The sequence below is a fragment of the Eutrigla gurnardus genome (assembly GCF_963514095.1).
Source record: "Eutrigla gurnardus genome assembly, chromosome: 22".
NCBI lineage: Eukaryota > Metazoa > Chordata > Actinopteri > Perciformes > Triglidae > Eutrigla > Eutrigla gurnardus.
Window position 1 is genome coordinate 9,290,063 of NC_139933.1, and position 121,896 is coordinate 9,411,958.

Here is a 121,896-nt window from a genome sequence, read left to right on the forward strand (position 1 = left end):
ACAACAGCAGATGTGACTTCTACGACTGTAAAGCCTACTACAACAACAGCAGGTGTGACTTCTACGACTGTAAAGCCTACTACAACAACAGCAGGTGTGACTTCTACGACTGTAAAGCCTACTACAACAACAGCAGCTCTGACTTCTACGACTTCAAAGCCTACTACAACAACAGCAGGTCTGAATTCTACGACTGTAAAGCCTAATACAACAGCAGCACTGACTTCTACGACTTCAAAACCTACTACAACCGCAACACGGCCAGGAGCTTCAACATCAACAGCTTCTGCAACCACACAGCTTCCAGGTAGTTCCATCTGTAAACTGTAATTTCCCCCTTTTCCAAGGTGGCATTGATTATAGATGCTCACATAACGCTGTAAATGCTTATATTTTTGTGTGCATGTTTTGAATTTAAAGGCCCTTGTGATGCAGACCCATGCCACGATAGAAGCACCTGTGAGGCTCGTGTCAATCAAACCTTTGTATGCTTGTGTTTGGCTGGTGATGAATACAATTATGTCACAAAAAGATGTGAGAGGGGTGAGTATTTGTTTGCATACTACCACTATGATGTTGTTACTCTATGAGAAGTAGAGCGACTTAATGCACTGCAATCCCAAACTAAACGGCTGCGGGCTGTAGCCTTTTAATTTATTGGACAGACGTGTGTTTATCTTCTTACGTATCTCTGAGCAAGAAAGTGAATAAGCAAATTCCCAAAATTGTTAAAGCTAATCATTTGAATACATAAATAGGTATGACTGGAGTGTATAAACTTTCCTAAAGATGATATTTTCCTATTTTAGCCCAAGTTTTCCCTGGACAACTTGACCTGCCTAATTTAGTCTACAATCCCAAAATGTCTGTCAAGACATCACCAGAATTTCTAGAAGCCTCACTAATTATTACTGACGAGGTAAGGAATAAGTTCTCTCCTTTTTATGTGGCTCAATTTTTCTTCTTTCTTTTTTTGTAATGAAGGCCTTTCCCAGTGATGCACACCCATTGCTTTTATGTTTTTTTTTTTTTTTTTAATATCCATCATTTACTTTGCCAGGAGTGGTACATATTATTTGGATGGCACTTTCATAAGTACTTAAAGGTACTTTACATAGTAAAAAGTAGTAAAAAAAAAACCAGTATGTAACAGAAACAGTAAATGATGCATGTGGTAATGAATGTGCTATGTTGCTACACAATATCTATGATCATCACAGTCATATTGAGTTAAAGGGCTGTGCATTCCATCACATGATGACCTAAGAACAATTGTATATTTTCCCCACAACACAGATGGACACTGTTTTTAAAGACACTGAAAGTTATTCTGGATCTACAGTGCTGGAACTCCGTCAAATGTAAGTCACAATGGTGTTTACCATCTGACTGCTGACTGTGTCGAACCCACAATACACTTATAGCATATTGCACTTAATTGCAGAATATAATCATCATTAAGTGTGATTTCTGCCTAAATAGATCCAGTAAATTTCGGACAGTGTCAGATGGCGGGGTGAGTGCAACTCTAGACATCATTTTCACAGCAGATTCTGACATCAAAACAACAGACGTTACAGAGAAGTTGGACAATGCCACCAAATGTGAGGACTGTTTAATGGCAAATGCAACTTTCGATGGTAAGTTTCAAATATATACGTCAGTTTTGTATCTTGTTTGATGGTGAGATTCATCCAAGCAATGCTCAAAGAAAACAATATTGTTTTGAGGTAGAACATCATTTGAGAGTTTTGTTTTAAAATGCTGCATGCACTGTCTAAAATTAATTCAGAAATTATAGCCAAATATAGATTCATTGTTTAAAAAAAAGTAATCTTTACAAATGGTTTGGTTGCATTTGAGCCTATCCGACATTTTTGTTCATAGATGTCACAGTGAGGCTGTGAAATGTAGAACCATGTAATGCTGTGATGTTTTATGAACTGTACTCACTTTGTTTTTTTGTTGAGGCAGTGATCATTTCACTTGCTGTGATTTATAAAAAATATTGTTTTATTACATGATGAGAGGATTATTTGTGTTTCTGTTAGATAGTACTGTAACAGAGTGGTGTTACATGTGATCCAATTCTTATGTAATTACTTGAATAAATGCAACAACTATTATTTTAACAAAGCCTGTTTAGGGAATTCTTAATATGTGGGTTTAGCAGGATGTACCCATGTTTTTCAATCATCCAGCATAAGAAATATTTTATCTGTTAACAACTAAGTTTTGTTGTTGTGGAGTGTATATTTAATTTCCTCCAATGCTGATTGTTGCCGTGACACTGTAAACACTCATATTAACCTTCCTTTATTTAATCTAATATGTATTTTTAACAGCAGACATGGTGGCCTAGCGTTATCTAAAATATTTTATTCCAAAACCTTAGCATACACACTTTAGCTTTCCATTTGAGTGGCAATGGACCAAACTTCTAAAACATCGCTGTAGCATTTTAAAATACTGCCAAACTCCGATGTTCAAATCTGTTTACACGTGTAGCTACTTTTTTATTTATTTGAGTGAAGTGTACTGACTCTATCTTCCTTTGTTTCCTTCCTTTTAAAGATAAAGACCTGTGTCATAAGAATCCCTGTGATGGCAAAACGACAAAATGCCAGCCGACAGATGGATCTTTTAACTGTACCTGTTTGGAAAATTACATTGTGACGAACTTCAGTTACACACTGTGCATTGGTATGGACATTTAGTAAGACAAAGGGAGATAATATGTGTGTGTGGATGTATGTTGTATAAACTTTCTTTATCTAAACCACAAACCACCTCAACCTTTTCTACTTTTGCAGCTTGTCCCAGTGGTGAAAAAGCTCAGGATTCTAAAACATGTGTCACGTAAGTGTTTTTATATTGTATGTTCTGAAAATGTAACAAGAATGTTCTATCTCTTCTATCCAACCATACTGTGTGTTGACATTTTATGCAAATCATAGTGACAAGTTAGCGAGTGTAGAATGTGACCCATGTCTGTCGAGAGTGTGGGTATAAAACCATAAAGTGAATCATCGTTTCTCGTCTTTCAGGTGTCCGTTTGGTCAATCTGGTTTTAACTGCAATGATTGTGAGTATGCAGCATATGCATTTGAAAGTAAAGGACAAAACGACAAAAGTGAATACAAAATTTTTAACAATACACTAACTAAAAATAAGTTGTGGTTGGTCAGTAACTTAAGCTATTGATTTGATACAAAACTCCTGGCATGTCCTGGTGGAAACATAATGGCTGCTGAAACATTTAAGATCAAGAAAATTGAGATTTCGGTTAATATTAAGTAAAATATGCTTTAAGATGCTGTGTGCACTTCGAGTGCAGTTTGATTCAGGTCAATTTCATGAAGCTGAACTTCGTGCTCCTGAGTGTGCAGTGGTCTTTCATACTTGGTGTACATCAGCATATCCAGAGCATATGCATTTGGTCTGTATGAGCAGATTCTGTATCGCTCACGTGCTTGTTTGCACGGCGACTATGGTATTTTTAAATACTTCCTAAATTGCAATTTATCAGATTTCTCAGCTCCCTGTGGAGGTTTTAGAACTTTCACATGAGAACTGTGAACAGACTTTGGTGTGTGAAATCAGCAGAGCTCCTTATTGCTATGACTTTGGTTGTCCTTTATTGTGAAAAACGTAATAGAAGTAATAGAATCGAATGAATGAAAGTCGTTTCAATAGCTTAGCCTTGTTATTGATGTCCTCGTCATTGTGTTTTGTTAGCATGGAAGCTGGTGCTGGTCATCGTTGGCTCCTTGCTCGGGGGACTGCTGCTCATCACACTCATTCTTCTGCCAATAATAGCACGCAAGTGAGTTTCTCATCTATTCCATCACCCGCTGCTAGTCCTTCATTACTGCCTTTTCCATGTTTCTCACGCTACGCACAAACCTTTAGGTAAGCCATTGGATTGATTATGAACCTTTCTTATTGTGTTAAGGATGCCGGGTCTTTTTAACTTGCAATATTATTTTAGACACGTATACACGGACATCGCAGATTTTGCAAATAATGTCATAGACCAGACTATAATGCAGAAATAGAATACTAAATAGCAACAGTATAGAGTAATGTATACTTTTGTTTTATGTTGTTAGCTCCTTAAAGAAGAGCTCCAAGAAGGACAAAAGTGCAACCAGTGGGAAGCCTTACGCCAGCCACGCGCCAGCCCAGAAACCATTGGTAAACAGCAGCTTAGCCAACAGTCAGGCTGCCTCGGTTCATGGTTCAGCCAATGGCCTGTCAGGCATTGCCAATGCTGGAGTGCCTAGGATCCCAAGGGCCACAACCACCAACAGCTGGGACAGCAGGTCCAACCTTGAGATGACTCCGAGCAACAGCAGACAAAACCTGGTCCCTGTGGGGAGGAACCCAGTGAGTATTATTCTGTGTGTGTTTGATGTAACTTTGGAGAGTTACAAGGGTCAATTAAAGAAGGGGGGAAAAAAGGTTTTAGTTTCTAACAGAAATAAATAAATATTCAGCAGGATAAGAGAAATCTGGGATGTGCTTGCTTGATTTTGCACTTCTCTCATTAAGAAATTCTCTTTTCATTGTAGCGCTTCTACGACGACCGTGAAGACATGAATCCATATGCTCAGGCTCGGCCCCAGAGCAACCTCTACGCGCAGACTCGTCCCCAGAACAACCCCTATGCCCAGAATCGGCCTCAGAGCAACCCGTATGCTCAGGGCCAAGGCCAAAGCAACCCTTACTACGTGCACGATGATGGGAGACGGTTCAATTAATGAGGAAGCACAAAGGTTAATCATACACTGATATTTATACAGATCAAAAACTGGTTCGAGTTCTGCTGGAAACACCACTGAATTCTCTTCCTTATTTTGTTCTTCCACAAATAACTGTAATTTAATGACACCATTCATACAACTTTATGGTCAGAGTTGTATAAATGGAAGCAAAATGGTCTCATAGGTTTTGTGCAATGGCTGAAGAAGATGTACAGTAGTGTGAAGGTCTTTTCAAAGGTTTCTTAATACTTTTATTGTCAATCAATTGAAATATTACACTCTTAAGAATGTAATGGTTTCACTGCATTTAAACTCAGATATGAGGAGCTGTTTGATATCATGAACTTACAGATACTCATTTTGTATGTAAAATGTGTTTATGACAAGTCACAATTTTCTTTGTGAATGAGACCATTTCTTTTAATAGAATTTGATGGGTTGTTCCTCCAAATTATATGTTAGGTCCCTTCAGTATAATTTGTGTAAAATGTTTACATTGACATTGTTTGATGTTCTGTTTTGTCCAATTGAGAGTATATTTTGTTTATTTTTAACCACTTCCATGCCCAAATGATACCAAGCTGGTAAGCTGGCAACATGAACAAAATAAAATAGCAATATTTAGACATATTTTGTCACTTATTTTATTGTATTGTATTGTATTAATTTGTCTTTGTCACTCATGTCTATAAGATATTTAGTTCATTTTAACCACTAAAAGTAATAAATACCATTAAAACCTATTTTAAAATAATTTTACACTGTGATTTTTTTTGATGGACTTCTTCTTCTTCTTCTTCTTCTTCTTCTTCTTCTTCTTCTTCTTCTTCTTCTTCTTCTTCTTCTTCTTCTTCTTCTTCTTCTTCTTAATAACTGACAAATATGTCACCAGTCATTCCCACAAGAGGCTTGCATGAGATTTGATTTGGGCCCTAAATTTGCAAAATTTATTCCATAGTCTTAAATTTAACATTTATATCTGCAGTACATATTTTAGCCACATCATATTTGGAGCCTTAATGGTTTTATTGATCTGATCATTATAGCGGATATGCACCCTGTGAATACTATACTATATATATACCCTGATAATTACACCTGAATGCCTTCGGTTGATGTATACTTTTTTTAATAACTTATCAAATGCACGTCTCTTCTAAATTGCTGGTTTACCTGTTCAAGATAATATAAGTTAATGCGGAAACGGTCAGGAATATTCATTTACGCACAAATCCACTGTCTCGCGATCTATAAGGCCTTTTTGTGAATTGGCTTGCCTTGGTTTGTCATTTTGTCAAAGAAGTCTGGGAAACATTTCCCTGTACAATCTATGTAGAGGGTGCAGTGTGCTCTGCAGTCTTTTTTTTAAATGCCATTGGAGGGCGCCAAAGTTAAACAAACACAGGCAGTTGTTCAAGCGATGACTACATGGGTCAACATACAGTGTGATGCATTATGGGTTTTGTGAGCACAGGATTGTAGAGCCAAGCTTGCCAAATGTTTTTCTGCCAGTTAACTGTACTTTTAGTGACATATAATCCAAAATATTCCAGACATGTGTGTCCGTTTAAAGCAATAGTCCAAATATACTGCTAAAAATAATGAAAGGAACAGTTAAACATTTAAATCTGTCCATTTAGAAAGCACAAGAGAGTATGTACAGTATGTATCAAGTTCACCTGCTTTGGTGCAAATAAAAGTGATAACAGCTGCAATGGAGAATACAAATTATGCTGTGGTGACATAATTAGGTTATCAAGATCTCAAGCAGTTATTCAAGTGTTCCCTTAATTAAAATTAAAACATATGAAGTTAAGCTTCCGTGGCTGAGGACGGTGGTGTGGAATCTTGTTTTTTGCTGCACAGCAATATTCCAATTTAGCAGATTTACTGTGACAAGGTCACACATCATAAAATGCCATAAAGGAGCCAGTTGGAGCTGCCAATATTCAGGTTTTTTTTTTTTTTTTTTTATAGCTGCATGTACCTATGTCTTAATTATGTGGCAATGATTTGATACTAACATGCCACACACTGCTACTTTAAGTTAATGATAATCTTTTATTTTCCTCAAATAGGGTGGAATTCACAGATCTGGATTACATGCATGCAGCATACATGAGATTAAGTAATTAGAAAGATACCTGTGTGGTTGTGCAAAAAAAGATTTCTATATAAAGACACACATTTATATGAAAAATATATAGTAGTACCTCCAACCCATTACTAAAGCACCGCTATTGTACACCAATCCCTCACCTGTATGCAATGACACATTACTATCAATAATATATTTTGCAGGAATATTGTATTTGGTTGCAATTCATTAACATTGTGTTACATATGCCCAGACTTTTTCCATATACTACAATTTATGGAGGCCTACCTGTGTGTATGCTTAAAATTGTAAAACACTCAACTTAAACTGTTCTCAATGGCCCTTTATAGGATGAAAAAGGAACTATAGTCTCTGTTAATGCTGGTTTCAGCCAAAGACCTCCTACCGCATTGTTGCACAAAAATGAGTAGTTATGTTTTCTTGCTGATGTAGGCAACATACCAACAGGTAAAAGTTAATCTTAGATGAACTTTATGTGAAGGAGCAAGCCATAAAAAAAGCTGTATTACTCCATGTCACATTATTGGTCCGCTGGTTGCTCCTGGTTATACATCTCAGTACCAAACAGAGGATCATCTCCAGGCTCATTAACAGTCAGCTTTAGCATGAGTGCACACACTTTGTCAAACTAACACTGAAATTCAATTATGGGCCTTAAAGGTCTTCATCTTCTGTCTCTTCTACTGCTGTCCCAAGGAATTCAACTTGCTCAAGGTATGTGTACTCCTGTACCGATTCACAACACTAAATTGTCTAGGCACAAATATGTTAAAGCTAGTTAATGCTTGGTAATGGGATAGTGGGATTTTTTTTTTTTTTTTTTTTTGCATTATTAGTATTATTTTCCAACCCATATTGAGTTTGAGTTTTAAGGGAATTAATATTTTGTAATCATTCTCATTTTCTACCTTTACAAAATTGACAATAATCCCTGTTTGAATGGATTTGTGTAGTTAGACATCCCAATAAATTATTACATTATGAATAAAAATCATATTCCTCTGAGCAGTTTCAACAGTCAATTGTTAAAACGTACTAAATTGATTGCAATCACATATGTTGTGAAAATAATAAAAAGTAGTTTACTTAGAAGTATATTAAAAATCAAATTCACCTTAGCAAGTTTTTCAGTAGTTATGCATTAAAAAACTCTATTGGGCTTCAATTCAAAATTACATTTGATAAAATACTGAAAAGTTATAAATGCACACATGATGCAAAGTATCTCTGCAGTGTTTCAGACATAAACTATCTATTTAAATTGATGGATTGTATACTTCAAGGTCATAGGAATGTACTGCTCATTCATGGTGAAGAATTAACCATCCTTTAATGGCCAAATCACATGTTTTAAGGTTCAAATGTTGCACACAGAGTGTGGCTACGACTGTCATAAACATGGTAACTCATTTGCCAAAGAAACCGTAAAAAGTACTTTTTCCATTTTACTTTATATTTTAAACGATATTTAATGTTGTATTAAATGATATTACCCCTGTAACGTAAACCATACAGGTTAAGTCCACATCACAAACATAAAAGTGTGATTGATGAAAGTTGTTTTAAAACCATCCCCCTGTCTGTCTGTCTGTCTGTCTGTCTGTCTGTCTGTCTGTCTGTCTGTCTGTCTGTCTGTGTTTTCTGCAGGAAGTTGCAGCAGTGGGGAATTTCAGTGCACGAGTGGACAATGCATCAACATAGGTTGGAGGTGTGATGGGACTAAAGACTGCACAGATGACTCAGATGAGCTAAACTGTCGTGAGTATCACTGGTTTTTATAAAGTGACTTTATAAATTCATCACACAGACACACACATGAAAGTATGTGTGAAATTCTGTTATATGTAAACTTGAATTGTTTTGTTCTTGGCGGCAGCACCTCCGTCATGCACCTCGCAGGAATTTAAGTGTGTGACGAGCGGAGAATGCATCTCTTTGGGATTCGTCTGTGATGGAGAAGAAGACTGCATTGACGGCTCAGATGAACAAAGAACCTGTGGTAATCGGAGTGGTTGTTTATGTAGTTGTAAAACCAATTGACCCGACCTTATGAGATATTTCCTTTATTAGTTCAGTAATAAACAGATTTCTGTTATTTCCTTCTTCCAATATTTTTTTGTTCTTTGCTCTCCATGTCAGATTGGTGAAAGTATCAAACTTACAATACATCAAATTATATAGTACATCAAATTGCAAGTCTAATTTCCAGGTTATCGTTGAATTTTGAAACCAAACTCACCCATACGCTCTTCGTTCAGGTGGACGGACCTGCAGCCCAGACCAGTTCACCTGCCAGGAGGGCCAGTGTATCCCCAGCAAATACAGATGTGACCATGTAAAGGACTGTGTGGACAACTCTGATGAGAACAACTGCAGTAAGACATTTAGGCGCTGTAATCGATGTCAATCTAGAATTCCAAATGCTGACACATGGTCAGATACTTTTGTTTACCAATTGATTGTGGGGTTTTTTTTTTTTTTTTGCAGATTATCCACGTTGCACTGAGAAGACATGTGCTAATGGTGCCTGTTACAACAACTCCCAGAATTGCAATGGGCTGCAGGACTGCAGAGATGGCTCCGATGAATTCAACTGCAGTGAGTAGATGAGACTTACAGCAAACTTCAATGTTTAAATAGCAGTGAGAGTTTTTTCACCAATGCTTCAGAATAGCCTATAAAATATAATAAAAGGGCTTTCTGTGCAACACTTGATAGACATTTTATTTCTATTTTTTCTTCTTTATATTATCTAAGTAAATTTCCTTGTACATGAATTCATACTTGGCCAAATAAATTTGATTCTTAAGATGATACCGTAGAGCGGTGATGTTGTAACTGTTTTACTGGGGTGAAAAAACCCTGCCCGGCTGTAAAATAAATGACCGGCATCTTATTTTCTATAATATTTTCTATCACAGCAGATTTGTATTTTTCTTGTGTTTTAAGAGGACTGTTCAGAAAGCATCTTTGATGTAATATAGGAGGGAGAATGTCACTTCCGGCCACCATCTTTTTTTAATTTAAGTTAGTTAGTAAAAATTAAATCTCAACTAACGGTAAGGTAAGAATTATTATTGAGCACAATGATGTATTGAAGTGAAGTGTTATTATTCCAGCTAACCTGGGAACACCTTTAAAACAAACTTATTTTTGACGGCAGCTAGCATAGCTTGAATACACCGTTAGCTAGCTAGCTAACGTAAACGCGCAGTGCTGGCTACGGGCACAAACTGACTCATTGTTCCTCTGACTAACCGTTTTCTGGGCAACAGCGATATTGTAACGTTAACGTTGCAGGTATGACCACTTCTAAATTCAGTCTGTATTAATTTCAGCGACACAGCACTGTCTTCTTCACCAGTATCAGTGCGCAAATGGCGTCTGTATCCCTCGACCCTTCGTGTGTGACCACTGGGACGACTGTGGGGACAACAGCGACGAGCAAGGTTGTGGTAAGGATGAAGGGACTTAACGAAACTTAATCATTTCTGAATTCATCCCGGTCACCTTAAATCGCAATACGTGTTTCAAGAGGACATGGTTGAAAGTGTTATGCTGTCAAAACAGAAAGGGAAGCAATGCAATCCCGAGACACCAAATTCAGCAGTTTGATTCAATGGAATTAATTCTCTAAATATTCAATTTTGAAGCTATAAAAAGGCCTTAAAACATAAAAACACCAATCAGAAATTACATTTTGGGAAAAGTGTTGATTTTAAAACGTAAAGTTGGTTGGAAACCAGAATAAATGTGTCTCCTTTCTAATGATTTATTAAGCGTACCAGAGCTGTAGCGGTGGTGAGTTCACGTGTTCCAGTGGCCGTTGTATTCCTCAGCGCTGGGTGTGTGACCATTTCAATGACTGCGGGGACCACAGCGATGAGAGAGGATGTGGTGAGAAAACTTGCTTTTTACACATGGTCTAACAGTTTAAACCTTCAATATTAACATAATGAATTATTAAAGAGCATTGCATAAGAGTGGGTGCTCTATAGTATAACTGGGAGGTTTCATTCAGAAACGGTATGAGGAACAAGTTACACATTATTGCTGAAAGTAATTGAACAACACATTTTCAAAATAGAAACCTGCCTTTTACACAACTTAAGGAGTGGCATTATGTGGAAGTACATATCGTTTGTAATATAACCACATGTGTTTGTGTTTTTTAGACAGTAACTCTCGAGACTGTTACCCCGGTGAGTGGGGCTGCCCAGGCTCCAGTGTATGCATACCAGTGGGCAAAGTGTGTGACGACAAACCTGACTGTCCTGGAGGAACAGATGAGACTAATTCCACAGCACAGCAAACCTGCAGTAAGTCACACGGATTGTAATGTTTCACATGGGCTTGAGAAACCTTCACATGTAAGTCGCAAAGCTTTGCGCATTCATAGGGCTATAAATGTAGGTGCATTATAGTGTGTTGCACTCATAAATGTTGCTCAGAAGTCAGATGTTGAGACTGTGATATGATACATCCGCCTTACTTATTGCTGCCTTTCACACAAGCCTGGTTTAAGATTAACTTGGGGGCAAACACGCATGGCCTTAAGACTCCGTTGACGACAGCTATAATACTTGTCACGTTAGAGATAACGATGCTTGGCAGACAAAGCTGATCCCAAATAAAAAACATAATCTGCATCCTAAATCCGACCATGATGTTGATTTATGTGATTTTTATTCACAGGCCTGGAACGGTGCTCCACCTTGAGTTGTGAGTTCCTCTGTCATCCGTCTCCTCAGGGAGGCACCTGCTACTGTCCCGATGGTTTCACTGTAGCCAATGACAGCCGATCCTGTGTAGGTGAGTGCCGTATTTCATAATGTTTTTTGAAATGAAAAACAAGAACACCTTGGTTGGAATACGGTGTTTGATGGTAGGTGGATTATTATCTGTCTTTTTTTATTTTAGTTTAAAAAAGTATACATTTGGGCTTTTGATGAAGTGAACAGTGATTTTAGTCATTTTGTCCTGCTTTTAACATGAGAAAACATGTCCGTTTGTCCTCTCACCCAGACTACAATGACTGTCAAATCTGGGGGATCTGCGATCAGCTGTGTGAAGATCGTCCTGGGACACACCACTGTAGCTGTGCTGATGGATACTTCTTGGAGCAGGGTCATGTCTGCAAAGCCAACGTGTCAGGTACAGGGAGTCACACATCAGGCAGTAGCTTCATTCCATATGCATATATAATCAGTGGGGTGTTTTAAAGATCAATATGTTATAGTTAAGGCAACAATAACTTAAAGTGACCATGCAATCTCTGGCGTGTTGCTCATCATTTTCTTTTTCTACCATAACATTTACTAAAAGTTCATTTTTTCTTAGCAAGTCAATGGTTTTCTAAAATCTGTATATTTTGTCTGATTTTTATCAAATATCTAAGATATGTTGTGTGTTTTGTGTTATGCAGCTGGACTGCCAAAGCTCATTTTCACCAATGGGGGAGATGTGATGATGGCTGATATACACGGACGCTTTGTCAGAACTCTGGTGCCGTCTCAGGGCAAAGGTTATGCTGTCGGGGTGGCATATCACTGGCACAGCAACACAGTCTTCTGGAGCGATACATATACCAAAAAGGTCAGCCTGGATTACTGTGATGACAGTAGTCTTTCCCCTCACGTTTTTAATACGGTTGCAAAACACCAGCTGTATCCGAACTGCACCACTATAGTTCAGCAGCAATATTTGCTCTTAGTTGAGTTGGGAAGAAAAGCTCACTACTCTTAAACCCTTCCAGGTGTACTCTGCCAACTACAACGGGGGTAACATTCAGGAGGTTCTGACTGCTGCAGTCCAGAGTGTCCAGAACCTCGCAGTGGACTGGATCAACTTCAAACTCTACGTCTTAGAGGCCACGATGGAGCGTATTGACATGTGCGACTTCGATGGACGGAATCGGGTCACGCTGGTGGCTGAAAACCTGGAGACTCCTCATGGCCTTGTCCTGGACCCTACAGTGGGGTGTGTATTAATGCTTCAGTCTTTCAAAGATGCTTCTGAAGTTGCTGAGAATGTCATGAGCTGTGTGATTTTAATAAGATAATGCTGGCTGTTTAAATGAAACTTAAATGATGCAGTGTAGTAAATGCTGGTCCAAAGTCTGCTCATTTGTCAGGGATGACGTGTTTACTTGTTGTCATCATCATTTACGCTTATCAGATAGGTGTTCTTCATGGTAAAATACAAAGAAAATCTATGACAATTCTACAAGATTTCAAGTCCTGTTAAAGAACCCTATAGTTCTATTATACCCCAAGTTTTTATAGCCACTTGACCTGGCATCATATAGCTTGTACAGCATCCCTTTAAGTCTTTATTGTTTGTTTCTTTGTTTCTAGCTACATGTTCTTCACAGACAAGGGTGTCGCGAGTGAGCACATGAAGCTTGAACGTGCCTTTATGGATGGCAGTAATCGCGTAGAGCTGGTAAAGAGCAGGCTCGGCACCCCAACGGGTATTACCCTAGATATCATCACCCAGAGGGTCTACTGGTCCGACAGCCACTTTGACACAGTGGAGACTGTTACTTACACTGGTTTGGACAGGTAAAAGTTGCACTGAAAATTGTTGGAACTCATTACGTCTCCCTACCTGTAGAATAACTTTAAGCTGCCGTTGTTTCCCAGGAAAATCGTGCTCAATGGTGGAACCCAGGCTCCACATCCTTTTGGAATTGCAGTGTTTGAAAACCACATATTCTTCACTGACTGGACTAAGATGGGCGTGGTGAGGGCCAACCGGTTCAACGGCAGCAACCCAGCACTCCTCTATCGTACTGCAAAGCGACCAGGCCACGTTGCAGTCTCTCACACCGCCCTGCAACCTGTTGGTAAGGAGGACTTCCCTTCCAAAATGTAACAAGTTATACCAAGTTCTGTAGACAGAGATGTCCCAGTGTTTCTGCTGCTGGCATAGATTCCTGAATTCCTTTCTACTTTTCCTGTCATTGCTTGGTAACTAATTTGTTTAGTATTATAAGGAACCCACTCTTTCCCTTTGTTTAACACCATATCCATTCTCAATCTCATTTGTTGTGTTTATGAATTAATACTAAACATGGATGAATACTACACCAATATGAAACACAAGAGTGCTGCTGTAAAATGATCACCTCTGTTATGTCCTTCAGTGATGAACCCTTGTGGCAGACACAACGGTGGTTGTCAGCAGATCTGTGTGTTGAGTCACCGCTCTGACAACGGCGGACTGGGCTTCCGCTGCAAGTGTCGCCATGGTTACGACCTGCACCCCGATCGTCGGACCTGCTTTAGTGAGTTTGCCTCATGAAAATCAGTCTGCTATTCAGTTAGCAATATTCTCCATGTTTTGCTGATCATAAAACTATGAATTCAGTTTACAATATTCTATTCTATGATAGCTTGCATACAAATTAAGTTCCATCATTGAGATTACCTGTAGGTTTGCATCCCATTTAAGCCATAATGTACATAAAACTACTATCAAAAAACAGTGAAACATTCAGAAATATATTGTTTTGTAATCACTCCTGCTCACCACTCTTTAAACAGAGGTAAAGGACTACTTGTTGCTGGCCACCTCTCTTGGGGTGCGGGGAATCCCACTGAACCTTTCCCTCCAGGAGGACATCACCCTGCCCCTCACGGGGCTAGGGACGTCTTTCTCTGGCTCTGCCGTGGAGTTTGACGGCAGTGAGGAAGCCCTTTTCTACAACGACAGGTCCAGAGGCCTCGTCTATAAGTCCAACCTCAATGGCACTGGTGAATTTTTTTATTTTATTTGTGTTATATAGCACCATTACCCTGGCACTAAGTGAGATCACATTTAAAATACATGTTCTTTCTGTTGTTAAGGTAATTTGTATAGGATATAATCAGAGTATAACATTTTGCCTTTCAAGACTATTCTAAATCCTGTCTGTCATACATCAGCACATTGATTTTCTGTATGCATTTTCAGTCCAACAGATTTTGACAGGCTACAGAGTGGGAACGATCGACGCCATGGCCTACGACTGGACCTCCAAAGTCTTGTTTTGGACCACAAGCACCTACAAGACGGTGGTGGCCTTCAGAGTCACAGACAAGTCTAGACGAGACATTGTGACGGGAATTAGGAACCCAAAAGGAATTGCAGTGCATCCCAGTGCTGGGTGAGTGCAAAAAATTGTCATGTGTAGATATCGGAGGGAAAATGCTGCTCTGAGGACGTTTCAGTTCATTTTTATTTTTAATCGCCACGCAACATATCTGCCCTCTTTTGTGTCTAATCGACTGTTGATCCACAGCTACTTGTTTTGGTCGGACTGGTACCGTCCAGCGGTCATAATGAGGAGCTTCACTGATGGCAGCAATGCTGTTCCTCTGGTCAACACCACGCTGGGATGGCCGTATGGACTTTCTGTTGACTATGTGTAAGCGTGGTTCACTTAAGTGAACAATTCTCAGGCTTCTTCAAGGGATAAAAGAAAGTATGTTGTGTGAAGCACAATATTCCGTTATATTTACTGGTTGATTCCTTGTGATTGGTCTCCCACAGGATGGACAGGTTGTACTGGGTGGATTCCCAGTTGGACCAGATCGGTCACATTGGCATCCAAGGATACGACAGACAGACGTTTACCAACATTGGCCAGATCACTCAACCCTACTCCCTGACAATTTATTCCGGTAGGTTTGTCTCTCCTCATGACTCCCACTATTTATATATTACACTTAAACATAGGCAGATAAAAATTTTACTTTTTTTGGAGTTTCAATTTTAGATTTCAGTGGTGGGGCTGCATAGGATTGTTTCCGACTCATGTGATCCAAACATTTCCAATAACTCCAGATAATTATAATATAATGGACAGAAGCTTAATTCTTAAATCCTCATTGAACCTTTCAATGTAAATAAGTGAGCCCTTATACTTTGCGAATGTGTTTTTAGTACCTTTGCTATACTTTCTTTTCATGCTGAACCATCTTTTTCTTTTTAGACTACCTGTATGTGTCTGATACGAGGACCAGAGCGGTATTTGAGATGAGGAAGAGGGATGGAGGAGGAAACATTATAATCAGACAAGGAGTCACTGGCATCATGAATGTTAAGGCCTACACAGCTGACCTCCACAGCAGTAAGTTCACACACACACACACACACAGTCCGACAGTAACTAATGCAGAATAGTAAGTAAAAGCCAAATCTTTGACAGTTTAAATAACTGTGTGTATGAACAGCATTGAGAGGAGTTGACTGCTAGTAGGCAGGAAGAGCAGTGACATAACGGATCTAGAAAACCAGAATAATCAACGACTACAGGGCCAGGGCGATAGCTGTGCTGTGAGTCAGCCAGATATAATAATCCAGATAAAAACCCACCGTCATCCATCTGACAGCGTTCACCAGCCGCTGCAATGTGGTGTCCAACGGGCTCTGCAGCCACTTCTGTTTCCCGACTCCCTCCTTCAGTCGAGTGTGCGGCTGTCCGTACGGCATGAAGCTCCAAGACAACCAGAGGGACTGCATCAAGGACGATTCTGTTCCCCCACCTGACAACAGCTGTGGCACGTACGCCTTCGAGTGTGACGAAGGACGTTGCAGGCCCAACTCCTACATCTGTGATGGAATCGCCGATTGCATCGATAAGACCGATGAGGTCAACTGCACAGATTCAGGTGAATGTCTATTATAATGTAAATGTGTGTGTTTGAGGAGTAGCGGAAGGAAATGATTGAGACTGTATTAATCCCCTGAGCTGCCTCGTGTATCTTTACAAGGTGCGACCTGCTCCCCACGAGCGTTCACCTGCAACAACAAGCACTGCATCATGAACGGGTGGCGCTGCGATGGCATGGACGACTGCGGCGATGGCTCGGATGAAATCAACTGTCCTACTCGTCTCCCTACCACCTGTTCCACCAGCTATTTCACCTGCAATAACAACAGGTGTATTTCTAAAGGGTGGGTGTGTGACGGTGACAATGACTGCGGCGACGGCTCTGATGAACACAACTGCAGTAAGTATGTGGGGACTGCCTCTCCTCGTGACTCCCGCTTATTCTAGTGAATACTTTTAGAGTTTGCTTTTAGATTCCAGTATTGGGGCTGGATCATTTTATTCTACTTGAGGTCTTTGTTTTTGTTTTTTTGTTTTTTTTGCGTTGATGACAGAGTGAAGCTAATTTTTGGTCTTGGACAGAAGTCGACTTTTAGCTTTGTCATGTTTGTCATGTGACATTACTTTAAGCTGTACCTGTAATTGACAGATTCAACCATTACTACATGCGCTCCTTCCTACTTCCTGTGTCCCGACCACCGCTGCATCCACAACTCCTACGTGTGTGATGGAGACCAGGACTGCCTGGATGGCTCTGATGAGAGAAACTGTGGTAGGAACCACTGTAATTTACATCTTTATTGTGTTCTGTTGTGTTTATCTTATTAATTTGTGTAAGACAGACAAAAATTAAAATTAAAATACCTCTTTTTTTTAATTGAGTTTTCATTTTTTCACATTTTTCCCTTATCTTTTACCTCTTATTTTTCTCCTTTTCACCTGAAGAGTTCGCCTGTGACTCCTATGAGTTTGCCTGTGCCAGTGGGGACCAGTGTGTCACGAAGAGTTATCAGTGCGATGGCGTTTTTGACTGCAGGGACCATTCTGATGAGCGAGACTGTCGTAAGTAACACCGACTGGCGATATAACGAATGCAATTGTGAAAGAAAATGATTATTTACCTGAATGAAAATAAATACACATTACACCTCTGTCTTGATGTTCACTCTTCCAGGTTCAGAGAAAGCGCTTTCATTTTGAAAAGTAATTTTAAAATCTTTGTTGCTCCGCCAGCCACTCGAGGTCCAGGTCTCTGCCATAATGACGAGTTTCAGTGCCAGTCCGATGGTTTCTGCATACCAGATGGGTGGGAGTGTGACAACCATCCAGACTGTGAGGATGGATCCGATGAACACAACTCCTGCCCGCCTATCACCTGCAGACCCAACTATTTCCAGTGTACCAACAAGTTGTGCATCCCGAGAGGCTGGTTGTGCGATGGCGACAATGACTGCCGGGACATGAGTGACGAAGAGAACTGCCCCACCCCTCCATTTAGTTGCCCCTCTGGACAGTGGCAGTGCCCCACCGACCAGCAGTGCATTGACCTGGAAAAGGTGTGCAACGGCCAGAGGGACTGCCCCAATGGAGCAGATGAGTCACCTATGTGCAGTGAGTTGTTAAAACGCCATGCATTATATATCATGTTTAAGCCTCAGCAAAAGGTATTGCTACAAAAACAGAATAAATCAAAGTATGTTGTTGTTTGAATAATCATACTAATAATAACAATAATAATAATCGTAATAATATGAAAAAAAAGAATACAACAACATATCAAATAAACTTTTGTCAAAAAAAATAAATTTAAAAGACAGGATATTTGAACAAACGTAACACAATTTAACGAGAATGAAAAAGAAACGTGACATAACATAACGGAAGTCAAAGCAAAAGTTAGCAGAAACAAATACAGCACAATGTCTTAATGAATGCACAATACTCACTCACTGGCATGTTATTTGATGAAGATCAAGACGACTGTGTACTGAACAACGGGGGCTGCAGTAACGGCTGTGTCCAAGGACCATTTGGGGCTCAGTGCACCTGTCCAACAGGATTTCAGCTCCTCAACGACTCCAAGACCTGTGATGACGTCAACGAGTGTCTGATACCAGGTTTCTGCAGCCAGCAGTGCTACAATGAGAGAGGAGGGTTCAGGTGCTACTGCTCATACGGTTACCTCCTAGAGCCTGATGGTCGCACCTGCAAAGCTACAGGTAAGCAACAAATATTACAATTCAACAATACGGAATTGATGTTATAAAACAAAACAAACACCTAAACCTGTCTATCCTGTGTTTCTGCCCTTAGATCCACAAGCAGCTGTACTTCTGGTTGCCAAGCGAAGCCAGATCATCGCCACCCGGATCAACATGAGACCCCCCCAGATGCGTCCAGTGGTCAGCGGTTCAAGCATAGTGACCGTGGACTTTGATCGCGTGACTTCCAGAATCTACTGGGCCGATGCCTCACAGAAGAAGATATGGAGTGCCTATCAGAATGGCACCGAAAGAAAGGAAGTAAGATGCGTTAAAGCAAGAGATTTCAACCGTTGGTCCCAAAGTTTCTCCTTGAGGAGAATTTGAATATAGTGTTGCTGCTGTACAGCAACACAAATACACATACATTAAACTGAGCTGTTGTTCTAGGTCTTCTCCACTGGTCTGATGGTACCAGAGAGTATAGCTGTGGACTGGGTGGGTCGGAACCTTTATTGGACTGACTCTGTCCTGGAGAACATTGAGGTCTCCTCTTTGGACGGTCGCTTTCGGAAAGTCCTCCTCACCAAGAACGTCACCAGCCCACGGGGACTGGTTTTAGACCCCCGCAACCAGTAAGTAGGGACTCCTTGGGAGAAAATGACGTGGGCATTTAGATGGTTTTTAATTTGCTTTTACATTCCTGTCTTTTTAATTTTATGTTAAGCTTATTACACTGTCATTCCTCCCAGCACCAACCTGATGTTCTGGTCAGACTGGGGTCAGAACCCCAGGATCGAGCGGGCATACATGGATGGATCCATGAGACAAGTCATTGTCAGCACTAAGCTGTACTGGCCAAATGGCCTGGCCCTGGACTACACCACCCGCAGGGTCTACTTTGCTGACGCCTACCTCAAATACATTGACTACTGTGACTACGATGGTAATAACCGCCATCAGGTGATGGCAAGTGACATGGTAGGTTTAGTTTGATTCAGTTGCTTGGGAAAGAAACAAAGGCGCCAAATTTATCATTTATTTATGTTTTCTTTTTTTTAAAACATGATCCGTCAAACTAGAATCCTTTTCACTTATATGGGCAAACAAAAAATCTGGAAATTTGAACTATAGCTTACTTCTTTTTCTCTTGGTAAGATAAAGAGTTCCTTAATAAACGACAACATCCCTGTGCACCCCACTCCAGGTTCTCCAGCATCCACACGGTATGACCATCTTCGAGGACAACGTCTACTGGTCAGAACGCTACACCAGCAAAGTGATGAGGACGAATAAGTTCCATGGTGGAAACATCACCACTCTGATGAACAACGTCTTCCAGCCCATGGGCATCGTTATGGACCATCCCATCAAACAGCCCGCAGGTCACTTCCAATTAAACTGCAAATCTTACTTTGTGTGTTGAAGTTATGCAGCGTAGGAAGGTCAAAGCATGTCTCATCTGTAATCAGAGAGCATACACTGAGCTCTAATATAAACTTTATCAACAGGAAAGCAGCAGCAGTGTAGTGCATGTAAAAACTGAATAGGTGTCAAATAGCATATTAAGTTTGGCTGAAGGTGACATTGTGGTTTTTGTATTTAGCTATCAACCCATGCAGAGAACACCTGTGCACTCAGCTGTGTCTGCTGTCAGGCTTGAGACCCAGGTACTACACCTGCCACTGTCAGTCTGGCTGGAACCTGGATGCCGACAAACGCACATGCATTAAAGGTATTTTCTTATTTCACAGTAGCTTTTCCTTTTTACAGTGCTCTCAGCATCAGTGTTCACCATATCGCAAGTTATGTTTACTACTCTATTCTAGATGAGGCTCCCTTCTTGATGGTGGTGAGAGATTCAGTGATGTTTGGCATTCCTCTGGACCCCACTGACCCTTCCAACAATGCAATGGCCCCCGTGTCAGGCATCAGCCAGGGGCGGGACATCGACTTTGATGACCAGCAGCAGTTAATCTATTGGGTGCAGAACACTGTGAGTGGAGATTTTAACTTTTCACTTATTTTTTTACACGTTTCTAGTATCTAAAATTTCTAAAAGGCTTGTTTTGAAGCATGGATTTTTGCTCTAATGTCAGGGTTCGATATGGCAAGTGAAAACCGGTGGTACCAACAGGTCTGAGTTCGCTCCAGCTGCTTTCATGGGCTCGCCGTCTGGTCTGGCTTTTGATTGGATGAGCCGAATAATGTATTACACCAATCCCACCGTTAAAGCCATCGAGGTTAGAATCTTCTGAGCCAAATATTATGATGAGTGTTTTTTCAGTTTTTTTGCAACATCATTGTGCAGGTAAATAACCCAAACTTTACACTTCACTAAGGTTATCCGTGTGGATGGAGACGAGCACTATAGGAAGACCCTCATCACCTCCACTGGTACACCGGAGGGAACAGGAGAGCCCCTTGGAATAGCCCTGGATCCAGCCCGAGGGTAAAGCCTCTGTTCAACCTATGAAGTATTTGTTCTATTGCTTTAATTCAGTGACAAAGCAAAAACAATGGAACCACAAATTTTACCCACAGTCAGTTTCTGTTGGTAAAATGGACAAACATGTAAATTACTTTTTTGTTTTCTGATGGCGAGAAGAATACACATTCATATTTACGTACATATGTACTAGCTGAGCAGTATGACTTGTTTAAAAGATCATCACGTAAACTCAATTTAAAAACCTTTGAACATGACACACATGAGCAGCATGATGACTGGCTGAGTTCAGTTGTTTCTCACATTTACACTTTCCCTTCTCAGGAAATTGTTTTGGACAGACAAAGGATCAGACAATGGAGTGCCTCCAAAGGTTGGCAGTGCTGACATGGATGGAGGAAACCTCAAGAACCTCTACACAGGCAACCTGGCCAATATAGGATTCATTACGGCTGACATCTCTACCACAAAACTTTACTGGGGCGTGGCAGGCTCCGGGGTGGTATGTACACTATACGTGCTAAACATATAGACTGAGAAAACAAACATGTTATTTACTGTACACACACAGTTGAGGGAAATACATTCTGACTCTGTCTTTTTGTGAAAAATGATCCTCAATGTCACACTATATAGTTATTTCCACCCAAATAATGTGATGTGTTCAGAACAAGCTTGTGTCTTTTATCCATGTTCTCTCTTTGCGTCATGCCTTGTGCTAATCTTTTGCTTGTAGTTTCATCTTCGCCCTGGTCCATTTAGTAACCTCTTCGTCTTTGCTCTCCTTCCTGGTTCGCCCAGATCGAGTGTGGCACCATGGACGGCATTGCCCGTTTGACAGTGGTGAGCGGTCTGTCCCATCCATGGGGGCTGACGATCCACCAGAACCACCTCTACTACACCGACCTGGACTACGAGGTCATCGAGAGGGTGGACAAGGTCAACGGTGCTAATATGGTAGTGATGAGGAGTGGCATGTCTGGCCTGCGCGCCCTCAAAGTGCACGCCAGAGACAGTATGTGAATTTGCTTGTTTTTACTTTAATCCAGAGGTGTCTGTCCTCTTTTATTATACAACCAGTAATTACTGCCAGTGAGCGAGCGAGTAGTCATGTCCTCCTCAAGGACAGCACATAGCATGATATAGGCACCACTTGTATTCCATCTTTTGAACTTAGCTTTTGTGTGAAAAAGGCCACTGTAGTCGGCATAGTTGTTATTTTTTTTCAAAATAAGTAAATCTGTCATTTCTGAAGATTGAAAACAATTTTTCTCTTTTTTTCTCTCTCTTTTCACATCACTGTGTACTATTGTAAATGTATTTTTCAGATGTTTTTTCAAATAATAATAACAAGTCATATGGGCTCATATATCCAGTAATGCTCTCCTCCATTTCCACTATTATCTTTTTCTCCCCCACCTCAGACTCCGCAGGGACCACCAACGCCTGTAGCTCCAACAACGGAGGCTGTCCCCACCTCTGTCTCCCCAAACCTGGCAATCAGAAAACCTGTGCTTGCACCACAGGCTTTAACCCTTCTCAAGATGGCTCCCGGTGTGAACAGTATGAGTCTTTTGCAATTGTCTCCACCTCCAAGTACATCCGTGGCTTCCACATAAATAGCTCCGACCACTCTGAGGCTATGGTGCCTGTTGGTGGAAGTATGTTGGCTTAATGTTGTTCTGCATCATGGTTTTGTGAATTGTTGACTATACATATAAAATGATCAGTCGATGCTAGTAGTATTTTTAATTTTCATTGTTTGCAGCTTCCTACTCCGTTAAGAACAAGGTGGACCTCCATATTGAATCTGGCTTCGTTTACTGGACTGACAACAGCACCTCCACCTCATCCAGGGGCATCTTTAGGGCCAAAACAGATGGGGGGCGTTACAGCACTGTCCTCAACTCGGGCGTTGGAAGAGGAGGCATCCAGGGCCTTGCTGTAGACTGGGTTGCTGGTATGACGCCACTCGACCATCCCTTCATTTGTCCATTATCTGTACAGATGCAGGCAGATTTACAGGCTCTAGGAGCTGAGATATTAAGTAGAACCCAAATACAAATGCATACATCATATTCCACTAAATGTATTAATTTCATGCAGAAATTAACCCGTGTTACACTATCAAGCACTATATTGTGTCTCTCTGCTTGCAGTAATCTTCCTCTATCCATTAATTTTCTCAGGTAACTTATACTTCACCAACGCCTTCGAGGCCGAGACCTTCCTGGAGGTGCTTGCCATCAACACCACCTACCGAAAGATTCTCCTCAAGTCCTCCCATGACCAGCCCCGTGATGTGACTGTCAGCCCCAAGCTTCGCTACCTCTTCTGGACTGATGGTGGCCAGTCACCCAAAATTGAGCGGGCCCTGCTGGACGGCACCAACCGCACCGTGTTGGCATCAGAAAGCCTAGCGTCACCGCGTGGCCTTACCATCGATTACACCAATGATTTCCTCTACTGGACAGATGATGTTCTTGACATGATCTCCAGAATGGCCACAGATGGCACACAGAGGCAGATTATCCGGTATGGGAGCCGGTATCCATCTCCAACAGGGATGGCTATATTTGGAAACTACGTGTTGTGGGTGGATAAAAAGCTTGGGAAGCTCTTACAGGCCAGTAAGGACCCAGCCAACACCGAACAACCAGAGGTGAGGGTTAAATCCACTTGATTTAACACAGTTTTTTATTCATGATGATGCTGTTTTTTTATCTTACAAAGAAGAATTCAACAACAACCGTAATTACTGCCGATGGACGTAACACGTATAAATTGCAAAAGTAGATATTCGAATAGTTCAAACCTATATTATCTTGCGTCCTGAGAAAGATTTTGTAAGCTGCTCTCAATAAAGTACTTAAGAGCTAATAAGTGAGACAGGCTGTGTGGCAGACAAGGGTAAATAGAGAACAATTAGTGATCCTGCTGTGAATTTCCTATACCCATACCACTTCCAAAACCTTTTTCCCAATGATACCAGGTTATTCGAGACAATCTTGATGGGCTGATGGACGTCGCTGTGTTTGACGCTCATGTCCAGCCGACATCCGCCAACCAGGTGGGCTTTAACCCATGTCAAGAAGACAACGGACGTTGCCAGCAGCTCTGCTTCGCCATGCCAGGCCAGGATAAACCAAAATGTGGTTGTGCACACGGGTCACTCCTCAATAATGGAGTGACATGTGGCTACGGAGAAGAGGAGTTTCTAGTTTTCACCACAGACTACACGCTGAATAGCTTGAGGTTAGATCCCACGGATCACAGCACCCCCTATCCAATGGTGAACTTGGGTTACAACTTGATGGCTTTGGATTATGACTTCAAGGAGAAGCGAATATTCTTCACTCAGTATCTGGGAATCGGTCGCAGCAGAATTGGCTACGTCAGCACTACATCCATCACCAGCCCTCCCGTCATTTTAGCTACAAGTGAGTTTAGCATTTATTTTCACTGTGTTACATTCTTTTATATTTCCCTCTCTTCTCTAACCCTATTCCATTTTCTAATTTACCTCATGGATCTTATCATTGTTTTGTCTCTTATTGAATACCCTCTCTGTTGCACTGCTCAGATTTGGATGATCCAGAAGGATTGGCGTACGATTGGGTCAACAAGCGTCTCTACTTTACTGACTACTATCGCCGTAATGTCCAGTCCATGGGGACTGACGGCATGAACCGCTCAATCATCGCTCAGGCAAACCGTCCCAGAGGCATCATTGTTGACCCCTGCTACGGGTAAAAAAAAAAAAGCAGACCGTTAGCGTTACCAGACCATTTATCAGTTTGGACAAAGAGGATTTCTATACTCATTCTCACTCTGTTCTCCGTCCAGTTACCTGTACTGGACTGACTGGGGCTCTCCAGCTAAGATTGAGAGGGCCACACTCGGTGGAAACTTCAGGACCCCCATCATCAACAGCACCTTGAGAACGCCCAATGGCCTTTCTCTGGATTACGAGGAAAGGATGCTCTACTGGGCTGACGCCACATTGTATGTCCACTTTTTAATCCATACTGTGTTCTGCAGATCCCCAAACTGCTCACTTTTGACAGCTCCTTTTTGTCACCCCTGCTTCTCAGAGATAGGATTGAGAGGGCCACTCTGACTGGGGAGAACCGACAAGTGATCGTGCAGGGTGTCCAGTACCCATACGCCATGACTGTCTTCAAGCAGGACATATTCTGGACTGACTGGACTGAGAGAGCCGTCTTTAGGGCTGGGAAGGACGATGGCTCTGGCTTTGCAGTGCTGATCCAGGACCTGCAGTACCGACCAAACGACATCCATGTTTATGCCGCATCTAAGCAGGAGAGCTGCTCCAGCTCCTGTCAGCAGTTCAATGGAGGCTGCAGTAATGTCTGTGTTTCAGGTAAGGGCACTTCCTTGTGGGTACAACTGAACAGGCCACTGAATCCCCTCATTTGAGTTACACATCTTCCAACAGAAAAATACTGTGATTATACAGGTGACCTTGCCAATCCAAAATTGTGAATACAGCTTTCGTTGGGCAAATTGTCTAATATCATCATATTTTGGTGTCTAAAATAAATTTAAACAATAGTATCTTCATTGAAACCTCTTGAAGCTCTAACCACGATAGCCACAAAAGTGTTTTGTTTTATAAATTGAGTGAACTTGAAGCACTAAAACATCAGAGCAATTAATGAAAGTTCTGAACTTCCTAAATGTTAAGAGACACACAGTACTGCTAATTAAACAGACAACTTATCTCTGTGTTTCATTCAGTTCCTCTCCATTCTTAAAATCCCTCACCGCCCATAATCTCTCCTGCAGGTCCATCGGGCCCAGAGTGCCAGTGTCCTCATCAGGGGAACTGGTACCTTGCTAACAACGGCAAAGACTGCATCAAAGACAACGGGGAACGCTGTCCGCCGGAGCAGTTCACCTGTCTCAATGGTAACTGCATCTCAGCCCGCTGGGCATGTGACGGCTACGACGACTGCCAGGATAACTCGGATGAGCTGGAGAGAGTGTGTGGTGAGAGAGGAGTTTTATTCTGACTTTAAACAGTGGATATTTTTCCATTTTGAGTGGTCAGCAAGCAGATTGTTTTCAGATGTCCATACATACTGTTTAGTTTTCACCCCTCATTAGGTATCTAATGTGCTGCACAAATTCAGCATGGGAAAAGGACACACATTTAGTCATTGGCTTTGTAAAAAAAAGAGAACAAACTGAGAGCCTTTAACATAAATGTCGTGGCCCTCTGTTGTTCCTCCAGCCTTCCACACCTGCTCAGCCATAGACTTCACCTGTGACAACGGTCGCTGCGTGCCGCTCGGCTACACCTGTGACTACACGGACGACTGTGGTGACAACAGTGACGAGCGAGGCTGTCCCTTCCCCACGTGTAACCCCGCTGCCGAGTTCACCTGCGGCAACGGACGCTGCATCAGTGCGTCCTTTGTCTGTGACGGCCACAACGACTGCAGAGACAACGCCACCTCTGACGAAATCAACTGCCGTGAGTGGTGATACAGCTGATCAAGGGATTGATTTATGAACTGATGGATTGATTGTGGTGGCAAATTAGAAGTTGCAACAGAAAGATTGGAAATTGTCGCACCTGTTTTTTCCTGCTAGTTTAGATTCATTTGAGCACAGCATTAGTCGGGTACCAACAGAGAAGAATATCACGGTTGTAATTCGTGATTCCTTGATGCTGAATAAGTAATAATGTGTCCCGTGTTTTTAATCCTGTGCTTGATGTTTTGATCTTTGTCCTCCGCGACCCTCTCCAGCGGACAGGACGTGCCCCGCGGGCCAGGTCAAGTGTGAGCGCAACAACATCTGCATCTACCCAGAAAACCTGTGTGACGGCTACAACAATTGTGGAGACAACACCGATGAGAATCCTCTCTTCTGCGGTAAGTTGAACATTTTTGTCCAGCTGCTGAGTGAGAGAGAGTAAGAACTGCTGAGTCGTTTCAGAAGAACTCTACGTGGATACAAACTTGTGTTACAGTGGGTCGCACATGCTCTCCGGACCAGTTCAGCTGTGACGGAAGGAAGTGCATCCCTAAGTCCTGGGTGTGTGACTCCATCCGAGACTGCAGCGATGGAACTGATGAACCTCCTTCCTGTGGTGAGTTCTCATTTTAAATTTACTATGTGTTAATATCTCGACATGACTTGATTTCTGATAGGATTTTTTTATTGTGGTTAAATGCCATTCCTTTTGTCTTTCCAATTTGATTTTTAGTTAGTGTTGTGAATCAAGTTGTTGCATTTGGACACTTTTTTTATATAGTAAATCACTATTTGTGTTTTCATTTTTTTTGTCCATAAATCTCAGCCAAAATTGGGCAACTTTGCTACTGATTTTTAATTTAGTTGTGCATTTAACTTTATATCCAGCAATCAATTTGTAAGAAATCAATGACCTGCTATTTAGTGTATACAGTGAATCAGTCAAATGTTCAGGTTTTTGTTGCTGATTAGTGGTCTGTGGTCTCTTTCTGTGCAGAGGATGAAATCAAAACATGCACTCCCAGCCAGTTCACCTGTACCAATGGAAACTGCATCCCCCAGTCAATGGCCTGTGATGGCAACAACGACTGCTGGGACAACAGTGACGAGGCTCCTGAACTACAGTGTGGTGAGATAGCACTTTGACATGTATTTATTCCACTGTAGGACAGCAATACTGGTAATCTATTTATTTAAAGTAACGTGTGAGAGGCTAGAAACATACACTGTATCTAAACTCATTTATTTTTTTGTCAGTTCTATCCCACGTCTCATCTGAATTCTGACTACTCGTACACTTTTATCATTTGTGCTCATAAAACCTGCTAAATTTACGGTAAAATATAGTTAATCCATCCCTGCCGAATTCTCATCCACTCTCCATCTCCCCCAGGCCAACGCACTTGCAGTTCCAACCAGTTCACATGTTCAACCTGGTACCCTGGATACCCACGTTGCGTGCCGTTGAACTTTGTGTGCGATGGTGAGAAAGACTGCGCCAACGCGGCCGATGAGCTGCAGAACTGCCCCAACCGCACCTGCCACATGAACGAATTTGCCTGTTCTAATGGGCTTTGCGTCTTTCTCCCCTACCGGTAAGTACAAAGTGTGTGTGGGTGAATAAAAGTAGACATTTGTTTCGCAGCAGGAAACAAATTCTCTTGTCACTTAATAGTCTAATGTAAGGTCCTCTTCCCCAGCTGTGACCGTGTGAACGACTGCGGGGATGGCAGTGATGAGTTGGGCTGCACCTATGACACATGCAGCAGCAGCCAGTTCACCTGTAGTAACGGAGCCTGCGTCCCCTCCTCCTACACCTGCGATGGGGAGAGTGACTGCATGGATGGCTCGGATGAAGCGGACAGCTTGTGCATCCCACCCCAGCCCACCTGTGCTCCCCAGCAGTACATGTGCAAGTCGGGCGCGTGCATCGACATCAATAAGGTGTGCAACGGACAGAAGGACTGCCAGGACAACAGTGATGAAAAGGGCTGTGGTGAGAAATATGACAATATGTTCCCATATTTATTAGGATTAATGCAAGTCTAGAGGAAAAACAGACGTTTTTTGGTTTGATGGTTTCAAAAGTCATCACTGGTATTCAGTTTTATTCTTATAATTCTGTAGAACCAAACAATACAGTTATTCACTTTCCTACCATTAATGTCCAGTTGGGTTCATGTTGTGAACCAAAATATTAACTCGGATATTTTAAAACATCACCATATCTTGTATAAAAAATGTGTTAATGAATTTTGTTGAATCAATGGCAGAAATATCAAAGTTCTGACATGTGTTAGAATATTTGAATAAACACATTTAGTCTAATGATTACTTCCATTATCATTCTTTATGATATTCAGAATTAGCATTTAATTGTTTAATATCTAAAATATCATACATTGTAATCTCAAATGTTTGGTTTTGTTTCACATCAGGCCAAAACCCAAAGATATCTAGTGTTAATGTTATTAAAAATATATATATATAGAGAAGTTGGAAGCAGCAAATAGTTTGCATTATTGTTTTGAAGAATAACATAACACATTATATTTCCAAATTTGTTCATTACATTTATGTGAATAATTGTTTTGAGATTTATATCATTTGAACCTAATCGATAGAAATAATCGCTCATTTAAAATCATTGAGATCTCTCAAATACTTGTTTGCTTCTTTCCCTGTCTTTTCTCCACTTCACCTTCTTATTCTGTTTAGGAATCAATGAGTGCCGCAACCCAGCACTCCACAAGTGTGCCCAGGTCTGCACTGACACCCTCACTAGTTACTACTGCTCCTGCAACCCCGGCTACCAACTCATGCCAGATGGCAAAGCCTGTGAGGACCTCGACGAGTGTTCCAGCACACCTGCTGTCTGCAGCCAGATCTGCGAGAACACTGTTGGCTCGTACCACTGCAAATGCGCCCCTGGGTATATTCGTGAGCCGGATGGACGCACCTGTCGTCAGAACAGCGGCATTGCCCCATACCTGTTGTACAGTAATCGCTACTACATCCGCAATCTGACCGCCGACGGGTCCCAGCTGAGTATAGTGCTGCAGGGGCTGTCCAACGTGGTGGCGTTGGACTTTGATGACTATGAGAAGAGGCTTTATTGGCTGGATGCAGGGGCGGGAAAGATTGAGAGGATGCGTTTTGACGGGACCGACAGGGAGACACTGGCGAACGACAATATAAGAGGAGCTGAAGGCCTGGCACTGGACTGGGTGGGCAGGTGTGTGATAATAAGAATATTACCACTGTCAAATAATTTGTATGTGTTTGCACTTGGCCTTTAAAGCTAAATCTACAGGAGAAATTTGTTCATTTAACATTTTTTTGTTGTCATGAGCATTGAATGGTCTGGCTGACCAAAACATGGCAGCATGGATGTCATTGTAAACGTGTGTGTCTGCTGCAGGAAGATGTACTGGGTGGATGGTAGTTATGGTTCAGTTCATGTGATGGAGCTGGATGGGCGCTACCAGAAGAGACTGCTGTCTGGAGAGTTCACCGATGGGAATACCACTTATCTCATCAGCCGACCTCGGGCTGTGGCTGTTAACCCTAAATTTGGGTATTGACACACACACTCACACAACCTTCATCGGTGGATGACACCAAAACCACGTTTATATTTAATATCGGAAAAACATTTGTCCCGTCAGCGTTTATTGTAACTCTAAAGGGAATGTGTAATAATACATAATTGCATTGGCATGTATTTTTGTGTTTTATAATGTTTTTTTAATTATAAATATCTACTATAATTTACTATTTAACCCCTAGCTGGCTGTACTGGACCGACTGGGGTGACGCAGCATATATTGGGAGAGTTGGCATGGATGGAACCAACGTCAGTGCCATTATCACAACCAAGCTGGAGTGGCCCAGTGCTTTGACCATAGACTACACCACCAACAAGATCTTCTTTGCCGATTCCCACCTTAACTTTCTGGAGTGAGTTCAAGAAAATCAACACACAAGTCCTTTTGAGTTGCCATCGAGTACAATCCAATGAGTATTTCTGTATGCTACCAAATGCCTGCAAAATCTATTAACCTGTCATTGTATCAATCTTCAGCTTTGCAGACATGAATGGCCAAAACCGCCACCGGGCCATTGGTGGTACACTTCCACATGTCTTTGCTGTTTCCCTGTTCGAGGACTGGGTTTACTGGACGGACAGGAACACGCACACAGTCGAGAAGGCTCACAAGTACACTGGCGAACAGCGCACAATCATGGGCAACAACACACACCGGCCATATGACATCCGTGTCCACCACCCCTACAGGCAGCCTCGCCGTACGTACATTTGACATGTAATTGCTTTTATTCTTACTGTCTTAATGGACTTTAGCTTACCAATATGTTATTTTTCATCAAATTGTTTCCCAGAGGAAAACCCCTGCTCCTCCCATCAGCTGACCTGCAGTCACTTGTGTCTGATTGCCCCTGGTGGGCAGCGAGCTTCCTGCCAGTGTCCAGATCACTTCGTCGGCCTTTCCGTGGGCTTCAAGATCCAGTGTGTCGCTGACTGCTCCAGCACCCAGTTCCGCTGTGGAGACAACGAGAAGTCAGTCAGATATAAAATCCCTTTCATTCTCCTCCTCCTTTCATCTAGCCAGTCTTTCACAGAACTATGGATTTGGGGATTTGTTAAGAACTGTGAAACTGTGGCGTGGCCTAGACTGTAGGTCAGTAATGGGAAACACTGGATAAGTCAGAGAAAATCAGAACCGCGGGAGATTCCTTGTGTGTCAAGCAGCAAAAGAGTTGTAGCATGACGTATTTGAGTTAATTTGCCGACATTGCATATCCTGTCAGGTGACATGCTAACCCGTTCATGCTGGCTCTTTTCATCAGGTGCATTCCTATATGGTGGAAGTGTGACGGCCAGTCAGATTGCGGCGATGGCTCAGATGAACCTCAGACTTGCCCGCCACGCCATTGCCCTATTGGACAGTTCCAGTGTCAAAATGGATCCTGTACATATCCTGGCTTCATCTGCGACGGCGACTCAGACTGCCCTGACAGTTCAGACGAGGACGCCGCTCTCTGCAGTATGAAAATTGACATAGATACACAAATGAATTGCAACAATGTAAAAAAAACAGATAGGAAGCTGAAATTTAAGGTGTTCTGCACTTGCTTACCTGTGATTATTATCGGGTTTTTTTAAAGTTCAGAGTTTCCTCAAAGTACTGAAGAATACCACATTTAATGGTGGAAGTTCAGGCAGATTGTTTAGTTTGGACTTTAAAACTGTGATTGCTCCCCGTAGGTGACCAACGATGCCAGGAAAACCAATTCCAGTGTAAAAACAAAAAGTGCATCCCTGTTTCCTGGCACTGCGATGGCATGAATGACTGTTCGGATGGCAGCGATGAGGACGCAGATACTTGTTCCCAGAGGACCTGCCGACCCGGTCAGTTCCAGTGTGCCAATGGCCGCTGTCTGCCATCGAGCTACGTGTGTGACGCCCAGGACGACTGTGGGGATGGATCTGATGAACCATTTGAAACCTGCAGTAAGTGGCACATTATGTAGGAAATGGCAGTTAAATTAAACAACATTGATAGGAGATTCTTTTCCTGTTATTTCTGCCTTTACTCAACATCTATTTTGCTCCCTCTCATTTCTCATGTCTATGTTCTTGTGACGTCATAACATTTTGTTTGTCTGTGACCCGCTCACCATTCTCATCCATGTCTCTCTGTCTTCCTCTGTCCAGTGGGTCCAGACTACAAGTGTGATGAGGACACTGAGTTCTCCTGCAAGACAAACTACCGCTGTATTCCTCAGTGGGCCCGCTGCGACGGCACCAATGACTGCATCGACAACAGTGACGAGCAGGGCTGTGGTCAGTGCTCGTCTGTCACCAGATGTGTTGTGTCATGTCATGTGAAGGCAGGGCTGCAACAATGACAACACTAGCAGAGGAAAATCTTAATTTAGTGTCTAAACATACAGCAAGTTATATGTATTTGTGTTGCATGAGCATATCTGGGGTTTTTAAACATTGCTTTTATCATTGACCATAAGTTGACTCATCTTTTTATCTCTCCATCTGCCAACAGAGGAGGTGACCTGTGATCCACTGGGAGATTTCCGATGTGACAACCACCTCTGTATCCCCATCCGCTGGCAGTGTGATGGCGCCAATGACTGTGGTGACAGCTCAGATGAAAGGAACTGCCGTGAGTGTTATACTCTGTATTTCTCAGCTCAAATCACAAACTAGTAAAACTTGTGTGTCCACCAGGGTAATGAAATTAGATTTTTTCCCCCCTTTAGTTTATCTCTGTAATTTGGTTACAGGAAGACCCAAATATGATTTCATACTGAAGATACATGTGTCTCATGTTTTTGCTATTTATTGCTATAGAGCCACGGCCTTGCTCTGAAAGTGAGTTTCGGTGTGACAGCGCACAGTGCATCCCTGGAAACTGGGTGTGCGACCATGACAACGACTGCGGGGACAACTCAGATGAACGGGACTGTGGTGAGCACGCTCTGCACACAAGCTCATTTCCTTGAAATATTCTCTGTTATAAACAACACTCGTTAACATCCTGGCTCTCTTCCAGAGTTGCAGACGTGTCGTCCAGGTTCTTTCCAGTGTGACTCGGGTCACTGTGTCCCTGCTGCCCTGCAGTGTGACGGCCGGCCGGATTGCCAGGACCTGTCGGATGAGACCGGCTGTCGTAAGTAAACAACATGAAAGGGAATGGCAAAGTGCCTGGTCCCTATAGCGTTTTAGTGCACTTATGGCACTTAATGGGGTTTTTAGTTCAACAGAATTATTTAAATGTAAAATTCAAAATGAACATCACCAAGAATGCCCACTATAATAGTTCAAAACATTGCAAACATTGCAACTACAGTGTACTACAGTACAATCATTGAACCAGAGAGCAGCTTGTCAAGATCCAATGGAAGTTTTAACTGACAGTTTGTATTAAATCTGCAGCAGTTGCTTTAGTTTGCACATCCAATCATTTGGTCTCGATATGATGTTTACACTGTGGACATACGGGATAAACAAAGATCCTCTTAAAGTAAAGATTTTTTCCTTCCTCAACAGCTACTCGTTACCCAGGAGGCCGTTGGTGCCCTCAGAGCCAGTTCCAGTGTGCAAACCGTCTGTGTGTGAGCCAGGGCTGGGTGTGCGACGGCATGGATGACTGTGGCGACCGTTCCGACGAACAACTCAGTTTATGCTGTAAGGAAAATTTTTTAATTGTATATGACAAAGTCCTGTGAAAAGTATTTAATTTTTGAACATTTTCATGTTAGTCATTTCTCTCATACATAGACAGGTAGATGCAAACAGATTTTCTCTCTTCCTGACCAAAGAATTTGGAGCTATGCAGCTGCTTCCCCTGTTGATTCCACCTCATGATAAAGTCAAGAAAGATACAGAGAGAACACAGTTAAAGACCTGACAAACTAACATGATTCAAAGTAGCAGTTTTAAAGGTTGCTCTGAACACAGATTTGTGTGTGTTTGACCAGTGAATATCACCTGTGAGATGCCGTCCAGGTTCCGCTGTGCAAACGGCTACTGCATCTACTCTGGCCTGCTGTGCAACCAGAAGGATGACTGTGGAGACGGCAGCGATGAGAAGGAAGAACAGTGTATGACTCACACACACATATGCCACAATCTGTTTAGTTCTATTGTGACTATTGTGAATAGAAATATTGCTCTTTACCAATTGCCAGTGCTAGTTTTTGTGTAAAATCCTCACTCACTAAATCAGCTTCTTAAATCCTGCTGAAATGTAACAGAAAAAAGCCATTTTGAAATACAGGTTCAAAGCAAAGGGGCCAACGACTGAGGCTTTCAGTGTTTTGTGTATATATATATATATATATATATATATATATATACATATACAGATACTGAGACACAGCTAAAGATATCAAGCTAAAAATATAATCAAACTTGATGAGATAAATATTTATTAATCCCAAGGAAAAGATCAGATACTATGACATTATTTTTATATAGTAGATTAAGTTTTGTCTACAATTTGATGCAGCAGTTGATGCTTTTCTTTATTAAAAAAGTGTTTATTCTTTTTTAGCTAACCAGATTTCTAATAAGTTCAGGTTCGTCAAATGTACCACTAATCATCAGTTGTTGGGATCTCCAAGGATTAGCTGGAACATCACTAATGCCTCCTGAACCTTCCCCTCTAAGGCCAATGAAATGGGAAATCCCAAAATGACATCAGTGGGTCCGCACAGGACACAAAGCCTGAAACATACAAGGGATAAGGAAATGGTCTGTTTTATGGAATTGTTACACAATCAGCTTAAACATCAATCATGGCAAATTATTTTGAGAGGAGATTAAATAGTTAGGTCCAGGGAGGAGGTCGACATCAGCTAGCTCATCTAAAGCCATTTGTTGTCAGGGATTAGACGGTAAAGACAAATGGGAGAAGCTGTAGAGAAGCCTTCAATTGAATAAATTATTTAGTTAATGTAGTGTATTATGTTGCCATGTTGGAGTATATTGCCTACACTTGAGTGCTTGACTGTGTGGGAGCATGTCTGACTATGTGCATGCTTGGGTTTTATGTGGGCAGTATTAAGACAGTTGGGAATTTAAAAGGGAAAGCTCTGAATTCAATGTTAGACTATTGGAGGTGGAGATGCTGCTCGGCCTTTCCCTGTGTATTCGTGGTGATGACTCATTGGAACTGTGTCCTGCTCAGGCCGTGAACCCACACTGCCGCCCTGCACGCTAGAAGAGTTTAAATGCACCAACGGACACTGTGTGGCCCTGCCTTACATCTGTGACCACAATGACAACTGTGGGGACCGCACCGATGAATTAGGCTGCAGTGAGTACCACGAAAAACACTTACTTACTGAAGAGATCAATTGAAAGTTAGTTATGAATTGCTGTTATTAAACGGACCTTACAGTTATCCCCTAATGGTCTAGAATTAAAGACAACTGCATTTTCAGAATTTTCAAGCAACAATTTTTGGTTCAGAATTGAAAAACGTAATTATAGCTGCATTATGTGTGCATATAAACGAGGATCATATATCAAGACTAAAGCCCATTGCAGTCACCAAAAACAAAAAAGGATTTTTTATAATAACAAAAAGAAAATCATATAATGATTATGTACATGTTGCATAATTCTGAAAATGTGAACATGTACACATATTTTTTACATGGAGGCACTTTGCTTTCTCTAATTTTGACTTTTACACCCATTTTCTGCTTCTCTGGGGCTGAGCAGATTGTGACTTGGCATCTCATAATTTTGTGAAATTTCCTTTAAAATGAAATTATTCATCTTTTTTTTTTTTTCTTTTTTTCTTTTTAAAAAAAGAAGCATTTTGAGACAATTTTCTCTTTTCTCTAAACTGGTAGCTCAGGATTAATTTCAACATAAAAATAATTTTACAATAGAATATCCTATCCACAGATGGACGGAAATATCCTGTTGGCCGATTTATTGATGGATGATTGAAGGTCCATTCATAAAGGTCAAACATTGTGACCTGAATAATAGTCAATAGTTGAATTATTCCACTCATGTAAACAAAGCCAACAAAGCATCTCCTGAGCTGTATTCTGTGTTGTCTGGCTCCAGATTTTGGCCATGATCGCAACTGTGAGGAGAAGCTGTGCCAGCATGAGTGCACCAACCTGAACGGCACCGGCTTCATCTGCTCCTGCAGGCCTGGATACAAAGTGGACCAAGACAGCACGTACACCTGCCTGGGTACAGAAACACACTCTGAGAATATCCTTCCTTTGATTTAGCCCATACACACACACGACTGCACACATGGATGTCATCGAAAATGTACTAAAAGCAGCAAAAAATGTAGTATCATCATTCCAGGTAAAGGAGCTGGTGGGTAAAACCACGGAAAACTCTTTTTTCACAATCTGGTCTCCCTACTGCAGACATCGATGAGTGTGAGGTGTTCGGCACCTGTCCTCAGGTCTGTAAGAACACCAAGGGCAGCTACGACTGTGAGTGTGCCCCCGGCTACCGGAAAGTGGGCAACGGCAACATGTGTGAAGCTGAGGGTGAGAAGCCTTTTCTGAGATTTTTACTTCACTTCGATATAATTAAACTCTCTCTGTTTAATAAATATATATTATGAACACCATAAATTGATAAAGTGTGAATGTCTCCCATAGGAGCGACTCCCCTGCTGCTTCTACCGGAGAACATCCGCATCCGGAGGTTCAACCTGCAGGCGGAGACCTACCACGACTTCCTGCAAGAAGAGGAGCACATTATGGCTCTGGATTACGACTGGGACCACAACAACACTGGACTCAGTGGGTCACACACAGATTAATACTAGGCACTGCCTGAAAGGACACAAAATACAGCGAAAACTAATCTTAAATCAGAGGAACGTATTTGATGATGTCCGTGTGATTTGTCAGGTATGGTGTACTTCACTGTAGCCGGTAAGGACTCTGCAGCAGGTGCAATCAAGAGAGCGTACATACCTTCAGTGGACGACGGCAGTAACAACGTGGGTGCTGCTGTTGACCTCGGCATCAAATACATCACCCGACCAGACGGCATCAGCGTGGATTGGGTCGGCAGGTGCGTCTGAGCAATCAAATCATTACATGTTTATATCAGTTAAAGTGCTGATTCATGATTATTTTCAGAAAAGTATGCATGTGTCAAAGCATATTTTGTTTATAGTTTGGTCATCCTTCTGCCCGTAGGAACCTTTACTGGGCAGACTCCAGGGTAAAGAGGATAGAGGTGGCCATGTTGGATGGACGCTACAGGAAGCAACTAGTCAAGACTGAGCTCGGCCACCCGTCGGCTGTGGCCGTCAACCCTCGACTGGGGTAAGACGGACCCCAGTATCAATACAAGACAGTTAATATTGTTTTATGTCACTTTATTTTTCCATGATTCATACTTTTCACATTGCATGGAAATTGTCATGTTAGAGCCATTCTCATTCGCACAACAGCAGAAATGACAAAGAATCGAGCTGTTATGTTGTTGTTTTTATCTGCGATGGAAAACCTGACAGGAAGCCACTTGAATGCACCGTATGTCAGAGCCCAGAACTCTAATCTCTGCTACGCTCCTGCAGGATGTTGTACTGGGCAGACCGCGGGGATGCCGCCAAGATCGAGTGTTCTTGGCTGGACGGTCAGGAGAGGAAAGTCCTGGTGGCCGATGGCCTGGGTTGGCCCACTGGTCTGTCAATCGACTTTACAAACGACGATAGAATCTACTGGTCCGACTCAAAGGAAAGCCGCATAGAGTCTGTTCTGCCTTCAGGAGACGGCCGTAGAACTGCCGTCTACATAGGTGAGGATTAGGAACTACAGTCGTCAAAGAAGCCTGACATGAGGTGTGAAATGTAGGACTGTAAATTAAATTCTTATGTACATATGTTAGTTTTCAGAAATGCCAGTAACGCACAGCTCCTCATCCATCCATATTCCATGCATTCAGTGTCTGTTTTCATCGTTGTGGCTAAGTTGAGTTGTTGTGTCTAGATGTGAGAAACCCCTTCAGCGTGACTGTGTTCGAGGATCACGTTTATTGGAGTACTCAGGAGAAAGGCGAGGTCTTTCGGCAGGACAAGTTTGGCCGCGGAGCCAAGACCAAGCTGCTGACCGCCGGGCCGTGGCTGACCCAGGTCTCTGTGTACCAGCAGCAGAGATACAACTCCGTAGCTAGTAAGCTGCACACTGACTCACACAATCAAGTAACACATACTGTCTGCGTTAAGCAGAGTATAATGTGCATGTGGTTTTTGTTGTTGTTGTATATATCACCTGAATACAACCTATTTACATTTTGTTTTACCTGTGGATTCAATGTGATGTGGATTCACATCAATAAAGAAAAGAGACGGCAAAGTCTTACTTTCAGCGCTGATATCAAACTCAAAAATACTCAGAACTAAATAAACGATCGCCAGTCTATTCAGTTGCCCGTTTTATAAGATACGAGTCACACACAACATTCCTTGTCTCTGCAGTGAAGAATCCGTGTAAGGGAACCTGCAGCCACCTGTGTTTGCTCCGGCCGGGAGGTTACACCTGTGCCTGCCCCCAGGGCACCAGCTTCGTCCCCAGCAGTACCACAGAATGTGATGCTGGTAAGATAAACCTATTTATTTTCCCCATTGTGCAACATAAAAACATGGGGCATCATGTATTGAATCTCCAAGTTAATTTCAATGTTCCGATTGTTCCTCATGTAATCTATTCCAGGGTTTGATCCACCACCCACCATGCCCCCACCGTGCCAGTGTCAAAATGGAGGCACCTGCTACTTTGATGACAACAAGGCTCTTTGCAAGTAAGAAATGTTTTAGTCTTAATAACCAGAAATTGAACATACATATACAAAAATAACATCATACATAATAAAATACAAATACAACAAACTAGTAAAATGGACAAATACATTATTCAGTCAACGCTGCAACTGTAATGTATTTTGTTTTACAGATGTGCTCCAGGCTGGGCGGGAGAATACTGCCAGACAAACTTACACACCGTGGTCGCATCCTCAAGTATATCTGGTTTTATAGCAAACATACAACATTACAACATTGAAGCTTTAAACTTGAACTCATTATTAATAAGCTGCCTTTTGCCCCTCCTCCATCCTTCCACTCAGTTGGAATAGCGTTTGGGGTGACGATAGTGATCGTGGCTCTGCTGGTTGCACTGGTCTATGCTGCCAGGAGGAAGTCCAACCTGATGGAGAGGGTATGGAGCAACTTGCCCAGTATGCCCAGCATGCCCAGTATGCCCAGCATGCCCAGCATGCCCAGTATGCCATCCATGCCCAACCTGCCAAGCTTCAGGTGAGATTCTGTCGAAAATTTAAAATCTGAAATTGATTTTCCTAAATCACATATGCACAGTTTTCTTCTTCTACTGCAAAGTGAGAGTGAGATGAGAGTATTAGTCTCACTTTAATATGAGGGTGACTTTATGTACAGCATCATGTTATAACTGAACCGTTTGTGTGTCTTGATCATTTTCAGAAACGGTTCGACTCCAAACGCATCAAAAACAGAGGAAAGTGAAACCAGGCTGAATTTTGAAGCGGTAAGTAGCGAAGCAGAACAGCCATTCATTACAAGGTACTTTTGTTGTTGATAACCCTTATCAGTCTGTGTCTTTATTAATAGCTTCCTTTTTATTGCTAAAACATTTTAGTAAAAAATCAGCCGTTATCACGCATTCGTCCCCTCTCTCACCACTAATCTGGAAAAGGGACGTTTTAGGAGCCAAAAAGCCCTCCTTTAAATTTTAGAATTGTTCCAGTTTGGCCCCAGGTTTCAGGGTGAATCCCCACTAAGGACAGAAGCAAATGTGTCCTATCAGACATGCCACTAGCTGAGTTTCCAGTCACGTATTATTATGCACAGCTTGAAGTGTAGCATGACAAAAGCTGTATTGAAATGACAAATTCAAACCTTTGTTGATAAATATTCGACTATAAGCTCCTTGCACTACAGGTTGCAGGAATGACATCACCAATAAGTACAGGGCATCTCACTGTAGGCCAGCTGTAACAATCTCAGGCCTAAAAAGGTCTCTGTACTGAATAAAACAAGGCCAATACCGGCTGAAACGAAACAACAATTAAAATAGCTCTAGTTGAACAACTTCTTGAAGACCTTTTTCTGTCGCACACGGTTTGGATGATATGGGTGAGATGGCCATGGCGACTCGTTTTATTTCCAGGGTGCGACTTCTGCTTCTTCGTCTCTGGAGGATTACAGCCTTGTGCAGCCTACAGCACCAACTTCTGACAAATCTATGCTCCAGCCGAGTTGATTTGCTCCAAGTTTTTTTTAAATGCACCTTTTCTTTGCAAAAAATGTCAAATGTTTGCTTAAAATTCGGTTGACAAGTGAATGGAAACATGGCTGCTGACTCCCAATCATCAACTCTCCAGATAAACAAAGAGCTCTTATAGTTATCTACTTGTTCTGTCTTCTCATTGTCTGATCTCAGGTTCCCTGTATGTCTGTATCCATGGTGGAAACAGACGGAAAGAGTTTTGACAACCCAGCATATGAAGTTGGAGAGCAACCTGCAGCCACCAGCATGGCGGCGGTGGCGGCGGCCACCTCCACTCCCGATGGAACAAACAAGGTTGGTAAACAGTCGCTGCTCGCCTTTAGAGAATTGATTATGCTCATAACACTTATATGACAAGCTATGTGCCAACAGTTTTACACTGTATGTGTGCCAAAGGGAAATATCGTCAAAAACTCACTTTTCGACTGATCCAATGTCCGAATTAATTTGGACATAGTTTACATAAACTTGGTGTCATTTTTGTTGCTGTTTTAATTTTTTGTTTTATCGGTCCTCAAATGAAGTTACTAAGTTACGTGTAACACATGACTTTAGATTTAGACGTTTTAGATTTGGCTGTATTTCGATGAGATAAGTCTTTTGATCCGATGTTTCCTTGCTCAGGAGAACATTAATAATCCTTTGTATGTGGAAGAAGTTCAAGTTGTGGACGAGCCCACAAGAAGTGCAAACGAACCGGCCACTGTCGACAAGGTCAGTTTCACATTCATCAAGTATTTATCATGTATTATCTGCATAATTAATAACTCCAAGGCTTTGTTCTAAAATATCATACCACACTGTAGAAAATGAGATAATATCTATATACATAATCGTTCAGGTCTTCGGTTCTTGCTGACTGGATCTGAGTTTATTTTGTTATGCGATGTTCCTCGGCTGCTTTAATGTTGTTTTGAACCATTTTGAATTTATCTGCCTTGTGGTGATTTTAGGAGCCTTTTGAAAACGCAGACATAGAAGACGTTGACATCACTTCTCTACAGCCAGCTGCTTTGAGCACACAGGTAGCCATGGAGACGCATGTCAAAATGTTACACAATGTTTACTGGTCAATATCTGAAAACATTGATAATTACATGCTTTGAATGTTATTATAATAAGCTAAAATGATGTGAAGGCAGTGAAATCATTGTATGAATCATTGTATTCTCAGTTACTGAAGCATTTAATTTACCCTTTTTTCCAGCAGTTCGAACCCATTGGGGACAACAGTCCTTTGTCTTTCCAAAACCCCATATTTATGGTAAGTTCAGAACAATAAGCTCACACTTAATGTGTCAGAGGGGAAACAGGCAGTGTTAAGTGTGTCAGAACAGTCTTGAAGTCTTAAAATGTCTATATATTTTAATTTATGGTGACCGTCTAATTCATGTCTTGCATTGTCCTTTTTGTAAATTAGTCTCAGACTGAACCTGCCTATTCACAAAACCTGTGACAGAAATCTTGTATGTGACATTTTGATGAACTGGCTTCGACACAATGTATCCCTTTGCTGGCATTTTCTAGTAATTGTGATCTTCCAACAGTCGCCAGATTCTGACATTTGATGTGACCTCTACATCCAGAGATTAGACCGGTCCACGTTTCAGGATTGAGACCTCGTTCACTCTTATTGGAGGATGAAGCGTTGCCGGAGTAACGGCACATTACTGACGGACCCAGAACAAATCAAACGAGCCAGTTTGTAAGAGAAAGTATTTAGTGTGAATATACATTAAGATGGAAGAACATGCTTTAATTAAATTCCATGTAGTTATTTGTGTAGAAATTATTTACAGGAATGATTTGAATGTGACTAATTTGAGACCCATTCAATAAGTGAATGACGTACATATAAACGTGTTAATTATATTGATGTATCATCTGTTTGTTTTATAGCTTTATATGCATTTTGATTGTGAGGTAGTTGAATATTAAAACTGCTATTATCATGACTGTATATCCGTGTTGTTGTTTCTTTTAAAGCCTTTTGGCAAAGCCCTGATACTAAATGTCTAGCTATCGCTCTTACTTTTGTTCACATCATCACACCCTCTGATCCCCAGCTACTGTGTCTGAGCCGCCGTGCTGAGATGAAACGCTTTTTCATCATCCGTTTAATAACGCAGAGAGCCACAAATTGAGACTGATCGCAGGGCAACTCTGCTGACTCTCCTCTTCTGACGTTCATAAACGTCTGAACACATCAAGGTCTCTTTGAGCTTGCAACAACTAGGCCAAGCAGATCAGCAAAGGGACAAATGAGACAAGAAAAAGTGCCAACACCACTGGGAGAATTATGAAAGGAGCTGTGTTGTTCGGTCTTGTGGTCCATGATGATTCACGGTCCACGTTTCTTTACGGTCTGTCCTTCACAAAGCATCTCTGACTGCTGTCAGCCAAAACATGTACTGTACCAGTGAGAGACACAGACATGGAGGGAGGAGATGAATAGCAATAGATGGATGTAGGGGGCGGACCAAAGTGGCATGCAGTTTGCAGCGTGTGCACACTGTGCTGCCTTCAAGAGCCGTCAGAAAAGGTACCAACACTCATGAATGCTCCAACCGTGAGATTAAATGATTCCAGAATGGCCAGGTAGTTGTTTATTTTATTATTTTTCAGTCAAGTTGGGTTTGTGTGTATCAGTGGGAATAAAATGCGTAGGGCAAATCTTTTTATGTGTTATTATAGAATATGTAATAAAAACAATTAAGAATATTTTCTTTATCATACATTTCACACGTTTAACTGTGTATACACGTCTAGTCATTTCTGCAGCCCAAAGTTTGGGTGATTGGTTTTACATCAGGTTATAGTATTTATGGAAGCCGTTCTCTGCCAGGAAAAACAAATCTGATGAATTATTATGGCAAAAAGTTAAATTACTCATTAGGCATCTGAGATGCTACATTATTTTATCATGAAATATGGGAGTATATGGATTTATTGCCCTATCAATATTAGAAATAGGTTTCCATCTTTGTTTTGTGTAAATATACATGTTCATTTTAGATCCCTATAACCATATTTTAAAACCACTTTAAACGAACAGTCAACATTTTGTACTTTAGTGGTATTAATGTCTTTCTTCCAACAAATTTGTTGGTTTATTCGTTTATTTATTTGTTTAAATCTGTTAATATGGGATGTTTGAATTTACGAGGGGCACCGGAAGGCGGCACAGACAGAGCGCGAGGGCGAGAGCAAGCGGAGTGACAGAGGGGGGAAGGGGCGGCTCGTTGGACCGTAGATTGGACGGAGCAGAGAAATGAACGCAGTCAGCTGAAGACGGAGTGAACGGAGAGAAAGAAAAGGGAGGAAGAGAAAACACGCTCGTGCGCAGGAGGGCGGCGTGTCGGGTTCAAGCGCGCGCGCCGAGGCTGCGAGGCACCTCAACAAGGTGAGGATGCTTTTAACGTGTAGCGACTCAACTCTTACCTGCTGTTCCTGCGTCTCTGTCTTGACAAAGAGATAAATCACTGTCAGGTGATCTTCATGAGAGAAAACCAGTCAAACATTCTGTGTGTTTGTTGCTGATGCATTATTTAGGCTTTTAGTTTATTTTCCAAACACACGTCTTGAGTAAAACCATGTGGATGCCTGCCTCTGCTGCATGTTAACGAGGGGGGGTGACCTGTGATCGATCACCCACTCCCAGCAGTAGATTAAACTGATTGCACGTGGTCATGCACCAGCATAGATCACATGAGCTCCATAGATGACTGAAAAATGACCGTTCCCCTGCTTCTGATGAGTTAAGTGGGAAGCCCTCCTTAGTGGTTGTCGGGACAGCCTGTGAGTTGGTCACTGTAGAGCAGGACAGGGTTTCATGTTATGTTTTTTTTATGTATTTATTTATTTGTTGTGCATTAGTAAACAAAGATTCAAGAAAACATGTGGTTGTAGGTCAACCCAGTCACCTTGAGGAAGAAACTCATCTTTCCTTAATGATTATTTTGCCATGTTTTCTGTAAGAAAAATATGGTAAAACAGATTTAATAGCTCTTTGTTTACAGTCCTAGTTGCACCCTGTTTTTCTGCCCATTTACACACATCATTATGAGCTCAGTGGGAGTTTAACATCAGCCATCAGTCAAAAAGCCTTTAAAGTTTGGCTGCCCACCAGCCAGATTGGCACCGTGTCAACCATCGCCTCCTCTGCCCCTGAAAAACCTATTTGGCTGTTGAAATCCTGAAACGAGACACAGAAATGTCGGGTTTCCGTCCCTCAGACAGGGAGCCAAAGTCGATCTCTAGAAGTGATCCTTTATCCGGCTGTGTGTCGCTGTGGGCAAGTTGAAGGTGTTCTGAAGTGATGTGTCACCTTATAAGCCTCTTAAAATCCGTCTGGCTCCTGACTTCCTCTGAACATTACATTTCATGTCAAGCTTTTTTTTTCTTATTTTATATTAGATCCTGCACACTATTTCATCTTTTTGATTAAATTCAGGATCAGAGGCGAAACAATTAGTTGACCGATGGAAAAATAATAGGCAATTATTTGTTCCTTGTTTCTGTCTTTTTGTTGTTGTTGAAGACTTTCTTCTATTCTCTGATTCAGGCTTCTTAAGTGAGATTATTTGTTAATTTCTTTATCATAAATTATTGTGAACTTAACAAATTGGATTGGTTGTAGATGTTGTTTTTGACATTGGCTATTTTTTGGATTGTAAGGAGAATAGAAAGCATAATATTATTTGGAAATGAGGAACACAAGATAAATCTTTAGTGGAAATGCTATAGATTATCTTAATACCCTCGCCCGACTTTTTCTGTTTGTTCCAAATGGATATTGGAGTGAAATCTGTCATATGCACATATGTCAGATCGTCCATGTGGGAGGCGAGTTATGTGGTGGACGGATGGGCAGATGGCGGCAGCAGTGTGCCGACGACCTCGCCCCTCTCTGTCTCCCTCTCGGGACCCGTCCAACAGCAAATTGGTCTGGCAAACAGGTGGCGTGCATGTTTGCGTAGTTGTGTGTGTGTGTGTGTGAGCAGCGACATAAGGGTTGAGCTCTCCGAACACAATGTCGGTATAATAAAGCACGACAGCTGACTTGAATGTAGATTCGTGCCATTTAGCGGCAGGATGAATAATCTTGTCACCAGTTTTGTGAAGATAAATAACAACGAGGCCGGTCAGAGAGACACCAAGTTAACCAGTCAGTCAAATCATCACATGGACAATCAGTCAGGATTTTACCGACAGTCACGAGATGGTAGATGAAAAAAGGGACACACGTCGAACAGGTTTACTGTCACGATACCCTCCAAATAAAAAATAGTATTATGGATAATATTCAATCGTTTCTATTAGGATGTGAGCAGACTCTCTCCCTCCTTCGTCCCTGAGATGATTAAAAGGAAAACTAGCCAAATTGGAGTCAACAAATGATGGATAATTCATTTCTGAATAATTAAATATTCAAGTCAAGATGACAGGATTTGTTTTACAGCGAGGACGAGATTGAAGTCTTTTTGCAGGAGATTATACTGAGGATTTAATTTCCTTTTCTATAACTGTAGACAACAGAATTGAGCCAAGTGAAAAAATAATGCCTCATCAAATGATCTCTGAAAGAAAACCAATATTTCAACACTTACATTAACAATGAATAACATCTGAAGGAGCCGAGGGTGTTTCAGTCAGAAAAAGGTAACTAAATGCTTTCCAGTATAGTCTCCCCTACATCCTCCTGCTGTTCAGTTTCTCTTCTAATCTTTGTCCTTTTCTAATCTTCATTGTGTTCATTAAAATCCTCAGTGATGCACAGAGCCGCCGGCGCTGCCGTCTTAAATCAAGGAGGCTAGATAATGCCACCATATGGCCCGCGGTAACCTGGTGAGTATTTAGGAGGGAGGGGGGATAGAGAGATGTGGGCTTTAAGCTCTTCTCAGCTTCTTGTAATTAGAGAGACAGAGAGAAATGGATGGAGGGAGGAAGAGACGGAGAGAAAGAAGGTCAGGAACGTGGGATGAGAGTGTCGGGGGCAGACAACTGTGAGCTTTGTTGTTGGAAGCGAGTTTTCTCAATGGAGCCGGGTCGTACGTCGGCCAACGGTGGCAAAAAAAAACAAACAACCTCTAAATTTGGAAATAATAAAAAGCTAGAGGACACTTCTTCCTAGTGAGCAGTAATTACATAATCAATGAAGTGGAGAAAAAGAGGGTGAAGCAAATTAAAAGCTTGTAATGTCTTAATTTCATGCCTTTTTCGGCTGATTATTTTAGTTCCTCAAAAGAAAGAGTTCTTTCTGCACCATTTTAATTTGTTTGCTTGAGAACATTAAGTTAAAAGGAATTACTTGTATCACTGTTTTGCTGTCCGTCCTCTGTCATTTAAAGTATATAACTATTTCATAATGTAATGCACTTAAATATGTGAGTGGAAGGTTTATTAGCTGCAATAACTTGCCTTTATTTCAGTAGCAAACTGATGGCATTAAATGACTCTTAGTTTTGTGGAATAACACATTTAATTACTAAATTGATCAACATTCCCTAAATTGTTGCTTCATGTCTTTTCAAGGCATTTGATAAGGAAAATATAGAATAATAGAAATCTAATCTTTTTTATTTCTTGAAATGTAATGAATTTGATCTATTTGTTGTTAAACTGTTGGCCCGCCATTTTTTTCAGCGATCCATATCTTACTGACAGCAAAAATAATTAACAAACATTATTATTATTATTATCATTATTATTTTGTACATTGCTTTTTTAGCTAGTGAAAGCCGTGTGCGTGCCTGCCAGAATGTCATCACTGCTCTGCTGATAATGTGTCGAATGGATTTTTTTTTCTAAAGTGCTGCTTTGTCGATGCATGAGTGAATGAAGGGACAAACACGCTGATGCTGTCGCCGCATTAGACTGAAGCAATCTAGGGGTATTATTATCGATGCCAGATTGAGGCTCACTCATGGGGGAGAGGTCAAAGGTCATGTCATGGTCCAGCAGTGATCCTGCATGGCCAACATGTAATTACAAGACACTGGTGTCGACATGTGTGTTACATTACAGTGGGCTAAATATTCTTCAGTTTTTCTTACTATTTTCTGAATTTCATTCCAGCAGCCCGAGTGTTACTTTTGGAGCCAAAACCCTTATTTTACAGTATATACTCAATGCTAAGCTAACAGACAGCTGGTTAGCTTTGACACAGTGGTATCAATCTTCTTATTTAACTCTCAGCGAGAAAGCAAAAGTGCAAATTTCCTATAACTGGTCCCTTTTAAGCAATAGATATTGCTGCATAAAGGGATGCAAATAGATGATTTATGGTATTTTCATCCTCCATTGAGATGCATGGTTGGTCATCTATGTACCACTCATCAGTCTACAGAACAATTAAATGCATTATATTTGAAACGTGGCTCCATACTGGGCTTCATGAACACTTGTTCTGCTTGTGCTCTCGCTGTTTATTGTAATTGCCACCGTGGCTCAATGCCAACCAATCTGAACCAGAGATTTCTTTGGCAGCAAAAATACAGACAGAAAATAGAGAATGAACGTAAGACAATGGAAAATCAATGTTTTGTTGAAGTTGTCAGAGTGTTTGACATAAGATGACAGAGAAACAAGGAAGAGCAGCAATTGTTTTTGCTTGCCACGTCGACAACATGCTGATCAGATGCTTGGGGCTTTTGTTTGCGGATGTCAAGTGTGGTAATTGTGCGTGTCTAACAATGAGCCTGAAAATGCTGCAGGATTGGTTTTCTTTTTTTTTGTAATTTCAGTCTCAAAGGCAATGTTGCTTTCAGAGAGGAAAACACAGACTTTCAGTTTGATCACCGTAGGTGGAAAACATATAAAATGTAACGGATGCTGGCTGTCGAGGTGTTCATCTGTCATCTTATTTCTGAGATAAGAAGGAACTTGATTAATTCCTGTGCCACAGATTGATCGTTGTGACCCTCGGGCCTCCAGGAGCCGTTAGACGAGTAGTACAGATATACAGGAGGTGAAGAATAAACTGCTGCTTCACATGATTCACTGCAGGGACTGTTAATGAAGAATCTAGAGCATTGCTCCCTGTCAGCCGCGGAGGAAATAGCCGTCATCCAAAGAAGGTCAACTCCTTCACTTTAATCTGTAAGATATATTAAGATGTCGGCTACCTTTTCAATGCTACATTTGAGTATACCTACCAACATGCATTACCTCTTGAGAAATGATGTTTTAAATAAAGTGACTGTTCAAGATTGTTCATCTGATTGAAATATCTTTTTAAAAGTCTATTAAAATCTCATTTACCATCTTTTACAGGGTGTACTGTAAATTATTTTATTTTTATTGAAGGCTTTTGGTACCCAATGTTTTGCCTAAAAGATTAGAAAATGATTTTTAAAATGACCATCAGACTTTCCCAGACACATTAAAGCCTCTCTCTCTCTCTCTGTAATTGTCCTCAGTGAGCTTCTGTAAAACCTTGGTTCTCATTAGGGCTGCACGATTCTGGAAAAAATGTGAATCACAATTTTTTTGCTTAGAATTGAGATCACGATTCTCTTGCACGATTTTTTTCCACAAAATGTTTATTGCACTGATGAACTTTTACAAAACAAAAAAACGTTTGTTGCTTTGGCAGAGGCATAGTAGTAGTTCTATCATTGGAAGATAAAAAAAAAAGTAAAAAAAAAAAAATCTCTGTGGACACGTACGTAGGTGTCCACAGGGGCGATTTTGAACGCGAGTGGACGCGCCGCTTCCCAGTATTGCACGCTTGGTGGGCGGCCACTGAGGATGATTGACAGGCGCTCTCCTTCATACAATCACGCACACTTCATGGCTGCACCTGATTGGACGATCGCTTTCACAGCTGTCCTGTCTGCTCCGGAGTTCACGCAGACCAACATGGCGGCTCGTTTGGAAACTTTCTCTTATTTTACGAAAATAGTTAACCGAAAGGTGTTTCTGAAAACATTTTAAGCGAGAAATAAGCTATGCAGTTGCTGAATCTGTCTTTATTTTACATCGACAACATTCAGTTTAGAAGATTTTCGCGAGCGTTCGCGAGCGTTCCCGAGGCGGCGAGTCGAGCCCGGCGCAATGAATGGGACGCGGGGAAACACCGCTGCCTGTGGACACGTACCTTCTCTCTTTCCAAACACTCAACTGCAGGCGGCTTCCTCCACTGAATCACGTGTTGTAAAGACGCTTTACCATAGGTTGAGGGAGGAGGCAGCGGCAGTGCTGCGTTTGGGGGCGCTTCAAAAATGTGGCGCTTTGTGATGCAGCTCGAGATATAAAATGCTTCAGAATCGCCGTGTGTAGAAATGAGATCACGTGTATGTGTGAATCGAGATCGCGATTTTTTAACGATTTTTTGTGCAGCCCTAGTTCTCATTATGAAAATTCTATTATGTAAATAACCATGATCCCTGTCTCAAAATACTGCTGTTTTTAAGAAAATAATGGAAAATCCAATCTTACGTTGATGCTAGATGTGGCTTCACTGCACCAAACTAGTGAAGCGGATGATGTAACCCAAACGCAAACGGCATTTAACAAAGAGTTAAGATGTAAACACAGCGGGAGTCATCACTACTGTAAAGTTGCCGTGGTGACAAACAAAAGGAAGCATCCTATTGGACAAAGTGTTCAGTGTGAGCTGACCTGCCTTTCCTTTTAGTTTGACAGTCACACAGGTTTGCTTTGAGCCTCGGTAATGAAAGCGGCTATCAATAATGTTGAAGCTTAAGCACAGTAATGGGTTGATTCATCACTGTCAAAGCCAGGCTGGCCTGTTTCACTTTCAAAATGTGATCACATTTGGAATTAATTTGGAATGAAAGACGTGCTCAGTGAGCTCCCAGGTACTGAGACTCATTTGTAAAGCCTCACTGTGCTCAAATGTTTGCTTTTATAATCCGTTTGTAATAACAATCACAGGCACCTACCACCAGTATGGAATTAATGGTCTTTTTTTAAATACAAGAACCATACACTTTTTTTAGTTTTAGATTATTTGTCAGGCAAAACAAGACGTCACAATTGTGAGGTAATTCTCAGAAATCTTAGTTTAAACTCCACTCTGTGTTTTTCCCTCCTTCCCAGCTGTCTGTGATTTTTCACCTCGACTTTGCACGAGGACCAGAAGGAGCCGGTGTGAGGGCTCTCTCCCTCCCCTTTCTCCCCCTCTCTGCACCCTCCTGCCTCCTCTGAATGATTGAAGCCATGCCCATCGTGTCTGCAAGCACAGGTACAGCCAGACATGTTCATTCCCTCTGACACCGTGTGTGTAATATGTATATGGTGAGTTGGCTGAATAAGACAAAAGCTGGGTATGGTGACGGGTGGCTTGACAACTTTTTTTTTTTTTTGGTTCCAATGTCAGTCCATGCAACATTTATTTCCCAGAAAAGAAGAAAATCTGTTGTTTGAATAGGTGATTAATACTAGGAATACACAATCCTACTTATTTAATTAATTAACAGTAATTACAATTCAAGTGTAAATATTTTTAATGCACCAACACATTTATATTTATATTATTATTATATTAATGAATCAGGAATTAAAACTCCAGTCTATAATTGAACTGAATAGATTGACACCATTTTTGTAATGATTCATAGGGCTGCATGAGACTCTGGCCCTGCTCACCTCTCAGCTCCACCGTGATGCCAACCATAAAGAGGACCTGGCCTTCCTCAAAGACGTCTTCAGTGAGAAAAGCCTCAGTTATCTCATGAAGGTACAACCTACTAGCACTTACGTCTCTCTAGATATATAATATATCACCTAAATCAAATCAGATGAATCTTGGAAACTCCACCAAATGTCACGTTTTTAACTCTTTGTGTTTTGTGGATATGTGTATGTCCTTCCATGTGTTATACATCCCAGATTCACGACAAACTGAAGCAGTATGAGACACAAAGCCCGACTCCAGTTTTACACAGCGCCACCTGTCTGGCAGAGGATGTAGGTGCAATATTTCCTCGATATGTCAAGCTTAACTAAAGCAAAATATGAATAATAATATGGTACTATCGATATCAATGTCATGAGGATTTTATTATTTCGATTTTTCTGATTGAAATCGTCAGCTGGCAGAAGAGCTTCAGAACGGGTTGCTGGAGGATGATGAGAGAGAGCTGCTTCTCCTGCTGAGCACTCCTCACCTCAAGGTTAACACACACACACACACACACACACACACACACACACACACACTTTGTGTCTTTCCTCACACATACACATCTCATTCCTCCCGAGGTTAGACCTATTTTAATGTTTTCACCCTGAGCTGCTCTGATTTTCCTACAAGTTGACACTCTATTGCATAACCCCAGACAACCAAATCACTCTTATTAGGTGATTAGCGTATTGGCTTTCTGGAGAGTAGAAAGAAGTGACGGAAGTGGAACCACAACGAACATTTGCAAAATTCATTACATTTCTGCCAGACCTTTTCCTTTTTCTTGCTTTCTTGTTCGGTCACGCTGTTAAATCCTTCTGTGCGTTCGTCTGTGTATCGTTTCCTAAAGGCGGTGCTGTCAGCCCATGACACAGTGGCCCAAAAGAACTTTGACCCGGTGCTGCCGCCACTTCCGGAGGATCTGGACGACGACATGGAGGAGGAGTCGGTCAAGATCGTCCGCCTGGTGAAGAACAAAGAGCCCCTGGTGAGTGCCGCCTCGCACATGAGCACATGATAAGAGCTCTTCCTTCCCTCGACGACTGTTGTTCTTGTTCCCTCAAGTGGGAAGTGAAAATCTTGTATACCATGGAAAATGTTCTGGGCTGACATTGATGAAGCTGTAACACAGTGTAAAAAAAAAAAAACACCTGAAAAGTAAGGAAGCGAACAAACAGGGATGTGATCTTGATGATAAAGAATCAGCATCTATTGTCACATAGTGTGTTGGCATTTACTCTTAACAGGTTATTGATCTTTGTGAGCATGAGGAGTAGCTTTTCCTGTCTACCGTTAGGGTTATTTCAGCTTCGGGGAACCAAAGATAACATACAGTATGTGTTTGAAAATCGGATCCATCCGTCTTTTCCACCAGGGAGCGACCATCCGGAGAGACGAGGCGACGGGAGCCGTAATCGTGGCCAGAATCATGAGGGGAGGGGCGGCTGACCGCAGTGGTGAGACAAACGGTGTTCACCAGTATATCACAACGCAAACGTTCTTTCCTGTCGTCTGGGAAAGTTAAACTTCCTATCCACCACAACTTATCTTTATCTCTGCTGATATACTGACAGAGAAGTGAGATTACGTTGTGTAACCCCAGGAACTGTCAACAGAGACCAAATCCTTGAGATTAGTGCCACAAGATTGCATATTTTTGAGATTACAAACGAGTGTTGCTTCTGGCTGTTGCCATGGAGATGTTTTCCATTTCGTGCCAAATGAAAATAGTTTTCTTCGGATTTTGAGCCTACACTACACTGGGATTTCCGTTGCTTTATTTTGCTGGACAAGTGGGCTTGTTTTCAGGCTTTTCCGACTTGTTTTGTGCGTTGTTTCGTGTCTCCAGGTCTGGTGCATGTAGGCGATGAGCTTCGAGAGGTCAATGGTAACCTGATCACCCACAAAAGGCCCGATGAAATTAGTCAGATTTTGGTAAAGGATACATTTTTGACATATCGCCTCATTACCAGCTCAGATACTGTATGATTACTGCAGATGCATGATGTTGCTGCTCTGATTTGTTTGATCAGTCCCAGTCACAGGGCTCCATCACACTGAAAATCATTCCAGCCGTTGTGGAAGAAGACAGACTGAAGGAAAGCAGGGTGAGGACTACTATTGATGGCATGATATTTTAAAATAATTTTCCAAATGAAAAGTACACAAAGTAAGTAAATATTAGCAAATATCCAAACTTTAAAGTGACCTTTGCTAATAGAATATTTCTGCAGGTCTACCTTCGGGCTTTGTTTGACTACACACCCTACGAGGACAAGGCGACACCGTGCCAAGAGGCGGGACTTCCTTTTAAGAGGGGTGACATTCTTCAGGTTGTTAGCCAGGAGGATGCCACCTGGTGGCAGGCCAAGAGAATGCGTGACTGTAACCTGCGTGCTGCCCTCATCCCCTCTACACAGTTCCAGGAGAGGTCGGCATCAACTCTGCTGTCACATAAATTTATAGCAACTGAGTGTAGGATTTAAAAAAAGGTTCCTTTTTCAATTGACAGTGAATATTTCTATCGTTTTCATCTCTACTTCCCAGGCGTCTGCGATACAGGATGAAAATGGGGTCTTTCCCTGCCCCTACGTCCTCCAAAGCTCCTATATGTAAGCCTATTTCATTTCTGCAAATCAAAAAATGTCCACCATAACCTACAGTGTAACAATAAATGTACAAGAAGCTTAGACCTAAAGACACAGTTCGTATTGTAGGCCAAATCTAATATATAGCCGAGGAGATACAGAAAGAGACAGAGCATAGGAACAATTGAACAATAACTTTAAACAGTGTTGTTTGGAAATCAACGGTTGGTTGTAAGTATTTTCCTTGTATGTACTCTTATCTGCATTAATGTTAAACTCCCTTACTCTCACTGAGCTTAAAAAAATGTTGCTGTAAAGTAATGTCGTAACGGTGTTGATCTATTTTTTTTAACTGGATGTAATATTGATAAATACATCTAGGACATAGCCAGGAGAAGTAGATAAAGATAAACAGATAAGTGGGTGAAGGCTGACTCAGCGCAGATCCAGTTTAGGTATAACATCTGCAAGACTAAGAAAAAGTACTTTGAGCAGAGCAGCGTTAATATCACAGTATTAGTGATGCTTTGTGTCTTTCCTTGCATTGCTAACCTCAGATGATCCTGCTGAGAGGGGTAAGTGGTGAAACCTTCACGTTAGAGAATAGCACCCATCCCCACACTGACTACATGTTACATGTTGTAAGGTCAGAATTTCTAATGAAATTCTATCAGAACCCCACCTAAAACAAAAAATAACCCTCAAATGATTCTGCATTTTTTCCTCCACAATTTGCCCATTTTTTTTGTTTTGTTTTATTATTTTTGAAGTTTTATACATGTAGAAACTGCACTTTAACCTGCTGTGTTATGGCAGTAAAGTGCCCTCAACATGAGCCTGTCCTCCCTCCTCTCACCCTCTCTTCTCTCCCTGCATGCCGTCCTGCAGAAGACTGTGACAGTGAGGGTGCTCTGAATGGAAAGGAAATAGGTGAGGAGGCAACATCAATGGGTTTATACTCATCACTGCAACATCACATTTGTGCTCAATCTGTGTGCAAATCCACCCTTCCCTTTTAGAACAGGGGTTCTAAAGGTTTTAATAACTCTGCGCCACGTTAGGTAGCCAGCACACGATTGAGGACCACGCAGGAGAAATGTACGCATAAAGACATAGGTATTTTCCATCTCAGTTCTACATTAAACTGCAGCCTGTAGCTAACAGCAGTTAACAGCAATTTTCAACATACTATACTACTACTTTTTTTTTTTTTCAAAAAATTTGTCTAAGGCTTTTTGTGACTGTTTTGGACTCCCTACACTCAGACTATGCTTGATACCAGGGATTTTTATGACTTTTTAATATTTTTTTACAATATTTTATTAATTTTATCGAGTGACATTTTTCGGCAATTTTCGACATACTATCCTATGACTTTTTTTTCTCGAAAAATTGGACTTTGGCTTTTTATTACTGTTTTGGACTCCCTACACTCAGACTATGCTTGATATACGATACCAGGGATTTTTATGACTTTTTAATCATTTTTTACAATAATTTATTAATTTTGTCGAGTGGCAATTTTCGAAATACTATACTATGACTTTTTTTTTCTCGAAAAATGTGACTATGGCTTTTTATGACTGTTTTGGACTCCCTACACTCAGACTATGCTTGACATACGATACCAGGGTTTTTTATAACTTTTTAATCATTTTTTACAATAATTTATTAATTTTGTCGAGTGGCAATTTTCGACATACTATACTATGACTTTTTTTTCTCGAAAAATTTGACTATGGCTTTTTATGACTGTTTTGGACTCCCTACACTCAGACTATGCTTGATATACGATACCAGGGATTTTTATGACTTTTTAATCATTTTTTACAATATTTTGTTAATTTTATCGAGTGACTTTTTTCTGCAATTTTCGACATACTATACTATGACTTTTTTTTTCTAAAAATTTGACTTTGGCTTTTTATGACTGTTTTGGACTCCCTACACTCAGACTATGCTTGACATACGATACCAGGGATTTTTATGGCTTTTTAATCCTTTTTTACAATATTTTATTAATTTTATCGAGTGACTTTTTTCGGCAATTTTCGACATACTATACTATGACTTTTTTTTTTCTAAAAATTTGACTTTGGCTTTTTATGACTGTTTTGGACTCCCTACACTCAGACTATGCTTGACATACGATACCAGGGATTTTTATGTCTTTTTAATCATTTTTTACAATATTTTATTAATTTTATCGAGTGACTTTTTTCGACATACTATACTATGACTTTTTTTTCTCAAAAAATTTGACTATGGCTTTTTATGACTGTTTTGGACTCCCTACACTCAGACTATGCTTGACATACGATACCAGGGATTGCTATGAGTTTTTAATCATTTTTTACAATAATTTATTAATTTTGTCGAGTGACTTTTTAGTGACTTATAAGGTCGTTAAAACTTGGGGGTTATCATGGCCAAAAAAAAACAACAACATGTTTTTTATTTAACAAAAAAATAACTTTCAAACAAAATAAAATACTGGCCTGTTACCTGCCTCCTTAACAGAAAAACTGAAGAAAAGATTTACAAAAATAAACTGGCTTCTCAGCCTTACAGCTAACAGGACTGTTTTTCTTTTTTCTCTTTTTACTATTTACAATATTTACAACAAACTCTGCTCAACACTAAAACAATCCACAGCTCAACACTAACACAATCCACAGTTTAACACAATCCAAGAATGGCACATCACTGTCTGGCTGGGAGTCGGAAAGAAGCAGAAAGAGCAGTCATCACCGGCAGGCATCCTTTTGTACTCCTGACCAATCACCAGCCACCACCTGCAAACTTCACATAGACAGAAGACTCACAACCAGGAACAGCGCCTCCTTCAGGCAGCAATACTCAAATACACAATTTAAAGTACGACTCATGGTTGTGACCTTTTATTTTTATTTTTTATGCTATACTATGACCTTTTTTATTATGAATTTAGGACATAATACAGTATATCCTTTTTTATGATATTAGTATGACATACGACAGATACTGTGACTTTTTCGTCATTTTTGTAATTTACTATACTATAACCTTTTTTTTCACATCAGAAATGTCATATTTCATATGCTTTCAAAATGTAATATTATAATTTTTCATAATACATTACAATACAATCAAAAAAAAATGTGATAGAAATGTTTAGACTAAGTCATAGGGATGTATGACATATTTTTAGTCTTAGAAAAGTAAGTCTATATCTATGAAAGTGAGTCTTTACCACAGCGGCCTGGGTTCAAATGTAGCCCTTAGTTTCAGGTCGATTTGTCCCTTCAAACACAGAATAGTCTTAGGGTAGTATGCCATAAAAGTCATCATCAAGTACAGACTTTTGGAACCAGAGTCTTGTTTAAGCAGTTGCTTCATTACTTTCTTGGTTAAACATAGTCAAAGAATTACTCATTACTGTGTAAACTGCACTGAAAAGCAAGTACCTCTACAGTGAAACAGCTGTGATGGTGTGACTTTTTTTTTAAATGGTGAAAATTGGTGTCAAACTGGTTTGGGTTAGAGGTTAACGGTAGCTGTACTTCTGCTTGAAGACTCACTCATTTTTCTGTATTTTCAAACCTGTCAGGAAGTAGAGGATGTGTGTATCTTCTTGCCCTCAGGCAACACTCAAGAGTGTGGATTTGTTACTCTGGCTTGCTTTTTGTGTGGTATGCTACAGCCATCGAGCTTCTTAAAGTGTCTTCGTGGCACCTCATTTATCTCACTTGTGCATCACGCTCCATGTTGAAGATGCTTCGGTTGTGTTTGGTGAAGACGTAGACGCAGCATGCATGGCTTCCAAGCTTCTGTTCTGTTGATGAGATTCAAGCTGGTTGAATACATGGTCTAATATGAGCTGTAGTTTCTCCCAAAAGTAAGGCAGCCCCTGCCTTCTGTGGCCATGCTCTCTCATGGGATTTTTACTCAGGTACTCTTACTGATTTCTCATGGTGTCTGTGTTGTGAGATGTACGGCACAGGAATTAATTTTAATCAGATTTATAAAAGGAGGGTTTTAGTAAATGGATGTCCATCTTACGTTTGTATTTCTGACCACAGCTGGCCTGCGCCGAAGTTTCCGCCTCAGAAGAGAACGCCAGGGTTCACCAGGAGAACCTAAAACTCCCGACGCCAGTCACACGGAGTTCCTGATTTATGAAGAAGTTACACAATATCTGCCCCGCCCTGGTGAAAGGCCTCGTCTTATAGTAATGATAGGTGAGTTCTCGGTGTGGTTTGGTGACATTGATAGATGTCAAGTAAGTAAGACCCTTTAGTTACGTTTAACCTCCGCTTGCAGATGTTTAACCCTGGCACACAAGTTTTGTTTTGCTGTCTGTTCAGTTATCGTTATCATATGCTCACAGGTTCCCTGGGAGCTCGGATCACTGAGCTCAAACAGAAGGTGATTGCTGAAAATCCTCAACGTTATGGTTTGGCTGTGCCTCGTAAGTCTTATTTGCCTTTCCCCCCTAACTTAATCCGCTGTTGCAGACATGGTCATCCCCTTGTTTTATACAAAACTACCGCAAAATTAATGAATGAGCTTCAGGTAAAGAGGGATTGGCTATTTTAAATAGTTGTAATACTCATAAGGGTGCTGTTGGAATGGACAGTTTTGATATTCATTTTTCACAGTACTTTGGTTATGACATGACACATGCTTTAATATAGCGTGTTTGTACCATTTATTATGAATTATCTACCCGAAAACATAAAAAAGCTCAGTTACACATCTTTTTTTCCTGTCTTCCTGTGTTAACACTCCCAAAGACACCACTCGAGCCAGGAAATGTAATGAAAGGGAAGGAGTGGAGTACCACTTCATCACCAAAGCAGTGTTCGATGCTGACATACAGAATGGCAAGTGAGTGTTGAATACTAGACACTGTATCTCGTAAACCCAACAAATGGCTTATAGTTGGCTCACGATGGTGGTGTTTCTGCAGATTTATTGAATACGGGGAGTATAAAGATAATCTGTACGGCACCAGTTTGGAGTCCATTCACAGGATTTTGGATCAAGACAAGCTCTGTCTGGTGGACGTGCAGCCAGAGGTAAGCATCTAAACTCACGTTCTCCACTGCCAATAAAATAAAGTTCTGATTTCAATTGCATTACCTGGCAAGCACCTATACCCTTTATTTATTCAGTAAATGTGCAAAATTTGTTTTTTTTACCCCCACATTCAGGCACTGAAGACTCTACGTACTGCTGACTTCAAACCATACGTCATTTTTGTAAGGCCTCGCATCTTTGACAGTCAAAGGAAAGCACTTGGCTCCTCTTCCTCACTCAGCTCAGGCATCACAGTGAGTTACATGAAACCACTTCATCACAAGTCTTAATGCAGTTTATCTGCTGTAAAACAAAATAAAGAAATTCACACCGGTGTTCCCCTTTCTTCTAGGAGGATGACCTACAGGAAATGAGACAGTCAGCTGAGCGGACGGATGAGTGCTATGGCTCATGGGTGGACTATGTTTTGGTGAAGGAGGACCCGGTCAGTGCCTTAGCTGAGCTCCAGGTCGTACTGGAGAGGGTGCAGATGGAGCGTCAGTGGGTGCCTGTGTCGTGGGTGAGGCGCTAACTGAGCTCGAGTCGTTCACGTTGGCTCAGTGGAACCACAGCATGCGGAGGACAGAATAAACAAGAGTCATCCAGTGTTTACTAACTCATAGAGGTTTGTGATAGTTGGCCGAGTCACGTCAGTAGCTGCTATTTCATCCGTCTGATCGTCAAGCAAGCTTCTTCAGTGTAAAATTGCAGAAAAACAGGCATCTACAAGCTGGGTTCCTAAAGTAAGCAGTAGTCCACGATCTGCACTATGATCAATCATGTAACATCTACTGTAATAGTGGCTGTAATGTGAAGTGCCATATTGAGCATTTACATAAGATATAACTGTAAAATGGAAGAATAAACCTGGAGCCTACTTGTGTTACTTGGCTTGGACAAAAATCTGTATTACATAAGAGTAATGTGTTGAATCTGATTAAATAAAACCCACAAGACATCCATTATTTGGGGAAACCATTTACTCTAGAATGACAATTATAAACCAAACCATAAAGAAAAAGAAGGAAAATATACATATGTGTTCTCATTGTGTGAAAGACTACACAAGGCCCGTTTACTTCCACAGCTTCTTGATCGACATGTTCTTCTCGCTGTCTTTCTGCATCACCTGGTTAAGAGAACACAAAGAGGTGGGGAATTAGCTTTACTATTCTCAGGACAATGGGATGCTCCATGCAAGTAGGTAGGTAAGAACAGTGGTATGAAAAGGGCTAGGAAACTAAGATAAGTGAGCCAAATGAAACCGAACAAAAGAGTGTTTACACAAACCTTTGCCACAGCCATCTCAAAGTCCTCCTGGGTGACATGAACTCTCCTTTCTCTCAGCGCGTACATCCCCGCCTCAGTGCAAACACCCTAAAAAAAAAAAGAAAGAAATACAGACAACAAAATCAAATGAATGACCTTCATTCAAAGACCCAACTGCTACCACTTAGTGTGTCAATTCTCACCTTGACCTCAGCACCAGAGGCTCCGGGCATCAGCTCTGCAATCTTTCTCAGATTAATGCCACGTGTCAGGTTCATCTTCCTGGAATGGATCTTCAGGATGTCCAGACGGGCCTGATGGTGCAGGATTAAGATATGCTTAGTTGCAAAAAAACCCACAGCATGTATACATTTGTGTATGTGCTGGGTAAGTAACTACCTCTTCATTTGGAGGGGGGAACTCAATCTTCCTGTCGATCCTGCCGGGTCTGAGCAGAGCCGAATCCAGGATGTCAATACGGTTGGTGGCCATAATGACCTGAAAGTGAAATTTAGTCCCAATTAAAAATTGCCATTACACACCACTATAGCCAGTAGAAAAACAAAATCACTATACCATGAGCTTTTCCCATAAAAACAAACATTTCTACAGATTATTCTGAAGATCTTTTTTCTCTTCCAGGCTTCCCACAGATTACAGTTTTGCATGCGAGTCTGTATGCATCATCCTTGGATATTTGAGGTGTGTAAATAAATGGTTTAAAAAAACTAATTTAAGACTTTAACTCCTACTGTGAAACATTGAGGGATGCACTGATCAAGTACTTAAATGTGGGTACTTGCTGATGCCAAAAATTGATACGCGTACTAATATCTATATAAAGTTTGAACAATGATGTTAGAATTGTAATGCATGTTAGAAAACATGTTTTATGTTATCAAATTTCTGACTAAAAGACTACACACACACAACTCGATGCGGTTGCTGATAGACGAGCACTGGTCAAACTTAAAGCTTATTTCACCTTGATATTCTTGGTGGCTTCAAAGCCGTCCAGCTGATTGAGCAGCTCCAGCATTGTCCTCTGAACCTCACTGTCACCACCTGAACCGCCCTCCAAGCGAGACGACCCGATGGAGTCTATTTCGTCCATGAAGATGATGGAAGGAGCATGTTCTCTGGCCATGACAAAGAGCTCACGCACCATACGGGCACCTGGCACAAGAGAGAGATAATCCAAGGTTATACAACCAGATGTTTTTGGAACGAATATTAATTTAATAAATGTATTTATTTTAAAAAGAGACTGAGGAGCTCACCCTCTCCAATGAACTTCTGGACCAACTCTGAGCCGGACACCCTGATGAAGGTACAGTCAGTGTGGTGGGCCACAGCTCTGGCCAGCAGGGTCTTTCCTGTACCTGGGGGACCGTACAGCAGCACGCCCTGCACACATCAAGGAAAAAGCAGAAATCAGTGTCAGACAATTAATCTGAAACCATTTGCCTCAATGCAAACCAACTATATACAGGATGGTTTTAAACACTTTAAGAAAGGCCATGGTTTGCATCCTAGTGTCACAATCTAATCGACATGGCAGAAACGTCTTGACATTTATGGAGCATACTTTTGAATTTGGACCAGAGTAGATTCTCTGACATTCTTACAACGGAGGCAAAAAAAAGAGCAATGTCCCCTTTAACAATCAGTTCTATTTCTAAAAGAAAAACAATTATGCAGCATCTGCTCTCTCGTCAATCACTCACCTTCGGCTGTGCGATGCCTAAAGCCTCAAACAGCTCCGGGTGCTTGACGGGCAGCTCAATCACTTCCTTGATCTCCTTGATCTGCTTATCTAAGCCACCAATCATTTCATAGGTGGAGTCCGGCACCTTTTCCACCATCATAAGGGATACCAGAGGGTCCACCTTGTTGGGCAGGATCTTGTGCAGGGTGTAACTGTCGTTACGCAGAGCTACGCGGCAATTGGGAGTCACCTGATGCAGAAATGACAAAGGGTTTGATAGAATACTTGAGGTTTAATGTTTGCTGACATCCTCTTTAATAATAATGACTGAGAGCACCAGGAAGCATATATGACTTGATTGACTGGCTATTCAGTGTTGTGTTTTGGTGGCTAGATACAAGTGACATGTTTGTTTTTCAGGTTTTGTTATTGTAAAAATAACAGTGGGGAAACTATTCAAATACTCCATCAAGCAACCATCATTACGATGACAACAACTATAATACTTACATCATTGATGTCGATGTTCTTGTCCACATCCACGACAAACTTCCCTTCTGGATGAACCTGAAAATGAAGATGGGGCATGTTATTAAACTGTCAACTAGTACTCAAAATAGATGGTACAAAGTACAAGAACACAACAAACCTTGACCAGCACTTTCTTTTTGTCCATGACCCTAACCACTTCCCCTACGTAGGACCCCTGCTCCTGTAGTAACTGCAGCTCCTCCCGAAGGAGACGTACTGAGAGACAAAAAGTAGTACTTCAATAATATAGTTACCCCACGGTGACACTTCTCATACAGCTTTGTGTGACAGAATTAAATAACATTTAAAAATATGAAGGACAGTGTACCTTTGGCGTTGAGCTCATTTCTCTGCGCCTGCAGACGTCGGAGATTCTGGCTCTTGTCATTGACTGTCAGCTGATTAGAAAACAGCAGTTAAGGAATGACAGGCAAGCAGCTGTTTTGCATTTTAAGTCATATTAGCGGCTGAAAGTTTGCAGATATCATATTTTCTTACCTGTAACTCTTCTATCTTAGACAAGTAATACTGCCGGAGACCCGAGCCACCTTTACTCTCCCCCATCTCCATCTATAAATGAAAATAACCACGCTTTAATTTATTTGAACATCGTTTTCACTTCGCTGTTAATGTGTTTGGTCTGTAAAATGTAAAAACAAAATGCGAAAAAAAGCCCATTAATAGAACCTTAAGATATCTAATTTAGAATATGAAAACTACAAAACGTAGCAAAGGCAGGTTAGTAGTGATACGCGCTAAGTGCAACAGTACAATGATAAAAGTGTGTGGAAAATTAGCTAAACCTGGAAGGTAGTTTTAAATTGCTGAGTAACATTGGGCTAGCTAACGGTAGTGTTAGCTAGCTCGCGTTGAGGGGTTAGACAAGGAAGCCTAGCTAACGCTTAGTGACAATTGACATGTTAGCTACTTTGATTTAGCATGCGATGTATATTCTAAACGTAACAACACTCTTGCCGATTGTTGCTGTCGGTCATTCAAAGTAGCTAGCTCAAACTAGCTATACCTAAAATTGACAGCGAGCCTCAGTTAGTCAGTTATGCTAGCTAGGTTAGCTACAATGAGACAGCAAACCGGCAGCATACAAACGTACACTTTTATGCTTTGAATGAAAAAACATTTCACTATTTACGGCAAAGTTTCACGACGATGTCTCCTCGCAACCAGTTTAAGATAACTATTCGACTCAAAGCATAAGCGTGACGTCTCTTTGGTGATATATTCACAATAAAATCAACAAAACGGCAAAAAAAAAATACACCTACATGATCAGCACCGTCCACCTCCATCTTGGAATTTTCTGCTTCCGCTTGAGGAGACGCGTATTTCCGGAATATTTCTTCTTCATGGTATTATTAAAACAAATGGGCACGTTGCCACCTACTGACGTTCCCAAGAAGTACACATTATTTTTTCAGCCCAGCCTGTTAGGGCTTTCGCTCCTACTTGCTTTGCTGCTATCACATTTGAATAGTTTTTAACTAACATAGTTATATAATTGAGTTTCAAAACTTAATTTAGTCCAACAGGCACATGTAACATTTTCACCTTACAGGCGGAGACACAGCTCATTGGAGCGTAGGTCGTATTTGGGACGGCCGTTATTTGAGGAGGGATGTACCTGTATGAGACAGGTAAGACCAGCCATACCTGTTGAAACTGCTGCCCAGAGGCACCTGAGGTCTTAGACCCGCCCCAACATGCACACTCACGGCCCAGCTTCTATGTCATGAAATAACACACACACATGTATTTAAGTATATTTATTTAAAAAAAATGTATAAAAGATAAAGGCCATTGAGTGATACACAACATGCGACAGTTTGGAAGGCTGTACAAAAATATCTGTAAACAACATTTCTCAAGTTATAAGTGACTTCTTCACAAAGCATAATTTGGCACAGGTATACCTTATATACTTGACATGTTTGAAGAAATCCAGGAAACCCTCTCATAAAAAAACATGACAAAATAGCATTTCAACAAAAATCTAACCCAAGAAACTATAAACCGTACACAACAAACGGGTGTATAGTTCAGTTGACACACTAGAACTGTCTTCCTATTTTATTATACATTTAAACTTATGTAGGTAGGTAGGTATGGATCTTCCAGGAAGAACCCTGCAATCCAAAGAGCCTGCCATAGTTCCTATTCCTGGCATTAAAACATTAACCCCACCAACCCCAATAACAAACAAAAAGAGCATGTAAACATCCAAGAAGTACAAAAAAGAGCTGCTGAATTACACCTTAACAGAGCGGCCACCAATAGACACCAAGAGCTTAATCAAACTTTCTTACAAAGCAAAGAAGTCTTTCACTTCCAATTATCGACTCACCAATATATATATATAAAAAAAATGCAACATATATTTTTGAAATTAATATATATACATATATATATATTTCTGGTGTAAAATGTTTTCGGTATGGATATATTTCACAACGACTCCTTTTTCAATTATATGGCTTTCAAAAGTGAAGGTAAACCGACACCCGTTTCAAAATACAACACAATGTGATGATAAAAAACCTATACAGCACCAATGCTTAAAATGATTTAAGCATATTGTACCATAAACAAAACATACTGCAAAACAAGGCAAATATTCCTTGAACAGGCTCAAAATAATAATGCAAGAAAACATATGATCCGGGACATGTTGATCACTTTGGTCCCATATAATGTGCTGATTTTACAACTATTATATTGTATGTATCATACCACGTCAACGAGGATGGCTTTGTGAACATTTAAACTGCAACATTAACTAATTTATTTCCAAGTAAATTTCCATTTTTATTGAGTATCCATTAACATTTGATGAATAATCTTCAACCGGCAGTGGGATATGTCTTTAGGTGAGTCGGATACCCAACACCTGCTCCAACTCTTGTCTTCTCTGCTGCAACTGAAACAAACAAGGATCATGTTAGTGCACATTAAAACAATAATCTACATCTCAAATATAACACCCATCAAACATGTACATTGTTAAGTAGTGAATGAGGCTATGTAATTCTTTACTTTGGAGTAAACGTATCTGCCCACTGCCTCCGGTACCCAGGGCGCTTCGTAGAACTCAGTCCTCCTCTCCTCCTCTGGGTTTCCAGTCACATCAGTCATTAACTGACCAAAAAAAAAAAGAAAAGAGAATTTAACATTGAAAACGAGGAACCACAAACTCACAAACAGAATACTTAGGCAGTCAAGGCGTCAAAGTAGCTCTATTTAATTTGAGCACAACAAGTTGCAAAGTTCTGTTGTTTTTGCTTCCATCTGACTATTAAAGCTCTGTTGTAAAATGTTTATCTATTCCATGTGTTTCGTCACATATTATGTGATCTGTCAGCTGTTAATTTGCAGAGGTGAGCTGGCCACATAATCCCCATCACATACAAAATAGTTTCAAGTATGTTTTCATGCACATAAGTTACAATAGATAATGTTTACCTTCAGATCTCTGCACTGAGACTTGAGCCAGTCTTGGATGAAGTCCTGTGGTTTATTGCTGAAGCTCAGCATGAAGTCTCTTTCGGTCTTCAGCTGATTGATGTACTCAATCGTCTCATGAATCTGCAGTGAACACAACCAGCACAATAATAAATGAGCGAACCAAAAAGTTATCTGTTGATATTCTCCTAAAAGTCAGCAAGATGCAGATCATCTGTGACTGAGTGGCAGGCCCCACCTTTATCTCCAGGGCAGCAATTTCCTGTTGGTTGGTTGTAGAGGACAGGAAGCTGTTCATTTGGCCCTTCAGCGGGTCATCCACCTCCACGTCAATGTCATAGCATGCAGTCTTCTTCTGGTCTGTGGGGTCCACGCTGCGCATACAGCAAAACAGAATTCAAGCAAAGAGTGATGTCGATGCAAACATGTAAGAGCAACGTTCTCGATTAATGAATGAGATCCTGAGAACACTGGCGATTCAACACTCCCACACGTTACGCATGCACAAACACAAAAAGAGAGATCATGATCCACACCCTCCTACCTAATGATGTGATTGATAATAATGGGGTCAGGGTGCTGCAGCAGGCCGGCCAGTTTCATGGGAATCTCGGAGAACCTCATGCGAGGGCAGCCAAAGATCTGAACAGATGCGGTTATAAAACAGAGCAGTTTTGACACGATGAAGGTGAAGTTTTGTTATGATTTTGTCTCCTCACATAAAACAAAACAATATAATACATGTGTATTAGTTGAACATCACACAATGCAGCTGAACTACAAATTATCAATGTGATGACAAATTAGGAATAAATCTATTCTTGAAATTAATAATAATCATACTATTATTACAATTCTGACAGATGGTTTAAATCATGGTACTTCTTTCTATTAACTGTACAAATGACGAGTTTGAAGGGGGAAAAACCCTCAACATTTGCAAGGCTCTGCACACTTGATATACTGCAAATGAGTCTGAAAGTATTTTCAAATGTCAAAGCAACTAAGAACCACTCCGTTACCTGTCTGAAATAGCGGTTGCAGTTGATGTACTCCTTCTCATGGCAGTCCTGCAGCTTGTTGTTCTTGATGTAAAGCCAGAGAGCTTGCATGATGCTGGCCCGCGTCTGCGTGTGCACGCCCAGCAGACGAGCCAACCGTGGGTCCAGTTTGTACTGAGGGGGCTGAAAAAAAGCGAAGAAAGTGTGGGTTAAAAAGGGAACCAAGTGGTACCGTCCAGGCATACGGTTGTTATAGAGATGGTAAAGAGAGGGCGGGTGGTACCTGGTGGTCCAGCATGAGCAGGAGGGTGCATTTAACATTCACGTCCCCAGGCCTTTTGACCTGAAAGCCATCCGTCTCCTGAGTGGTGGGCATTCTGTGCCACTGAAGGATGAAATAAAAAGATCAGACTCTACTCATTGACTTCAATTACAGCTAAAGCTAAATCTGAAATATGTTAACAAAATAAAAAAAATACAGATGGTGGATTCATGCAAGCAAATGCTGCCAAGACAATACTGGTACCAATTACTACCAGCCTGATATTTATATATTTATTCATAAAAACATAGTGGGGTATCTTTCAAGAGCCCTTAATAGAAAAAAGGATCGCTTCCAAAAGTTTTAGTGATTCCAGCCGAACTCTGTTTGGTTGCATCAAATGCCTTGAAAATGATGTCATACCTCCACCAAGTGGTTGTCGGGTCCATAGAGCTCCTTATCGAGCTCAATCACCAGGCTTTTGAAGAAAGATGAGAACTTCCTCTTCTGCTTGCCAGGCTAGAAACAAAAAAAAGTGCAAGTGTGAAGAGACACTTTGGTTATCTATCTATATCTTCTTCTTGTGCCGAGTCAGGCTGTTGCAGACCACATTGTTCCGCTCTCACCACATTGGGGGTGGCAAAGCACAAAACTGTAGACAACTAGAAAAAGCTGTTGCACCCCCACTCCCTGCGAAGCCCTGTTAAAGCCTGTTTGCACAACGTGACCCCTTTCACTCCTTCCCTCACATCCCTTTTCTTTTTTTTTCTGTTACTTCATGCAAAACTCCTACGCATGCCTAAACCAAATGGGCCAGAGGAGAAAAAAAAAATTAACTGGGAAAGAAAATCCTCCTTCATGTGGCCCCATATGACACAATGAGTTGCGCTGGAATTGATGGAGGGAGGGGAGGCTTGTCAGCTCACGGTATGTAACGGCCAGTGGTTTCAATTCCTTGTTTCAAGAGAGAACATGAGCTTGCGTGAGTGTGTGGAAGGCGTAGTGGGGTGGATAGGGGAGAGCTGTAAACACACATCTGGTTGCGTGGTCCGAAGCCAAAGACACAGACAGAGCAGAGCTAAATGACTGACGTTCTCAGGAACAACAATAACACGGACTGAAATACTTGGAGTAAGACCACGCTGGGATAATGGCGAAACAGTGCAAGGCTATTCAAATGAAGAAAGTCGTCCACGTACTTCCTCCAGAAGCTTTCCCTCCACTCTCAGTTCCCAGGAGGAGATCTTCTCTGCCTCCTCGCCCTCCGGCTTGCTGGGGGTGTACGTGTTGGATATGTAGATCCTGAGCTTCCGTTTTTGCTGTGTCATAGAGTTGAACAAGCAGAAATATCAATAACTCCAGGCAAAATGGTTTCTCAAACACAAATGAACCATGATAACCTTGAATAAGTATCATGATAATTGGAAATTGGGACTCTTTACACAACATGGGAATCAGTTTAAAGTTATATTTCCTAAGGAAGTTATGAAATCATACATTTTTGTATTTAAAGCCTGTAATTCTCTCCCTATACTGTCAGTTTTTCCCTCTGAGTTCAGATTGCCTACTGTCCTAAACACAAGGGATTCACAAGTATTAACATAACATTAAATTTGTGATTAGGTGGCGCTTCTTGAAGCCTGAACATTATCTAAAAATACCCTTTTCATTAACTTAAAATCTGACAATGCACCAACGTGAAGAGGTACCATAATGGGCTTCTTAATGGCTTCCTGAATCTCCATACGCTTTCGCGCAATGGTCTGATCCAGTTTCCTCTCAAACGCCAAGAGATCCATGTAGGCCTGGGACTCTGGGACCAGGTCTCGGATCTGAGGAGCCAAAAGCACAGCGTGAACAGAGAAGAGAATACAAACTTAATCCATCTAAAGTGTGATTAAGGGGTTGAAACTTTTCTTACCCTCTGTGGGAGAACCTTGTCGGCCATCTTACGTCTTTTTGCCCTAAAAATGACACAAAAAAAGATTATAAACAAATTATTTACTATGTTCTTTTTTTGCTAAATAAATAAACAAACACCAACACATGAATCAACCACTGAACTACATTCTCTCTCTAAATATAGACTATCCAGAGGCTAAGGATATGACTTAGTCAAACAAGGACATACTGTACTATGTTAGCAATGTTGTCATCATTTAGCATTTGCCCTTTTAAAAGAACGGCCCGTGTTAACCAATTTGCAAGGAACTGCCACAAGATCAACAGAAAGACCTCATTCACTCCATGCGATGATCAATCATTTGTGAAAACTTCATAGCGCAATAACAAAATCTTTTCATTAACTCCACGCCAATGAGCACCTTGGGCTCTGACGCATCATCATCATCATCACCACTGACTTCATAAAAGCGGTTTTTGTTCTTTTTAATTAAATGACACAGTTCCCCCTCATTACGACTAAATTGAATTGCCAAGCTCTTTACTGAGAATTTAGATGGTTGCTTCTGGCACCGAGGTACGCAGATCCTACAACACTGGGGATGTTATTATCAGATAACGCTTTAAAGACAAGAGGCTCGTTGTGGATGGAACCACATCAGTGATGGCCACATTGATGAGCGTGGTGCCACTGAGCAGTTTGAAGTCAAAAATAACCGCGTGTGCTGCGTTGAAAGCAAAGGCCAGTCATGAGATACTCCTATCCTCGTGTCTGCGTGATGTGTCCCTTCACCAACAGAGCGCAGAGACAAAAACACATCCTGGATGTATAGCGGTGTTGTTAAGGAGCCACAACCGACAAAATTAGCCGCTTAATATTTATGGATATATGCTTTCTGTGGTTTTATGTGAGAAATATATATTAACAATGACAAGATTACATTTTTGGTTTTTCCATTAACTATAACTTGCATATAACTTGCGTACATAAACTTGGCTGAGGAAAACTTCACTAGGAAGGTCCTGAAAGTAATGTTGTTTTCTAGAATCTGTGTAGTCAATAAGGAAGAAAAGCACATTCCTCTTTCAGAAGTCATGATACTTCTGAAAACTTTTCTGGTATCATTACATCATAAAAAGCCACAAAAAAAAACAATATTCTGAAGAAATCTAACTGTCTTTCCACCCGTGTTTTTTTCAGCCAGTCACAGTCAGAAAATAGTTATGAATCTCTATGTTTTGAAAAAAAGAGTTGCCTACATGGTGGAGGAAATGCATGAATAAGTTTATGGGTTTTCAAAGTGCAAGGAGGTTGGGGTTTATTAATTGTTAAGTTGTTGACTTGTTGAGTCAATCAATTTGTTAGTAAAATCTTAATAAATTAAGTAATTTAATAATTCAAATGTAATTATTATTATAAAAGTATAGTTTTGCTGATTTCCTCCACTTTAAAATCATCATAAAATGAATTTATTGATTTTGGACTGCCTTCTAGACAAAACAATTAGAAATTCATTCATAGGTTCAATGACGATGTTGCCTGTTTGGTCGCAGGCTTTTCTTGATCAATCAACCTTGGCATTATTCCCCTCACTCTCTTCTGCTTCTCACACACAAACACTCTCACTTCTCCACAGTTTACCCTCGTCTAAGGCCTCCCGGTGCCTCTTGCTGCTGCTGTTGATGCAGATGAAGGAACCGCTTCCTCGAAGCATCCATGCTTGGAGGCCCCATGCCTTGCCGCATGGGCATGTTCCCGCTGCCATAAGAAGGACCAGGCAGCTGACTTCCCATTGACCCCATGGGGCCCCCGACTCTGTTGGATGGCATCCCTGGGCGCTAAAGACAAAAAGGGAAGGTGAAGTTATGATTTGGGGTATTTTCAAGTACTGAAAATATGAGAGCTTTATCGTACTAACTACTTTCCTTTGAAATGAATTTGTAGTTATTAAAATAATGTGGATGCCTTAGTTATATTTTCTTGCTGAAGTACTTTTTTAAAAAGAAGGGTTTATGCTCCCACTGTGATGATTTTGATACCTGATTGAAAGAATAATTAGATGGAGGATAGAAAATAGTGTTTCCATTATGGTACATTGTGCGTGACTTTGGTAGTTTTAACTGGGTAGTTAAAAGGTGTATCTTGTATAAATATCGTGTACGTCTGTGTGTTTATAATGGCCATTTTACATTTTTATTTTGCTATACAATTCAATTATAATCTGACATAAATTTAATTAATTTATCTCCTCTTTAACATTAAAAAAAATGTATATCTGAACCTGTATGGCTCTAACAAACCAGACCCCACAACGCTGCACATGGTGGTAAACTGACAGGAGCCACGTGATCCTCTCTATTGCACATGTACAAATCCTTTATTTGTTACACTAATGATAACTCATCAAACATAATTAAGGTAGACATTACACTCTTATTTGATGGTGGCAGTAAGGAACTACATGGTCTATTCAAACGCGGAAGTAGTGTCCACACCTTGGTAGTTAAAACAGTAGCTAGCGTTAGTTAGTACAGTTACAGGTTGTTCTTTCTTTGATGTCAGGTGACTGACATAAAGAGTTTTTTCTCCATCCAAACTTAGGACTGTGTGTACTCTTAAAAGCAACAGCACAGCAACATTAACTTCACAGATAACGCCCACATTTACCAAGTTTTCCACAAGAAGACCGTCATCATAAAAACCAACCTGGGGGTACTGGGGGACGTTATTCATGCTCCGGGAGTATCCCGCCGGAGGTTGGGGCATACCCGGCATCCGCATACCCGCAGCGTGCCCGACGTTCATGGGGTTCACGTTCATCGGATTGAATCCTCCTCTTGATGCCATCTTCCAGACTCCACAAGTGTTTGAAAAGTGGTGGAAACTTCTGACCAAAAACCTCGGTCCGAAAGCGAGTCGAGAGCAAGCGGGTAAACGAACGCACGCGAGTTCAAGTCCGGAAGTAGCGAGAGTTACTTTTAACGAGGTTTGTGGTTTGACAGCAAGCACACTGTCAACAAAAAGCTAGCTGCTGTTAGCCCGTTTCCGACCGTTTCGAGTTCCGGGATTTGCTTCTGCCTACAACTGCTCGTTTTCTGGAACAGCGAGTTGTGGCTGTTCTGTTGGCTGTCACCTCCTCCCCCCCCTTGTTCTGACGTCTCAACTTCGCGAAACAGCCGTTATTTCACTTTGAGGCTGAAGTTACTGCGAGAACCGGAGTGTCTCTAAAGGAATACTCATATAAGTGTTCTTGTTGTAACTGCCTTCCCACATACCCACGTACACGCACACACACACACACACACACACACACACACACACACACACACACACACACACACACACACACACACACACAGCGCGCACACACGAATGCTGCCTTCACGGATATCGGATATTCTGAAGTTGCACATTTCCGCGGGGATTCATGTTTAATTACCCTCGCCCAAACTAACGTTTCATTGTGTTTGATTAGAAAATGTAAAGCCTGTATTTGCAATGGACTAAGATGTGACTTATTGGCATCCATCCCCCTCATTTTGCCATTATGCCACTTTGTTTCTCCCTCAAAACTCCTCAAAAACATAAGCCTACCTGTCAGATCTTAGTATGGGTTAATAGACACCACCTGAGTGCATGGTGAATGAACTGACCTCAGTGCCTACAGCAGACTGTGCATGATGACACCTTCATTCCTTACACAGAAACCAACCAGCATTCCAGCGCTGGGATAAGCTTCTCTCATTACAGAGCATTTGGGTCCCTTTTTTAACTTCCAACACACTTTTGCTCAAAACAATGAATGATATATTAATTTCTTATATGATAACTGATGGTATTACATATTACATTATTGTAATAATTATATTATTTGATTTGCATGATGCACCATTGTGTAATGTTTCACTTACATTTGCATTTTCACTACTGTAGCTTAAACTATAATAATAATAATAATAATAATAATAATAATAATAATAATCAATGTATTTGTTGATCTTATTTGATGTCAATGATTTAGTCCACCAACTCACAAATGTATCAAACCTCAGATGTCCGAGGTTAGGAAGAGCACCTAAAGGCAGCATGACGGGCTCCCCTGGCAGTTTTCAGTTCTGGGAACTCGATGCAGAAACCTTTAGTTTTATTAAAATCTCCAACAGTGTGACCTTTTGCGTGAACTATGTCTCAGTTTCCCAAGAATAAGATCTACGACAGCGCATCACTCAGAAAAAGAAAGAAAAAGTTCACAAAGCAACATGTAATGTCTCATATAATGAGCTTGTTAAAATAATCAAAACTGGAACATCTTTCCTCATTTGATCGACAGCGTCCCCTGTTGGCCATTTGGTACTTGAGCAAGGTTACCATCAAAACGCACATTCAGTTCCAAGTTACCACGAGACGTAACGACAGGTAACAAATCATTTATTATGCTAGACAGATGAAACAAACTGAGCCATGATAGCAGCAATTCAACTATTGGAATATTTACACTATCACATCACACCAAAGATATATGTAACCCTTTACAATGTAAACACATGATACAAAGACATTTTTGAATGCTAGAAAACAAGCAGACCTATCCACCAAAAAAAAAAAAAAAATTAAACAAACCTGCTCTCCAGTAAATACCTGCTTGTACAATTAAGGGTAATTTACTGATTTTTTTTTTTTTTAAACCTAGTTTCCACAGGTGAATAACAAAGTGAGAGTTCTCGCTCCATCACTGTATTGTGATTCAACTGGAGAACTATGAGCATGACAGAGAAATGTGAAAATAAAAGACAAACCATTAGGAATGATTGTCTTTATCATTATTTTTCAAAGAATGAGATTTTTTAAAAAAAGGTGAGGAAATAGAAGTACACCTAATCATTTCTGTATTTAAAACAAACAACATACTGTATGTGCACACGTTGAGCTGCCTCTGCTCGGCTGCTGAATGAACGACACCAGAATCTACCTCTGTGCAGTGAAATCCTACATGGTGATATTCATTATATTGGACTCCAGCAAAGACAAAAATTAACTAAAATGGAAAGAAGAGATGAGTGTTGGTACAATGATTTTGTGAAAAAAAAAAAAAAAAATCTGTCAAGTATACAGTGGGAGGTCTGGACTGCTTCTGCAGAGCAGCAAACACCATGTGTGTCACCAATAACATGGACGTCCATTGATTTCACAACATAAAGAACTGAGGGTGAAGTGGTACTGGTCTTCCCGTTTGTGTGTGTGTGTTTGTGCGTGTTTGTGTGTACGTGCACGCACAATGGTAAGAGAATGTGTGTTGGTGGGCCGAGTGCATCATTGAGGGAAGGCCTCGTCTTTCATCAGCATGCGCGGGCTCTCCTGGTTGTCCATGCGGCGTCTCGGACCCATCATGCCTGTGGGATTAACCGGCAGGCTGGATGTCATTCACTCACTCACACAAGATACATACATTCATTGAAATAAGGATTTACTGCATTTCATCATTTCTCTGATTTCTAAGAGACAGATGCTCAATATATTAATATCTTAAAAAAATAACGTTCCAACAATGTGATGGGTTTCCATGAAACTGAACAGTGTATTAAGTGCTGTGTACACAAATTAAAAAGTGCAGAAATCAAGAAGAAGTTTCACTTACTGCTCTTATGCTTGAATGATTTGGATCTTCTGGGTGAGTTTGGATTCTGTGTTGGGATAAGAATACCGAGTAAGTATGATCTGTGTGTTTCCATAAATCAATTAATGACAGGGATAATAAAACAGCGTAATACTAAAATATGGTTATATTAAATAATTTAGAGGGAAATAAAAGTACCTTATCAGATTTCCTTTTCTTGGCTGTAAAAAGAAAGACATTTGTGTCAGATTCAAAAGAAACATTTTGAGTAACTACCATTAGAGTTTATCGTTATTGGAAATCAGCATCCAGCATCACTGAACAGACATCAAATACAGCACGAGAACGTCACCTTTCTTTTCTGCCCCGTAAGACCAGTCGTTGTCATTGACGTCGTCATTATCCTCTTGGTCACTCTCCGACTTGTTGTTGGTGTTGTTACCGGTGACTATTCTGTATAAAAAAAAGAAAAAAGAAAGAGGAACACATTCTAATCTGAAACTATTACGTAAGATTGGTTTTACGTTTTGTGAAATATATGAAAAGGGACTATACGTTGTTCGAAGCAGGAGGCTGAGGTGCCACAAAGTACACAAAGCTGCCATTTGACTCTCCTACCTGCGGTTGGCTATGCGACTGCTGTTGCGTCCCATCCCCAGGCATTTCTCCAGATGCGGGGCAAAGCGTGAGGCAGCGATGCTCCGGCTGCAGTTGGGACACACACACTCTTTGTTCTTCCACTGGTTGTACACCTGGCCGAACACATCCAATCCCGGCTGGTCCACGATTTCTGGGAAATTCAAAGCAAGCGATAAACGGCTCTGCTGCGGGAGTCCTTGAATTACACACATTCTGTTGATTTACAGAGAGATGTAATTGCCTCCTTTGTCCTTGGCCTTCGTTATTATCTAGTGTCATATATTCATTCAGTTTTTCTTCAATCAAGAAACATGGCACCTTTATGTCACTATAGGGAACCAGTACAACCAGGTGCTCACCAAAGTCCCTCATGCTTTCTTGGTCCGTGTCATCCAGGAAGAAATAGCCCTGCTTGACGGCCCGGTGGACCTCGAAGCAAAGACCCAGGCATGCATCCTCCACCAGGTCAGACAGGATGTCCTGAGCTAGTCCCTGGCAGGGAAGGGCCGGGGAAACAAGAGACACGAGTCAGACCGCCTCTCTCTCTCTGTATCCTGCAGTGTATGTAATGTGCATTTCCAAGACTGCTTCAGCAAACTGTCACACTGTGGGCCTACTTTTACCTCCAGCTTGCTGTTGTCCAGGCTGGACATTGAAACCTCCTCCATTTTCATTTGCCAGAACTACCAGATGAGCCGACACTGCTGTGGTCATGCTGTAGCGCAGCAAGCATTGGCCAGAACAAGGCTGCAGCGGGGAGGGGAATGACACACAGTGGTTTTAAATCCTGTTTAAAAAAAAAAAAAAAAAAAAAAAAAATCAAGTGCGTGTTCAACATTTGACGCCTTGGATGTGATGCAGCTACTTACAACTGCACGTTGAAACACCGCCGGGGACCCACTTTCCCACGTTTATAGCCTGCGAATAAACACAAAGAAGAGAACTTAGCAGTTGGGTGTCGAAGCGATGCAACGTCTCAACGGACAGACAAACGTGACGATAGCTGGGTTTGAACGCAACACCCCGCTGGTTCTAATGAAGGTAGCTTAGCCAAAAAAAAAAAAACCCTGCCGAGGAAAACAAAGAGCGTGGCTATGAATAGGCTGGAGGAATTGAACATACCAAGGAAGGTTAACGCTACGAGAGGCGGTATCCTCCGGGTCAACGGCGGATACGAGCTAAACGTGTCAAACGTATCGGACGAGACGGAGCGAACAGGAACAATGTAACACGTTTGTGAGTGACTGAACGGTTTTTCGGCTGTTGGAAGAATTAGATTTGAGCAGTGCGAGGCTCGTCCTCGAACCCAACACCGCTGCTGCACTGCGGCGGTTCGCCTCTCAAGTCCCCGGAAGAACCCCCGAACGACTCCCAACGACGCCAGTACCCCTAAATATAACCCACATCTACGAGGAACCCCGCCGAACGACGGTCGTTCGATTGAGCAAATCGTGTTTATTTACCTATTTCGGCAGGCATCCATCTTTACATCACGGAGATCAGACAGTAGCAATCGATCGCTACACGAGTTTTCCCACCGAGCGCTTCCTTTGCAGCACTGCCGGGGCTTTTCCCTCAGTCAACCCCAATGTGAATGTATTCATCATCCAGGCCAGCATGTGACTGCGTTACCCTGTGCGATTTAGGGGTTAAATCGGCCTTTTGTTCGGCTTTGTAGTAGTCATATAAACCATTGTTTTTTTGTGTTTAAAACCCTGGTCTGGATTGTGCAATGTTACTTCGTCACTGCATCAGGCAATCCGAGATGAATCACATCTTTATGTAACATGTTTATTAGAAATGTTTCTGGGATTTGCAAACATGCAGAAAGGTTCATAAAAAAACATTAAAAAAAAAAAGTATTTCGTTTCTCCACACAATGAAAATGCTTGGTAACCATATATCACAATATTTGAACACGTTAAATATACAATCAGACAATCCCAAGTATTGACAAGCAAATTCTCCCTGATGTATTCAAACATTTTCATATACACGCTTTCATCCTTTAAAAGTAGAAGAACATCATTTAATTCCCTCAATCAGCAATGTGGGAAAAAAATTCAATAGTAATTATCAAAAAGACCCAGATTTATTGTGTGTTAACTTGAACTAATGACGAACATAAGAACAATATAAGATGGTTGCAGAGGTCTTTTTTAAATTAGGTAACTAAGCGGGACACACCTTTGAAGACCTAGACATGCATTTAATTTTGAAGTCAATTTTTAAACAAGTTTTGACCGTTAAATGTTTATAATAATACATACAAATACTTGTAAGACCCTCACATGAGTTGCTGCTTTAGTGGTGCATAGTTACACACAGTAGGAGTACTTTACAACAAGCAAATGCGTGGGTGGCCCCCTGGGGGTCTGGGGTCCTCAGGCACTTTGTAATCCAATCATGGTTACGGTCGCGAATCCAGAATTGTACTCTGAACTCCGCTGTCCACCTGATCACCTTTAAAACACCGCAAACATGGCGGCATCACGGTCTTCTTCCTCGTCAACCTGTAGATCAACAGTTGATATTTAGAACATCTGGAGTTAAAATGAATGACAAAAAGGTACAAAGAAATATGTCGTAGCGTTCAAACCTCATCAGAGTCCAAATTATTCAGCTCTTCATCGCTGCTGCTGCTGCTGCTGTCCTCAATGGCTTCATCTTCCGAATCCTGCATGATATATGAAAAATGTGGCCTGGAAATAAGAGCTTTTAAAATATATACATGTTTTAAATTCTATTTTTTATATCATATCGTTCTCAATGATTCTTATTTCTGAACATAAATTAGATGATTACCCCAAACTACAACTTACCTACGAACTAATCAGCAAAAATGTAATTAATTTATGTAAGAGTAAGTAAACCTCATGAATATTTTCAGATTAGATTTATTTTTTAAAAATCACTATAAGACAACCTGCAGAGGGCTTTGCATTGGTCACATCATGACAGGGGGGTCAAGAAGAATATATTACTTTACGTGTGTTGTATCAACACTTTGACTTACTGATGGTCTGTAGGAAGCAGCGTCGTCCTCAGAAACGTCCAAATGGTTCACATTAAGGTATTTAGATTTCTGCAAAGATGTGCATATTATCAGAAACACTTAACGTAAGAAAAACAAATGGATATTTAAATCTGTGTAAGTACTTACATGGGGGTTATGTGCCAGATACAACTGCTGCTGATCTGTCGGCAATCTCTGAAGAATGTAAAAGGCTCCATTTTATAAAAAGGACCTCTCAGTTTTACATTTTAAAAAAATATATTAAAAAGGAGAAGATTCTTTATACCCTAAACCATTTCTGCAGCATCGTCGAGTATGTTCTCATGTGTTCCTCTAGTTCCATTTTATAGCAACTCTTCTCCTTGTCGGGGAGCTCCAGCCACATTTGGTTGATCTTGCGGAAGCGATCCCTTGAGTTCGGGAATTTGTCCTTCAGAAGAACCATCTGTTTTTTGCAGTAAAATCCAAGACCACGTCTAGAGTGAAGAGATATTCAGTTACACGTTTGTCTGCAGGTAGACGACCAAGGGTTTGATTTGTTGCAAGTATGAATTAACTCTGGGTAATCTTAAAGGAACAAAGGCTGTATTGCACATGTATGCTTACTGAGATGGCATTTTGGGCTCGCCGATAAATCGTATTTTGTCTTTTTTCACCAGGGCCTGAATATTAATGAAAAAAATATTTGGAAAAGGAGACCTTCGTGACGGCACGTCTACACTTTCTGAAAAAAAAAAACTTCTTTGGACTAACTAACAGATCTAGTGTTAAGCATGAAATCACTCGACTCACCTTATGCATGTCAGCTCTTTTGATGCCATTCTTATTCAGGATCTGCTGTTGCTTCTCCTCATCAAAAGTCTGAAGAACACAAATGCTATCACACACAAAGTCTCACAGCTTCATCTCAATGCTGCAAGTGTAGTCGTGTACATTACTTGCCTTTAGCATTGTATCCAGCTTCTCCAAATAAAGTTTCTTCAACTGAAAGAAATTACAGAAATATTCCAATTCAGATCTTTCTTTTTTTTTTTGTACAGTTAAACAACATGCTAATATATTGTAGCTCATTTTTTATGAAACAGTTCCTACCCCTTTGCAGCGTGTTTTGTACTTTTCCCTCTGTCCGTCAGTCAAGTCTCGCCAACGTTGGGCCCACACACTCACATAATTAGATCCTGGGACGGTCGGCATGGACCCACATTGTTCTTCGCAGAATAGTTTGTAGCCATTTCTAAAGATACACGAAGTCAGTTTAGTTCCACACAGTTTGGGACGGCCGAATATGTCCAGTAAGCTCCATACCTGTGTGTGTGTGTGTGTGTGTGTGTGTGTGTGTGTGTGTGTGTGTGTGGGCTTACAAAGGAGGCTTCGAAGGCTTGGTCTCCTCATCTTCAGTTTCACCCTGCAAGAGAGGTCACACAATTTAAAAATATTTAATAAAGAATTAGAACCTCGTCAGCCGTGTTATATAACTGATATCAAATGTGTGCCATTCCAAATAACTATGGTCGTATGAACTGCATTAAATCATATTAATAGGTATTTGTGGTAAAAAGAATAAACCCAGCTAACCAAATTGTACATGCGAGTTCATGACTACGTCATATGACCATCACTTACATTAGAGTCTGCAGAGAGCTCCGTCGTCGTCTTCTTCTTCTTCTGGTAGCTCCGCCGTTCTCTATACCTTGTTTTTTTCTTGTATTGTTTACTTAAGAGGCAAATAATTAGTTTGACACTGCATTCACATGGGCAGCCTGCCAAATCACATGTACAAAAAGGTACGGTATGTGTGTTAATTTACTACCTAAACACTTGCATCCTGCTCTTGTATTCATCCATTGCCACATTGAATTTCTCCACATACTGAGCCTGGAAAAAGACAGTCATTTATGGTTATTTGAAACACCATATGAGAAGAACTGCCGTTTTAGCAGGAGCTTTACACAGACTGTACCTTCTTTTTATCTGGGAGCGCCTGGTACTTCTTCATTAGTATCTTGAAAACCATTTTGCGGCTCATCGTTGGTTTCTTCTTTTGATACTTGGCACAGTTCTCCTCAAAAAAGATAGCACTTGGAGGGCAGGGTCTCTTCGGGTGCTCTGGATGGAGCTGAGGGGGGGAAATAAGTGGTATTATTCATGTTAGGAGCCTCTCAGCAATAAATCCAGACTTCTCTCTTCATCTGTAAAACAGGTGAACTCTCCACCGAATGCATGTTTAAAGAGGGATGATTCATTATCGTTTTGCAGGAGACTTGTATTAGTAGAAACAGTGACCTAGATGATATTTAAAACCTTCTACAGAACAATTTTGTACACATAAAGCTCTCTACAGCTTGAGTGTGTTGTGTTTACCTTACTGTCCTTTTCAGGATTGGAAATGACATCTTCAGCTTCAACAATGAGCTCTGCAAGGGACCGAATCTTGCGCATCTGAGCAAAAACAACAAAGATATTACGATGAACTAAAAGTAGGAAGAAAAAAAATCCCATCCACAAAAAACAACCTGCAACAAATGAGGGGTTTAAATACTGAAGTGATGATGTGATATTGTAGTAAACATTTTAAGTGGTCAACGGGAAGTTTAGAGTTAAACTGTGATTCACCTTCTGCCAAATCTGTCTCCACTTTTCTTGACATGCTTCAGGAGAGAAAGGGGGGAAAGCCACTTCTTCCCAGTTCATAGTTTTTAGTCCTTTGGTATACGGCATCATTATGTCATTCGCTGCGATGCTGGTCTTCATTGCAGCAAGAAGCTTCTGGAGGTTTGCTTGGGTCCACTCTGTAGTTACAGCACAGGCAGGGAACAAAATGCCAGTCAGTTAATCAACTTGTGATTGACAAGCAAAGTGTTTTCTTCAGTTAGTAAATTGGGTTTCAATTTCAAGTTATTATGAAAAGAAGACGTATATAATGATACCGACCAGATTCTTCGGTCACAGCTTCAGTTCCACTCATTTTTTTTCTCCAACAAAACGTGTTTCCAGCAGAAGTCGTTTCGCAATTGTATGCAAACTAGGGACGTCAGATAAATCCACGTGACTCCGCAAACATTAGCTTGTTAGCTAAAATAGCAACATGTTTAAGTTCGTAAGCAACTTAAGAACTAGCGGTCTTTAAACTATATATATATAAATATTCAATAGGTGAAATTGTTGCCGTTACTTTATTCAGTAGAACACGCTGACCAAAGCGTTCATTTCATTTGGCCGACAACATGTAGAATGCCAGCAACCAATCGGAAACAAGCAGGACCCAAAACAGAGCAAACAGCCAATGAGCGTTCCCTTCTTGAGATTCAAGCAGTGTTGTGGTCACACAGCGCCCCCTGTTGACTCGGAGGGCGTTGAACCAGGGCGTTGACTCATCACCACACTTTTTAACCTTCATTCTTGCCTTGACTTCCTCACGCTATTAGTATATGGTCTGTACACTATTTAATGTTATTGCAGCTTTGAATGAATTATGTTTTTCTGGTGTCCCAGGCTTATTATTAATTAATATACATGTAAGCTAGAAGTAATAAGAACAGTGATCTCTGTTTTGCTTGATACCAATCAAATAACCCCACTCAAATAAACAAAATTGATGAGTCTTTTGGGAGGTAGTTTATTATTATTATTTATGGAGAGATGACAAGAAGACAACACCATAACGCTCAATATATAGAATTCACCATTTTCTCTTTATAGTGTTGCTCAGTGTTGCAGTTTGATTATTGGTAATATACTGCTATATACATTGCTTGAATTCTTGCCTTATAAATAATATATTACTTCATTTAGAGTTTGGAATTTATTCGCATCAAGCAAGTGAGTACAACAATAATTTTAATGCCAAATGTTACAACATTACATTCAATGTGTGGTTGCTTTATTGATTTTGCCTCTTCTAAAAATGTATTGTAAATACATGTCAATGTTATATGCATATTTCCAACTTCAGTAGTGTGCACAAGCTATTAGAAAAATAAAACAACAACATAATAGACATTATTTGAGTGACCGTTGAAAACTCCTCGGGAATATTCAACATTTTCATCAGACATTTTTTTGCAAGGTATTATTATCTGTATTTTTACATGTTTCATTAAACACTCAAAACATGTTTGTGCTCATAGGTAGATGAAACATTCATTTGAGACACATATTATATAAACATCTATTTGTTAAAATAAAAGTATTGCTGGCATGAGAGCTGTCATGAAAGATTTCTACAATGGCATCTGAGATTCACAGTATACATCCTGCCCTGGTTCTTCCTCGAATGTCACTTTGGCGTCATCAGCATCCAACTGAAACAAAGACAACAACAACAAAAAAATTACGCATGCATAATAATGCAAATGACATCAGCATAAATGTATACAAATGACAGGAGGTTTCCACTTACACATTTCATTTCCAGTTCAGTGAAAAGGCGCCCGGTCATTAACATGCGCAGAGGGATGGTGAGGATCAGTATGAAGGGAAGTGCGAGGGATGCTGGACTGGATTTAATAATCCACAACACTGCAAGGCACACTATCTGGATGGTCGTGAAAAAGTGCATTCGTCCTGTGCTCACCTGTAGCCAACATGCCAAAATATCAGTCAGACACACATGACTGCACATGCAGATACATTCACAAATACGGGTATATATGGTGCATTTCCGCTGAAGTAGCGACAGTCTGTGCACTTTAGTTATCATGTAATCACAGGCTCTTACTCTGGTGGCGTAGGGCTCATCGGGGTGGTATTTCTTAGGGATGAGCAGAAGCAGCATACGATCCCAAAGCTGGATGCCATTGAGTGACGTAATTCCCATGTAGAGAAAGATCCCAAACAAGGCCGCCATAGGAATCATCTTAAGGATCGGCTCCATCAGAATTGACAGACCTTGACACAAAAGGACAGTGAGATAAAGCGTACTGTGTTTTAATGACTACAGATAATTAAACGGCACCTACCAACCAGCAACGCCACCAGAATGCCACTGATCCTCTGCTCCATCACCTTCTCGATCACAGGTTTTGGTCCTTTGCTCATGACGGTGAGCGCGTTGGCGTGGGTGACGGATCGCACCGTGGCAGCACTGAGCCACGGCACGCCAAATATCGCACCGAGCCCTCCCATGCCGACTAAAACCAGCAAGTCGAAGTGGAACCCGGAGCCTTTGACCATCTTCCTCTCGGGCTTACTCACAATCAGACTGTTAACAGATGCAACGTATGAATCAAGTTTGGTAAAGACGCTGGTTAAGAGGTTGCTGAGATGGAAGGACTCACGTTGTGATCTGAGACTCCAGAAAGATCAGAATGAAGACGAGTAAGGCCGGGACACAGCAAGCGAACATCATCCACACGGGGAAGGCAATGTGCTCTCCGAAGGGGTTGATGAGCCAGCCTCTTTTGGATGGGTTGGACACCATCAGACCTTTGGGAACCACTAGTTTCTGTAAAGAGGAAGCCACCAGCTTTTGATTCAATCTTAAGTCTTAAAAAAAGAATTGGCTCTATATATATATTGGCTCTATGTATATGCATTGGAATAGGTTTTAACATCTGTTCATACTGGCAAAAGGTCCCTTCCTTATGCACTCTTGGGAGACAAAAATCCAGTTTATGGAGATAATATGAGGCTTCAGTAGTCTGAGTTAATTAAATCAAGTGAATATCTTTAAAAAGTTACAGTGTTTGTGTCCCCAATGACTTACAGCGAACTTACATGAGGAAGGGATCTTTTAATGGCCAGTATGACCTTATTGCAGCAAGCAAAACCTGTTTATTTGGCCACATGACCAAAACATATGCTTTAACATTTCATCTGAATAATGCACGTATTCAGCACACGAGTTGGATTTTGAAGATTAGACTGATGGACCAACCTGAGTGAAGGTATCATCAATATTGTAGTCCACCACAACCATGAGGAAAATGGCGATAGGCACACCAAAGTCACCAAGCATACGTCTGACCTGGTAACCACGGACAAAGTCACACGATCAAACAGATGATAGCACTTCACTTTCAACTGACATGCGCTCCTGTGGACCCAACTCACCTTTCCGGGAAGAAAAGTGCCGTTCTTGAACTGGCGCAGGAAGAAAGCGATAAAGAAGCAGCCTAACATGAGGCACATGGAGAGCAGGGCTGTGTTGGGGTACGGTGGCTTAATGGTGCTGAGAATGACAGTCGTGTTGCCGGTGGTGTTGTCATAGACGATCACCTCTTCCACCTTTGGGTGCCAGGGATTTTCTAGAGTCCCATTCACATGATCGTAATTCAGAATCAGCGGGTGAGCCTTAAAGGTCTAAAGAGAGGGCAGGTGAGAGTAGACGAAGAAGATTAGAATCTCAGATCTGTCTCAGATTTCATGTGGGGAGATGATGGAGATGGTTTACCCTCCCGAGCTTGGCAAAGGTTTCGTAGATGAAGATGAGGGAGATGAGGATGGAGAAGATTTCCTGGGTGAAGCGGGAAATGAAACGCACCAGGAAGCTGCCCTCGAAGGCCACGATGACCACCACGATGATGACCAGCCACACTCCAACCCACACTCTCCCGACGATGTACTCAATGTCCTGGGACTTGCAGAACTGAATGGAGGACACTGGGGATGAGTTGAGCTCTGACCAAGCAAATTTAATATAATAATGGCCTGCGGTAATGAAAATAGTAGAATGTGTGACCAATTCACTGGCATCATGTGGATCAGAAGAGACTCTCCGGGTCACCAACATGATTTTGGAGATATAACTTACGGCGAAGAAGGCCTCCTCAAACACTAACAGAGGACCAGAGAAGCCGATGACTAGGACGGGCTGAGCGGCGATGAAGCAGAAGATGATGCCCTGGATGCTGGTGGAGATGAGGAGCTCTGAAACGCCCATCATGTCGTCCACCTTGTCAGCTGCAGTGGCAAAAATGAGGATGCAAAGGACCATTAAAGCATGCAACAGCAATATATGTCTTTACACATGAAACAAACATGCACACACACCCAGCAGTCCTCCGAAGGTGATGGCAGGAGACAGGGCGGCGAAGTAGATGAAGATGACCGCAGCCAACACCTGGACGTTTAGGGCATCGGTGATGTCACTCTTGTAGTACTTGTAGCGCCTCTTTACGTCTCGCATCATCCCGCCAAATGGGCGACCAGTACGTGAGAGGGGGTCTTCAGGTGGGGGACCAGAGAAGGAAACTGGGGGGGGCAATTTAAATCTTCTTTATATGTATATTGTGTAACATCCATAGCTACTGTAGTTTTAGGTGTGTAGTGATAACACTCACCCTTGCGAGGTTTTGAGTCCTGGCGGACGGCAGGATCAGAGGACTGGAACCTGTCCTGCAGGAGCTTCTTCTGAAAGCCGATAATAGAGCTGAGCATGGCTTCGTTCTGAATCTCTGTGGGCGGGATGACGATGCTGCAGTCCATGAAGTCGGCCACGCCGTCCGTCAGCTCACGGGCGCTCTTTGCCTGAAAGGCTGCCTGATTGAACACCTGGGATGAAGATAGCGGAGGAGATATTAGGACTTTGCACATGCTGGGTGAGGGAGCATTTTTATTTTTTGGGTGTTTTGCAACAATCCTGTATAGTTAGAGATGTTACTTAGGCAACATCTGAACAATCTAAATTATAAGATAATGTATGTTTATTATAGAATCGTTGCACTTGTATTTTAGGCTCACATGTGACTGAAATTAGGATGACTAAAATCAGGACTTTGACTACATCCTTAGGCTACATCCACACTAATACCGTACTGATCCCGGTACACACAAGCGTTAAGCACCGCAGAAAGAAAAGTGTCGGCCAACTCACTTTGTCAGCCATCAATGCTGCCATAGCACGGCCAGTCTCGCGGTAGTTCATGTCAGTCTTGCTGGGGCCGACCAGAGCGAAGACGAAGCGTACAGGCACCGGAGCCTCCAAGGCAGAGTCGAGCACCACCGCTTCCTTTAGTCGCACAAACACGACTGTAGGCCTTTCCAGGAAGTCCAAGGCTCCTGGTGCAAAGAGAAACAAAGGTTTTCTGAGGCAAAACACACACATACGTACTCCAGATCCTACATGAAGAAAAAGGAAACACTTACTTACCTACGAGCACCATGGAGGCCTCAACACGGTCAGACTCTTCCCTCTGAAGGAACACATTTGCAGGCATAGTCAGCAAACTTCCCACCCCCATTAGTATCACTACATCTTGTAATAGATTGCCTTGATAATGGGTGCTGCTTCAAAATGACAGCAGCGAGATAATCTATATGCATGAAAACTGTGAAGGTGTCAAGACTTCTGCTCTTAAAACTACAAAAATTAAGGTGCAATCAGTCAAAGAACTTACCCTGTCCTTGACTGAAAACTTCTGCAGGTCCACCCCATCAGTCAGTGCTTGGCTCTCCGGGTCGTCTGATTGGCTGGAGGGAGAAAAAACAGCATGTGTCACTCGCTGGTTTTGTGGCACACTGAAGTGGAGGTGCAGAGAAGTTTTGATTTCGATTTCTCCGCTTATTGAACAAACAAACGTGACCGTGTATACCGTTAATAAGTGCGAGGTAACTTTAGTACACATTGGTCACCTGCAGTAAGGCCTTAAGCTGGCAGGCACAGTGGTTCGGTGGTCAGAGACAGCGTTTCCATAATTACAGGTTTGATCGGCACAATGGTGACGCGTTGCATTCGACTTTCTCCGAGCGGCTTTGGATAACAGCAACATAAATGTAGGTCAGTCACGTTAGAGTCACTGCTGTGTGGTGTCTTGGTAGGATACCTGCGGTTTTGAAGCAGAGCTTTCAGCACTCCCTCCCGATCCCCAGGTCGGATCTCCTTCTTGTTCACCATCTCGCTGACCATCTTGTCTGCGATGCCGGTCAGCGTCTGCTCTTCACAGTCGAACATGGTCACACCTTGACAAAGGAGCGTGTTGGAAAAAATGTGATCATAAAGAGGAGGGCGGTTTAAGCACTGAGGGTGACAGCACCATTTTTAAAGGGTTTCATTTTGGCTCTTCAGAGAAAACACAGGAAGCAGGCAAGTGAGCACTGTGTTTCTTTTTTCAATGGCTATTAAAAAGGTTTATGTAGAGCTGTTACACTGAAAAGTAAAAGTTAAGTACCTCAAATAGTTGTAGTACAGTAGAGAGAGATTTATATATGTTTTTTAATCCTCATGGTGTCATGGTTTTTCTTCTGACCTGTGTTCATGGTGCGTCGGAGCTGGATGAGGCTCTTGAAGGTGAGGTAGGAGATGCTGGAGGACGCCCACACCCCAGCCTGAGGGTCGAAGCTCTCCTCGTAGCCCGCCCATCGGCCCGTCTCCTGCCAGTAGCTCTGCTCATTCTGGTCCTTCATTAGCTCCTCCAGTTAAATCAAGTATTTCTGAAGGCGCAGAGGAACAAAGAGGTAAACACTGGCTGATGAGGACATGAATGTATGACAGAGACACAAAACATGCTTGTGTCTGTGAGACAGAGTGGAAATCTGGACCGGGCAGGTGGATGAATTAAACTTGCACCTCCCACAGTTACAGCCTAAGTATGTGGTGAATAACTATGGGTTCGCTGGACACTTCCCAGCTGTCAGTGTGTTCCAGTGGGAGTGAATATTTTGTTTTCCTGAGAAATTATGCATTATGCATAATGAATAAGATCAAATGTGTAATATGGTAATAATAACAATAATAATCATAAACTTTTCTAAACATTTCGAGGTCTTTACAGTAAAAAGGACAAAGCAAACGAGAGAGAAACAGATAATGTGCTAAGACAATGAGGCACCAAGAAAAGTGAACAACATTAATGGAATAAACAGAACAAAAACAATTAAAAAAAAGAGCATTATTGAATATATGTGAGCGTCTTACATTCAGCTAAAGAGGCAACAGAGATCTAATGTTGCATGCCTATGGCCCCTGAAGAGAGATACACCGTCTCCAGAGCAGCAACAGATAAATAAACCAGCTTCATGCTTCATTACATCACAGACACACTGATGATATTTTGGGTGTTGCGTGTCATGTGAAATGTCTAGGGTCATGTAGACGGCATCGGTGTGGAGGTAGATCAGGTTAATGTGGAAAGGTGATGTCCAGGTGACACGTCCGTGTGTCTATGAAATAAACATTTGGTTGTACCACCTCAACAAACAGCGGGATCCAGGCTCCGGTGTGGGCATGGATGAAGGCTCTCCTTGAACATGTTTGGACTGTCAATACATGGCGTGTGCCGGGAGTGGGGATACGGTGTGTGTGTGTGTGTGTGTGTGTGTGTGTGTGTGTGTGTGTGTGTGTGTCCCTTACCTGACACTCTGCACTGGGGTTGGTGGTGGCGGTCCAGGCAGCTGGAACAGACACAATTAACACTTAATTTTTTTCTTGCAATTAATTAATATTAATTGAGAATATGTTCCCTGCATGATCTCTGAACTAATTTTAACACAAATTTAAAGTTTGATTAAACTGTGCGTGTTTGGGTGGATTTCAGTATTCCAATAAATAATGTTGTTTGCAAAAACGTGATGAAGCGTGAATGAAAGACTAAATGAATGTTTAAATTTGCAATAAAGACACATTATCACACAGTTGTGTGATAAATAGGGATTGGGGCTGTTGTTGACTGCAGTCTTATGTAAGCTATCTCCTGTGTCTCAGACACGACGGGAGCGCTAAAGTTGTCTGTAACAACAGAATGATTTATTTCCAAAACACATCCGAGCAAAGGGGTGGAAGATTCAGATTAACCTGCCTGGACGCTACAGCATGCATGTGTATGAGTGAGTGCACGTGCATATGTGTATCATCAAGTACAAATTTGTATTTATATGTGTGAGTAAATGTAATTGCGGTGTGCAGATGTTTCTCCAGAGGCATCAAAATGACAACATATCTGTAACTTTATTGGTTGGATTTTACAGGCAAATATGCACCTTACACACTTAGACACTTATACATATTTAAAGATGATTCCAACATGCAAAAAATACTCTTTTTGTTCATGTTAACATGCATGTGGGAAGATAATCATGCATTTTCATGTTTCAAGTAAATATAACTGCACACTCAAAATGTCTTATGCAATTAATTTTATTATTTCTTTTCCCCCACGTTGCATAATTTGGGTGTTTTTGTGTGAGATCACTTGAGCGAGTTCCTAAGCCGAAGCATTACATTCGAGCAACACATTAATATTTACTTATGTACTATTGCGGATCAACCTGGACCTGCTGCCGAGTCTTGCAGAAGTTGGTGTGACACACCATGACTGGGATCACCTTTTAGATCTTACTATTTTTGGAAAGTGTTTTAGGCGTAGTTTGAGGAAGCCTCAATATATTAAACTCCACATTAATCTTTGAAAATGTTCCCACCGCAGCATTGATCATGAATCAGTAAATTTACATTTTCAAAAAAAATAAAACCTTTTATTGCACAAATACCATTCATAACTCATAAGCAGAAAAGGTGCCACTTACCTCCTGCAGGCACACAGCAGTGACAAGTGACTGACCCCAGAATGGCAAAAAAGCGTGACTTTATAAACACCACCTCTTTAAAGCCGCCACCGTGTTTCTGTGTGGTTGCATGCTACTAGATAATGGGTGGGACCAACACACACACACACACACACACACACACACACACACACACACACGGACACACACGTTCTAATTCTCTTTGAACCACGGAGCCATGTGTTCTTGTCTCACCCATAATATTGACAGTAAATACAACGACTTGGCGTGTGCAGGAAACCAGTCGCACTGTTTCATTATCCAACCAGCATCTTATCACATTTAATGTCTGTGTTTGTGAGGACAACAAAGGCTTGGATTACAGTGCTGGGTCTGCATGCTCACCTTGGAGAGAGTGGAGAGCTGAACTTTCATCTTCTCCCATTTTTCATCCCTTTGCGATGGTCAACATCTCCATCACCTGAAACCTGACAGTTATTGAAACACAGCATTACATTATAGTCACCTGTACATTAGAGCATGACACCAAACCTTCTTAAAGTGGAATTATTACAGATATCTGATAGAAACCAACAGAAATGTGGCTCCAGTGTGTGTCTGTTACTCTGTACCTGAGTTGCCACAAATCAAAGAAACAACCTTGAATGCTCTTGTGTCTTTGAGGTAGGTTGACCACTTTTTTTTTCTGCTTTCTGACCGCATACCTAATATGCTCTGAACTCTTTATGTTTTTCTCACAAATCCAAAAAAATAGAACGCACTCTGCATTCAAATCTATGCTGTGTCAGCAAAAAAAATGGTATTTTGTGTCCACATACACACACACACCCACACACGCACATCGTATGAACATGCCCTATAAGGGGCTTATGCCGTTTTTGTGACTACTGTACATACTAGTGTTACACTGGTATGTACAATATATAAATAAAACTGTTTCTCCAAAACATTATATACATCCCAACAAACACAGTGTCATATGTGTGAAGTGTTACATACAGAACAAACAATAGAAAAAAAGAAACTTTTTTTTAAATGTCAAACTTTCTTGGATTCTGTTTCTCCTGCCAGGAGCACCGGCGGTTTGAGGAACACCAGCTGGTTAATGGTTTATATCATATGTCATCATAATGTAAACAATTGAGAATAACTGTAATACCCTGCAAATGTTTTGATAATTTCATGTAATGATTTTACAACTATTCAGAAAGAAGCAACACTGCCATATAAAAACACATCATTATAAGGGACGTCCATTAGTTTATCAAACCTGTATATTTACTGTATTCCCTAATGTGAGGAGGAACCATTTGTTGTTGTTTTTTTACTAAACTACTGCAGGTTTTTTAATTTATCAGGGTGCTTCTATGTATGGACGTCATTGTGACACATTTTCTGTTTCTGTCAACGACTTTATATGGAAGATCAAAAGTGTCCTCTGTGTTTACAGTACACTTTGTTGAAATCAGAATGTAAAAACAGTGGAAACACAACAGCATTCAGCCAGACAGAGCTGACATCCTTGTATAGTACAGTAAGCAGTCAGAGTCAACAGATAAGTTAAACAGAAGTTTGTAACAGGAAACATTTTCAGCATTGACTGTCATGATGAAAAAATGTCAACCCTTTGACCAGTACAGCTCACACAAAACCAAAACAACTTTCGGTGCCATACGCAAAGGCTTCAGGTTTAGATGCATGAATGGAATGTTTTGGGTGAGACAATAGAGTTGTGATGGCCCATGAAGAGTTGAAGAATGTTCAGAATGTTTGTATGTGTAGTATAGTTTATAAAAGTAAGTAAAAGAAAAAGTTATTGTTTAGCTATTATTAGCTCATTATGTTCTAATAAAGTGTTACAGCTTTTCTAAATGGCTAATTCTTTTTTAAAGAGTCTGAACATTCTCAACAGTTGGCGCAACTGCTTCTGTATCTGTTGCATGTCTGCAAAAGGGTGGGAACGCCCACAAAACGTTTCATTCATGCTTCAAACCCTAATTTATTGCATCAGTAAATTGGCCGGTGGCACTTAAATGAAAAGTTGTTTTGTCATCGCGTGACTCATACTGGTCAAAATGTTTCCGTGTCTTTTCATCATGGCAGTCAACCCTGGAAATGTTTCCTATACAAATCTCTGTTTTGATCAACCTTTCTTTGTTGGCGCTGGCGGCTTACTGAACTATAAAAGAGTGTCAGTTTTGTCTAGCTGGATGCTGTTGTGTTTGAACAGCTTTTTGATTTGGATTTCAACAGTAGTAAAGTTTACTGTAGTAAACAGAAAAAAGGATATGCATGGATGTAATCCAACTTTGGTAGACATTTTCAGTTTTACGTGCAAGTAATTACAGAATGGAGTAAAGGCAAATAATGCTGCTAATTAAAGCAAATATAAAAGGATTCAACCATTTAAGTACAGTGGAAGAGATTTGCCTCTGAGGTTTGAGCCAGAGGAGCAACAACTGGCACTGTTGCTGTGTGTGCATGGTGCTGATATGACGACTCACAGGGTTATTTTAAGAATAAACTGACGACAGGGAGAGGCTTAATCTACTGAATGTATGGCAACAAGCCAAAATGAGCAGAACAAATCACTGGAATAAAGCTGCAGCTGGCGATCGGACGACACCTGAATTAATTTATCTCTAAAATGACAAAAACCAGCAAAGTAAATGCTGTTATTGTACTTAAAGTATTTACATGTTATGGTACTCAAGTAAAAATAAAATGAACATTTTAAAGAACTACTAGTTTGCAAGTCAGGATAATTTCTATAACATAGAGATGTCAAAATCTGACAGAAAAATGCAAGATAGAGAGCTGACCAAACCCATATTTTGGCATCAGGGATCAAATAACTGGACACTTGAAGCAACAGAAAGGGTTAAAAGGAAGTGTACTTACTACTAGTACTTAGAGTTAGGATCAGGCTTACAGGTGGTCACAGGCAGGCGGGCAGGATGGGGCAAAAGTAACTCCAAAAACCAGCAGATGGGCAGAGTAACAGGTAATCAGAGGAGGAAACCAAAAAAAAAAGCATCTGGAAAACTGTAGGCTGCAACAGCAGCAGCAGCTGTGCAGGCAGGATGGATGGATGGATGGATGGACAGATGGATGGATGGATGGACGGACGGATGGATGGATGGATGGATGTATGGATGGATATATAGATGAAAAAACAGTGGAAAGTATGTGTTATTAGAAACCGATACCCACAGATTTGAATCTTCCTATTAATAAAAATATGTACCTTCACATCTTGTCTCTGAACAGCTGTGATCTCCTCCAGGATGACGTCTTCTGCTCAGCAGGGGGCAGCATTGTTTCATTCTTTGTCATGATTTATCAGCGAGTGGGGCTACTGAAATCTAAAGCAAGATATTGATTCTTTACAACCAGCAGATTTTACAGGCTGCATTTTTATTGATCGTGTACAGAAGTAACATTCTAAAAGAAAATACAGAAATATGACTGTCCAGAAATATGAATGTGCACTATAAAACAGGAGATGCATCGTGATGGCCCAACTTTGAAAGATGTGACGATATAATAGTCCTTTGATGTTTGTTAAATATTTATGTCATTGAATTCATATCAACATATCCAAACAAAGCACAGAGACTACTGCATCTACAACATATCCTTCTCATCGCCCAAGAAATGTTTCTGATAGGAAAACAGAACACCAAAAAAAGAAAAGTCATCATTTAAAATTCTATCTTTGTTCATTTGTTACCACAATATGTCAGTGTCATGGCAAAAGTGATCAAATCTATGAATCCTATGTGAATCTATGAAGTAAATGAATGTGAATCTCATAAACAACCTAACTTTTTGGGTCTGAATTCAGCAGGTTACTATTGTGTCTGTGAGTGGATGGACTTGCTTCATATTGGCCAAATCTGTGTGTGTCTCTGAATGCATAATGGGCCGTATTGACAGTCAACAGCCCCACAGCTACTTTTTTTACCCGAGTGTGTATTAAACTGAACTGTGTCCGCCCAAATCTGATCAATACAAAAGGCCTGTTCACCCCCCCACAAAAAAAAGTACCCTCCGATGTCGGCTCTCTTCAGCAGCTTTGAAACGTATACTTCTTTTATTGATTCAGGGAGGACAAGCAAACCTGCGTTACACAAAACGCGTGGACGTCACGCTGAACGGAGGTGCAGACGTGACTGTAAACACGGAGAATATCAACAAGGGCACACACGCCTTGAACATCAACGTGAGGCGACTTGTGTTGTGCTGGGTTCAGGTCAGGTCACAGTTGAAAGGTCACGAGTTCTTCAACAGAGGAAGACTCATTCATTCATTCATTGAGCGTTCTGGAGGGAAGTGAGCGAATATGAGGTCCACTTGTTACACGCATGGTGTCTTTTTAAAATAAACGACTCACTTGACTAACAAATGACATGAAAAACGTCAACATTTCGCATGGAACACAAACGGCGGCCTCCTGTATGAAAGTCCTGTGTTTGTTTGACCCACCGGCGCCGTGAACCTCTCTTTTTACTAAGTCAGTTGCTTCGAGTGTCTTATAATGATGCTGCTGGGTTTACATTGGAGTTTGGAGGGGGTTGCATTCGTGGATCCAGTTATGTGTCCAACAGAAGGTTAAACATCTCATCTGATTAGATCAAACAATGAACAACCCCTTTGGATAAAGGCGGTTATTAGGACGGCAAGGGTGTACAGTAGAGAGGGGGGAGAAGGGGGATAGACAGATCAAATCAATGAAGCGCAGATGAGGGAATCCCACGGGACGAAGCAGGGTTCGTTACCATCTGGCCTGTCCGAGGTTCACTCTGGCACAAAATGAATTATCCCCACAGAGCAGGCCCACAACAAAACAAAGGGCGTCTGCACTGACTCACCAGCCCGGGCCTTTATTGCACATAATGATGCTGGTTTGTTGAACTTGAAGTTGTTTACCAAATACTCGACATAAGAGGAATGCACCACCGACGCTGCAGTGCTCTCTGAGCACAACATGATATCACTCTCATACCCGTTATTGGTGTGAGTGCTCTCGGAGTAATTTAAGGGCTTCCTTGGTTCGTCATATGATGCCTCTCCGTCTATTACAGTGCATTAGAAGGAGAGCTCGCAAGGAGGCTGCGGATCAGATCGCCGGTGCCGTTTGTGCTACTCTGCTGCTGCTGTATGAGTGACAGGTGGTCAGCGTTTGGTAAAAAAATAACTATTTTAGCATGTTAAAGATGGATAAAACCGTAAAATATAAACATACACAAGCATGGAAAGCTTTCAGAGACTGAGACAGACATAAACTAACTAACTAACTGACTAACTAACACTCTCTCTCTCACACACACACACACACACACACACACACACACACACTTTTCCGGAGGACCGGCCACCTGGAACAGAATCCTTTTCTCGGAACATGAGATGGGACAGTGAACGTCTCCTGGACCACCCATCCTCTGTCCACTCCCTGGTGACAGATGGTCAGTGTGTGTGTGTGTGTGTGTGTGTGTGTGTGCACATCTGTGTGACTCCACAAATGTGCATCTAGATCTGTGTCTTTGTGAGAAAATGCAGATTTACATAAAACGTATGCCCTTTCATGGAGAGACATGCAAATGTGTCAGAGGTGTAAAATTGAACTGCTTCCATTTTATTTATTTTATTGTTTTCTTCATTTACGAGGTCGTATAAGATTACATTAATCACTGCCTCCCATCTAATGGGAGATCATACCACTTATTTCATAGCCAACACAAGAGACCAATCTGTATTACAGTTATTCAGAGTGTTCCGTTACTGTAAGCCTTCATGTCATCTCGGCATCAAAAGGCGGCGTATCTAAGGAGTTATTTCAGGTGGAATAAACATGAATTACAGGGGCCACGCCGAAAATGAGATTCTAATATTTTGGCCCAAATAAAAGAAACTCCAAAGCTGCTTTTCTTTCGGTCTGTTTCTCTCGTCCATGCATTATTTATCCAGCCATAGCAACCCAGCTTCCTCTCTCTCTCCCCCACTGCCCTCAGTCTGTACATGGTCAATATAAATCACTGTCTCATCGAGACGCACAAGGAAGAAATGTCATTCTTCAATTTCAAAACCACAGTATGTAAAGAGAGACTACACGAGATCAACTGGGAGTATCATTTTGTCAGGTATCATCTATAATGTCCGGCAGAATAACACCTAATTGAATCATCATCACTCAATGAATGTAATTAAATTATTCACATTTTCTTCAGGGGATTTAAAATCAGGCAAATATTGCAAACTTTATCCTCAGCAGATTTACTGAGCCAACGTTTCCTCCAGCTGTACATCTCCTCATTCAGCATATCAGTTATTCAGGCTGCACCATAACAAATTCAGCCATCTCCATATAAAAAAAAGAAGGACACAGATCATTTTGCTGCTGGGAAATTCGGTTTGAAGTTGTTTATGAGTGACACAATCACTCATAAACAACTTCCATCGTTACAACCAACGCGTTGAGCATGTATAGTCATGATCCCAACTGGCTTTGCTCTCTGGTTTATATCAGGCCACCATTTGGCCTGAGGGGTGTCAACGTAATCCAACAGTAGTTTGCTTCTTGTTATGCATAAAAGGCACCAGTGTTTCCGATAAGAGCATCCCGTGATTCCACTTAATGTAACATCAAAGAAAAAGAAAAACAACTTGTAGGCTTTTAGGAGGGTTTTTTGTTTGTTTGTGCCTAACTCTGTATAACTGTGTAATAATGGGATGAGGGATTAATTGCAGCATCATTACTGTGATTGCTGCTGGGAACGTCAGAGGACGCATACCTGCGTGGATCTCAGGTTTCTGCGTTAAAGGTGCATTCACACAGTCCGAGGGAAGCCTGTTGATGTGGCTGCTGTCTTCGGGCACTGATAGCGAAACAAGGTCAGATCAACACTCCGGGGGAGACTTCAAAGTCACCCCGCAGAAACAGACAGCAATCTGCTGGATCTCTTCCGTTTTTAGAAGGTATTCGAGGAAGTGGAAGTTTGACGGAAATGTAATGTAATCCTTTGTGTCACTTGCAGAGAGCTTTTAATTGCCATGTGATTAAAGTGGTTGGATCATCCCTGTGCATGATCGAAAAGAGAGCGCGCGCGCGTGTGTGTGTGTGTGTTTGTTTGCGCGCGCGCGTGTGGGCGCAGTGGGCGTGGGGAGGGAGATGTCTCCTTCCCCGAAGCCGTTGAGCTGAGCGCGTCTGTCATATGAGGCCAGTTGGAGGGAGAAGCGCACCAGAGGCGAACATCCAACGGGTCAATCTCAGGGACTTTATCCACCGACTGTATTCCTGCGCGCAGCCGCCGCAGCTTCTGGACTTGAGTGGTTCCTCCGCTGCGATACACACTTTGTAGCGAAGAGTTCCCCCTCCTCCTACAACCCCCCCATCACTTGAAGTTCACTCAAAAGAAGCGCAGCGATGACAGCCGACTTGATTTCACGTCGAAGTGACTGAGACCCGCATCTATCTCGCTGCCTCGCATCCGATCCGACCCGACCAGTCTGCGAGGATGCCGAGGAGACACGGGATGGGTTCCACGTTCATAGCAGTCCTATTTGGAGTGGTGAGTTGCTTCATGAAAAAAAAAAAAAAAAAAAAAAAAAAAAAGTGCGTTAAACGTGTGCCATAAACTTAATTTGGGGTAACACCTGCGCTTCCTGTTGGGGTTGAGAGTTTGAGGAACTAGTGTTTTGACTTTATAGGCTATAATTAACAGGCTTTTGCATCAAAGTCAGTTCACTTTAGACTACTATATGATTACATTTCACGAGTTCCATCTCTACTTGTAAAAGTGTAGATCTTTTAGGTCTGGGAAGGAGTCCGCGTCCTTGCACCTGTCCTGTCTTTCGGTCTGCCAGTGTGAAGCAGAGCGGGTGTCTGCAGCAGCCATACGGGTTGATACTCTATAGCTCCAGTTGCTGGATCTGTAGTTCCACCCTTCTCAGTTACATGTGGCCCTGCAGACGGCAGGACAATAACAATGTCACAGTGGCCTCTGTGGAGGAGCTCACTGATAAAACCGGCGCGTTTACCCAACTTTACTGTCATTTCCCTCCACGAGCAGAAGTCTCGAGAGTATGGAAGCTCTGGGGTATCACATTGTGGAATCTCCCTGATTTATCTCCCTGGAGGCCACGCAGGCCCAGGAAGGAAATATATTTTACCAGTGTCTTCCATCTGACAGGACATGGTCAGTCAGGGCTGCACAGCTTGCCAAGGTCCTAGTTAAGGAACAGGCTGCATCACTGATACATGACAGCTGCTGCAACTGATGGGTATGCATCCTCTGCTGGCTCAGCGCATGCAATATTGATACAACCCGAGCCATCCCCCCCCCCCCCCGTCGCTCTGCCTCTCCTCCTTTCACCTCGCACATCTCTGTTCTTCTCCATCTGTCCGTCTCTTCCTCTCACTTCGTAAGAGATGATGATTCAGCGTCGTTTAGGATGGCATTAGCTGTAATGTCATTGCCGGTGGTATTCCAGCAGCAGTTCAGGAGCCGGGCCTGGATCTTAAACTGGGCCCAGCTTATTGGAACGCCTGGTATAGTGGACCTCTAATGGTTTAACAAGCGCTGACAGCTGAGGTCTAGAGGTTAAGTGCCTCCAACTGCAAATTGACTGCAGCATTAGTAAGATTGGTTGCTTTGAAATTCGGCGTCCAGATGCTTCTGCACATGCTTCTGTTGTGAGCGCGCTGATCGACTTGTTCCTTTGCTGTAGCTTCAGGGAGATCGGCTGAACCTTCCATCCAAAAAAACCAGTTACAGCAAACTTGCAAGTCGAGCTGCAACTTGTTAAGTGCATCCCTTCTCTTTCATTCCACAAGCTATTTGCTCAAATCACATTACCCTCTAATTCATCCATATGTACAGTTTAGCGGTCATTAGTGATGCACTTTAATGAGAGTTTTTCCAGTCTTTGAGATGTTTTTTTTTTTTTTTTTTGCATCCACACCCAGAAGCTGCGTACAAGCAGAAGCCAAACACTGGAGGTTGGAGCATTTTTAAAACGCGTCAGTCAGACATTTTGGAGCAGGTTTGTTCACATGGGAGGCTGTTTATGCGGTTGTGCAGACAAATGCGTGCCAGTGGGTGTGTACAATGTATAAGGTGGCAGTTCAGGGGAAGCGTGTGTTGACGATTGATTTGATTCATCTCTGAATGCTTGTTGCGTAAAGTGTTTGCTTTGGTGCAATAAAGAGAGGGGTCAGTGGAGCTCTGATGACAGACACATAAAATGTTTTTAATTCGCTTCACTGAGAGAGTGTCACGTATCAAGGAAAATACATTTACGGAAAAAAATGTGCTCACTCATAGGGTTTATGCAAGTCTTTCCGACCAAAGATCTTAAACGACGTCAGAGGATTCACTGATTCAATTTTAGTTACACTGAGTTACAGTCTCTGCAGGATGTGAGATCAATGTCTTTGTTTCCCAAAAGTCTTCCTGTTGTAAAACCGGACCATTTCAGGAAATGTTTAGATATTATCATCAGGCACATCTCATGAAACATTTCACTCCAAGTTTCCACACAAAGCCAAAGATGCACTCTTGTGCATGGACAGCATGGTTAATTGAATACCGGAGGAGTTGAATGGGGCTGTGACATCATCAAGGGCAAGAGGGAGACGTGTGTGTGCACACAGACACGCATTATCTGTCAGCTGACTAAGAGGTGCCGGAGGGGACGCTTGGTGTTTTTGTGGAGCTCCTCTCTCGTCGGCAGCATTCCACACACAACTGAACTCTAACGGCTGATGAATTATGTCGAGTGTACCTCCTTCACGCTAAGACACCCCTTAGCGTTCACACCCTCAAACTCTTAGTAGGTGTATGACTCTGTCTTACTCACATTCAGCAGGCGAAATGGGGCGTGAACCATATTCAAATCAGGAAAAGATACTGTGTGATTGAGATTACTCACATGAGGAAACGGTAATAGGCTTTAAAATTGCATGCAGGCTACTGTTTATGAAATATGGGAGAAAAACAAGTTTAAGATACAGCTTTCCTTTGCCCTTTGATCTGTCAACCAGTGAGATATACTCTGAAGAAAATCATCAATAAAAACATCCTTCCTCATGTATCTGAACTGAATGAAAGACAGGCCTCTCCTCTGACACGGTGTCAGAGGGCAATCCCTGCATTTATCGAGGTTTGCTTTGGAGTTCGAGGCGTGCGGATGATGAAATTAAGACCCGGTGTGAGAAAAGGAAACGCCGTGAGTGTGCAAGCTTGTGTGCACTCTCGGGCACGCACAAACATCTTCACCTGTCAACGGCTAAGATAAAGCACTCGACAGGTCACTGAAGAATGCAGAGAAGACATAATCATAACCTGGTCTGAGTGTGTGCTGTGGTTCAGTTTACTTTTGTGAATGTCTGTCACTTTTAGGTGGCTGGGACTTTTAAAAAGCATTATATTGTTACCACATTATAATTATGGTTTGGTTTAAGTTTAAAGTCTTACATAAGCATAGGGTCATTGTGGGAAAACATGTTTCTAAATGTTTTGGTGACTGTTTAAAATGTATCTTTGCAATCTTACATTACAGGTCCCATGTGTCTCCAAGTTATAAGCAGTTAAATCAAAGAGTGGTTTTTCCTCCTGAGATTGTTTTAGCCGAATACTTTTAGACCCTCGATAAGGAAAAGCTATCTAGTATGTCACAAGAACATAGAAAATGGAGAAGAAACCCAGAACAATGGACATACTGGAGCTGAAATCTGCATTTTTTCACCCCCATATCATTAATCACACCCCCGCTTAGATTAATCTTGCAGCCTTTTGCGCAATCCTGATGCCTACGCTGGTTTAGTGGTTCCAAAATAAATCTAAAGGGACCCTGCATGATTAATTACAAAGTCTTTCTTTGTTTGTATTGCTTTTTCTTGTGAAATACTGGATGTTTTATCCCTCTTTATGACTTTCAGGCCTCTGAAAGTGGTGAAAATAAAAGGAAAAGCACTCTTTGGTTACACAAGGCTATGCATCGTTTTGAATGAGACAATGAATAAAGTTTCGTTCTTTGGAGACAATCTGGATGAATGAATGTACGTTTTCTTGTCCCACTCTGACTGATCTCTCTGGTGATTGGCAGGTTGGAGCTCTGGCCAATAATAAGACATGTCCGTCGGGCCAGTACACAACCAGCGGAGAATGTTGCCTGCAGTGCGAACCTGGCGAGGGTGTCGTCAAACCATGTAAAGCCACGCAGACTGTCTGTGCCCCCTGCCTTGACAGTGAGTAACGCAAGAAACAGCTGCACACACACACACACACACACACACACACACACACACACACACACACACACACACACACACACACACACACACACACACACACACACACACACAGATGAAGCTGTGGCGTTCACATGCCTTAATGCAGCGATAGTGAGACACACACACCATGTCATGTAGTCACCACAGTGGTAGCGATTTAGTGCTTCATCTGACACGAAAACCATTAAATTGCTGCCACTGTGACATTTCCTCTCTAAGTTATGTCTTCCTCATAAAAATCCAAATGGTTCAAACAGCATTTCGAAGTATGCAGGATCATAAATTACAGCAGTGTTCCTGCAAAGTTTGAAAAAGGATAAAAAAAACTCACTGCTGGTCTATAAAACTGTTCATAAATCTTGACGTGTCGATGATGGTTCCTGCAGTTTTTGGCAAAACGATCTTGTTTTATTAAGACATGAGTTAAGTTGCTGGAGCATTTATTTTGTCCAGTGGTAGTAGTTGTAACAGAGTGGTACAGTTGAGGCTGTCATTCGTTTTGCAGGAGTTTGGCCACAAATCAAAGTATTGAACAATTTTCAATTTTGACGTGATGATGGTGCTAAATGAAAATTCAAGGGGAGCCACCAAAGCCAATAATTTAATGCCAATCCATCTAGAACATTTTGAGATTTGGAGCGTGATGGAAAGTTGCAAGATCATCAAACTCATTATGATTCATCCTCAAAGGACCATGAATATCTGTACCAAATTTAACTGCAATCCACACAAGCTTCATCTAGATATTTTAGTGTGGACTGCTTGTCTGACATTGTCCCTAGTGTGGTTAAAATAGTACCATAATATTATATAATACCATAGGTTTTTACATTACCCAACATAAAATACCTCAAATATCATTTTGGATCAAATATTTTTTGTAGCCTGAAATCCTTACACTTATTCAGCTGCATGTCAGGACATAAAGTAGATGCCAGACCCTACTGTGTTCCTGCGTTACTGGCCCCTTCATGGCCCTTACCATGTAGGGAAGACAAGCTGTGCTGGACTACAAGACTTTATGAGGACAGTGATATTAAGAGGATGCAAGAGTGGGAGCGGCTCCAAATGTTGTTTCAGTGAGGGATATTTAGAGCATCGAAGTTATGCCACAGTGATTAAGATGTTGAGCAGTGTAGATTATGATTTCGTAAAGATGAGTGACCAGTCGCTGAAGAGCTCAAAATGATATAAGACATGTCTGCTTGAGTGTTGGGAAAACAAGTCAATATTTTTAAGGTGTTTTCATAACTATCGCTTGAGGTCAAAGGTCAGCGTGAGCCTGAAGAGACCAGGGTTGGTCCACTGCCAGTTACCACACTGTTCCCAGAGTTTTCCCCGTTTATCCTGCGCTAGGAAGTGGTTGTCAGCCTCCCTGGGTCAGTGAAGGATGGCAAACCCTGAGCCAAGGAGCCCCACAGTGAGAAAATGTTTCAGACTTGAGGTCATGAGAGAAGTCACAGAGAATGTGGAGATGGAGGAACATGTTTATTTGTATTTTGTGGGCTTCTTTGGAATTATTGATATTTTTATAAGTGTGTCTCTTACAAAAACCCTGAACTGCTTTTTCATAAACGATGTTCCATTTGTATAAAAACGATTTCACAGCTATATTCTAGGGTTTAGCCGCGTCTCTGGTGGTGCGGCGTTTGTTCTGCACAGACGTAAACAAACACAGACAGTAACGTGCTCTCCGAACCGACGGGAGGACAGACAGTCTCTGCACTGACTCATGGAAAAAGAGAAATATAAAGTGGATGGCTCTCCATCGGATAACATCCCAGTGATATTTTAAGAACACATCAAACACATTGATTAGATCGGTAATGCAGGCTGATAGAGCTGAAGTGTGTGTGGGTGTGGGTGTGTGTGTGCAGAAGCATTTTAACAACAACTTGTTTTCAAGTCTCAGCCATCTCAGCTACCTCAATTCACTAATCCTGGTCCCTGAAAACTGGGATTGTCCCATCACAGCTTAGCAACCGTAACTATGCACAACATTATAAAAGTGCACCTTTCTGTTATGAAATTAGGCAGCAAATGTTAGCATGTTTGACTAACTGGATAACTCCCTACTGTAGCCAATAACCCTAACGTTACTGCTGAGGATATATCATACTATATTATTTGTGGAGCTACAGGTTACATTAAATAAGCACCATTAGATCACACTAGCCAGCTACAGCTGATTAAATCTGCCAAAGACAGCCATCAGCTTGAAATGAGAAGCTTGCGTTTGTGTGCTTGACTTGTGTGTGAATGTGCTCGTGTGAGAATCGAAAGCTGTAGCAGTAAGGGGATCGTTATTTAATGAATAAATCATCAAAAACAAATGTTATTTTAGCATTTATCCATAAACACGGAGCTATTTCTTTTAATCGTTTGCCTATAATACATTTTGTTGTTAACACAAACTGTGACAGAAACTACTTACAGTCTATTTCTCATAATCCTCCCTAATAATTGTAATTCAACATCAACTCCTGCGTGTGTTGTTTCAGGCACGTTGGCCACAGCTGATAGCATCTAATCTGCACAAGCATCCGTTTAAAAAGAGACAGGCAGTGGTTTCCAGACAGCGTTCAGGCTTCATTTAGTGGATAGTTAACAGGGACCTGGCTGGTGTGCTAAAAAAGGAGGCCCAGCGCAGCTGAAACACATGGAGGAGTTTGGATGAATGAACAGATGGGTGGAGATGAAGCAGAGCAAGTACAGCTGGAATGGAGACAACTTCTCAGCCGGCAGCTAATGGTTCACACACACACACACACACACACACACACACACACACACACACACACACACACACACACACACACACACACACACACACACACGTCCAGGGAAACACACAGTTAAACACACACAGACACAAAACTCCCACACATTCACCAAACTCACACAACTCACTCCGTGTCCTTTTATGGGTGTTCAAAATAAAGGATTGAATGTTAGAGGTGAAAGTACTGTTACGATACGTCCGTCGATATGTCCCCCCCCCCCACCCCCCCCCCCCACCCCCCACCAAATGCTGCAGGCCAGCGTTATTAATGTATTGACTTGCATTATTGATGCATGGCATTATGATAATGGCTTTGAGAGCACTCATGGGGAGAGTGGGGTTGGGAGGGGGGGTCTGTTTGAAGAGAGGTTGGGTGATGCAGAAGATAATGTCTCCCTTAAAGACATAATTAAACAAAAATGTAAAAGGAGCCACATCGGACACCGCCAGTTTCGGACAGATTAATCTCAAATTACACATTCTCTGTTCTCCGGTTGTCTCTCCATTTGCCTCTGTCTCTGTCTGTCCTCATCTCTGTTTTAATCTCTGCATCATCGGGGACTTCTTCGTGGTTGGTGGGCCACTGAGCGGACCCAAAACTTGATATCCTACATCTATGGAGATCTAGAGCACACGGTTATAGTAGGAGCTCTAAATGAGGAGCAGCAATGACCCGCGTTTAGACAACGATGATGCTATCAGATGGCACTTCACGATGAAATATATTACGTTTATTTCCATGTAAGACAAAGAAAAGCTGTTGGAACAAGAAAATATTTGTCAGTTTTGCTGAAAATATGATCAACAGTTGATTTTTCTGTTGATCAACTAATCGCTTCATTGACCAATCGTTTCAAATCGAAATTAAAAAAATGTGTTGGACAGAATATGCTTTCAGTCTATCATGCCTGACCTTACTATTTCACACACACACACACACACACACACACACACACACACACACACACACACACACACTGCTCTTACAAATAGGTCTATTGCATAATTTAGTGTGTTTCCCAGTTCTCTATCCAGCCGAAATACAATTCCATAAAACATGCAATATTGATTGCATTCCCTGCAGATACATATGTCAGGTATGCAAAGCATTTATGAAACATTTTATGTATGTAAGTAAAAGAAAATCCTTGAAAAAAAAGATGTTTGCTGCTTAAACATAATCTTTTCTTAGCCAAAGTGACGTCTACGCAGCTACATATCCACCAGGGGAGATGACCCCAAAACTCAATTCCCATGTTAGTGTGACTTCGGAAAGCTGAGTCTACATTTGTTCACAGAAGCGAGCCCTCAAGTGGAGAAAAGACATTTTCCCACACAACAACTGTTAAGGCGATTTAAAGGAGAGGTTCTCAACTGGTCCTTAAGCCAAGGACTCCTCACAAGATAGAGAATATACATATACGGCGCTTGGCATTATATTTTACACTAGACTTGTTATTTGTAAGAACACAAAAATGTACTTGAAAGATATTACACATGCATTAAACATATTTGCACCATCTCAACACAGAATACCTATAAAAAAATGCAACTGAATCTTTTCTGCTTTGCACTTGTTTTGTCTACAGCACACTTCTTACATTAGATACACGAGTTAAAGAATGTCACTGTGAAAAAACTTCTATTTAAAATGCAAGGAACACACCCAAACAGACACCCATGAAAACACCAAACCAGGCCTTTACTTTTTTTTTATAATAAAAGGTAAACCCTACAAGACAAAGGTAAATTACAATACTTGCTGTAAATGGTTTTAAGGCAAGGGGTGAGGAAACAGAGGTCAAGTTTCTGGCAGATAAAAAGTTAAATGACCATTTTCTTGCCTCTCTACCTTCAGGTGAAACCTTCTCAGAAAACTTCAGTCACACGGAGAGATGCCAGCCCTGCACCATATGCACGGGCCTCCTCCGGATGAAGGCGCCCTGCACCGACGCCAACGACGCCACCTGTGTTTGCAACTATGGCTTCCATATGGGTAACATCTCTCAGCGGTGTGAACCCTGCACCAAATGTCCAGAGGGCCAGGGCATGCTGCTCAGCTGTGAGTTCGACCATGACACGGTGTGTGAGGAGTGCTCCGGGGACACATACTCGGACCAGGAGAGCTCTCGGGAGCCCTGCATCCCCTGCACCACCTGTGATGATGGGGAGCCGTTACAGCCCTGCAACTCTTTCGTTGATACCGTTTGTCCAGGTAAGAAAATGAGCTCACAGTGTACCAAATTAAGGCCCTGATATACTGCAGCACCTACATGTATGATCCTGGTTTTCCCACATTGGGTGTCTGTGACGATCACACACATGTATTCGGCTCGTACGCCACAGTTTGAGGCTATGTGCGGACTTGCATGGACACAAACAGTTGACAAAATGTATGTCATGCAGACTCTTGCAGCTTTGACATTTTGGGAATACGTAAATTAGATGAGAAGATCGATAGCACTCTATGTCCGGTAGATATGAAGCTAGCTTATCTCTAATATACTGGAAACAGCTCGGCTGCTTCTTAAATATCTTTCTGTCTTGCAATTTGGGTGAACTGGCCATTTAATCTGTGAAAGTGAAATTCCCCCCAAAAAATGATTTATTCTCTTAACAAGACACTCGATTCAATTGTTTAATGTATTATTTATTCTTCAGCTATTTAGCGAATGGCTGTGGGATGACCCTATCAAAACACTGGGCAGGTTCACCATGAACTTCTGTACAGAGCCAGTAAAGATGAATGATGGAGAGCGTCGCCTTCGGGTCAAGATGGCCTGAATAGAATCTATGTGAGCACATATTTCGCCGTCCAGCACTGTACGGTCACTACGATGCACTGGACACATAGTCGGATCATCACAGTGTGACACTCGACATTGTTGGCCTATCAACCTAAATGCCATGCCAAAGCGTGTCTCGTTGTCTTCACGGACTCATCCCATCCGCAGATACAAAGACCACACTCTTTCCGTGTTGAGGGTTTAGGAGGAGGTCACGTCTCTGAACGGAGCTCTGAATTTCTTTTATATCATTGCACCCTGTGGGTATCACACTCCGAATCACAGAAATTCCTTGCGACTGCAGTCACTGCTCATTCCAATGACCTGATGCCTCACAGATCAAATCAACGCTTTTGTGAAATGACAATGAAAGGGGTCTGTTGATCCGCCATGCAGTCTGTCGGAGCAGGAGTTTGAAGGATGCTGTTATCACAATGGCGAAGGCAGAGCGAGGCTCAAGCTAAAGGGGGTCCTTTGTGCCCCTCCCATGATCCCGTCTGGCCTGTGGAGGCTTTCGGTTTAGCCCCTGGGGGCTACTTGAAGGAGCTAGTAATGAGTAAAACTTATGGAGATTTGTCCTTTATTTATTTTTGTGACTTTTTCATCCTCATTTGGGGATTATGTTTATAGCATTGATGTGTAAACTGAAGTCACACTGGAGGATTTATGTTATTGAAAGGCTCTAAGTAATGATTTTGTACACAAATGAAAGTGGGCAGACACGGTATGGATTAAACCTGATTTTAACGGACAGATTTTAGAATAATGCTTGGTTTTGAGGAGGGTTATGATGTCAAATAAATTGCTTGAATGACAAATTACCCAGCTGTTGGACAAGTAGAGCCATGTCAGAAATATAGGTCAGCTGTTTTGCAGTTTGAGCAGCTCCCTGATTTGTTGCACTGTGGTATTCATAAAACCTTGATGCAAAGCATAAAGACCATTCACAGCTATTGGCAGGCCTGTATTCTGTTTTCAACTACAATAATAAGTTTGGGATTTCCTTTTTCAGTGTCATACAAAGAGTTTAATGGAGGTTTGATACGGAGGCTGTGCATTAAACAGAGAGACTGTTGGAGTACATGTAAGCTAGCGCTAACGCTAAAGGTGTTGGGAGGTAGTTGGCCTGGACCAAATATGTAAAATAACTCTGGTAACTCCGGCATAAGTCTCTACTAATAAGGCTACAATCAGGATTCAGCTGAGTTTAACAGCTTCATTGTGAAGATGGGACTACTGACGTACTGCTGTGTGCAGTCACGGGGCTGTTGTGGTCGGTATGCAGTATAGTAAGAGTAGATGCTAAACCACCGTGTCTCCTTTCAGATTTCTACATGTTCAACACAGAAAATCAGACATGTGAGCTGGAGAGATCGGAGATGGGCTGAGTAAATACAACAGAAAAGGATATTTGATAAGCAGAAGTGGACACAGCATGCATTGTATAGTTTTCTACCCCGAGTGCCCCCGCTGCCGTAAAAATCATCTTCCATTGAGGTTGACGCCTTAATGCAGCCTGAATCAACTTGCGGTTTGAAAGAGAAGTGTGGTGGATGGAGAGATGATTCATCCAAGATCAAGATATAAGGAGCCAGAGCCCCGAAACGAAAAACATCCTTCAGATAACTAACGCAGTCTACCTCATGATGAATGTGAATTAGCCGCGATGCCAGGCACTAGTGACACAGCTCGTCGTGTATGGGCTTCATCATCATATGTTATTCCTCGGTCTAACCCAATCATGTGCTCTTTATTTCTAATGTAATCTTTTTACTGAAGCACAAGCGTTATCAGCACTTACAAATCTGTAGTGCTGCCAGACGTCCATATCCATTAGGGTTGTGGAGTCGGGCGACACAGGCCTGAAGGCTAAACGCAGTCAGGAGGGTGGAGGGGTAGAGGGGGGGAAAGGCCACCGCCTGTGAAAAGACAAGTCGTAACTTGAGACATTGGAGGCATAGTTTTAAGTGAAGGTGGAGGAAACATCACCTTGATTATTCTGTAGGTAATCCTTAGAGAGGAAGCTTCATTTGGATGGTTGGAATATATCGGAGTTTAGGCCAGGGGTGTATTTTACCCTTTATGTACAAGCCCAGCTGCTACGTGGGGTTGTAAATGTAATTTCCTCCCACACTTCCGAAGACATTAGTGGTTTGTTTTCAGTCTTACGAGGAAAACAAACTCACCCTCTTCATCTCTCCGACGGTACGACAAGCTAATACCGACCAGACTTTGTTACGCAACACCCACGGAGTGGAGGGTTTAAAGGCAAGATGCTTATCGAAAGAAGTGTGATATGAATCCCACTCTTCTGCTGCCGAGCAAGGTCAGAGGTTGAAGGTCATTCGAGGCTTGTACGGGGAGGTGGGGCTCTTTGTGCGAAGAACAGGCAGTGTGAGTTTCCCCTCCGGGGGATGTGAACCGAACAGCACGGCATAATCCCCACAATCCTTTAAAGGGTCACAACAACACGACGACAAGTGAAGTTGATGAGCGCTCTTATTATCCGGCCCTCAAAGTGACATCTACTGCGTTGTCATAAATCTGCTCAGACCAACCAATACTGTACGGGTCGATCCTTTCTGCTACGCAACTGCAAATTAGTTTTTAATAAATGTAATGGCAGATTACATTCTCAATTAACATAATGAGGAAATGTTAATTAACCTATCTGGCAAGATACATCATATACCAGTAAAATGTTCCCTGACTTTGTTTTCGAACAAAATGTCATAGCAACCACAGCATTGTTACGTGTCTTTACAGTTACGTTGCAGGTTAGAAATGTAATTCTAGGTGATGGGGATGAAGAGATGGAGTGGTTTGCTTTGCAGAGGACAATAACACAATACTAGGATTGGTAACAGGATAATGACCCTCAATCCAAGAGAGAGATTATTTGAAAATGCACCATCATTATGTATGGCCATTTAATGCTGAAGTACTGTGTTGCTCATATGCGTTGAATCACCCAATTCTTGAGTTTGACAGACACGTGGCTGGCTGTTCTCATCAGCTTGAGGCTTTTGGCTATGAGCCCTCAAGGCTAGTAGGGGGGGCAGATCTTCCACAGTGTTCCTTTTTGAGATTGGACACAGGGTTTACTGCGCATACGTGGTCTGACCCGTCACCCGAAGCCTGGGTTTCTGGTCGTGTGGCAGCACGGGCAACAGGTTTAGGTTTGGCACACGTGCAATTATAATTCATGCACATACACGCACAGAAAGGAAGTTTCGAGGATTACTCAAATCCAGGTCACGAAACACACACACACACACACACACACACACACACACACACACACACACACACGTATGGATGCAGACGGGCACCGATACGCCTTGCTCCAAAAATCAATAAGATGACTTATTGAACATTACAGATCTGAGACGGCATATGGAAGGATGAAGGTCGAGCAGGGTGCGGTTGGGAGGAAGCGTAAGGGGGGAGGGGGAGGGGACAGTGATTGGACCGAGTGCATTTGGTTATTGCGTTGATAGGTGAGTAGGAGGGAGGAGGGAGCCGTTTCCTTCCTGAGTTCGGTTGACCTTAATGATCGACGCTGCCCTCCAGAAATCAAAAGGCCTGTTCTGCTAACCAGCCCCATGCACAGCACTCCAGGCCAGGTCAACTCAGTCAAGACAGAAAAAGTGGACGCAAGCAGAATGTGGAGGGACTGAAAGAGAGAAGGAGGGAAAGGGAATGGTGGGGAATGAATGAGGCAGAGGGGCTTAATTTTCTTGATCCATGTCAACAGACTGGTGCATGTGCATTTAGCCATTCAGTAAGCCTAGCTCCCCAGTTACTGTTGCTATGCACGTCTACCACTGCTTATATGCAGTTTAAAATGATACGAGTGGCATATTTCATAGTAAATTATTAAACAATGGGCCCTAGGTTGATAAAAGCAGCTGCTTTTGAATCCTATTTAATCACGTGTTTCACGTTGTGAAAGGGATCTTTATGATGCAGCTGATGGCTACATATGATATCCTACTGAAAGTCTGAAGTGAGAGCTGCCTTTCCGAGACAAAGGGTAACAGTTGATGATCCATGGAGAAACTGTGAAAAAGAAAAAGCTGTGTTCTTGTATCGCAGTGCAGAGCTAGTTGGTTTAATAGAAATATCGTGTAATATGTTATCTCAAACTGTTATTTTGTCGTAACATAACCCTGTTTAGCTGCTTAGCTCACACACTGGACAAGCGGACAGAGGTTAGATTTATGCTGTAGTGTCTGTAACATAAGGTTTCCCCTTTCACATTACACGAGAGAAAGGCTTTTAGGATGAGGATGAAAGTAGCAGGGGTTGCCTGGGTGCAAACTTCCCCGGATAATAATAAATAAAGAGAATTAAGGGCAGAACACAGTTGTTACGTTAGCCTACACCATGGTTACACTTTTGCTCTTGTAATTTTCAGTAGAGCGCCATTCTCTCTAAAAATCAAGTGTTGTTTTTTTCCACAACGCATAGTTACATTTGCTGAGCTACAACTCAACAATCACAGTCCGTGGGAGGGGCTTAGTGAACGGCCAATTCCAGCAAGCATCCGACAGGCAGAGAAAGAGAGAAAGACAAATGGGAAAAATGATAAAGGGCAAAATGCCATCGACATGTCTGATTTCCTGCGTCCAGAGCATTACCACATCAACAGCTATAGAAGATAGAAGAATCAACCAAGCACTCTGACGAAACAGTCCGTTCATTGTGTGGCTACAGCTCGGTCTCCACATATCTACTGACTTATATCTCTACTGGCTCTATGGGCACAGCTGACCTTCCCGGTTTAACCCTTTGGCTCCCTGCTCCACACAGTACGAGCATTGTAACGATGGCGGAAGTTTTAAAGTCGACCGTGTCCGTTTATCTGCTGCCAAACGAGGATTCGACCCCATATGGCGATGACTCAGTCTCCTGAAGTCGCCTGCCATCCCAGGAATTTGCCCCTCGACATTCCAGCGGTAAATTGGAGGTGGTCTGACATAAGTGGGCCATTCTGGTCCAAGGGTGACCACAACACTTGTGCTTTCCCTCGTGCCGTCGATACTCCGCCAGAAGTTGTGCTGTTTTGTCATTGTGAGGATTTACAATATGTGAGATTGTGTCTCTGCCAAGACTTAATCTAAGTCATATCCAACGTCTCTGCCATTGTGGTCTAGAGATGAGTTACTGAAATGTGTCATCAAGAAAGAATTTTGTGTTGTTAGGGTTAGGGGCTTATTTGATGAATTATTTCTGTCATACTGAAAGCAGTTTTTTTTAGGTTTTCCACAATTCATGCGCCAACAACTAATACAGAGATGCCCTTTTGTATATCGTCTGCTTAATTTTGCTATTACTAATTGGCTACTTGGGTCCAAACAAACCAACTGGGTTTATTTTTTGTGAAGAATAATCAATTTTGCCAACACCAGCACATTTCAGAATAAAAAAATGTGGTTCCACTTTCTAATAAAGCACCTAAAAAGAGTTTATACGTAACTAGTGGCTTTAATAATGGTTAACACATCATTTAGTTATGCTTAAAAGATCAGTTATAAGTCATTAATTAGAACAGATTTCGAAAAAGTGAAAACTGACTGATTAGACTTTATGACCTTTATGACATTAACTTAACTGACTAACTGAATAATTATTATCATAGCTGACCAATCATTCCTAATATTCATAATACATGCAGTCAACTACATTATTCTCAAATACAAAGCATAAACACCAGCCAAAATCATTTTTCACGAGGCAACTAGCAACCCAACATATGATCTTATTGATTGTGTTGAACTGATATGCCATAACTCATTATTAAATGACTTACTAACCATTAATAAAAGGCAAGTTGTTAGACAGTGGCACCAGATATTGAAATAAAAAGATCCATAGCTGAGCAGTAGATACATGAAGGGAGGAGAACAGAGCACTGCAGGAAAGGAAAAAGAGCTAGAAAGAAGCTTGAAAGAGCGGAGCGAGGGAACAGATGCTGAGAAGGTGGCCTGGTCGATAAAAGCGATGGAGTTACTCCTCTGCACTCTCGGTTTTCTCTGGTTGACCTCTACGAGTGCTGATCACATTCTGCCACAGAACAGGCACACACACACACACACACACACACACTGTACAAATTCACAAACATGCATACGCATTCAAAGGCTGATTGAACATGGAGAGAAAAATTAGATGGGTCATCTAAGGTAGGAAGCGAGAACCCGAGGCCTCTCGAGGAGAAAAGAGAAATGTGAGAACGAGGAAAGGGACGGCGGATCGAAAGAAATCACAAACGAACGCGGTATCAACAAAACAGGGGCAACAGCATTCTTCAGTAATCTACGTTTATCCCCTCACTTGTGCTTGTTGTAACATAAAGATTTCAAAAATGTCCGTGAAGGCGTTACGTTGGGCAGGTCCTGGCAGCAGTCTGGCGGCTGTGCTCAGGTGTAATGACATAATGATAATAAAAAAACAAAAACATGTTGCGTCGGAAGCCCTGCCTTTTCCTTTCTGCGTAACTTTTCAAGTATATGGTGCACGGTAACAGCAGCAACACCTGTTTGAAAGAGGTTGGAATGACGAGTTTAACTCAGGCGTGGCTGCCACAGAAAAACCCCACACATACCAAACACACACACACACACACACACACACACACACACACACACACACACACACACACACACACACACACACACACACACACACTCTGAGTGCACATGTGAGAGCAACAAGTTCTCTCTATATAATTACTCATCTAATGCTGGCAAGAACACATGTGCCCGGATTTCCAGTCACACGTTAACCATTAACGGACAAAGCAGGGAGGAGAATTCCAGCAATTTAACCAATCAAATAATACTTAACAATAAAGATAATGAACGGTTTGTTGACAGGAGTTACAGTTCACTTATCCTCTCATTTTGACATCTTTCAGTTTTTAGAAACTTAATGACAAGCTGCTGCCATGTTTTGCTTAGTAACACAGATCCTCCAGGTTTGCACTCCTGTAATTTATATATGAAAGCACTGAGAGGTTTAAATGCTATTTAATTCATATTCAGGTGTTAGCATAGAGTATTATAGAAGAATAGTTCAGGAGATGATCATATTGATGAGGCATATAGGCCGACTGAGATATAGCATTCATGCCATAAATTATAATAGTGATTAACTGTAAGAAAGAAAACAAACAGTGATGCTAATGAAGAATGCATATATATATAATATATAATAAGTTATATATAATAAGTTAACTCTTTGTGATGGAGCATTTTTTTAAACAATATTCTATAAAGTTGTCTGTTTGTCTAAGGCATACAATTTTTTCCTCAGCTTATTTTTTAAAAGATCTTGAGGCCATTTTTTTAAATACAAGATTTCACAGGTTTGACTTAAGGTTACAGCATAAGGGAGTCGTTGCAGATCTTATTAACATGTACCATCATTATAATCCTCAGACTGAGAGCAGCAGCCCAGTAACCACTGAGCTCTCTGCATAGTGGAAACAAGCTGAGCTCAGCAGGAGAAGGTCACTCTCCTCTCATGCCAGACCATTCAATGTGAAAGGATGAGTTCAGTAAAAGGCACTTAGGGCCCTGCTTTAACTGTTAATCATAGAGGGAGGGAGACCACAGTGATGTATGGACTAAAAGGGAAGGATGGATGAGATGAATGGAATCAAATATATTACCAAGAAGGTTAGCCAATGATGGTATGTCGACCATCAATGGAGGGGCTCAGGGGGGAGGTGGAAAAGATGCAGTGAGAGAGAGAAAAAAGAAGAAGCAGTGTCCAAAATGACCATAAGACAGATTGACAGAAGAGGAAACGTCTGATACGAGCGAGCAAAAGTGTAGCCAGCGGGGGGAAATGGATAGAGAGAGAGGATTGAAGGATGAAGAGATGGGGAGGGGGCATTTGTGTTAGACAAAGAAGATTTCTGTCAATGAATGGTGTCTGGTTTCGTGTGTGTGTGTGTGGATGGGGGGCCGAAACAGTCAAGTAGAGAAAGACAAGCCACAGTGGTGTGTATGTATCTGTGTTTGTCTATGCAGGAATACTGAAGAGGACGGGAAGGAATTTGATACGCTGCAGTGCAAAATCAGGAGCCGGCCTGTATGTGTGTTTCTCAGGCACTTTATTCACATATATTAGCCAAATATATGGGTATTTTAATTAAAGAGTACGTCCCCTTTACTGAAATCGCATTAAATATGACGCAGTAGACCCGTCGTCTTTTCTCCATTTCATATTCTACTTGCTGGTTAAAATCTGGTGCCTACATTACCCATGATGCAACTCAAAATAGAAATCGGATGTAATATTGGCACATTACACGGACTGAAGAATAGTAAAGCAATGAAAAGGTGAGGCAAAGGCAGTTGAAGGTTGAGAGTACTTTAAACATAAAAATACATTTACTCACACGTCAACTAAAACTGAAACGGTGAAACGGAAAATCCTGCCGGGCAGCATTTGTCCGGTTAGGTTTCAGAGTAATACGACACCAACATTATCATAAGACTTATTTTTAGCGGGGGGGGGGGGAAATCAATGCCTTAACAGGCGAAGGATTAAGAATGATGGACATTCAGCATTGTAAGTTAATAGGATGTTCAGTATATTGGTGTTACCATAAAGTACTTCCACAATCACATCCTGAAAAGCCCCGCAGCCGCTCCGTCATCCATCTAAATAAGCTCTTATTAGAAATGTTTTCACCTCATTAGTGAGAAATGGGCGCCTGGCGTCCAGCAGCTCTCCTGAGGTATTTAGAGCCCTTTGAAGCCAACAGGATGATTTCCTGTTGATGATGTGAGTAACTGTAAGAAAGTGACAGGCGAGGAGCGGTTTCCACATCCGCGGCGAGGAGCAAACACGTCCGCTTGGCGTTAATAGTCGGAACAAAGCAGGAACTAGATGGACACGCTTGCTCTTACCCACGTTAATGGCTCCCTGTGGGGGGGGATGACCAAGTGATGTGGGATGTAATGTGTGGGTTTGCTTGTGTTTGTCGAATAAGAGAGACATCTATGGTTAGAGTCTATGGTTATGGAGTGTGTGTGTGGGGGGGGGGGGGGGGGGGGGGACGCCATAGAGGGTCTAAATGTCATATATTAGTAGCCATATTGAAATCTTGGACACAATTTTCAAATCATATCTTCAAGCTGAAAATATTCCGATCCGCAGGATATCAACAGCATGTCCCTCCATCTGCTGCGACTGATGGTGGGGCAGACTTTGGCCTGAAGGGGTTTCACTCTGCGCTGCCATTTTACATTTTAAAAGCTTAGAAATTAACTTCCTTGGATTTGTTTAGAGATGAAGTCCAGCTTGTTATTTCAGTTGCAAAGCCCTCAACTTTACTATTTTGCTTCCGTTCTCACAGTTCCTACACCTTATGAAGATACAGCGTCTCCCACGCCCTTCATGAGTAACTCCACGCCCACCTATGGAGCCATTCCACCGGACGTCATCTCATCAGAGGGCCCTACCGACACCACCACCACCACTAATAGTCATTCCCAGGAGCCGATCTACCATCTGAACGACAAGCTCATCCCCATCTACTGCTCCATCCTGGCGGCTGTCGTAGTCGGCCTTGTGGCCTTCATCATCTTCAAGAGGTGAGTGACAGAGAAGAGACGCATGAAACACAATTTGAAGCGAAAAAAAGATGCAAAAAAGCACATGATTTGTGACAAGTCATGTAACATAAAACATTTTGAATAATTGAAATACTGCCCCAATGCCTTGACGTCTATGGATTGCACCCGTTCTTCCTGTCAAAGTAAAATATTAAAGTTACGTTTATAACTATCTTTAAAAGAGAAAAGTGAAATGCATCACTTGAAAGGAAGAGAAACGAGATCTGATGCATATGGACAACAAAATCCAATCAGATTTTTGAATTTCCGCAGCTTCATATTTAATGAAATCATCTGCTGCTTTTCTGGATGAGAGCACACTTACTGTTGTCCTGTAGGTCCCAATATGGTCTGTTAACTCTCTTCTCGTGTATTTGAAACCCGTGCTCTTACTATGGGAAGGCAGTGTTGCAAGTATATACATTCAAGCAAACAGATGAACACGGATACTGACACAGTTTCTCCGGCAGTTTAACGGCAAAGCCAGATAATTCCCTCATCAGATCTTGATGAACTAATTATCCAAGAAAATCAAAGTTAAAACTTTTAAATTACAGGCTGGTCCAACTTGCGTGAATTTCATCACAGCAACTCATAATGTGACTCAGTAATGCGTTTGACCTCCGAGTGCAGTCCAGACAATGTCTGGGCATGCTCCCGATGAGTCGGAGGATGTTGTCCTGGGGGATCTCCTCCCAGACCTCGTTCAGGGCATCAGTGAGCTCCTGGATAGTCTGTGGTGGATGCATCAATACATAACGTCCTGTAGGTGCTTAATTGGATTCATGTCAGGGGAACTTGTGGGCCAGCTGATAGCATCAATGCCTTCGTCATCCAGGAACTGCCTACACACTCCCACTCTCACATGAGGTCGGGCTGGTCCTGGACCAGCAGGAACCCAGGGCCCTAAATGGAGACATTGATATCCCTGAAGTTTAACTGACTTGGTGTTATACTGTGTTGTGATAAGATGTCAATGTTCACTTCTATTCCGACTCTTTTCCCCTCAGGTGGAACAGCTGTAAGCAGAACAAGCAAGGAGCCAACAACTGCACAGCCAACCAGAACCAGACGCCGTCGCCCGAGGGAGAGAAGCTGCACAGTGACAGCGGCATTTCCGTGGACAGCCAAAGTCTGCAGGAGCAGCAGGGCCAGACACAGGCACAGACAGGTAACACAATAAAACCTCTAACTAAACAGAGGCCACTCCCTTAATAAATCCGTTATTAATTAATCAAACCATGACACTTAAATTGGGCGTAAAGACATTTCTGCCCAAAAGTCAGTGTGTGTCGCTGAATTACTTTCTTCTAATCTGCAAGTATGTGTGCTGGGTTACTGTGGGTGAACACAGAGACTGCACCCTGAACTGTCCCATCGCGTCCAAAAGTGAAGAATTTCCCCTCAGGAATGAGGCGTCCAGCGGCTTCACCTGGAATACAACATTTCAAACTTACTGTAGCAAATCAGCAAACACGGATTACAGCACTGACAGAAGTACATGTTTGTTTTTTAGGCGGCATGTGCTCCTGGCAGTTTCCTGTCCTGGCCTGACAAACCAGTTTCGAGCAAAATGAGGACTTTTAAAAAACACATGCTTTTTCCAGATTACGGCAGAAAAAGAAAAACAAAGTTAAGCAAAAAGGAGGAAAACAGCATTAAGCGCCTCTTGTAGGGATACCTTTATGTGAATCATAGGAGAATATACTAATAATTAATAAATAATAAACTTTTCTCTCTCACAGTTGTCACCATGGACGAAGAGCCTTGTTTGCTCCTTCCTCTCCACACCAGGGAGAAAGTGGAGAAGCTGCTGTTCAGGGGCGGCGAAGGAGACGACTGCGACCACATGGAGGACAGCGACTGGTGTAACCTGGCGGGCCTCCTGGGCTACGAGGAGGAGCGGATCGCCACCTTCCAGCAGGAAGAGCATCCCGTCCGCGCGCTCCTGTCGGACTGGGCGAGCAAGGACTGCGCCAGCATCGACACGCTGTGCACGGCTCTGCGCAAGATCAACCGCGACGACGTCGCCCAGAGTCTGGTGCTGAGCCCGACCGCCGCAAAGCCCACCGCCACTTCCGTAGTGTGATGTTAGCCTAACAGTGAGCGAAACCGCCTTAAACCTTAATATCCTCCCCATGGCCTCCCTCACTCCACATTATTCATGCTCGAGCTGCTTCAAGCTATTCTCTCATGGAGCCAGCAGGCAAAAACACTGTGAGTCCTGAAGAATCATTTCATTGCCAGTTATTAGACAGAAACTAATCAAGCCAAAGCCCTTCCCTTTACCATCAGGAAATGCTTACAATCATTCATTCTCGCATTTTAAAAGCCACAAAGCCATTGAGGAAGGAGACTGTACATTATTATTATTACATTTTTGAGCCTGGAAAGCCACATGCCTTTCCACATTATTTACCATCCAGCTGACCGTCCTCTGATTTTATTAGCCATAGTTCAGCGACGGGCTTTGAGCTGAATTTGTCGTGGATCCCTGGCTCTTCCATTCCTACAACTCGACCCTCCGCATCTTTATACTTAAACATTCATAGTTTGCACCGTATAGCATTCAAAAGCCAGGGTTGTATATTCAATTGTTACTTTTTAAAATCTATGTTACCAAAGAGGTGGAAACATTTTGAGACCTGCCAGGCGACATTATTTACATGCCGTGTTAGACGTAGTTAGGTTGTGACATGGCTTGCGTCTGTTATTGCTTCCCCCGACGAGGCCTGCATACCGCAGAGTATCTGGATCTTTGCAAATGTGACAACCTGAGGAAGGATGCTTGGACGCTTTTCAAATGAACCTGTTCTCCTTCAGCAGAAAACTAAAGTCAGGATATTTACTCTTATTTTAAATATGTGAGCTGCAACACACGGGGGGGGGGGGGGGGGGGGGGGGGGAATCGTCCTCAGCTAAGGGGTTTCTGCAGTTTTTTTCCAGACAAATGCTGTAAGAACTGCTGGCTGGACTTTGCCAACGAGGTGGTCTGTGAGGCGGGTCATTGACAGAGGCAACACGAGACACTATTCTGCGTGCTCAGGCCTATTTGCATAACACAGGAGCTCGGACTGAGACTCCTTCACGCTGGCCCGGAAAAGAGACGGACGTGGAATTCATGTAACAACTATGTAGGAAGACAAATGCACACATCATACTGTACATACATACACATATAGACCAGAAGTATGTAACCATGCATGTACTATTCCAACACACACGAGCACACACTCGGATCATGTAGATTTACATTCTTATTCATTGTGGAAGATGCAGAAAACTTCAGATCCTGCCATATACTGTATGGAACACTCGCTATATTGTTTGATGTCATTATTAGAAGCTAATATAAGACTCCTGTGTCTTTGAAAGGTATGTCTAAAATCCATATAATTTGTGCTATAGAATTCACAGTAAACAGCATGCAGAAACTATCAACTCATTGTCAAAAACAAATACGTAAAACAAAAAATACCAGGTTTTCTATGATTTTTTCGTCTAATTTCTCAGGGTATCTTAAATGATTGTGTTACTGCATCATTATAAAGCTTATTATTGTACCCCGGTCGACACTGTGTTTATCCAAAGCGGCGATTCCTGCGACTGACAATCCTTCAAACGGGTGAATAAGAGAGGGGAAATGGGCCAGAGACAAAAGAAAAACGGTGTCTTGTTTCCTTATTGTTTGTAACAATGACCTCTGGATAAAAGGCAAGTCAGTGGAGACATAAGTCAAAGAATGTGGGACGATCAGACCGATGGAAAGCGGAAAAGGTTTTGGATTACTTAAATGTAAAGGTGAAAACCCCCACGCTCTCCATTAGCATTGATCCACTTGTTTAAGCATGCGTTTCTCTCCTCGTGGCCGTAAAGTGCTTTTTAACATCGTTGTTGTGCTGCACCTATTTCGTTTGTCCAACTTCAAAAATGTTGATATGATTATGCCACTAGCACCTATTTGTTTTCTTTGTTTTTTGGGGGGTGGGGGAAATATTTGAAGGAGCAAATAGCTTACTGTGTTAAATTTACCTATATCACCGACTTCATCTGTTACTTTCAGCGACAGATTGTACATCGTTACTAACCACTAGCACCAAGCTTCATGCCGTAGTGTTACTTTAAATGAAGGTATTCTCACTTTACTCTCTAGGGGTTGTTGTATTTTAATTCCCTAATAACAGTAAATGGTATTATGTTTCTCTCCGTCGTAGATTTGAGTACTTATGTGTGTCATTTTGTACGTCTGTTTTGCATCTCAAGTGCCTGGGAACTATTTCAGGTGTCAGCTGATGTTGTATATTTGTTGTTTTTAGAAATTTTTGGAAGTATATGTTCTTTAGTTGATTTTTTTTAAACTTGTAAATAATTTTCTAGGTTTTAGAAGGCTCTACTGTACAATATCTATGTGAATGGGATGTTGTTACAATATCAATGCTGATTGTTTAAAAAGGGTAAGAAGGGCAAAAGGAAGGTAGGTGCCTTTGTGAGGTAGACTGCTTTTTTTAACTTTTTTTTTTTAAAGAAATGATTATAATCAGGTGTAGGGTATTAATGCAGTGCGTCATCAAGAAAAGACATGAATGGGGAATACACATTTAAAATACCTTTAATGCCATCAGAACTGTAAAAGCTCTTAAACGTCCATTTAGAAAAACACCACCTGCCACCACAACTACTCAGACAACATTATAGCACACTGAGTGCCCGCTTGAGTGCCCTGTACAATAAGTCAATCATTTTGCATTAGGATATTTTGGGAATGCTTATTAGCTTTTTTTTGCCTAGTCAGCTGACAAGAGCAATACCACTTTCATATGTGTGTGTGGAAGACTGGAAACATGAGAAACACCTAGCATGAATCTGTAAAAGGGCAACAAAATCTGCATAACAGAACCTGTAAAGTGACTTAGTTGGCTTGTTATATCTCATTTGTTTAATCTGTAAGTGAAAGACAGCACCAGGCTAGCTGTTCCCCCCTGTTTCCAGTCTATTTTTAGCAGACAGAGACTTATTGAAAAAGCTACACATAATTGAATATGCCAGAGAAGGACCTTCCCTGAAAGCCCTTTGTTCATTGAGCTAGATCTTATTCAACACCATCTTCAGCGTTATGAACCGTGACAGAAGATGGAGGCTTTTTCCTTTGACAGTATTTGTTTAGTTTGATAGATATGAGGGATTGAATTGAATGACATTGATTTGTGTGTAGAGTAACAACCCAACTGAAGGTGAACATGTCATGATATTGCACTCGATAGTTACAAAGTAGTCATGCAAGGTGGGGGTTAACTAAAAGACTGTTTTTTTATTTAAAAGAAAAAAGCCCTGGTAATATAGCTCATGTTGACAAGACCCACCAGAGTGCACCAGGACTGAATTGTACAGATATGAGAAATAATGAATGTTCCTTGCATACTAATACTGTACTATACCTAATGTGAATTTGCAAAATTCCTACATCAGACAAGCAGTAACCAATAATAAAGCTCTTAAATCCACTCATACCCTGGATTGACTCAACGATGCACACACAAACATAAGAGTGAATGCACTTGCATCTTTATGAAGCTCAATCTTCACAACACACACACACACACACACACACACACACACACACACACACACACGGAATCCCAAAGCTCAAGTAAGTATTCTGAAATGTTATTTAATCAGACTTAGTTTCTGTTTTACTAGTTCATTTTTATTTCAT

General features: G+C 41.7%; 9 protein-coding genes across 12 annotated transcripts; 4 read left to right on the forward strand and 5 right to left on the reverse strand.

Moving 5' to 3' along the window:
• Positions 1 to 1,296: 1,296 nt before the first annotated feature.
• LOC311008488 (uncharacterized protein) lies at positions 1,297 to 4,763 on the forward strand (the record flags this gene model as incomplete). The annotated part of the gene is made up of 7 exons (XM_084002177.1): positions 1,297 to 1,361; positions 1,483 to 1,640; positions 2,814 to 2,859; positions 3,048 to 3,085; positions 3,739 to 3,826; positions 4,113 to 4,389; positions 4,575 to 4,763. 7 exons carry the CDS (start codon positions 1,297 to 1,299, stop codon positions 4,761 to 4,763), a joined length of 861 nt encoding a protein of 286 aa, XP_083858303.1.
• A 2,769-nt stretch (positions 4,764 to 7,532) lies between these two features.
• lrp2b (low density lipoprotein receptor-related protein 2b) lies at positions 7,533 to 42,359 on the forward strand (the record flags this gene model as incomplete). Its single annotated transcript, XM_084002205.1, has 81 exons — positions 7,533 to 7,599; positions 8,533 to 8,643; positions 8,762 to 8,884; positions 9,144 to 9,260; positions 9,373 to 9,483; positions 10,224 to 10,340; positions 10,666 to 10,782; positions 11,061 to 11,204; positions 11,581 to 11,697; positions 11,911 to 12,039; positions 12,311 to 12,480; positions 12,641 to 12,864; positions 13,242 to 13,448; positions 13,530 to 13,732; positions 14,033 to 14,173; positions 14,433 to 14,642; positions 14,842 to 15,034; positions 15,170 to 15,295; positions 15,421 to 15,551; positions 15,863 to 16,000; positions 16,263 to 16,541; positions 16,644 to 16,883; positions 17,133 to 17,255; positions 17,429 to 17,545; positions 17,717 to 18,094; positions 18,454 to 18,702; positions 18,797 to 19,005; positions 19,135 to 19,319; positions 19,437 to 19,665; positions 19,892 to 20,069; positions 20,291 to 20,419; positions 20,514 to 20,680; positions 20,784 to 20,927; positions 21,027 to 21,136; positions 21,458 to 21,635; positions 21,935 to 22,148; positions 22,558 to 22,794; positions 22,902 to 23,093; positions 23,323 to 23,795; positions 24,126 to 24,573; positions 24,717 to 24,882; positions 24,980 to 25,138; positions 25,228 to 25,517; positions 25,943 to 26,146; positions 26,391 to 26,633; positions 26,911 to 27,036; positions 27,135 to 27,254; positions 27,636 to 27,767; positions 28,032 to 28,233; positions 28,339 to 28,634; positions 29,357 to 29,873; positions 30,060 to 30,215; positions 30,428 to 30,598; positions 30,723 to 30,946; positions 31,040 to 31,217; positions 31,508 to 31,704; positions 31,926 to 32,171; positions 32,376 to 32,504; positions 32,722 to 32,841; positions 33,030 to 33,146; positions 33,232 to 33,348; positions 33,729 to 33,866; positions 34,160 to 34,282; positions 35,371 to 35,499; positions 36,267 to 36,398; positions 36,587 to 36,712; positions 36,827 to 36,970; positions 37,082 to 37,247; positions 37,376 to 37,504; positions 37,759 to 37,979; positions 38,171 to 38,353; positions 38,659 to 38,778; positions 38,894 to 38,981; positions 39,134 to 39,198; positions 39,306 to 39,495; positions 39,679 to 39,742; positions 40,658 to 40,798; positions 41,129 to 41,218; positions 41,458 to 41,529; positions 41,712 to 41,768; positions 42,052 to 42,359. 81 exons carry the CDS (start codon positions 7,533 to 7,535, stop codon positions 42,070 to 42,072), a joined length of 13,884 nt encoding a protein of 4,627 aa, XP_083858331.1. The 3' UTR covers positions 42,073 to 42,359.
• A 1,355-nt stretch (positions 42,360 to 43,714) lies between these two features.
• LOC311033052 (MAGUK p55 subfamily member 3-like) lies at positions 43,715 to 59,736 on the forward strand. 3 transcript variants are annotated; one of them, XR_014599234.1, is made up of 20 exons: positions 43,715 to 43,907; positions 50,570 to 50,714; positions 51,091 to 51,209; positions 51,362 to 51,439; positions 51,565 to 51,645; positions 52,006 to 52,143; positions 52,531 to 52,612; positions 53,005 to 53,090; positions 53,189 to 53,263; positions 53,390 to 53,586; positions 53,703 to 53,767; positions 54,301 to 54,318; positions 54,632 to 54,673; positions 57,609 to 57,674; positions 57,805 to 57,963; positions 58,113 to 58,193; positions 58,519 to 58,608; positions 58,695 to 58,803; positions 58,939 to 59,058; positions 59,157 to 59,172. XR_014599234.1 is itself a non-coding variant. In XM_084040224.1 (20 exons), exons 2-20 carry the CDS (start codon positions 50,678 to 50,680, stop codon positions 59,334 to 59,336), a joined length of 1,827 nt encoding a protein of 608 aa, XP_083896350.1. In that variant the 5' UTR covers positions 43,720 to 43,907; positions 50,570 to 50,677; the 3' UTR covers positions 59,337 to 59,736. The 3 variants fall into 3 exon arrangements, 2 of the variants coding, with proteins under 2 accessions (XP_083896350.1, XP_083896351.1); XM_084040224.1 differs by having other exon boundaries at positions 43,720 to 43,907; positions 58,519 to 58,612; positions 59,157 to 59,736; XM_084040225.1 differs by lacking the exon at positions 57,609 to 57,674 and having other exon boundaries at positions 43,721 to 43,907; positions 58,519 to 58,612; positions 59,157 to 59,736.
• A 30-nt stretch (positions 59,737 to 59,766) lies between these two features.
• Positions 59,767 to 63,690, reverse strand: psmc5 (proteasome 26S subunit, ATPase 5). Its single transcript, XM_084040226.1, has 12 exons — positions 63,596 to 63,690; positions 62,811 to 62,882; positions 62,641 to 62,710; positions 62,431 to 62,528; positions 62,292 to 62,348; positions 61,801 to 62,031; positions 61,354 to 61,480; positions 61,059 to 61,249; positions 60,473 to 60,571; positions 60,277 to 60,387; positions 60,095 to 60,181; positions 59,767 to 59,933 (listed from the first exon to the last, which is right to left on the reverse strand). Exons 1-12 carry the CDS (start codon positions 63,617 to 63,619, stop codon positions 59,880 to 59,882), a joined length of 1,221 nt encoding a protein of 406 aa, XP_083896352.1. The 5' UTR covers positions 63,620 to 63,690; the 3' UTR covers positions 59,767 to 59,879.
• Positions 63,691 to 64,078: 388 nt separating this feature from the next.
• Positions 64,079 to 72,128, reverse strand: smarcd2 (SWI/SNF related BAF chromatin remodeling complex subunit D2). Its single transcript, XM_084040326.1, has 13 exons — positions 71,659 to 72,128; positions 70,594 to 70,790; positions 68,971 to 69,013; positions 68,759 to 68,881; positions 68,249 to 68,368; positions 67,473 to 67,568; positions 67,071 to 67,172; positions 66,809 to 66,970; positions 66,331 to 66,428; positions 66,025 to 66,160; positions 65,787 to 65,909; positions 65,361 to 65,462; positions 64,079 to 65,244 (listed from the first exon to the last, which is right to left on the reverse strand). The coding sequence occupies exons 1-13, from the start codon at positions 71,797 to 71,799 to the stop codon at positions 65,191 to 65,193; spliced, it is 1,497 nt and encodes a 498-aa protein (XP_083896452.1). The 5' UTR covers positions 71,800 to 72,128; the 3' UTR covers positions 64,079 to 65,190.
• Positions 72,129 to 73,363: 1,235 nt separating this feature from the next.
• Positions 73,364 to 76,799, reverse strand: atxn7l3b (ataxin 7 like 3b). Of its 2 annotated transcripts, none has more exons than XM_084039915.1 (9): positions 76,669 to 76,799; positions 76,075 to 76,123; positions 75,829 to 75,952; positions 75,565 to 75,697; positions 75,185 to 75,356; positions 74,919 to 75,019; positions 74,765 to 74,787; positions 74,588 to 74,633; positions 73,364 to 74,342 (listed from the first exon to the last, which is right to left on the reverse strand). In XM_084039915.1, the coding sequence occupies exons 3-9, from the start codon at positions 75,877 to 75,879 to the stop codon at positions 74,263 to 74,265; spliced, it is 606 nt and encodes a 201-aa protein (XP_083896041.1). In that variant the 5' UTR covers positions 75,880 to 75,952; positions 76,075 to 76,123; positions 76,669 to 76,799; the 3' UTR covers positions 73,364 to 74,262. The 2 variants fall into 2 exon arrangements, with proteins under 2 accessions (XP_083896041.1, XP_083896042.1); XM_084039916.1 differs by having other exon boundaries at positions 75,829 to 75,992.
• A 205-nt stretch (positions 76,800 to 77,004) lies between these two features.
• LOC311032899 (nucleolar transcription factor 1-like) lies at positions 77,005 to 81,432 on the reverse strand. Its single transcript, XM_084039977.1, has 16 exons — positions 81,153 to 81,432; positions 80,835 to 81,010; positions 80,583 to 80,660; positions 80,182 to 80,337; positions 80,032 to 80,096; positions 79,845 to 79,935; positions 79,583 to 79,626; positions 79,314 to 79,455; positions 79,164 to 79,205; positions 79,014 to 79,082; positions 78,828 to 78,883; positions 78,508 to 78,697; positions 78,369 to 78,416; positions 78,222 to 78,290; positions 77,805 to 77,882; positions 77,005 to 77,718 (listed from the first exon to the last, which is right to left on the reverse strand). Exons 1-16 carry the CDS (start codon positions 81,184 to 81,186, stop codon positions 77,671 to 77,673), a joined length of 1,386 nt encoding a protein of 461 aa, XP_083896103.1. The 5' UTR covers positions 81,187 to 81,432; the 3' UTR covers positions 77,005 to 77,670.
• Positions 81,433 to 81,829: 397 nt separating this feature from the next.
• slc4a1b (solute carrier family 4 member 1b (Diego blood group)) lies at positions 81,830 to 89,765 on the reverse strand. The gene is made up of 18 exons (XM_084001877.1): positions 89,682 to 89,765; positions 88,510 to 88,550; positions 87,407 to 87,590; positions 86,984 to 87,119; positions 86,558 to 86,630; positions 86,311 to 86,353; positions 86,035 to 86,219; positions 85,502 to 85,712; positions 85,212 to 85,412; positions 84,973 to 85,121; positions 84,613 to 84,807; positions 84,273 to 84,521; positions 84,097 to 84,186; positions 83,498 to 83,664; positions 83,180 to 83,421; positions 82,939 to 83,108; positions 82,621 to 82,794; positions 81,830 to 82,522 (listed from the first exon to the last, which is right to left on the reverse strand). The coding sequence occupies exons 3-18, from the start codon at positions 87,561 to 87,563 to the stop codon at positions 82,442 to 82,444; spliced, it is 2,523 nt and encodes an 840-aa protein (XP_083858003.1). The 5' UTR covers positions 87,564 to 87,590; positions 88,510 to 88,550; positions 89,682 to 89,765; the 3' UTR covers positions 81,830 to 82,441.
• A 7,343-nt stretch (positions 89,766 to 97,108) lies between these two features.
• Positions 97,109 to 121,684, forward strand: ngfrb (nerve growth factor receptor b). The gene is made up of 6 exons (XM_084040735.1): positions 97,109 to 97,255; positions 100,794 to 100,935; positions 105,621 to 105,977; positions 115,925 to 116,162; positions 117,194 to 117,354; positions 117,929 to 121,684. Exons 1-6 carry the CDS (start codon positions 97,202 to 97,204, stop codon positions 118,270 to 118,272), a joined length of 1,296 nt encoding a protein of 431 aa, XP_083896861.1. The 5' UTR covers positions 97,109 to 97,201; the 3' UTR covers positions 118,273 to 121,684.
• The last annotated feature ends 212 nt before the right edge of the window (positions 121,685 to 121,896 follow it).

Coding starts and splice junctions, on each gene's coding strand:
- atxn7l3b (XM_084039915.1), bottom strand. CDS start 75,879: ATGAAAATGGAGGAGGTTTCAATGTCCAGCCTGGACAACAGCAAGCTG. Junction 74,788..74,918: donor TTACGGGGCAGAAAAGAAAG/GTGACGTTCTCG, acceptor TTCTTTTTACAG/CCAAGAAAAGGAAATCTGAT. Junction 74,634..74,764: donor AGAAAAGGAAATCTGATAAG/GTACTTTTATTT, acceptor ATCCCAACACAG/AATCCAAACTCACCCAGAAG.
- ngfrb (XM_084040735.1), top strand. CDS start 97,202: ATGCCGAGGAGACACGGGATGGGTTCCACGTTCATAGCAGTCCTATTT. Junction 105,978..115,924: donor CGTTGATACCGTTTGTCCAG/GTAAGAAAATGA, acceptor CCGTTCTCACAG/TTCCTACACCTTATGAAGAT. Junction 116,163..117,193: donor GCCTTCATCATCTTCAAGAG/GTGAGTGACAGA, acceptor TTTTCCCCTCAG/GTGGAACAGCTGTAAGCAGA.
- smarcd2 (XM_084040326.1), bottom strand. CDS start 71,799: ATGGCATCAAGAGGAGGATTCAATCCGATGAACGTGAACCCCATGAAC. Junction 70,791..71,658: donor ACGTCCCCCAGTACCCCCAG/GTTGGTTTTTAT, acceptor TTTTGTCTTTAG/CGCCCAGGGATGCCATCCAA. Junction 66,971..67,070: donor TGCTCATGCTGGACCACCAG/GTACCACCCGCC, acceptor GCTTTTTTTCAG/CCCCCTCAGTACAAACTGGA.
- LOC311033052 (XM_084040224.1), top strand. CDS start 50,678: ATGATTGAAGCCATGCCCATCGTGTCTGCAAGCACAG. Junction 52,613..53,004: donor AGGGGCGGCTGACCGCAGTG/GTGAGACAAACG, acceptor TCGTGTCTCCAG/GTCTGGTGCATGTAGGCGAT. Junction 53,091..53,188: donor ATGAAATTAGTCAGATTTTG/GTAAAGGATACA, acceptor TTGTTTGATCAG/TCCCAGTCACAGGGCTCCAT.
- LOC311032899 (XM_084039977.1), bottom strand. CDS start 81,186: ATGAGTGGAACTGAAGCTGTGACCGAAGAATCTG. Junction 81,011..81,152: donor AGCTGTGACCGAAGAATCTG/GTCGGTATCATT, acceptor CTGTAACTACAG/AGTGGACCCAAGCAAACCTC. Junction 80,338..80,582: donor ATCCTGAAAAGGACAGTAAG/GTAAACACAACA, acceptor TCCCCCCCTCAG/CTCCATCCAGAGCACCCGAA.
- psmc5 (XM_084040226.1), bottom strand. CDS start 63,619: ATGGAGGTGGACGGTGCTGATCAT. Junction 62,711..62,810: donor CTAAGATAGAAGAGTTACAG/GTAAGAAAATAT, acceptor TTTTCTAATCAG/CTGACAGTCAATGACAAGAG. Junction 62,349..62,430: donor AAAAGAAAGTGCTGGTCAAG/GTTTGTTGTGTT, acceptor CTTCATTTTCAG/GTTCATCCAGAAGGGAAGTT.
- slc4a1b (XM_084001877.1), bottom strand. CDS start 87,563: ATGAAGGACCAGAATGAGCAGAGCTACTGGCAGGAGACGGGCCGATGG. Junction 86,220..86,310: donor GGCCTCCATGGTGCTCGTAG/GTAAGTAAGTGT, acceptor TCTTTGCACCAG/GAGCCTTGGACTTCCTGGAA. Junction 84,808..84,972: donor TTGAGGAGGCCTTCTTCGCC/GTAAGTTATATC, acceptor TCCTCCATTCAG/TTCTGCAAGTCCCAGGACAT.